A 144,179-nucleotide genomic window follows, 5' to 3' on the forward strand; every position below is an offset into this window, starting at 1 on the left:
CTGTGAAAGAAATAGAAAACATAGAAAACACAGAAGAACGGTTTAGTGAAAGAGTCCCGTAAATCTTCCTTGCATCTTCTCTCACACACATCCCTTTTCCATTATGTTTTTGTGTGTCTTCAAGGCATTTATGGCTTCATAGTGACCACAAGACAAAGCCATCACTGGCAATATTTGATCAGAGAGGATTTGCCCATCTACATTGCCATATAATGCAGTTAGGAACTACATTCAATTGTCAGTGAAGACTCACATAATACAGTAACTGCTTAAACTGTGTTATATGAGTCTACACTAACCATAGACGACAGTTCCAAACTGCATTATATGCCAGTATAGATGGGGCCTGATTTACAAAGATCAGTTTGAAACTCTATCGGCTTTTTCCTCAAGCAAAATATTTTAAAACCATACAAGAGAAGAAAAATAATCATAATGTCACAAGCTTATATTTTGTATTAGATGTTTCTGTTGTACTGTACAGTAGTTCTGTTGTTTTGGACTGAGGATCTCAATGCTTTATTTACTTGGGCGATCCCTCGTTGTCCAAACAGGATAGTCCTCCAAGATCATTGCACTGGTGGGTCCGTAGGTGACTGTGGAGCCCTATTCTTGATCTGCATCTTCTCCCACAGTGAGGGCATTGGTTTCCAGACAGGAGGCGGTCTTGGTCGGAGTTGGCTTGACGCGCCTTCCTCTTGGCACGTTTCTCTCTTTCGCCCTCCATTTGTGCCTCTTCAAATTCTACAGCACTGCTGGTAACAGCTGACCTCCAGCTGGAGCGCTCAAGCACCAGGGCTTCCCAGTTCTCAGTCTCTATGTCAGAGTTTTTAAGGCTGGCTTTGAGTCCAACTTTAAATCTCTTTTCCTGCCCAGCATCATTCTGTTTTCCGTTCTTGAGTTCAGAGTAGAGCAACTGCTTTGGGAGATGGTGGTCGGGCATTCAGACAATGTGGCCAGTCCAGCTGAGTTGATGGCGGAGGACCATTGCTTCAATGCTAGTGGTTTTTGCTTCTTCCAGCATGCTAATATTTATCCACCTGTCTTCCCAAAAGATTTGCAGGATTTTTCAGAGGCAGCACTGATGGAATCATTCCAGGAGTTGTTGCAAGACAGATCCCCTAAAGCGCCAAACCAGTATTTAGTAAAAGTAGAGTTTATTAGTTCACAACAAAAGAGTCCAAAAGCAACCAAAAGAAGCTCACAACACTTATTCTTCAGTGTGAGACACAGTATTACCCACAGTTAAATCAAAAAACAAGACCTGGAAAATAACCCGGATTAAACCGGAATATAATCCGGTTTAAATTTAAAACTATGCAATCAGCAGGAAAAAAGCACTCCAATCCGCAGCAGGACGTCAGTGAGCACGAAGGGTCGAACAGAAAGGCCGGAGTTGTCTACCGAAGTCAGTCCAAAGTGACGTAGTGTGATTTCAGCTCTGCTAAAATTGGGGGTTCGGGGCCAGAATATCAAGCTTCCAGAAGGCCAGATAAGATAAGATTCTGAAGTCAAAATCAGAGGCTTTATTCTTAAGGGCCAGAGAGAATGTCAGTGGAGGAAGCACTCCAAGAACTAACATATTTGCAACAGAAAATACATGGGTTTATTTATAGTACACTTCACAGAAAGGCAGAGTACTACAGAACAATTGGAAATTGCCGTGTCAGTTCCTCATTGGTCTTGGAGGGTGCTGGATAGGATTCATAGACCTACTGGAGGAGGAGCTAATCAGAGGTGAAACAGGACATTTCGTAAACTATCATTTGTGGATATGAAGCCTTGGGTCTGTGTGAGTCCTTCCCAAAACTGGGGGCGTCTGGATGGAATGCAGTTTGATGGGTAGTTGAGAGTCCTGATACTCCAATGCCAGCTAGACAAAAGAGGTGCTGAATGATGGACAAAAGGTGATTAAAGTTTAGTTGCATAAAATGGAGAATTCACAGAGGAGTTATGGATAAGTACTATAGATGAGGGAACGTTCCCAAGAAAAAGTTTTAGATAAAATCAGATAACGGTGGAAAACTCATAGTGTCTCTTCATTATGTGTCCTGGGATTATGAGAGGATTGTGATAATTATGAAGCTATATCCCAAGGTTACAGATAATAATTTGTAATTTTGAGGTTTACTTTTCAATAACAGTACCACAAACTATTGTTTTATGTCATTTTCTATTATGAGGTTTAACCTAGGTCCAAGCTATTTGGCCGACCGCATCCCCTGTACAAACGCACCCAGGTCCCACCTCCATCTCAAGCTCAGTTGGTGGGAACAAGAGAGCAGACCTTCTTGGTGGCTGCCCCTCAACTCTGGAACTCTGAGCCCATCTAGACAATACCTTTATCCCAGGATCTCCCAGTTCAAAATGGAGGGTGTCCAAACAACACCTCCAGTAAAAGAGGATTAATTTGAGACAAAGGAGGGAAACCCTGCTTTATCCTGAATTAATTAGATAGCCCATTAGACCTGCACCTTTGTAAAAGTCCTGGGGCTGGTGGGCTATGGCCCTGTCCCAGGACTCCCCTGCAGCCTGGCCATACACCCATCTTGCACCTTCTGCCCCCCCCCCAGAAGAGGGAGGCGTTCACAGTGACAGGACAAGGGAGGAACTTGCGTGGTGAGAAGAGGGAGGCAAGAGGAGCTCATGCAGCGAGAAGAGGAGGCCGCCGCCGCTGCCGTACACATCTTTGCCATTACTCAAGAGCAGCGGGCCGGGATTGCCAGGGCAATGGTGGCTACTCCTTGGCTCCCCCGACATGGTATGATGAAATATGATGGGCTTTTTTCTTTATTTTTTTTTACTTTACATTTCAAATGTCTTTCAGGTGAATTTTAATAGAATTATTTAGTTATTGTTTTTTTTAAAAAAATCCTTGTATTATATATTATTTTAGTTGAATCTGGAGGGTTGTCTCTCTTTTTTGGGGAGAGGGGGTCCTTTTCCTTGCCTTTTAATGCACCCCCAATCCCTTCTTCCATTTAATGTTTCCTCTTGAAAGAGGAGGAGGAGAAAGGAAACTTCAGTGTGGATTAGGAGCAGACCGTGGAAAGTTGGGTTGCTGTGTGGAGAGATGAGGGTCCTGGTGGTAAGGCGTGAGGCTTTTTTCAGGCCCACGCCTTCCCACTGAGACCCTAACTCGAGTATAAGCCGAGGGGGCCTTTTTCAGCCTAAAAAGGTGGCTGAAAAACTCGGTTTATAGTCGAGTATATACGGTATTTTGTAGAACTACATTTTAATATGTGTATTTTATATAATGTTTATGATCAGGCATGTAGCTGGGGGGGGGGGGGCTTGAGGGGCTTCAGTCCCCCCCCCCCCCGAAATTCTCATGGTGGTTCGCGAAAAAGCCTTACTGGTGCATTATTTAAACTGTTATGTTTATTCATATCATGATCTGATCACCATACTCAATATATCCCATATACATGGGGGTATTGGGGTAACAATATAAAAGGTTTGCTAGGGCAGACCCTCTTCCACTCAGACTCAGCCACCCCCCCCCCCCGAAACAAACTTAGCCCCCCCGAATCGAAATCCTGGCTACGGGCCTGTTTATGATTATGTGTTTTTAGCTATGTTGTAACTTGCCTTGAGCCACGAGGAGAGGCAAGTAAGAAATACATATTATTATTTTATTACTATTACTATTACTATTAAAAATAATAAATGGTGCCATAAATAAACTGTAACTCAAATTAAACACATATATTCAAGATGTAAGCATATACATGGCTAGCAATATCAACATTCAAAAACCATAACTATGTTAAGAAAACTATGGTAGTAACATCAAAATGCAAAACCTAAATTCTTACTAGCAGCAATGTACTAAAGAGGTATTCCTACTGTGGTATTTTAGTATCAAGTGCCAGATTTTCCAAACTGAAAATGTTCCTCATTCCAATTTGCACATTGTAGTTAGTTATTATCAACCTGTCCCATACCTTTATCCACATATTTAATAATTTTCTGCTAGTTGTGTATCTTAGAGGCCAAGTTCTGAAATCTAGCCATCTGCAGTTAAGAAATCAGAGTAAGCTTACAACTCCTAAGATCTCCAACCACAATATTCTGTTTTCATCAGGCCAGGATTACCTTCAAACTGTACAACATACGTCAAGCTAGCAGGATTGACTTGAACAATAATCCAGTATAAGAAGTTTACATTTCATCTTAGTCTTAGTTCACAAAATCCACACTTAGTTATGCAAAACTTCCTTTATCTAAGAAACATAGTTTAGGACAAGATGTATATATTGTTTTTGTCACTGTGTGACTAGAAATGTAGGAATAAGCAAGCCTTGTCTCTAGTAGGGTTAACCTAGAAATCTGGTAGTAGATTCTGGGACAGAGCATCTTTAAATCTATACGTTGACTTCCACATTTATGACTTTAACTTTTGTGGATTTGATTATTTGCCGATTTGATTAATATAGTCTCTTCAATGGAAATTGGCCATGCAGTTGCAGTAGATGACCTAGAGATTCCTAGGGTGATGCTCCCTCAGGTTAAAAAATAGTCTTCTTATTTTGCAGTTTTTTTCACTATTGTGGACGGTTCTGTGTCCCTCATGTCAAGGAATGTGCAGGGCTGACTGTACCTTCTTTAATGATCATCATTTATAACAACCTCTTCACATGGGCAGCCGGAATCTCTATGCATTGTGGTGAAGACTGGGTGGCGTGAAGAACCTGATGCCCCATGCTGCATATCACACAGTTTGCCAGGAAACAGATCCCATGGGGAAAGCACCAACTGCACGGCTTCTCCACATTGCTTCCTATGCAACATGGGAAGCCTCTTGTGTTGCTACTGAGGTGACATACACTAGTTTTGCTCTAGATGACCCATAAAGCACCAATGAAAGTACACATGCATTATGACATTGGAGCTGACGGGCTCCGTGGGTCAACTAGGGCTGAACTAGTGTATGCCACCAAAAACAGCTCCATCTGTTGAGGTTGTTAGTGCACTTACATTGATAATTTCACCGCTCTTTAAGAATGCCTGTGAACAAATGTTTTATGGCTACTGGTAATCAAGCTCCTTGCTGTCTACTTAAAGAACAATTTGGTATGGTTCTGTAATGCGTGTCTCTATGATGAGCCTCAATTTTACATTCAGCAAATCAATGTCACTGTTATTAGCGAAACAACAGCTAGCTGTCTTGGACAGCAGTCAGCCTAACAAAGGAATCATTTCAAAACATGATTGCAGGGTTTGAAAGTAATTGGTTACAAATAAGAAAACATCTAAAGCCCTGTTGAGTGAATACAGCCACAGGCAGCACATTACTATATGAGGAAACACTGCTGAAACACACCCAAAAGAAAATGTAAAGCACTTATGTATAGTGAACTTTAGTTGTAGAGAATCACCTGATGCAAAATCTAGAGTTAAGGGTGAGTAGTTTGGTGATTAAAATATTTTTTTAAATGAGAAAAACTGAATGAATGCCAAACAGATCTCTTAAAACTGAAATAAATCGCTGTTACATTAGGAAATTAAAATCTAGTAACTAAACCAAGTAAGTTCATTAGTATTTCTTATGCTGTAGGAGACTGGCATCACTTTGAAAATTACTACAAGTATAAAATACTGCATACTAGGGCAAACTATACATACTGATGAAATCTGAAGTGGTAGTGACAAAGAAAGGGATCTCATAGCTGTGTAGACAGTTCCATGTCAACCCAGTATATGGCTATTGCAAAACAAAAAATCCCAGCCATGATTGTCCATGTTTGTTTTTGGGCATGATTAGAGCATGCCAAGAGAGGCTTTTTCTGAGGAACCATATTAAATGTGCCTGGCAACTAATGGGCAGCAGCAGTTGTGACATTGACAGAGGATCTCTCAAAGACAACAGCAGTGGTGCTATAGCTAACAGTCATTAGTAGCATAAAAGAAGGCATTGTAAACTATGTTTGAATGTGTTTTATTATGAAAACCCCATGAAATCCATACTGAATCTAGGGATAGTGCTAGAAGATGAAACTCCCAGGTTGCATAGCATTCAAGGACCTACTGGGATAATAGCTGAGGACAACTACCAGTACTCTATTGGCTAATGATAGGACTCAAGGAGAAAAGACATTCACTGTTGATGGGCTCAGATGTGAAAGAAAATTTGAGGCTGTACAATACATATTAAAGGAACATGGAGTGAGAAAGACATGAATCAGAGGAAACTAGAGCTAGGATTGAAATGCAGAAACATTGTAATATGAATGAGCCACATTGGGCAGGAATGGGACATTTTCAGTCAGATAATTACACAGTATTTTAGTCAGGAAATGAAAATCTAAAAAGAAATGGGGCAGCATTGATAGTGAGATACAACAAAAGCAGTCAAAAGATATCTTGTAAAATTTGATTGAATAATATCAATAATATTTCTGGAAAACCCCATCAATATAACCATTATCAATATTTATGCTCAACTACAGAGGCAAAAATAGGAACAATTGAAAAGCTGTATGCTGAGTCCAAGATGAAATTATTCATATACCAAAATAGAAGTTCTTGTTAAACATAGGTGATTGGAATGTAAATATAAGAAACAGAACAATATCAAAGCCTGTGTGAAAATTTGACCTAGGAATAAGAAATAAAGTAGGAGGGTAACTATGTTCATTGAAAACACATTCTTCAAGCAATTGTATATATGGACATCATCTGATTGATTTATTTCATCTCAAAAGCATTGAATAAATAAGTATAAAACTGATAAAAATAGAAGGAGGCACAAGTGGCTAAATAATTTTTGACCAAAAATGGGCAACAGCGACCACATTGTCTGTGGACTTAAACAATTCTTCCTCTGTGCATGAGGCAGGACATTGTGGCCAAGCATACAGTTGCCGAGTTGTTTCTTCTGCTCCACAGTCGCACAAGGTGGAGGAGTCTTCTAAGTAGTGCCATTTGCCAGATTGTCTTTTGATCTGCCCACTCCACGTCTGAGTCTATTCAGGGACTTCCAAGTTGGCCATTCTTGGTTTGCCCTGGAGGAAGACCCTAGTGGGGGGGGGGGTCCATTTGGGATTTCCTGCTTTAACTGCCTAGAGGGATACTCTTGCTGTTGCTGGGGGAACGTTAAGAGGAGTGGTGATTCTAATGAAGCTTTTCTTGATTTGAGTCTACTGGGAGGAGGCCGATAACCATACAGTGGATGGCTTTCACAGTGTTCAACCTTGTTTCTCTCACAGTTAGCAGCAACTTCCCATCGCACATCAGGGTGGGGAACGATGCCAGGTAGCACCTGATGGCCAATAGAGAAATCAAATAGGCTATATAATTGGAAGCAAATGATGGAGAAGCTCCATTTTGTCTGCAAAAACTAGATCAAGAGCACCTTGTGGCACAAAACATGAACTAATAAGATTTTTTTAAAAATCAAGTAAAGCTAATGACAAACATTAAACAAGTCCTCTTGCAAAATCAATCCTGAACAGCATCCTCATAGAATTGAAATATACTATAAAAAGGAGATGTATATAATTAAACCTAATTGATTGAAGCAAGGAACATTTTTTCAACTGGCAAACACTAAGAAAATGTAACTGAAAAACAACAAATGCATCTAACTTTTTGTACTACAGTGTTTCTGAAATAGTTTACAAAAATATGACCAAACTTGTTTTTCCATCAGCACCATAATATCCTGTTTCTTATATACTTTAAATAGGCTCAGTAACATTTTAGTCATATAGAGTTGACCGAATCAGTTTAGTGCCTTAGGCAAGCTAAGCTAACATAAAGTGCTTAGTCCCTAAGGCTTGCCATGTTATTTTGGCACATGATGCAGAAAATCCCAATGCCTGGCCGTAAAATGAGAACAACAACAAAACAATAACGATTTGCTGCCCCTTCACTGCCACTGAGTAAGACGACCACCTAATTTGCCAATAAGAAGGCAGGCCTTTTATAGGTGTACAAAACATCCATGTAAATGTCGTTCTTATGAAACAAGAAATATTATATTGCCATGTCTCTTGTACTGAAGATCTGGACAGAGAGAGGGCAGGAACTCCTCTTTGAGAACCAGGTTTCTCATCACAACTGTGTAGCTGTGTTAAGGTATCACATTGCATCCTGGAGAGGCCAGTTCTGTCTCTCCTGCTAAGAACTGTGTAAAGGAGGATGAATAATACAGGAGAGAGGAAGCAGTCAGATTTGCCTGAGTAAGCAGAGAGAGAGAACTTTCCCAAGAGGCGACCAGCACTATCCCAGATCAAATAACTATGTTCTTTTTTTCTGGGGCATACACATCACATGCCAGCCAACACAGTCACTCTTTAGAAGTAAAGCCCGAAGGAAAAGAGATCTTTAGAGCTGATTGTAAGTTGGAGAACATGCCTCCTTGTGAGATCCATAGCAATTTATCATGAACTTATTAATCATCTTTCTTTTATTGATAGAGTAAGTGTCTTTGTTACATAAGCAATTCTTTTGACTGCTGTGCAATTGCTTTTACTTATAGCAGCATGCATCTGAGAAAAATACTGGCAAGTCAAAGTAGATGCTTAAGTTTATTCTTGACTGACTGTGTTGAAAAAAAGGAAATTGTAGGAAGCCTTATTGATTCAAGTAGCAAGAGATGGGGAATCTATATGACAGCAGTATCCTATTCCTTTGTATCAAGCCCATGCGTGATAATCGTAAAGCAACACTGTTTGGTTATGAGTTTTTGTTGTATGTATTAGTTTGACTTTTTGGTCAAGAAAGGGATTTGCTGTATTAAGTATTGCAAATTACCACAAGAGGGCACACATGTGGCCTGATTCTCTCACAGTAGGTTTTCATCAAGGGAAGCCAGTTTCTTTTGTTCAGAGCTATAAGGCTGTTTACTGTGAAACCTGTCTTTGCATGTATGCTGTCACTCAGATCATCACTACAGGCCAGGCAGCTCAAGGATGTCTTTTTGTGCTCTGAATTATTCATAAAAACTCCAAACATTTATCTATGACAACTTTACATCTTCAGAACATATTTACAGCATTTGCAGGGTCAACTCAAGACATTTTGGTGCCTCAGGGCGAACAATACATGGTGCCTCCTGCTCACCCAAATGTACTGCCAACATTTCATGGATGAAAAACAGGACACGGGCAGCCAAGTAGTTTCAGATTGTGATCAAGGTGGCAAAAAAGAAGAACACTCTAGACAGGAGAAGCTGCAGCAGTTTGTCTTTGCCTAAATCTACAGGGAAGGGCAAAATTCTGACCCTCCTCTCCTCCCCCTGCTAAATTAATTGAGTGCAAACTATTTTTGCAGTTTGAACCCAGTTTTCAGCAACTGAAATAGGTTAATGATAATGGGAGCAGGAGGAAGGGAAAGAAACTGTGACAATTTAAAAGTTGCTGAAAAAGTAGGACTGTGCCTGCTAAATCTGGACAGTTAGGGGGTATCTGCAATAGTGCAAAACAGCAAAAGCCAACTAAGCCATTCTGGTCCATGAGTCAGGTTCTATGTGCCCTGCTATAACTCCCCAGATCTGTTACCTGAGGCAACTGCTTCAATCTGCTTAAAAATAGGACTAACCCTGGGGCTTATCTGGGATATCTGAAAGGATGCAGACTAGAGATATGCAAAGGAAAAGTGGCTCACCCATTATGGTTGCTATAACAGCCTGTGTCAGAACACACACCCAGGGGCAGCTCAACCCATTACGCAAAGTAAGCATTCGCAGTATAGTTGATTTTGCCCAGGGGTGCCCCTGAGGCGCTCTTGGGGGGAAATAGACCATGGCATATGCGAGTTGTAGTTACTGGGATGTATAGTTCAATCAAAGAACATTCTGAACTCCACCAATGATCGAATTGAACCAAATATGGCACACAGAACTCCCACGACGAACAGAAAATACATATCAGTGATTGGGTGGGGGGTGGGGGCAAAATAGTTTGCTTACCATTGAAAATTACCTAGGGCCGCCTCTGTACACACCAAACTCATTTCCTTTTTATGCTATCTACTCCTTTGTAGAGAATCCCAAATGTGGAACTCATTTTTCAATATGGTACTTTTTGAAAATAAATCTAGTCAGCTAGTAAAAAAGGAACAATAGGTCTAGAACCCACAGGGCAAACTATATATTATAGTATTTATATAGTGTTTATATCCTTACCACTTGTGTGCTGATGACAAAAAGCCCAATCCATCCACCCACCATGACAAATGGAATGTTACATTGGACCCAAGATGTGGAGGAAGATGAGCTTTAATTCTTTGTTCCTGCTGAGGTCCTAATCCAGAGAGGGCTTCTGAGCGTGCTATTTATTTCTTTAAGGTAACCACATGAGAACAAAAGGCTTGAACATCTGATCCATGCAGCTGCTAGAGTAACATGGCTCTGAGAATCTGATGTAAACATTGATGATAGAATGAGGAAAGGGACGTGGAGGGAAAAAATAGGGCAGGATGGGGGAAGGAAAAGAGGACATACTGAAGCCAACATGTAAACAGAGAAGGGGGGAGGATGGGGAAGGAAACAATTACACGTGTGTGGAAGAAAGGAAGTGCAAGAAGGTGGGGGTGATGGATGGGGGATCCAAGGAAAGGGAGAACACAAACAGCCCCCAGCTTATGTTCTGCTTTCTCTGCAGTAATGTGTTCACCTTGTGCTGTCAGCAAGTCATTACTCAGAGCTTGGCTAGCGATTGGCTGGCTAAAAATGCCTCTCTAATCTCTGGGCTGATCTTTACCCCCCTCCCACCCATCTGCTGTGACCTTCCTTCCAACGTGCACAAGCTGAGAAAGAAAGGGAAGAATCCAGTAGAGTTCCTTGCCAGGCAGTTGGCATCCAAACCAAACGTGAGACCGCAGTGCTACTCGGCTGGGACCCAGCTTTTCTGGCCAGGATCTGATGGTTCCTACAACCAATCCAGAAAGGTATGTTGTGGGCAATTTCTTTTATCCCTTAAGACCATCCTGCATCCTCTCCTCCACAGATTATATTCACATTTCTATAGGCTGTTCCATCAGCCAAGTGGTCCTTAGCATCATACTACATTTGGGATGCAGCCAGTCTTGATAGGAATGTGTATGTGTTTTTGTAAACCACCAGCCCATCTGCTATGCAGATCTTAAGGTGTGGGTGTTTGGCCTGTTCCTATGAGACACGTGGGCATCAGGTGGCTGCTGAGAATCATAACACACCATAAGGCCCTCTTTTGCACTGCTGTGCACCAGTCATGTTGTTCATGCTGGGGAAGAAACAGACATTCACTGGGCATTCAGAGAGGCAGCACTACTTTGTGGAAGGTTCTAACTTTGTTTTCTGTGGCACAGTTTCAGTTGACGTTGTTTCCACCTTCAGTGGTTCAAATTACCTGAGATGACTCTTATTTCACCACTTCATTTTCAATATTGCTAACATGATCAAGGTGCAAAGGAGTCATAAGATAAGCATGATTTGGATAAAACTTTGAGGTCCATGAATGAAATTGATAGATGTGTCCTGTCTGTGAGGTTATGGGTAGTCTCCATCCGCGTTCATATACAAAGTTGTTATAGATGAAACATTTATATTTCATGCATAGACATGGACAACAGTACATTGACAGCATAATATAAATAAATGAGAAAAGAGACTCACTCTGCAACACATATAGAAGTCTGGCTTACCATAATTATGACATGGATGTTCCCCAGATGGTAGTCCCTCTTTAGTGTGCTATCTTTGCTGCACCAATGATTTGCTATCTCCAACTGGAAATAGGGACAAAATACTGGCACCATCCTAAGATCAGCTGCTTTGTAGCTGAAAAAGCACTGACCCATAAGCCTTTTAGACTCTATCTGGGTCTTCTTTGTTTTAAGCTTTATACGGGTTTACCCTGCCAGCTGTTTCTAAGGCCACCATGGAGAGGATAGGGAACAGATTAGAGAGAGAAAGGGTTAGCTTGAAAAGGGGTCTCTTGCTTACTCCTCATTTGCAGTAACAAAGTCCTCCAGGGCATAGTATATTATCAAGTACACACTACTAATAAATCATTTCCATTTTTTTCTCCATCCAGACCAAGGAAGTAATGTAACATTACATGTAATATATTAATTTTGGGAGGTAACAAAATTAGAGTTAGAGTTTTGTGCAAAAATAATATAGGAACTGGCAACATCATTACTTTGGGAGCAGAAGCAGTCACCTTCACCTTTCATTTGGTCAGAGGTCCAGTTTTGGGCCTCACTCATTTTTTGTATTGTTAAGTTTACTTTCAATAACAAACAACATTAGTTACTTTTTAAAACATAATACCAAGTCATGAATTACTTAGTAAAATAATAGTGCAGGGTCTATATTCATTATGAAGTCTTTCCTCTATAATTTCAGTAATTTTAAAAGACAGAGAAATTTCAGTTCAAATGCATTTAAATTCTGCCAGAAAAGAACATAGTAAAAACTCTATTTTTTAAAATACAGTAATTGAACTGCTCTAAAGGGATTTATTTTCTTTTAAATGGTTCATTTTCCTTTCTTTTCTTTATTTTATAGGCATCTGTGCATTATTATATTATTTGCTTAACAAATAAGAGAGAATGAAGAGCTGTTATTTTCTAAAACAGCAATAAGAACTGAGAACCAGGGTGGTGCCATGGTTTGAGCACTAGACTGTGACTGGAGACGAGGGTCTGAAACCCACTTGAGCAAGCCACACTCTCTCAGCCTCAAAGAAAGGCAAAGGCAACTCCCCTCTGAATCTTGCTAAGAAAACCCTATAATAGATTTGTCTGATGTTGCTATAAATTGGAAATGACTTGGAAACACATAACAACAACAACAAACGTGAACTGAAGCAGCTATGTACAGATTAAACTTCTTATTTTCAAATCTAATCTATTCATCTCCTAATCTGTTGCTGTTCTTTGGGTATCACGTGATATTCACATTCTGTGGCAGATGGTGGCTTCCATATAAATCTACGTTTTCCCATCAGAGTTTTAATTTAAGCATTAATGGATCTATCCAAGGTGCTGAACTCTAGCCCCAAATATGTAAATTCCCCAGGAAATGTCTTTCAAAGCATAGTCTAAGACCTAGAGTTGATTTAATAATCCATTAGTGTGAAAGCCAGCAGCCAATATTTTTCAGATTTCCACTAGAGGGAAACGCTTTCTAGGAAGGGCAAATGTTTTGATCTGTGGCACCCTGGATTCTTCTCCCTTCATTTGGCTCTTGCTGAGCAACTTTTCAAACTGTTAATCTCCTTAGCATGGCTATGTGTGGTCAGCTGAATATCTCTTGAATCCTCACATCACTCTTAACACAAACCTGCACATCTCTACTCAGAGGAAAGCCTTTGTGAGTTCAGTGGGACTTATTCCCGAGATAGCTTGTATAAGGTTAGCTTTAGACCTAAATCCTTTTGCTCTCTTCTCAACTAAAGCAGACCCATTGATTCAATGAGATTTGCATACATTTTAAACTCATCATTGGGCAAACGATTCCTTGTTTCTGCTTTAGCTGGAGTTAGCAATTGGATGTAGGCTTACATACTAAGAGCTTTGGCTGTTCCTGGATCCAATTTGGTCTCTGTTCAGTCACATGACTGATTATTTTATTGAAAGGAAGTCTTCAGGTGACCTCTTTGACACTCCAGAGAAAGATTCCTGTACTAATAGTTGTTGCCTCTTGTCTTTGTATCTGAACTGCCCCAAATCTAGAAAGGTCAGCACAATTCAATCATAACAGCCAACTCTAGGAAACCAAACGTGGTTAGAGGGCATCATTTCATTAAATGTTTAGACCTAAATACAACTATTAATCCCAACTAGATTAGCTCCTTGAAGCAATGGGATTTATATAAATGTGCTAAATTCACATTTATTCAATGGTTCATCGATTCTAGTTGGAACTAACATAACCAGGAAGAAACAATGTGGTCTCCACATTGTAACATCCAAACGCCCTTGCCTTAAAGCACCACACAATTATAGTGCTATGATTCTGCTTTCACATCCATAGTTACATCCTGTGGAATTATGGGATTAGCATTTTAGCACAGAGTAGTTGGAATTCTCAGATAGATAGCTTTAATGTTATATCAAACGATATGCCCAGGCTTCAGAGGATGCACCCATGGCCTTTAAAGTGGCATCATAGCACGAGTATAGTGTGAGTTGGTGCAATGGTTTCTGACCCATTTCTCATCAAAACTGTTTGAAAAAGATTAGCAGGCATTATTCTCATTCCTTTTCCCTCTGGGAGAAGGGAGATTAACAATCATGGTCAGTTTACATCCCCATCAAGCACTATTGCAAATAGATATCCCTAATTGGAGTTTAACATTACATCAGCTCCCCCCTCTCACATCTATAAGCATCTGTTGTCTAGACTTCTTTGACTCCGTGTATCTCCTGAACATCCCTATTTGGCCAAGGCTCCAGTAGGGCATTCCACTGTTCATTAATGTTTTGCTCCAGGCAGTGGCAGTTTCTATCACAGCCCCATCTCAGGGGCATTACTCCTTGCTATTTAATATCCTCAGGCTGTATCTTAGCCTGTCACCTATTACTGTATCGCAAATTGATAAGACACTCCAAGGTTCTCCTTGCTGCTTCTGTTAACATCCAACCACATTGAACATTGGGAGAAAAACTGTGAAGAAACCGTACCTAGAGGGCAATTATTTTTTTCCACGCTGCAGCATTTTACCTGGATTGGTTATGTGCAGCAAAAGCTTAAGGGAAATCCCGGGGTCTTTTTTTAAAAAAACCAGCAAAAGACACAGATTTGCAAACTGGTCTCTGTGCAATTGAAAGCATTGATTTCTTTTTCTCTAGACAGATTTTTGGTGGCTTTAATTCTTCAGTCATACATAGTGATTCCCAATTGTCAGTTTGATTTAATACATGCATATAAACAAACACTGATAATGTATTTATCCCAAGTTGCTCTCTATGTTACTCTAAGGAAGGGAACAATCCTCCTAGAAATAAACAAATTCTGTTAGTTTTGCGGCCCAATTTTTAAAACATGTATATTTCTGTTCATTAGTTGGGTTGGCAAACCCTGTAGACATTTACTTATTTGTTAGATTTCTGTAGTACTCAGTAGCTGAAATTCTCTGTGCTTTAGTGTAATGAAAACAAAACAATTTTTTAAAAATTCACTAAAAACTTTTAAAGAATAGCTACAAAGTAAAGCCAGAGTGTACTCAAGAGCACCATGAGATCTGGAAAACACAAATACATCTCCTTACCATCGGTAAGTCACAGCCTCTCAACCTTAGAATGACAACACCCTCTATACAAACCTTGTCATTAAAACCCTCAGATATTGTTGCTGGAAGCCAAGCCTCATTGGATGTCAGATGAGGCTCTTCAATGCAGAGAAATAGAAGAGAACAACACAGAAAGTGGATTAAGAGACATCTTCCACAGGCCAGGGCCCACAAAATTAAAGGAAAATTCAAATATGAATAGGGTTGCTAAATGCCCAACAAGGGAACACATTATATAATCAAGACAAAAGTCAGTGGAAACAGTACACTGAAGAACCACTTGAAGATGAACTATACTTTTAGGAAGTGAACAGGAAAAGTCACTCAAACTGCTTGGGAGAAATAAATCCCAAGAACAGGTGGCGTACCAATAGAACTGTGTCAAGATGGAAAGAGGGAATATGTTCAGATTCTAACAAAAAATATACAAAACAAGATGAAAAGCAAAACTGGCCCACAGACTAGAAGTATTCAAAATACATTCCAAACCCCAAGAAAGTGACCCCCAGTGAGTGCAGTAACCATTGCACCATTCAACAGATATCTTATGCAATCAAAATATGATTAAGATTTTACAAGAAAGGTTTTTACCATATATGGAGTGAGAAAAAGCAGATGTCCTAGCTGGGTTTAGAAAAGGATAAAAAACTTCAGAGATGGCTGAAGTTAATCACCCTGTTTAATTTATATGCAGAACATATACAGAAATCAGAATTAGACTCAGAGGAAGCAGGTAAGATTTGCAGAAGGAACATCAACAAATTAAGATATTACTTATAGAAAAAAAATCAAAGACACAAATGAACTACTGATTAAAATTACACAAGAAATTTACAAAAAGCAGGACTACAGTTGAATATTAAGAAGACAAAAATAATGGTCACATGATCTATTTAACTTTAGTGGGTAATGAAGACACTGGAATAGCTGAAGTTTCCTAATACCTTGACTCAATTATTAACCCAAATGGAAACTGTAGTAAAAAAAAGTGGAAGGCTAAGACTTGAAATGACAATCATGTAGTAGCTACAAAAGATTCTCATGTGTAAAAAAATAGGAAGAGAGAGTAGGAATAGGACTGTGCCTCCAACGTGCTAGCAATGTGAAGTACTACAGGTCATTCACACAACACTATTATAACATTCTTATCCTACTTTAACTACAATGTTTCCATCATATGGAGTCCTGGAGATCATAGTTTGGTGCTCTGGCTGAAAATCCTAAAGGCCTCTTCCTCAATGGCTGGACCCAGGATTCCATAGGACAGAACCTTAGCAGTTACAGTGGAATCATAGCACTATAATTCAGTAGACTGAATGGTCTTTGTTTTTTCAAAATACCTTCTTTCCTGTTACTGCCATTAGCATAGATTGGCTCTGAATGAAGAATACAGAAAATCAGAAGTCTGATTGTTTCTCTCAAGATAAGAGGGAAAGGGGGTGTGTGTGTGTTTCAGTGAATTATACATGCAATATGCAAGAATTGGTTGTTTTTAGCCTGGAAATGGAAGGACTAGACAGGTACACTCTATTCAAATTTCTGTTCAGATGGCTTCCATGTTAGTAGAATCTGCTTTGAGGTTGAGTCTGAGCTTTGAAGGAGCCATCCAGGATTCTGACCCCTGTCTCCCAAGTAGGTTCAGCACCTTGGATAGCCCCTCGAAGTAAAGCCCTGTGAGACGTAACCAATGATGATTGATGATTATTTATTATGGTCCTAAAAGTTTTAAGTTATAGTAAGGACAGAAAAGGTTAAAGAAACATAGGCACAGGACAGACAGGCAGAAATTGGTAAAAGTAATAGAAAGGAGAGGGGGGGGAATCATCCTACTTCTAATCCTATTGCTGTGAGAGAGTGAATGAATTCTAAAAGTTAAAGCAAGTAAGTAACTCAAGACTAATATAATATTTTAAAAGAAAAGAAGAAATCCCTTAAAAAGTAACAAGCTGCTGTTCCTTTCCTTCAAAATCCCTTCCAATGACCAATACTGACTGATAGAAGATTACAAATGAGAATGAGATTGAAAGAGAGCAGAGAGAGACTGAAGGAGAAAAACAGTTTTCCCCAGAAAAGAGACTGCTCTGGCTGCTGTCGGTTGGCTGCTTCTTTTCCACTTTTGGAGATGGAGGGCCCTTCCAGACAGGACCTATTTCCCAGGATCTGATCCCAGATTTTCTGCTTTAAATTGAATTATATGAGTCCGCACTGCCAGATAATCTGGAATAAACAGAAAACCTGGGACCAGATCCTGGAATATAGGGCCTGTCTGGAAGGGCCTGGAGAGGAGAGAGAAGCAAGAAGCTATACGAACTGAAGCTGTTTCCAATTCCCACTGCCCAAATGCGGATGCGCACCCCACCCACCCTTGCATTTCCCACAGTCCCATGAAAAATAAAGAAATAAAATAAAGTAAGAATGAATACATTTAAATTGAAAAAGAAATAGATTGCTGTGCTTTTTTTTTTAGTCTGAAGCAAGGCACTGGAGGCAAGCTGAAGCTAGAGCTGCGAGTGGCAGCAGTAAGTCAGTGGCAACGGAGGGGGTCTGGAGCATGACCTTCTCCTTCCAAAGCCCGGGTGCAACTGAAAATGGAGGCATTTGTCCCCATGTTTATAGACCTAACACATCACAGCTTTCTTTCCTTCTGATTGACTCAATGGCCAGTAGGGGACTGAGAAACCCTGTGCAATGTGCATGGTCTGCTGCAGCTTGCACTCCACATGGAAGAAGGGAAAGCAGCCTAGCATCGTGGTCCGTTGTGGACAAAAAGAAGATGGCGCTACCACTAGTACCATTATGGCTGGATGAAAGAGCTTGAAAGCTGAACCAACAGGAGCCTGTTTTTCAAAATGGATAAGTGCACAGCCCTAGTAGCCATCCCCTTAACATGGAAGCCACTACTGCAAAGAAAAAGGTGTGAGAATTCAGAGTCAGCCTCCTTTCAGCTTGGAAAAAACATGACATGCAACATTTATATATGGATGTTTGTATGATGTATGTATGTATGTATGCATATGTGGATTGTGTTTGTATTCCTCATTTCTCCCAAGTAGGATCCAAGGCAGCTTTCAAAACAATTAAAATTCACAATAAAAAATTAAAAACAAAAGATAAATTGAAAATAAAGCATCACAAAACATATTTTAAAACATATACAAGATTTCAGAAATAAAATAACCCCATAAAAAGCTCTTTTGCCAACAAGTTATAACCCTGTCTGAATAACAAACAATATATAATAATACTACTTTATTTATAGACTCCCCTATCTCCCCGAGGGGACTCAGGGCAGTTTCCAACACGTATGGCAAGCATTCATTGCCAACAAAGAAACATACCAACAAATTACATCAAAACGAGATACATCAAGCAATATAATACAGTCTAACTGTAAACTTAATACCAAATAAAATATACCAAAAATTAAACTAACCACCCTAGCAGACATAATCACATCATATAAATTTACACAAAATAAAACACTTAAAGCAACTGGACCCATATTAAGAAGTCTACCTGTTTGTTAGACTGTGTTTAGAATCTTGATCAAAGATTGAGACTGTAGTATACAGCCCATGTCAGAGAGAATAATGGAATCATCCATTCCCAGAGCAGGATCCTGTCCCTCCCTGCTGGAGAGTGGCCCCAAATTTCCCAAAATCTGGATCTGTTTATTTTTATTACTATTATTATCCTACATTTCTTCCAATGAGCTCAAAGCAACATGCATGATTCCCATTCTCCCCAATAGTCTTGAGAGGCAGGTTAGAGAGAGTAATTGCTCCCAGGATATTTCAGATTGCAGTACAACCTGTTATCGCAACACCTTACCGGCTGCTGGCTGTGTCTTTGCCAGCACTAATACAATTAATTAATCATGTCTTCACAGCAGCATTGAATACCACCTTTACCAAATATTTTGTTTACTGTTCTGTATTAAATTCTTAAATTCCCCTGGAGATTTTAAGAAATTTCTGTTAAGAAGCATCCATGTTTTTTGTAGAACGTCATATAAAAATGGCTAACCTTCTCCAAACCATTTATGTATTTCTTCTGCAGTTTGCTTGGTATCTGCTGGCGTCACACTTCCCTTGCAAATTGTAGCTGCAAGTCCTTTGATAACTGGATTAAGGAGAGCCTTGCCTGCCCACACTGCGGCTCCGCGCTCTTCTCCTTGGCTGCTTTTGTGCCCTCTGTGGAAATGCTAATTCAAACATTTCTACAGCAGCTTTCCCAAAATCTCTGACAGAAGACTGATGCCAGGGGACTCTTGTCCTTCTTCTTCCTTCTCTCCCTTAACACATTTAATAATAGAAGAACAACAGAGACTATAAAACGCCGCTTTGCATCACCACTCCTCTCTTGTGTGCCTACAGAAATAGGCTCTATAGGGAGAACACATGACCATCCAGAGCTAAGAAAACCCAGGGATCAACAATAGAACAGCTTTCTCTTCACATCCATAGAGCTCTTCCAGATTGATCCAAAGCAGCTTGAATTCGCATAAAATATTTCCTTAAATTTTGTTGGTTGGTATCACTTCTTAACATTTGTCTCATCAGGAAGACCCCAGTGTCATTCTTCACGCCAGGGTGCACTATCATTATTTTGTGTGTATAACGTGAACTTCATCACACTAAAGCATGGATCCACTTTAAATCCAGTTTCTGCCTCCTGCAGAATTCTGGGGTTTGTAGTTTAGTGAGGCCCAGGGCCTGTCTGGCTGTTTAAAGCTCCCTCCCTAAACTACAAACCTTATAATTCTGCAGAAGGCAGCCACAGGATTTAAAGTGGATAGATGCTGTAATGTGATAAAGTCCAACAGCCCATCACACGTGCATGGAAGTCCCTATGTGTTTGTGTGTGTTAGAGAGAGTGGAGGAGGGAAAGAATAAATGAGCCTCCTGTTCTTGATGCTTGCCTCTGGCTGCAAAAACAAGCACCTAACAGGCACAACTGATCATTGCAAGAGGGAAGGCCTTTGATTTGGTGGATCACTATGGTGCAGGCATTGCATAGGTTCTGAATTCTAAGATATCTGCAATCATTTAGGGCCCAGAGTAATTTGAGATCTCACTATCTTGTTGTGCCCCCCTCCCTTGAGGAATGCTTTTGGAAGGAGTTGGGTGTCATTAAGAGTTTGGGGGTACAAGGGTTTCCGAATGAAGCAGAGAGTGTTTGAGGACCGGGACATCCGTAGGGATACCAAGGTGCTTGTTTATAAAGCTATTGTCCTCCCAACCCTGCTCTATGCCTGTGAGACGTGAACTGTCTACAGACGTCACATGCAGCTCCTGGAACGATTCCATCAGCGCTGCCTCTGGGAAATCCTGCAAATCTTTTGGGAAGACAAGCGGACAAACGTCAGCGTGCTGGAAGAAGCAAAGACCACCAGCATCGAAGTGATGGTCCTCCGCCACCAACTCCGCTGGACCGGCCATGTTGTCCGGATGCCTGACCACCGTCTCCCAAAGCAGCTGCTCTACTCCGAACTCAAGAACAGAAAACGGAATGTTGGAGGACAGGAAAAGAGATTTAAAGATGGGCTCAAAGCCAACCTTAAAAACTCTGGCATAGACACTGAGAACTGGGAAGCCCTGGCCCTTGACCGCTCTAGCTGGAGGTCGGCTGTGACCAGCAGTGCTGCAGAATTTGAGGAGGCACGAGTGGAGGGTGAAAAAGAGAAACGTGCCAAGAGGAAGGCGTGTCAAACCAACCCCGACCGGGACCACCTTCCACCTGGAAACCAATGCCCTTACTGCGGAAGAAGATGCAGAGCAAGAATAGGGCTCCACAGCCACAAACGGACCCACAAGAATATTGGAAGACAATCATCCTCGGAAAGCGAGGGATCGCCTAAGAAGAAGGCAAGGGTTGCACAGCATGACCCCAAGGCAGGAGCTATGTAGCTTAAGTCTTCTTAATTCTTCCTTCCGATTTCAGGTAAACTTGTAAACTTGATCATGCGGTCTGAGGCAGAATAGAAACTGGAGCCATTCCTCCACCAAGAAACATCAGTAAAGATACATAGTAGCCATAGTAGCCATAGTATTTTAGTACTGATGATTTTTTAAAAACCCTAAACTTTGTGAGAATTAAAACTAAGTTCTAATCATTTCCTGATCATTTCATGGCACCAAAATAAGCTGCCTGAAACAGAGCTGTCATGTTATTCTACTGCATGGTATGGCCAACAATACTGTCTTATAGCACATGGGATATGACTAGGGATATACATTTTTGTGTCAGTGATCTCTCCCTCTTAAGCCATATTGCATTGGTTCCATTAGGTGATCCCTCTTTGTCCGAGTATGATGGGTTTCCAAGTGTAGTGTCTTGGCGGTGGATATGTAGGTGACTGTGGAGCCCTATTCTTGACCCACATGTTCTTCCACAGTGAGGACATTGGTTTCCATAGAACTTAACATTGACTTGTGAGCTAAGAAAATATATGAATAATGAATAGAAATATTGATGGGAAAATTTAGAAAGTAAGCATCTTAAAACTCAAAACACGTAGACTAGAGCATGGCTGGTGAGTTTGTGGATATTCAAATATTGTTGGGCTCCAATCTCTATCAGCACCAGCTAGGAAGAAACGTGAGAACTGTAATCAACAGTACCGGGGTGGTTACAGATTTTCAACCACTGTTCTAGAATGTGGCTTATTGCCTGAGAAGATAAAAACAACCTTTGGAGAAATGCTTTCAACCAAAGATGCTCTGCACAATGCCAGGTTTGTGGATCATCAGCTCTACAGGCACCAGAAGATAAGACAGAAGATGGTGTTCTGTCATGAAAATGCCTTATTTTTTATTCAGTTAGCCTCCCTTCACTTGACAAGTACCTGGCATTACTGGCCAAGCTTCTCTTCAGCAACTTCGTCTTGTCCTTGTTTCCTTAGAATGAAATAGTGATTAATAGGCTAGTACTGATGAAATTGCTCAGAGGGCCAGGATGGATTTAATCGTAAAAGGATTCTGAACTGCTGGCACTTGGATCTTGCAGTGTGCTATGGGAGGCTATTGATTTACTGCACATGGGGGAAGACAGCAAAGGAAGATTTTGTTGTTAAGAGAGACGGATGTAGTCACACTGAGAGATAGCAAAACTGCATTTGCAATGAGAGCTGACTCCAACCTACTACAAATATAGTTTCATCTTTCCTGCAATGGAATGATGATAGCTGGTCTTCGAACCACTTGGATCACTTTGTTACCTGAAGAAATGGAAATGAGCATGTAGGTGACTTTAAGTTGCCTGTCAACCAATGGTGCCTCCATGAAATTCATAGAGTTTACTTAAGCAAGGTGGTTTGCCGTTACCTTCCTATAGTGCCTAGTATTCCTTGATGGTCCCTTGTCCATTTACTAACCAATCCTGACCTTATTTAGCTTCTAAGATCACATGGGATCTGCTACCTTCAGGATATTTAGAATTTTAAAGCCTTGTACATGATGGCCATGTATAAATACACGAGGGGAAGTTATAGGGAGGAGGGAGCATGCTTGTTTTCTGCTGCCCAGGAGACTAGGATGCAGAACAATGGCTTCAAACTACAGGAAAGCAGATTCCACCTGAACATTAGGAAGAACTTTCTAATGGTGAGAGCTGTTCAGCAGTGGAACCCTCTGCTCTGCAGTGTGGTGGAGACTCCTTCTTTGGAGGCTTTTAAACAGAGGTTGGATGTGATTTTCCTGCTTCTTGGTAAGGAGTTGAACTGGATGGCCCATGAGGTCGCTTCCAATTCTATGATTCTTTGATATAGCATATAATAATAATATAGTAGTATTATTTTATTTCTTACCTGCCTCTTCTTTTGGCTCAAGATGGGTTACAACATAGCTAAAACACATAATCATTATATTATATTTTTGTAGAAATACATATTAAAATGTATTTCTACAAAATACATATATTAAAATACATAGAACAATGATTAAAATATGGTGGACAAAAGATGTGAGTTTAAAATTCATATAGCAGAGTGGATTTAAATGGGGGCAGAAACATTATTATTATTATTATTATTATTATACCTTCACATGACAAAGAGGACCAGCTGAAATATACCCTAGAAATTCTTTCTCTAAACAACTATAAAATATCTGTCCTCATTTGGCTCTTTTCCGCCTAAAGCCAAATGATACATATCTGACAGTATATTCACACACTGAAAATCTTGAGGCGAGAGCAGAACAGTAGCTGTTATAGGGTGTTGTAGAAAAACAAAAAGGGAATCTTGTGGCACCTTAAAGACTAACAAGTTTGATTTAAAATAAGCTTTTGTGAGCTTCAGCCATTTCCATCAGATTCAAGAAAGTAGCTCCAGTGGTGTAGATTGTTTGGTGTAGAATTTTTTTGTATTTTAAAAGCCCATGATCTTTCTCTCCACATTCTGTTTTAAAGATAAATTACCAAAGCTCTGAAAGAATTAGCAACTTTGTTATGAATCATCACTTGTAATTATCAGAAGTCTACAGAGATGCTATAATGTTTATGGGATATTACTGCCATTATTTTTAACATGAAGATATACTGGTAGTTTGTTTATTTATCAAATTTATTTCTCAAAAGCTTCCATTCACCAAAGTTATCAACAACAGGGTATATTTTATAAAATAAAAAAATTAAAATCAATTTTTAAAAAACAGTTTTTAAATCAAACTACACTGTGTGAACAAAATTTTCCACATCAAGACATCAGAGAAAATGGATTTGCAGATAATATGAATTAATTCTAAAATGAGAAAAAAGCTGAGGAACATTACTGCCTGGCCATTGAGCTCCCTTTCTTCCTCTTTCGTGCCAAGTAGATACAAAATGCAAGCATGTTTGCCTGGCAAAGATTGCACTCAAGTAACGTAAGTAACTGTACATACCACAGACCTTCAGATCTGAACCCTGTCTGAATGAACAACAGATTTGAGACCTTGGGAAAGCAACAAGTCCCCTTTCCCGGCCTCATAACACAGCATCATCCTCAAAGCTTCATGCAGCTTGCCACGAAATGGAGCCCTTCATGTCAGGGACCATGCCCCATCCCTGGAAAGAGTTCCGGAGGATGCCTGAAGGGCTGGAAATGACCAAACAAAAGGCAGATTGTTTTCTGTGGAACCAAGCTGCCCTTCTGGTGGCACCTGCACAATGCCATGGCCTTTCACAATTATTTGCTTTCTAAGCGAGCAACTGCAGAGGGCCCAATTATTCTGTGCTTCTAATTAAGGACATAAATAGCCCAGAAAGTCTGCATTCTCCCTCGTTGAAAGAACTATGTGAAACATAGATGCAACAGTCAAGAGTGTCCAGCTGCTTCTACATGTGGAAAGCATAAAGACATTTTGGAAAGTAGGGTTGTCCCATTATGACAACATCTGGGCTAGATATACCATGAAGCAGGGTTAAACTTTTTTCAGGTGGCATGAAAAAAGGAAAATAGCTAAAAGTGGTGGAATAGTGCATTAAAACTTTTGGAAGGTTTGGTCTGAGACAGATGGCATGTGTGGCAGTTGGGCTCTAATTCAAGTAGTAAAATGATCTATTAAAAGTATATAACAAACAGGATGTTATGGGGATGATGGGGATGCAAGCATGGTCTTGATTTTGCCAACTGCTTTATAGTACAAAACGTGATGTGCATTCATTATTTTCCATTTGTGTTGTTAATGTTTGGCATTGAAAACATGTTCCTTACTTCAGTCAATTAGGCTTAATAAGGCAAGTCTATTATTATATTACCTTTTAATTGTACAGGGATGTTCCTCAGGATGTATTTATTTGGCATAATGATTGGTTTAGTATTCTTTTTTTAGTTTTACTTTATTTTCTTTTTATATTAGTAGTTCATGTTCTGTGCCACAATCTGTTCCTGGTCTTGTTTTTGCTGACAGAGTGGAGCTTCTCCATCATCTGCTTCTAATTGTGTCATCTATTTAATATCACCCATGAGGTGATATCCATGTATACAGTCACCTCTTTGGTTGCCGGAACACTGTGTTAGCCTCATAAAATTCAGTCAGTTTCTTTCCTGCTTCATTTCTTGATCGTAGGTCACATTTTTGTACAGGCAGTCCCCAAGTTATGAACAAGATAGGTTCTGTAGGTTTGTTCTTAAGTTGAATTTGTTTGTAAGTTGGGAAAGGTACATTTTTTAAGTGTAACTCAAGTCAAAATATATGTTTTAGCTTTGGATAACATAAGGAAAAGTTAACACCTCTGTTACATTTGTTTTGCTGTCTGTGCCCATTTGGAAGATTTCACCTCACTTTCTGTCCCTCTGATAACTGGATTTTGAAAAATTTGGTTTGTTGTGGAAACAAGGATTGGTAAGAAAGCTTCAGTGGAGACACCTTTTCCCAATGATTACTCTTTTAGGGATGAATTTCCCTTCTGAGGGGTAGATTTCTCTCACCCCCATTCTTAACTATGAGTCATTTGTAAGTTGGATGCTTATAACTTGGGGAATGCCTGCACTCTGTTTCCTACTTTTGCATTCAACAAGTCCTGTTTTAGTGTATGAGCAATTTTCTCCTGGACTCTAGCATAAGATTTTTCAGATTCTTCTTCTTCCTCATTGATACTTGCAGCATAAACTTGGATTATGGCTATATTGATGGGGTTTCCCTTAAATCATATGGATATTATTTGTTTGGATTTCAAATTTCATTCATTGAGTGTTTTTACTACATCACTCCCCAGCATTAATGCCACCCCTTTTCATAGTAGATTTTCATTTCTTGAGTAAAACAGTGACATTATCCGACTCAAACTGTCTTATTCATGTTCACTTTTGCCTGTCCCAGATACTGCAATGTTATATGTACCATTTTCTATTATAATGTGTCTAGTTTGCCTGTATGCATACTTCTCACATTTCATGTTCCTGCTATTAGTGTTATGCAGCTTCATAACACTAATAGCTCTTCTGAGGATGTCAATAGTGGAAGAGCCTTTCATCTTGAGCCCGGTTGCATTATTAGCCACAGTATTACTTGTAACTGTGTTCTGCTGTACCCCAGTAGCTCACTGAGTGCCACCTGATTTGCGAGTTTCATCTTCTGGTACTACTGCTGTCCAGTTGTTGTTTGGCACATTTAGTCTGGTTCCATAGCAAAAACGTATCTGTCATGGGGGTCTCTACCAGCTGCACCACACTGCCAGCACATAGTCTCTTGACTCACAGGAGCATACAATCTCACCACCTTCACACTCCTTCTTGTGGAATCCTAGATTATTAAAGTTTGATGATAGTCTCAGAATTCTTGCTAGAGAGCTCCAATGTGTTCCCTAAACTATAGCAATCTTAAGCATATTTATCTGGGGCTACATTTCAGTCTACTCACTCTGAAACAGCTTTACTAGAGAGCAAGTCTGATTAAACCGAGTGGGACAGATTTTCAAGTAGACATGCATAGGTTTTCACTTCAAGAGTTTTTCATTTCCCTCTTCCATTCTCTTTTGCTAGGTCACCAAAGCAGTTTCCAAATTAGCAGCAGACTTATAAGCTTTGCACACCAAGAGAAATTGATGGAGACATTACAATTACAGCATTGTTTATGCTGATGTGGGAAGAGAAGCTTCTAAGTATAACACAACTATTTTTAAACATTTTTTCGCACACAACAGCATTTGGCCCTGAGTTTCAAGTGTAAATGAGCATGTAGGCACATGCTGTCACATTTGCAGTGTTGTCTCTTAATAATGACTGTTAAAAGAGATGACTTGTTTCATTGTCACTTCTATGGGGCACCCAAAGAATGGAGCACTTAGGGAAGCCAGGAATTTAAAGATGTTTTATCTTCCCAGATGGTAATTCCAAACTTTACCATCTGATTTACCCTAAAGGTGCTAGTTTTATACTGACTTTAAAGGTGTAGAAATGACCCAGATCTGCAAGCCAAATCAGCATGCTCAAATGAAAAGTTTGTTGAAAAGTCATGTAGCAATAGCAACAACAACAACAACCACAAAACATCTAATTATTTGTAATCTCTGATCATTAGGCAGCATGGGTCCTTTCTCTTTTTCTCATACTGATTACTTCAACTTTAATTGGCACAAGGGATCCAGTCTAGCATGTGCACACACAGCAGTTATACCAATGACAGTGTTGTATAATTCTCTATAGTATCAAATAATGCCTTTCCCCAATTTTCCATTTCCCTGAGAGAGAGAGAGAATTCTGCAAGACCCCTTTTATGAGATGACTTTTTCCTTCTTGCCTGACTTTATTTGCTGCTGGAAGCTGAATGGATGAAAATTATGTCTCAAAGTGGCTAATCCAATAAGAGAACCTTTCTTTGAGATCTTCAGAAAGGTTTTTGATGAAAAATGGAAGAAAGAAATGACACAAGACAAGAAAGGAGGAAAACAGGGAGAACGTCAGAAATGAAATGAGAAATAACACAAGGCATTTTAGTTTACCAAGGTACAAAGGGAATGGAAAACAGCAGGAAATTGTGGATAAAGCCATGTTTCTCTTCTGCTCCCCGCTTAGGAGCGTAGCATTATCTATCTGTGTCTATATTCCCTCACCTGCAGAAACAGGGGTATCTGGGAAAGAAGATGAAGAGTGCCGAAGACAGAATGCCCCACTGTGCTTCATTATGAAGTCAAATGTGCTCTTTAGAAGAAAGATGAGACTGTGCCTGAGACAAGAAGAGAGCCACAAGGGAGCTAGTTTGCCTTCTCACAGAGCAACTTGATCTTAGTCCTTCCAAACAACAGAGCGACTTTCCTTAGGCAAGCTGAATCATTATTGCAACTGCTTCTAAGGACAAATTCTATTGCTCAGGCCTGTTAGTGCCTTAGATCTCCTCTCATCTCTGATTAGTTAACTGTAGGAGAGAGGATTTGTTAAAGTACCAAAGAAAGAAAATTTTGAAACTCTCTGTCCTCATTCCAATCTTCAGAAAATAATTTCTATGGATCCCAGCTGTGGAGTTATAAAATGGCCTTCCCATTTGCAGAGATAGTATAATGTTTATGTTGGGACAGATCTTGTAATTATGGCCTGAGATTTTAAATTTAAATTTGGGAGCATTGCTTTTCTGCAACAGACTTGCTTGCCCTTGAGCAATTCATTTGGCAAAACTATATTGTCATTTAGGTGACAGTCCCTAGAGATCTGTCATTTCTTGACACTGTGAGGGGTATTCCATTTCATCACACTAGAGAACAAAACCACTTTAAATCCGGTTTCTGCCTCCTGCAGAATTCTGGGGTTTGTAGTTTAATGATGCTGTTAAAGGCACCTCCCTAAACGATTAACCACAGAATTCTGCAGGAGGCTGCAACTGGATTTAAAGTGGATTAATTCTCTAGTGTGATGAGGCCACTATAGTATCTTCATATTATATAGGCTTTGGGTCAAAGCCCACACAGTGGAATTTCTCACCCACATCCTACCTTCTGAGCAGGACCGTAGCCAGAAAAAAAATTAGAGAGGGGTTGAAAATTTGGGGGGGGGGTGTTGAAAATTTTGCACCGGGGGTGGGGTAGAAACCTGCCTCCTAGCTCACACTGAAGCAAAGAGCACAGCAGTGGGCAGAGCAGCCTTCAATAGCCTGCAGCTCCGCCCCTGTCAACCACCTCCACCAAGTCTGGCCTCCTTAATGAGAGCATTCAACACTCCTCTCCCCCCCCCCCCAATTTTGTTGCTTCATTACATCGGCTATTGCTGCAAGTAATGACAGTGTGAATAAATTGTCAATAATAAATAAATTGCTTGAGATAGTGCTTGCAGTTCTGGGGGGACTTTTTTGCATCTCATAGACTTAGCATGGGGATTTGGTTAACCAGTTAAAATTCATGAGTAAACCAGGGTTTTTTTTAACCTGAAAAATTTCGGGGGGGGGGGGGTTGAACCCCTAAACCAACCCCCCTCCCCCCCTCCCGGCTAAGTCCAAAGTAAGTAGAGTTTGACAAGTTGGGCACCCTTATTTTAGAGTTTATCCTTATTCCAATTCTGCACTTGGGACACTAGAAAAATAGACTGTCCTTATTTTAATTAATTAATTATAGTATTACAAGTAATAATTGCATCTTGTGAAGTTCTTCAGAGATTTTTGAACATTCTCTATGGTTATTTTGGTTACATTATGGAAAAATGAGAATATCTTCATAGCAGAGAATATGTTGGGTTTGGAAAAATCAGGTTCAGCTCACAATTCAGGTTTAGGCCAATGGTGATGTACTGTATTGTTGAGAGAAAGAAGGGAGATCAAGGATCAATTGGACTCTTGTAACAAGGTCAGGAACAAAAAAAGTTGACAGGAATAGATAGCAAGAAAGTAACTGCAAAACACTATGACACTCCAGAATGGTATAACATCTAAGTTCAGCACATGGCACTATAGGAGAGGGAATTAAGAAGTACAATCAATTTAATAAACAAGAGCATCCCAACATAATAAAAATGTAATATTTTAACCAATGGCAGCAAGAATTTAAATAGGATTGTCAATCTGCTCTGAATTCAGCATGCACTAAATACATTCAGCATCTTTGACACCTTTAAAGTTGAGGCTAAACCCAACAGTTGGAAGCCAACAACATCACTGGCTTCAGTCGGAATCTCACATTTTTCAACTTTGTATCTCAAGGTCTATACAAATGAAGTAGGAGCAAAGTAAACTTCAGAGGAGAGTTATGCAGCTTTTGTTTCCCAAAACTTCATGGTTACTGTTGGGGTTTTTTTTCTCATTAGCTAGATTGGTTTTCAAAGATCTGCTGCTGCTAGAAGTCCCGAAAGACACTTTTGTCAGGAATTTCTGCATGTTCCCATCTTTAAACCACTGAATAAGAGTAGGAGCCAAAAATATTACCAGACCAAAATACACAGGGCTTTTAAAGAGTAAAACTCCACCTTAAACAATCTTTACTTGGGTTCCTTTCATTAGCAGATCATCTTTATTGGAACCAACTTCAAAACCAATGTCTTGCAAGTCTCACAGTACACTAATCATATGGCTGTTCCACCCACTCTCTGGTCACTGATTGCCATAATTTTACAATCTGAAGACAACACATTTTCTGGCCTGTTACCATCCATTCCAGTGTTCATTTTTCAGCCATTCAGGTCCTCTAAGGACAGCACGTCCTCTCACACATGTCTGATTTTGCTGCCCCCCTCCCCACCAAGAGTTGCTGTTTGTTGAATTGATTAGCATATATAAATGTAAATGATTTGACATTATTGTTGCTGCAATGAGGCTGCAGTGGATCCATCTAGGAGATGCTTGATTAGATCTTGCTTTGGGGAAGAGTTTAAGAGGCATCCTATGGATTTTTCTCTCTCCATAAAGCTTTTTCTGAGGTCCAGCTCCATTGCAGTCTGACCTCTCTATTCTGGCCTTGATTTCTGCAAAAAACATCTTGCAAAGAGCTACAAAAACCAGATCTGCTCTTAAAAGAAGTGATAGAAAGCTGGGTCAACCACACACACACACACAAAAACCCGCTCCAAAAAGATCCCAGAAGCAGGTTCAATGGGTAAGGTGCATTGGCATTTTCTTACCAAGAGAATGGGAATGTGACATTGTATCTTGCTCATGGATGTGTATATGCAGCAATTCCCCTGTGAGTAGAATCTGCTCTAATTTATTAATGACATTCAGCTCCTAGTAATAAGAGAATTCTTTTATCCCCCCCCCCCCCCCCCCCCAGTTTGTGTTCAGCCCTATCTGGTTGTATTATGGAAGTATATTGTGGGGATAGCTGCCCAAATGCCCTAAAAGGCAGCAGATCGCATCTGATCATGGAGGCTAAACAGAATCAAGTCTAGTTAGTGGCTGGAAGACCACCAAGGCTGCCAAGTGCTGTAGGCTATATTTCAGAGGAAGGAACTAGCAAATCAACTCTACGTATTCCTTCCTAAGAAAACTATGAAATTCTTGGAGTTGGCATAAGTTGGCTGGTGAAATACATACAGACATCTTAGGGATATATCAGTCTATTCTGCTTTACGTGAAGTATTGTGTCCACAATTCAAGAAGATATTGACAAGCTGAACATGTCCAAAGGAGGGTGATTAAAATGATCATAGAATCATAGAGTTGTATTTCTACAAAAAATATATAACATAACAATTATGTGTTTTAGCTATGTTTTAACCCACCTTGAGCCACAAGTTGAGGCAGGTGAGGAATAAAATACTACTACTACTACTACTACTACTACTTATTATTATTATTATTATTATTATTATTATATGCTATATCATAGAATTGGAAGAGATTTCATGGGCCATCCAGTCCAACTCTCCGCCAAGAAGCAGGAAAATCACATTCAAAGTACCCCTGACAGATGGCCGTCCAGCCTCTGTTTAAAAGCCTTCAAAGAAGAAGCCTCCACCACATCTAGGGCAGAGAGTTCCACTGCTGAACAGCTTTCACAGTCAGGAAGTTCTTCCTAATGTTTAGGTGGAACATTGCCCTGGAGACAAGGATGCTTCAAACTACAGGAATGGAGATTCCGCCTGAACATTAAGAAGAACTTTCTGACTGCGAGAGCTGTTCAGCAGTGGAACTCTCTGCCCTGAAGTGTGGTGGAGACTCCTTCTTTTTAGGCTTTTAACAGGTGGTGCTTTCCCCGCATGGCAGGGGGTTGATCTGGGTGGTCTGGGAGCTCTCTTTCACTCTAATTTTATAAGATGTGGAGCAATGGTTTCAAAAATATAGGAGAAGATATTCCACATAAATATTAGGAAGAACTTTCTGAAGAGCCATAGAATACACTGTTTCAGAGGGTGGCTAAGTATCGATCACTGGAGGTTCTCAAATACCTGTTGGAAATGCTTCTGGTTGGCATGGCAGGAGATTGGTCTGGATGGCCCTTGTGGTCCCTTCCAACTCTATAGCACTATCATTGTTGTTTGCTGTTGTTATGTGCCTTGAAGTTGAGCCTGATTTGCTTCTGGCAGGAGATTGGTCTGGATGGCCCTTATGGTGTCTTCCAACTCTACAGTGCTATCATTGACCTTGTTGTTTGCTGTTGTTATATGCCTTGAAGTTGAACCTGATTTGTGGCCCGTAGTGTCATAGGAGCTATATTCTGATATGAATAGTCTGAGAAAGTTCTCCAAAGTGAACCAGATCGTTTTAATGGCTGGACTCTTTGGTCGACCAGGACCCAACATTTGGAGCATCAAAGCTCTCTTTGCTCTGGTCACATTTGTTTTCTGAAAATGAAGGTAGGCCACACAGCAAGCCCCATCCAGAGTCCGCTAGTTCTGTTTCTGTGTGTGTCAGGAGCGACTTGAGAAACTGCAAGTCACTTCTGGTGTGAGAGAATTGACCATCTGCAAGGATGTTGTCCAGAGGATGCCAGGATATTTTGATGTTTTACCACCCTTGTGGGAGGCTTCTCTCATGTCCCTGCATGGGGAGCTGGAGCTGACAGAGGGAGCTCAACCCGCTCTCCAAGGATGTTGCCCAGGGGACGCCCGATATTTTACCATCCTTGTGGGAGGTTTATTTATTTCTTTACCGCATTTGTAAACCGCCTTTCTCAGCCAGAGGTGACTCAGGTTTCTCTCATGTCCCCTAATGGGAAGCTGGAACTGACATACAGGAGCTCACCCCACTCCCCGGATTTGAACCACCTTTCGGTCAGCAGTCCTGCCAGCACAAAGGTTTAACCCATTGCACTACCAGGGTTTCCTGTTAGGTCTAGGGTCGTTTTGGTGGCGGGAGAGGGGGAGATCCAGCCACCAAAACGTCTTCTCTCTTTCTCTCTCTCTCTCTCTCTCTGTGTGTGTGTGTGTGTGTGCCTTGCCCAAGATGTGGAGCTTGCCTTGTGTGGAGACTTGCACCTATACACTCCCTGCTATGCGCGTCTGTGTCCTTACATGTCGCTCACGGGAGGGGGAGAAAGAGCCTCACACGTGTCCTATGCTTGCTTGCTTATAGAGTCACGCGCGCACTCGCGTGTCGCCAGAGAGAGAGAGAGTGGGAGGGGGGAAAAAGCCGGGGAGGGCTTATTGCGCGCCACCGTCTCTTCGTCGCCCTCCTCCTCCTCCTCCTCCTTTATCCCCCCTCCCCTTGGCCAAAGAGAGAGCGCGCGCGCCCTTCGCTGCGAGGACTTGGGGGAGCGCGCGCCCCAGGGGAAGAGAGAGAGAGAGAGACGAAAGCGAGAGTGCGCGCGCGGAGGAAGGGAATATGCGGAGGGAGGATGCGCTGAGCATTACCCAGTTGCCATAGAAACCATCTTTAGGAGGTGGGCGGCCTGTCAGAGGAGGAAGAGGAGGAGGAAAAGAGGAGGGGGGGGCTGACGAGCGGGAGGAGAGGGGGAGCCATTTGCCCGCAGTCCTCCGCGCTGGTTGAGTCGCAGCTTCTCCAGAGAAAGGAAGGAAGGAAGGAGAGGAGAGGAAGACATCCACCCCGCTCCCCTCCCCCTGCGCCCCGCTTCCAGCCTGGAGGGGCCTGGGAGCCTGCCTGCCTGCCATCCCTTCTGCGCCTCCCGCCTGAGCCACGCAGGTAAGCCGCCTGCCCCTGGGCACAGACCCCGACATGCCCAACGCGAGGGAGGTCTCTGCTGCGTCCCCTTTTCCCTCCCTTGACTCCAAGAATGGGGGCTCTGGACCCCAGTGCTGCCCCTGGTTGCAGGGAGTCGAGATGAGCGCACCTTTGCTCCCCGGGGCAACTCGGAGCCCCTTCTTCTGTGCTGTGCCTGACAGCTGTCCTTCTGCTTCCCTGGACCTCCTTGCCTATACCAACGCCATCTATGTGGGTCCCACTCCTCTCGGCGTCATCCTTCACTTGGCCCATCTGGCATTGTGCAAGGGAGGAAGGGCAAAAGCCCGTCTTGGGTTTCATGCCAGCACCTGGTCTGCAGGGCACTCAGAAGGACAGGTGGATGGATCAAGAGATCCTAGGTCTATGCCTTTTAGCATACGTGTTTGCATGGTCTTACTACCGTATGTTGTACCCTGCCTTGAGGAGAAGCAGGTATCACCACCCCCATCATAACCATCATGTTGTGGATGTTGTTGGTTGTACCTTATATGTTGTACCCTGCCTTGAGGAGAAGCAGGTATCACCACCACCACCATCATAACCATCATGTTGTGGTTGTTGTTGGTTGTACCTTGTATGTTGTACCCTGCCTTGAGGAGAAGCAGGTATTGCCGCCGCCACTATCATAATCATCATATTGTGGTGGTTGTTGTTGGTTGTACCTTGTATGTTGTACCCTGCCTTGAGGAGAAGCAGGTATCACCACCACCATCATAACCATCATGTTGTGGATGTTGCTGGTTGTACCTTGTATGTTGTACCCTGCCTTGAGGAGAAGCAGGTATCACCACCACCATCATCATAACCATCATATTGTGGTTGTTGTTGGTTGTACCTTATATGTTGTACCCTGTCTTGAGGAGAAGCAGGTATCACCACCACCACCACCATCATCATATTGTGATTGTGGATGTTGGTTGAATTGGGACAGGGTCCCTCTCCCCACATCAATTCATTATGTTGCTGCGAGATAATTCTGCCTTGGGTCACAGAGGTGAACCGATCGAGTCCACAGTCTGCTTTCTAAGCATGATGATTTTTTTCTCCTGTCAGGAGCGACTTGAAAAACTGCAAGTCGCTTCTGGTGTGAGAGAATTGACCACTTGCAAGGACGTTGCCCAGGGGACAATGCCTGGATGTTTTTGATGTTTTGCCACCCTTGCAGGAGGCTTCTCTCATGTCCTCACATGGGGAGCCGAAGCTGACAGAGGGAGCTCAACCTGCTCTCCCTGGATTTGAACTGTTGACCTATCAATCAGCAGTCCTACCAGCACAGAGGTTTAACCCATTGCACCACTGGATACTTCTAGCATGATTATGATGACTTTCCCTGTCTGCACCATTCTCTTTCAAGGAGAACTGCGCTGCTCCTTCATTTATGTAATTTTTCTGGGAGAACCACTGCATGATGCTTCTTATGTATTTCCTTAATTGGTGGTGTCAAATAGGGAAGAGGGGGAGTCCCACCTGCCCCTCCTCCACCATTTCCTTTGGACCTTGGAGTACAATGTAGCTACTAGCTAGTCCTTTTGACCTTTGCCCTCTCTAGATCAGCTGATGTGGAATGACAGTATGCCAGGTCAAGGCCTGCATCTGCAGTCCGTCTGTGGACATCTGCAATGCTTCAACCAGTTATTGATAATCTCAGAAAAGAGGGTGCAGATCTGGAGAGAGAAATGAACATGGTGGGCAGAAGCCAGGAGCATCAATATGCTCGATTCATCCTTTCAAGTGTGTCTACCCTCCTCCACTTAGGTCAAGCACCATGGCCTCTTCCTCTCTCCTCTTCCTCCAGAGGAATGAACCGTTCTGCTGAAGAAGGGCAATGAGCCACATGATCAAAGTGAACACATGATTTGTACCTATTCCTATAGGTCAGTTGTGGAAATGGAGACCTGTGTCCAGAGCAAAAAGCAGGGAATACAAGGTTAACCACAGCTTTAGGGGGAAGTTTAGTTGAGGGGTGGACAGGGCAACTATGGCTTTCCAAAGGTGTGTAGATTTCAATGTGGACTCTCTTTTCATTGTTTATGCTGATGAGAATTGTAGTCCAACACCCCCTGAAGAGCCACAGTTTGCAAATCCTGGGCTAAAGTGAGGGCTCAAGTTAAACTCCTAGATATCTAATCTGAGACAGGCAGAGTCATCCTATCTATGTCTGCATCTTCTTGAGGATCTGATTTCTTGAGTGAATGCAAATCACTTAGATATGATCAATCTGCCAACCCAACCAGTGACATGTTAAATGACATGAACCTGCCCATGATGGGATCAGGAGAAGATCTGGTCACTATTAGCTGGAGTAAAAGTAGCAGCAATATGCAACTGCCATTACAGGTTATGGGGAACTGGCCATCCTGAACTGTGACTAGATGCAGAACCCTCCTTTAGTAACCTTTACACATTTCAGCAGAGTCACAGAAATCTATTGCACTTCCTTCCAATATACATATTTCCACCAACATACAGAAGGCATGATTATCTCAACTGCTACGTTGTCCTCTTTCACAGTCATCACAAACACTATTTTGAACATAATATCATCTGTCTTTGCTTGCAGGTTTAGCTGCATTGCAACTAGCAACCATTTCCCCCAGTTCTCTTCTGCATCACATACAAATGATTTGCTCCTAGCAAACACATTGCATTATATTGTCTTGCATTTTCTCACCAATCTTTTACAATTGCTACGGCAAACTGCCTTCAGTTTTTGACCCCATCTGTACGACTTTATAAAACAAAGCTAAGTGGCATAGGTGCAAATTAGAGCTGGTCAGTAGGATTTTATTGGCAGAAGTGACAGCCTTAAGGCCTCTATACATTGCAGAGACTCTAAATCTACTCTTTCCTTAGTATTTGAATAAATGTGACAGACTTGGTGTTCTATATGATTATCTTTCTTGTCACTGTCATCTTTTATTTTTATTTGTCTTAAGATCTCCAAATATCTGAAGATACGTCACCTCTGACATGATTGCAAGCTCTCCTAGGCAGGGACCTGATATATGACCTTATTTTTCTGTAGGACAGTTTGTACCTTTGGAGAACAAGGCACCAAACAGAGTCTCTAAAAGGTCAGAGATCATTCCAAATTCTCTCTGCTTAGTGAGATCTACAAATCTTCAAAGCAGTGAAGGGGAGGGGACCCATGCAAATAGACATGTTTTGCAATGAGAACTGTGCAAAGATATTTTTCATCTCTGGCATTCTTCCAAATGCTGCAGAATGTGAATGCGTGAATTCATGGCCCAGTGAGGCTTCAGTGTTCCTTCACCTGTGTCTGTAGCATTTTGACATTAACGACTGAAGTATTTTCAAGCAAGCTTCAGCCTCAGGGCTTGTGTGCTCTTCCATCATGGAAGCAGTCACTTGGAACGTGGATGCAATGACTGTGTTTGAACTGAAGTCCTAAAAATCCATGAAGCTTGCTGTGATATGTTGGATGCATGGTCCTTGTTTACTTGTCTGGGCTGTATAACATGTCTCCCACTTATACTGCAGAGTGGTTGCACTCTGCTAGATAGACAAGCAAAATAAAATTCAATTCTGTGCTCATAATTCTATGGACTGCAATAGTTTGCAGCATCGCAATGTAATTCAGTTCTATGTACCCTGGAAGGGAGGAGAAATGCAGGGAAGAAAGGCTTTTAAGTCTCTAAACTTTGATAAAAGACAGCAATGTGAATATACAAAAAATTTACAAAATATTAGCTTCCAACAACAAAAATAAATAAAAAACAGCAACCCTGCTCCCCAAACACATTGTAGCATGTGTGTGCTTGTGTCCAATTGTTATTTTTGAAGGGAAAAAAACCTCATTTTCCTTCCTGAGAATAGGATTTTGAACAACAAGCACCAATATGAAACATGCAAAATTATAAGAATTGGATGTCCTGCCATTTGGGTTCATGGCTTCCAAAACCTACACAGTGGCTGATTCATATTATTTTTATAATTACCGTATGTTGCATAGAAATCTTGCTTTCTCCCTTCTCACTTTCTATATGGCCTAGACTAGTGGTTCCCAACCTTTGGTCCTCCAAGTGTTGTGGACTTCAGCACCCACATTTCCTAACAATTATTACTGGCTAGGATTTCTAGGGGTTGAAATCCAAAACAACTGGAGGACCAAAGGTTGGGAACCACTGCTGTGGACTGACTTTCTGATTATAAGAAAAGAGGTGTACAAATCAAATAACTATATGATGATTTTTGATAGATGGATAAAATGTGAAGAGTTTTAAGACATAGCTTTTTTGTTTGTTTTGAATGAAACTTCAAGACTGCTAAGATTCTTTAAACCTAAAACATTGTGGGCAATGGCTGGTGACAACGCAGAACCATAAGGAGGCTCAGCGCATGATCAAAGAGGTCTAACCTCAGTGTTCATCCACATGATACCTCAAAGCTCCCACAAAAATCATTTATGCACATATAGATTTAGTATATATTATTGTTAGAGTCCACAGAACAAGGCTTTTTCTAGCATAGAAATTGAATGGTTCTGGTGCAGATTTAAAATAATAATAATAATCTGTATACTATATATGTTATTGATTTTGACACTTAAGATATATGGCAAAACATAGCAATATTGTCTGTACTTCTAACATAACTTCAGTCTTCAACAGAATGGTATAGTAACTTTCATTGCATGTTGTTTTAAATTAGAAATCTTAGAAATCTATTCTTTTTTAAAAAAGGAATGGTCATTATAAAATGGGAAACAAGATTTGCAAATGTTTTTGAAACCCAGTGTAATGTAGTAGATCGAGACATGTACTGGGGAACCCAGACTCATATTTCTGCTCAGATGAGAAGCAAAGCTGATTGATCTTGGGTTAGTCACTGTCTCTTAGCATAACCTGCCTTCCTGCAACATGGTGCTATGCATATATTTTGGGCTACAACTCCCATCACCCTAACCATTAGCCAGGATTTATGGGAGTTGCAGACCCAAACATGTAGGAGAATCTCTGGTTTAATCTTTCTTATAAGGACCAGGTTGTTTTGAGTATGACATACCTCCACAATGTATATACTGTAATTTCATAATGTCATAATCAGATAAATGTGTAGTATACTGATGCTAGCTCCATATTCAAAATACATTTTCAAAACTTGGCAGATCATAAAAAGCGCAATCCAGAAATTGTTTGTTTGTTTTATATCCCACCTTTCTGCAGCATGGGATCCAATACAATATCAAACTCTTAACACAAAAGTTAAAACATGAACTAAATTTCTATTTAAAAACACAAGTTAAAAACACCATTAAAAGGAGCTTATTGTAAAAACTGAAATAAAAATACTATATCCCTCACTAAAAGATGTATCTGCTTCATGTGAAGTATTCATAGGAAGGGTACTGCTGGTGGTTTTGTTACATAATCATGACATGAAAAGAGCAGTTGCATTTTTATATATAATATGCAAATTTTCCATACAGTTACACAAATGCAAATGACATAGGTATACATCTTATGAATAATGATTAAGTGCTCAAGTCAGCATAATAAAAACACAAATATTTATCTCTACAAGATACTTAGGTTCATATAACTATAATAACACATGCCACTTTCAACATGCTAGATGTTACCAATCAAATGGTACAGACCTACTGACTTCCAAGCAACCTCTGTGGGGACCAGCTCCAGAAAAAGAACATGTTTGTGTGGTTATTAAAGTTAACTAGATAGGTATCTGGGTTGAGAGGTGATTTAGTGAGTCATTTACCTGAAAAATATTCTGCCTGAAGCAGGGCTCTTGTACCTGGATCTTCACTGTGCATCTGCATGCTTCTGCTCATAGATCATTAATTCGTCCCCTACTATTTCTGTTTGTGATTCAGCTTTTCTGTATCATATTTTTGAGTGCTTACTCTTGTGTAAAGAAACTGCAAACCATATGATCTGCCATGTATACTGTGTCAGTCAGCACTTTTTGTTATGTACATCCCTAAATGTTTTGTATGGACATGTAGTGTTTTTACTTTGTTGATTTGAGCATATTGTATATATTAGCATATTAAATATACATATATAGCGGTTTGTGTGTTAGTATTTTGATTTCTCTTATTACTGTTGGCCTGTTTTTGATTTAAAATAAAAAGGTTGCCTGAATTACCAATCTGTTCTAAGCAGAAAAATTGGGCCAAACTACACATTACATTAATCATGCTTTTAGAAGAGCATGGTTAACATTTAATAAGGAGAAGCAGCCAAGCAGGCCAGAGCTGTAGTAACCACTCTCAATCTACATCACAGTCCAGCAGAAGTTTCTAACTAAAGATTTCCAACTCTTTGCATAAAAGAGCAGCCAGAGTTCAATGGGAAAGTGATGTGGATCTCAATCTCAATTGTGTTAAATCAGAACCTCAGTAAAACTGTTTTCCTTCAGAGTAGAATTGGCAGCAATAAGCATGCTTTTTAGAAAGCTTTACTGACCTAATGAATATTTGAATGTAGAAAGCCCTTTTCATACTCACTTCCACAATGTGTTTAGTTACCACTTAGAGGTTCCTCACTCTTCTTGTCCAGGGTGATAGTGGATTAGGTCCATCCAATACTGCCTCTTCTTCCTCTCTGTGGTCAGTGCAGTGCCAGTTGGGATGAAGGGATGACTTTACATCTGCTTTTGAACCTAGGCAAGATGGAAATCGGTATTAAGCCATCATCTGCATTTTAAGGATATTTGATGAATCTGCATATGAGACTGGTTACTATACTTCAAAGAAGCAGATTTTGAACATAACTCAAAGGATATAATCAGAGGATGTACAAACCTTCCATAGATGGTTTAGTGGTCTCCCATTAACTTTCTAGAAGCATAGCCTTTTCGTGTAATGTGGCCGTCTGCAGTTACTAGTCATAATGGATATAAGTGCCGTCCAGTTCCAAAGGCAGGATGTCTCAGGCCTCTTCCACACTGGTTCAAACTGGATTATATGAGTCTACACTGCCATATAATCCAGGTCAAACCAGCTAATCTGGATTTTATATGGCAGTGCAAAAGGGACCTTAGTTAATCAGTTAATCGAAGTGTGTGTGTGTGTGTGTGTGTGTGTGTGTGTGTGTGTGTGTAGGCGGGCAGTTAGTTGCATTATTATACTAGTTTTGGGCTTTGTGTAGGAATCTTGTTGTCCACTCTATGAACAGGAGGTTGGACAATGTGGTGTGATCTAGCACAGCTTTTCTTATGTTCATCCCCAGCAGAAAAGCTCTGGCAAGCAGTGCTATTGTCCTTTTGATGCAGGGGAAATAACAATTTGGTCTTTTTATGTGTAGAGAAAGTAAAATGCATTTCTGAGCACGTATGCAAATACCTGTATGTACATGCTGAAAGCTAAGCTTCTTTACAAAGCAGGTTTTTGTAACAAATATATCTCTTGGCTGCTGACAGGTTGTCTTTTAACGTGTTGAAATTCATGTTTAGAGACATAAAAGGTTTTCTTATAAATGTAAAGAGCGGTGTTACATGGTAGGAAACAAAGCAAAATAGAACGGTCATGTTTTTAATGCATTTAAACTTTTTGAAATATTGAGCCCTACTTTAGAAGGAAAAGTGGAGCATAGAATCATAGAATCAGAGTTGGAAGAAATCTAATGGGTCATCCAGCCCAACCCCCTGCCAAGAAGCAGGAAAATCACATTCAAAGCACCCCTGACAGATGACCATCGAGACAGAATGAGTCTTCACCACACTCTTGGGCAAAGAGTTTCACTGCTGAACAGCTCTCACTGTTAGGAAGTTCTTCCTAATGTTCAGGTGGAATCTCCTGTCCTGTAGTTTGAAGTCATTGTTCCACATCCTAGTCTCCAGGGCAGCAGAAAACAAGCTTACTCCCTCCTCCCTATGACTTCTCTTTACATATTCTATTTTCTCTGCTGATTGTATACATGGCCGTCATGTCTCCTCTCAGCCTTCTCTTCTGCAGGCTAAATATGCCTAGCTCCTTAAGCCGCTCTTCATAGGGCTTGTTCTCCAGACGCCCTCCGCTGGAGTCTGGACACATTCCAGCATGTCAACATCTCCCTTCAATTGCGGTGCCCAGAATTGGACACAGTGTTCCAGATGTGGTCTGACCAAGGCAGAATAGAGGGGTAGCATAATCTCCCTGGATCTAGACCAGAGGTCCTCAAACTAAGGCCCGGGGGCCTGATACGGCCCTCCAAGGTCATTTACCTGGCCCTCGCTCAGGGTCAACCTAAGCCTGAAACGACTTGAAAGCACATAACAACAATCCTATCTCATCAGCCAAAAGCAAGCCAACACTTCCCATTGAAATACTAATAAGTTTATATTTGTTACAATTCTTCATTTTAATTATTGTATTATTTCTAAGTGTTTTTGCACTACAAAAAAGATATGTGCAGTGTGCATAGGAATTCATTCATTTTTTTTCAAATTATAATCCGGCCCTCCAACAGTTTAAGGGACTATGATCTGGCCCTCTGTTTAAAAAGTTTGAGGACCCCTGATCTAGAAACTATACTCCTATTTATGAAGGCCAAAATCCCAATGGAATATTATTTGAAGAAAATAGGATTTCACAAATAAATAGGGATTTAACAAAATAAAGGGAACTTGCAAAAGTTATTTGTTTTAAAACAAACTGGTGTCTTACATTAGACCCAAATATATTGAAAGAAATCTCTATTTTTAGGTGCTAACATTCAAAGCAAAAAAAAATGAAATAGTGATTTTTATAAAAAGAGAAGAATTACAATATTGGAGATCAGATAGAGTTAATACAGAAATTGGAAGCCAGTGATCCATCCTCTTTTCATGTGGTTAATCAGGCTTCAATATTATGTGACCATTATTATTCAGAACATTTGTACCAGAAGTAGGAACCATAGGTGGCCAAAATCTAGGAGTACCCCAAACACAAAGCTTCCCTTTTGATAAAGAAAAACACGTAACATGGAGAGTATCAGGCAGTTGTCTTACCCTTTGATATGTGGTATTAGGTGGGTCTGTTCACTGTCTTTTTGTGCCAGACCTTCTTTCCTTTACTGTCACCTCAGTGAAGGAGGAGCCACCATTACACTCCCTTATGTTTTGTACCTGGGACAAGTACATTGCTACCTTGCTTTTGGTCTGCCAAAAAGGCGACAAGGTTGAGAATGCTGGTATGTTTTAATGGACATAGTCAGTTGAGCCCAATGAATAGACTACATTTGAGATCTTGGGAAAAATTACCTTAGTATTGAAAAAAGAGTGTACTTCGCAATGCCAGTTGCTGGAGAACATGAGTAGGAGGCTGCTAGTGTACTAATGTTCTTCTTGTTGGCTTATTGTAGGCAGTGTGTTACCCGTTGATGGAAAAAAAAATACTGTGCTACATTAGCATTTAGTTTGATCTGATCCAGCCCAACTCTTCTGATGTTCTTAAGATCCTCATCTTTTTCTATTTAAATGAATTAATTCAGGATTAATTCAGGACTTTCAGGACAAACCAATAGAGGCTGGGTTTTTTTCCATTTAAATGTTTTCTTTTAAAGAAATCAAGACAGTTTATAATTTCAAATAATGGCTCACGTGGCTTATATGGAAAATTAAGAAGGTTGGTGAGATAATAGGCAAATAAGCAAATTAAGCCTTTGTTGATAATGAGATCAAGCTGAAGACATGACTCATTTGCAGAGGGAACTGGTCTAAATACATTTTCAAAAATTAAAAAAAACCCATCAAAACAGGGAGTAAATGAAAACTTCACAGATTGGTTAATCAGACAAAATATGATGGGGCAACTAGCTCATTAGTAAAGTGGGCACATCTTGCTATGGTGGTCAAGGTTTATCTCTAGGAGAAAGAAATAAGAGTTACAATTGCAACCCATAGTCTACTTACCTGAGAAACCCCATTGAGGTTACTGTTGAGTAGACATGTAAGGAATTGTATTATAATATCCATAGTGTAAAAGAATTTTGTGAACTCTGTTTTGCTACCAAGCTCTCATGTGGCTTTCTTTGTTAAATACGGTTTTAAACTGTACCTATCAGATGAATATAAATGGCTATTGTTGGACTAGATTTGCTAGGTAGGGCAAACAGACATTGTAATCCAATGAAATCTAGAGGGCCACGCTTTGCCCACCCCAGTTTATTAATACAACAATTAACACATTGCTTCTTAGAAATAGGCAACATACCTCCAGCCAACTTAGTGAAAGATTGTTCATTTTCTCTCTGTTTGTGCCTCCTTAAATAAAAAAAACAGTCTCTTGACTTTTACATTTTTTAAAACTCTGCTGTAGCTTGAAATGGCTTTTGCCCTTAGTAAAGCCTCAAGACAGATGAAAGGTTAATGACTCTTGAATTCTACTGATCTAAGAGAGTTGATCTAAGAGAGCAGCATTCCCAGTGGAATTTACTTGCAGCTTCTGCTAGCTGTCAGTGGTCACTGCAGTCATATCACTTACCAGGCACCAGAAATTGAACTTGGACAACTTGTGAGAGATTGCCGCTGTATTCCGCACCTAAGTTGTTCTATGCTACAATCAGCAGATAAAATAGAATTTTGGAAAAATACTAATTTCTTGCAGGCCAATTTAAGCTTTGTGATATAAATACATTACCTGAGCTCACACTCTAGAATACAATTTGGCTTTCAGATATAATAATAACATAGAATAATAATTATTATTTATTTATTTGACCAGTCATATGGCCATTTCAAAATACAACACGAGTAGAAGACAAGGCCAAAAGGTGAGAACAGCAGCTGACCTATTTACAGTCAGAGTCTTATTTTTCTGGTTCTTCTTTCAGGAAATGTGCTCTTTTCTTGATAGCTTTCAGAATTAAAAGGCTTACTCTTAAAGATGGTGGATCTTTACTGTCCTTGCAAGAGAAATGTCAGAAGATCATTTCTCTTGCAGCTGGATAATATTGGATGTAAATATCTGCCTTGCAGCTCAGTATATGCTGGAGTCAATTAAGAAATGTTTGATATCTTCCATAGTTTGTTATCCCCATACACAGATCTCTCACTTCTTGGGATGCTAGAGTAACGCCCGGTTTGCATCATAATACCGAGATATATTTAATTCTGTTTGGAAATCCTTGCCATCGATACATTTGGGACAAAATCACCCAGCTTTGATTCTCCCAGCAACTACCTTCCCAAAATGGAAAGTAGTTCTTTGGTATCTCAGACCACCTCTCAGCAAGGAAGGCAGCACAACTTCGTTGCTATTCTCAGTCTTTCCACATTGGACATCAGTGCAATAGTCTTTATTATTACTAGTATTCCTGGTGTCCCTTTCTTGAAAATTGATACTGTATATATGTTGAACATTTCCATTCTAGAGGCCACTGTTTTGTTTGCTATCTTTGTTGATAGATTTTTGTTAGAATTTGAATTGATTCCCTCTCTACAGTTTGAAACAGCTTTATTGGTATTCCATCAAAAACCTTTCTTGGAGGGATCTATCATCTTTTCCTCTTTTTTATATAGTTCCTTAATGCATTGCTACCATCTTTCCCCCCTCTTGTTACTCTGTGGATCATCTCTACTCTTGGCATTAATTTCGCTGTAATTTTTCAGATCTATCGAAGAGGCCTCTACTCTGCTTTTTTTTTTTTGCTGCTTTCTTCTTCTTCATGAATTATTTTGACAGTTCTCTTTGTCCCTATGAAGAACTCACCAGTTATTGTCTCAGTTTTATCCCTGTTTCTATTTTTCTTTATTTTTGCTTCTCCTCTGTTTTAACCACTTGAAGTATTCTATCTGTTCTATCTGGAAGGTGTGATGTAACAAAATCAGTCGGGGGATACAACATGAAGTCTGACCAAACAGTATCAACAAGGTTATTTCCTTTGGCTATAAAAACGGAATGTTTGCATTTTACCCTGATAATATCCCTTGTTTTGATTCAATGTGCTTCTGATACCATGTCAATTCGGTTTTGCAATTTAAACCTGCTCTTTATATGCTGTATCCATTTTATAGTGATGTTCTTTGAGTTGATCCATGTAGTATATTTCTTCAGCGTAACTATAGTGTGTGCCACAGTTAACTTTCAGTCTTGGTTTTGAAGAAAGAATGGAACTTCTCATTTTCTCCTTCCAATTATATGGTAGTCTATCTGATTTTTGTGTTTTCTATTCAGTGATATCAGTGTGTGCAGCTGTTTTCTGTCCGTATAATATGCTTGCATTGAGTAACTATTGGCATCACAGAATTTGGTAACCCAGGACCCTTCCACACAGCCCTATATCCCAGAATATCAAGGCAGGAAATCCCACATTATCTGAGTTTGGTCTCAGATAATCCAGTTCAAAGCAGATATTGTAGGTTTTCTGCCTTGATATTCTGGGATATAGGGCTGTGTAGAAGGACCAATACTTTCCTGGTTCATTTGGTGCTTGAAGTGTCCTTATCTTGTTTAAGGAATGATCACTTTCCTTTTGGATGCCCTTGATCAATCCTTAATTCTTTTTCATCTTCTGCCTTAGTGGTGAGACATAAATTCAGAATTAATATTATAGTTAGAGTATTTATACCTAAGTCCTCAGTCAAAAAAGAGCAGCTTACACATGATTGATTTAACAGTTTCTTGTCCTTAGATCTCTAAATTAAACAGAACATCCATGGAAAAGGGGATGGCAGTAGAGAAAAGGATTAAAATCAGCAGGTGTTGGCTGGTCTTCTTTGTCTCTGAGGTCAGAGCCACAACAGTTGGGATCTGGAGGAAGGGTTCCTCATCATTCATTAGGGCAAAAGTACAATGGAGCTGTGACTTCTCTCCATCAGAAGACCAGAGAAATGGTTATCTTGATAGCATTTCCATTAAGTCTTGTTGATACTGTTTGGTCAGACTTCATGTTGTATCACCTGACTGATTTTGTTACATCACACCTTCCCATGAATACCATCTTTTTTGTTTTTATATTGTCATTTCTAGAGTAAAACATTCTATATTACCTGATTGAAAAATGTCTTGTTTCTATTCACTTTAGCTTGCTCATATCAAGTCTTACTGTATGTATGTCTCATTTCTGTTGTATGATTTTTACCTTCCTTTGAATTGTGCTTCCTATGTTCCTATTATATGCATTAGATAGCTTCAGATTTTCCTTGCACCTCTGAGCATATCTTTAGATGGCCAACCTTTCAGCTTGAGTCTAGTTGGCTCATTAGACACAATGCTACCCATACCTTTCCTCTGCTCTTCCCTAGTAGCTGATTGAGTGCTTTCTGATCTGGGAAGATCATCTTCCATGACAATCACTTGCTTCATTTTGGATTTCTCATAATTATAGGGTTTTTGGATAAAAGATGTTGTAGTTTATCATGATTCTCTTCTGTACAGTATCAATAAAAGTTAGCTAAAGTGCCCTATACTAATACTGCTGCTGACCAGTAGCTGTTTTTCCCATTTAGTCAATTCTTCAGAAAAGTTTGTCTGGCTTAAGAAGGCTGTATCAGTAACAATTCTACCATCACTATAGCCTCTTAACTTATGGGAGCACGCAATCCCATTACCTTGGAAGGGTGTGCCAAGATTAGATACATTTCTTGGAATGTGTTCCTTTACTAGATACTTGAAAAGAACTTCTTTCCTGTCTTTAAGGATTTAATTCTTTCTCCATGATCAATGAATAAAATAGTGCATCCCTTTCACTTCCATCTGTGTTTCCTGGGAATATATATTTTCCCCTGCAGTCAGTATGTTTCCTACTATGCTGCATTCTCTGAAATCAAGAAACCAGATCCAAAGCACTTGGGGATCTACTGTAAATCTGTGATAACAGCCAGGTCTATAAGGCATTTAACATCTTATGTCAGAAACGGTATCTCCCAATGCATATACTTTAAGGTGCTCAGACAAAGCTATGGTATGACTAAGTGCCAGAGATTCTCCACTTCCTAGCTTTCCTCTCTCAAAATACTTCTTGTCTGCCTCTCTCACATGTCCCAGCCCCTCCAGAATGGGTGACTCATACTATGTGCAATCTAGACAGTTTGAAGGTCCTGTAGTCAGAACATATTTTGATGGGGTTTTAATCTCCTTTATAATGAATGAACAACCATATCCACACTGGGAAGTTAATCTGAGATTTGGAAAGCTTGGCTACTGAAGAAGCAGTAGTAAGGGAGTAGGAATTTTTTTTATTCCTGGTGCTCTGAACCTTCCTCATCTCTCTCAATTTTATTTTTCTTTAAAGGGCACCTTGAAATCACCTGAAACTGTATATGAATTTATCAGTGGTAACTTCATTATCCTTTCCTTTACTCTATTCCACAAATCTCTTAGATGTGGAGACCCTTTCCCCCCTTTCCTTTCCTTCCATTAAGTCATAAGCTCTCTGTGGTATCCATCAGAGGTGGATAATGATTTGCCAATCTTTTCTTGCTGGATATTTGCTTGTCTTTTGAATGTGTTGATGCCTTAGAGCAAGTTGCTCCAATTACAAGGATTGGGAGCATTTCTTCAGAGCGTCTCAATCCATATAATCCACACATACGCAGACCCAGGAAGCTTAACGTAGATCTATGCTGTTGGTCCCTGCCTGACCATAAATAACAGTGATAAGACCGGTGCTTAACCCATATGGCTTACTGTCAGTAGCGCGTGCTGAGAGACCAGTCCTAACATGACAGTGGCACCAAATTTGTTTGATTCATTAATGTTATATTTGTACTTCCAGGGAACAGAAGGTTAAACATTTTTTTGCTGTGGGTGCACGAGTAAATAATTTGCTTGGCTTTTGCTTGGCAGGGAAGCATGGCCTCTGCACTAGATCAAGCAGCACTAGAATCCGGCAACTCTAAGATCTGCTGGGGAGGCTCTCCTCTCACTCCCACCACTGTCACAAGGCATTGTTGATGGGGACAAGGGAGAAGGCCTTCTTGGTGGTGGCCCTTGACTTTGGAACACCCTCTCCAGGGAGATTAGGCAAGCCCCCACACTGTCCTCCTTTCACAGGGATCTGAAAACCTGGATGTTTCAGCAAGCATTTGAGAATGACTAGTTCCTAGTTATAAACACCCAGTACCTAAGTCACCAGATAGTACTCTGTTCTCTGCATCTCATTCAGTTCTCCGGCCCTATGGTACACTGTTTTGCGCTATTCCATGCCCGACCCTTTTATAGCCTGGTCATGCCCATTTTAGGAATTCTGGTCATTGGTTTTTGTTGAACATTGACTGATGGAGCTTTAATGTTGCTGTTGTATTCTGTTATGTTTGATTGTGTTTTATCCGGATTGTTGTATTTTACGATGCTCTTATTTTAGTGGTTTTTTTGTTTTAATTGATAGTTTTGCTTTTTTGTCTGTTGGATTTTCTGTCCCATCTATAAGCTGCCCCGAGTCTCTTTGGGGAGATGGTGGCAGGGTTTAAGAATAAAGTTGCTGTTGTTATAAAATGTTACCATCACTAATCTGAGGGCCACAGAAATGACTTGAGATTTTCTTAATAAGAAATAGTGTGTGGTTTTTCTCACAATTGGTGAGAAGTATTGGAACGGATGTCCAGTTGAGCTCTGGATAAGCCACCACTGGTAAAATTATTAAGAAAATCTCAATTTTTCTTAGTTCAGTTAAACCAAAGAAGAAGCTATTACATAAGAGCAACCCACATATTTATGTGGGAGAAGAGGATTCAATTCACACTGGTAGGATGAGGCAGCCCTGTTACATGGATCACCATTATGTGTTGAGTTATATTAAGGAGACATTTGTATTTCAATTGCTGTTGTTTTAATGCAATATTAAATCTAAATCCCTTCCTACTAGGATTGCAAAATATACTTCCAGATTTTAGTATTCTTGATTAGAAAGGCTGTTTTGACACACTGAGAAACTCTGTGAAGAAAACAGTTAATTGTCAGATTTTTCTTTACATCATTGAAGGACTTCTATTTTGCAAAACAAAAAAATCATGTGCTAAATGAGATTTAAAGATTTTTTTTTAAAAAAAATGTAAAAGATAATTGAAAATGCTTTAAAATTATCTTCCTCTCACCCCAAAAAGGGGGGGGGGGGGTTAAAATCATTAATGCTTGCATGCAAAAATAAAATAAACATTGAAGAAAAACAAATAGTAAGGTGTGAATGCTAAGAAACAGTATAGAATTCTGAAAAAAATTACAATGATTTATTTCATAGAATTATGTAATTCCCACTTATTAAGTTAGTTATGTGCTACCTTTTTTCTGACAGGGGACCCAAACTGACTTTGAGGTTCCTTAGAGCAGCCTTCCTCTAGTGCCACTGAGATGTGTTTGACTAAAAACTCGATCTCTCATAATCAACATTGCATGATATTAGATTTGATAGAGATGTAGCCCAACACATATAGAATATGTTGTTATGTTGTTGTGCACCAGCTGTGCCCGTACCTTGGGAAGTCTGACCTGGCCACTGTGGTCCATGCTCTTGTTACATCCCGAATAGACTACTGCAATGCACTCTATGTGGGGTTGCCTCTGAACACTGCCCGGAAGCTTCAACTAGTCCAACATTCGGCAGCCAGGCTACTCACTGGGGCTGGGTACAGGGAATGCACAACGCCCTTGTTATGCCAGCTCCACTGGCTGCCTATCAGCTTCCGAGCACAATTCAAAGTGCTGGCTTTGGCCTATAAAGCCCTTAATGGTTCTGGCCCAGTTTACTTGTCCAAATGTATCTCCTGCTACGATCCACCTAGGGCCCTAAGATCATCTGAGGAGACTCTGCTCATTGTCCCCGTCCCCCCCCCCCCATTGTCACAATCATGTCTGGCAGGGACAAGGGACAGGGCCTTTTCTGTGGTGCCCCCCCCCCCGGCTATGGAACTCCCTCCTGAGTGAAATTAGATCTGCTGCATCCCTCTTGACCTTCCGGAAACAAGTAAAATCCTGGCTATGGGATCAGGCCTTTGGAGAATAGGCTGACCTACTGACGTGTTGACTTATTTAGAACTGATGGACTGCCCTTGGATAATGATTTAAATTGGTGACTACTGACTATTTGTTGTCTGTTTTTATATTGTTTATACGGTTTTATACTGTTTTATATTGTTGTTATTATTACATTGCTGTTAATTGTATATTTATGTTTTGATGTGGGCGCCATGGGGTGCCGCTTTTGTTAGCCGTCCTGAGTCCTTCTGCGGAGGTTGAGAAAGGATGGGAAATAAAAGCCCTAAATAAATAAATACATACATAAATAAATAAATAGATACCGTAATATATTGGCTCTGAGAAGACTTTTGTAATGAATGTACATTATTCTTAATTCTGCTTTAAACCTTCAACAGAGAAATATGCCCAAATATATTTTTACAAAGGTCTGTAGCATGGTAGCAATCATTGGCTTAACAAAAGAAGATAGAATGCTGCACCTCTGTGAAATGCAACCAAGCCAAACTTGGATTGTGTTTACCAGTTGGTGGACATAATGAAATTGTTTTATTTTTGTACTGCCCATGTTCTTTTTCTAAGGTAGGGGAAGCCTTTTTGTCTTCAGGGAAATTGAGATTGACCAAATATCATCTCTGATTTCATAAAACCTCTCAGGATAATGCTGAGAGGGTAGAGTCCCTACCCTATTATTTGCAGAAACCCCGAGGGCCATTTCTTTAGCGATAGATAAATTTGTTCCTTATTAAATGGTTCTAAAATCAAATGGATGAGAAGAAAAGATGGAGATGAAGATGATAGCATCTCTTCAGCGTAATGACACAATTGTTCCCCTCCCATTCTCACATACTTCCTCCAAAACTGGAAACTGGAAGAGGCATGAATAAAGGAGCATGTGGGCTTTTCAAGGAGGCACGGATCTGTCAGAAGGAAAAGTGAAGGAGAGACGCAGGTGGCATCATCATACTTGTATACAATTCAAAAATATTTGATGAAAAAGATAACTCATACTTACCTTAGAAATCGGTATAGGTGTACCTGGAAACAGAAGATCTTTAATAACTTCCTTCTTTAACAATTGCAGCTGTTGGGAGATGTGGGAAATGATTTTTTAAAGTAACTTTCCCATGATCTGCAAAGCAAGAATATGAAGGTAATTTTGCTTTGCAGTTCCTTAGAGATTTGCATGGCTTCCTAATGAAAGTTGCTCATCCTACTCTGTTCTTCTCCTTCTCGCAGGCTTATCTGCTTGTTATGTTGTTGTCTTTTGTCAAGCACCTGCATAATTATCTGATGAACTGTTTGCATGGCAATTTTAAAAATAACTCTCTCCTTTTTTTTATAACTATGTTGCATCTGCTCCAATTTGGGGAGGGGAGCAGAGAAGTGGGTTTGCTACATACACAAGGGCCAGATAATCAGTAATGTGAACAGCAGTGCCTCCAGAAGGAATCAACTTGCCCTATAAATGGCAAAAGTACCAGCTTCTGGTTAGAAAAGAAAAAAGTCATTCTGCTCCAAGTGAATGGAGAAGTGCATGTGTCATAATTACACTTCTGCAACAGACTTTTTGCCTAAATTATTTATATTTACTTATGTCTTTAAGGCTGTCCTCAAAACCTCATCATAGGCCAGTATTTGCCCTTAGGCCATTGACTTTCTAGACATCAAATTCAGAATCATTCCCATGGTATTTCTAATTTATCTGTAAAGTGGTGAAAGCTGGACAGCGAAGAAAACTGATGGGAAGAAAATCAACTCATTTGAAATGTGATGCTGGAGGGCAGCTCTATGGATACCATGTACTGCCAAAAAGACAAATAAATGGGTCTTAGTGCCTGATCTCTCATTAGCAGAGAATATACAAGTATCATGAGATCACATGAATCACTGAAAAGATTATAATGTTTGGTAGAGAGGAAGGCATTAGGAAAGGAGATGGACTGCACTGGAAGTGGATCAGTTCATTCAAAGAAGCCTCCTAAATAGTGCCAATATATATTTGCAGTTGTATTTCTTTTAAAATAATTAAAATAGAGGTGGGGAATTTATGTTCCTTCAGATATTGCTGAAATATTATTTTAGTTATCTGTCACTATTGGCCAGGTTAGGTGGGCCCACCAACATTTGGAGCACCCGCGTCCTGTATTAAAAATAACAAAATGCCACTTCAATGGTGTTATAGAACTATTACTCTACAATGGTTACATTCACAAGCATTATGTAACTTACCATGTAAGTTATATAAATATACAGGCTACATATTTACCAACTCATGTGTGTTCCCAGCTCCTACATGTTTTTATACAGTTTGTGTTTCAGAGTAAACTTGTTGAAGTAAATTTACTTTCTTCTGCTCCAGAAGGCAGAATCTGAACCAGTTGGTTCAAATTGAAGGGACGAAGATTGTAAATAAATATTAGATTGTAAATAAATATGTGTTGTTTAACAGTGGAATAGGCTGCCTCAAAAGGTGATGGGCCCTCCTTCATATAAGGTTTTCAAGCAGAGTCTAGACTGCAGTATGTTAGGAATCAGAAATAGGCTGGAGGTCTCTTTCAATTCCAAAATGCTGTAGGAAATGGGGGTTGCTCCTTTCTATTTTCAGCTATTTTAGTAAGGTGGGACTGACTGTAAAGATCAGTATGTGTGTATGTCCCTTCACGTCACCTGTCAGCTCATAGATCCTGCATACATTTGTCTATAATATACCTTCAGGGCCATTCAAGGTAGCAGCCACCCTCATTTCATATGGAAGTGAATTGCATATTTTAAGCATTTTTAATTCAGGAATGGCTTCAGACTGACATTTGAACAGGTACCTTGACATCTCCATCCTCCCTTTCCACATCTCATGCCAGCAGATCTGCTAATGAGTAAGCAAAACAGCCTGCCATTTCATGCTGCAGGTAATTCTGATGCTGCATTTTGATTAAACACCTGCAAATAAGAATTTTCGAGGAGGAAAAGGGAAATGAGGGGTAGATGACTTCTTTCTTTCCCTTCCAAACATGCTGTTCAAAAGTTACAGTATAAAGGGTGAGACGTGTCCTTCCGTGCTGCCTGTGTCATTAGGAACTGTAGGAAGTGGGTCCAGTGTGTAGAAAGACTGTCATTTGTTAACATCTTTGGAACTGATTCTCCCATGTACTTCTACAACCTGCCTTATATTCATGTATGCTATATGTATGTGTTTGTGTGTGCCTTCAAGGCTGGGGAAACTTTGGTCCTCCCTATGTTTTGAGATTAAGATCCCTGAAGCCCCAGCCAACATGACCAATTTTAGGGGAGTGTGGGAACTGTAAGGAGAGCCAGCGTTTCCCCCATCCTAATCTACAGGACAGTGTTTGGCTGATACAGTTTCTGCTGCACCCAAAAAGGCTTGTTGCACTTTTAGCTCTTGCTGCTCTTCTCAGAGAGTGCTTTATCAGCTTTATCTCCGATTAAAGCACTTCTGAGGCGCTCAGTTAGGATTGGATTCTTTATCTGTGATTAATAACCATTCCCCAAGGGAGTCTATTTTGATGCATTTTATTATCCTGCCTGCTAGGTTGTATGTGCTGGGAGTCTACAGTAGCAGCAAGGAGACACAGGAATCTAATTGACTTTGCAGTGTGGAAGCTGGGGAGATCAGCAGGCATAGGAGCATCTATTTCATGTCTAATGAAAATACATTCATTTCCCTGGCACTCTTTAGATGTGTCAAACTAAAAGTTCTACTATCTTCAATTGCCATGGTGCCAAGTTGCCCTCCGCAGGGAACTAGACAGGGGGAGTGTATCCCTGCTAGTTCTCTTGGATCTCTTGGCGGCATTCGAAACCATTGACTATGGTATCCTTCTGGTTCAGCTGTGTGGAATGGGTCTTGGGGGCACTGCTTTGCAGTGGCTCTGCTCCTCCCTGGAGGATTGTATCCAGTTGGTGATGCTGGGGTATACCTGCTTGAACCCCTGACCATTGACCTGTGGGGTCCCGCAAAGTTCTTTTCTTCCCCCCATGTTTTCAAACATCTACATGAAACCATTGGATGAGGTCATCCATAGTTTTGGAGTTGGATGCAATCTCTCCGCAGATGACATGCAACTCTACTACTCTTTTCCACCCCATTCCAAGGAAGTTCCCTGGATCCTAGACCAGTTCCTGGAAGCTGTGATGAACTGGATGAGGGCCAACAAGCTGAAGCTTAATCCAGACAAGACAGAGGTCCTCCTGGTCAGTTGCAGGGCTGATCGGGGTATAGGGTGGCAACCTGTTCTTGACGGGGTTACACTACCCCTGAAGACAAAGGTCCACAGTCTGGGGGTCCTCCTGGACTCATTGTTGACGCTTGAAGCTCAGGTGTTGGTGGTGGCTGGGAGGGCCTTCGCACAATTAAAACTTGTACACCAGCTGTGACTGTACCCCAAAATGCCTGACTTGGCCATAGTGGTTCACACCTTAGTTACATCTAGAATGAACTACTACAATGCACTCTACGTGGGGCTGTCTTTGAAGATGGCTCGGAAATTGTAGTTGGAGCAAAGGTTGGCAGCCAGATTACTAACTGGAGCTGCTAATAGGGAGCACACTATGCCCCTTTAAAGCAGTTCCACTCTCTGCCAATGAGTTTCCAGACCCAATTCAAAGTGCAGGTTATTACTTATAAAGCCCTATATGCTTCAGGTTCAACCTATCTTCAAGACAGCATCTCCTTCTATGAACCACCACGGGCACTAAGATCTACTGGGGAGGCCCTTTTCTTGATCCCACTTCCATCTCAAGTGCTGTTGCTGGGGAAGAGAGAGAAGCCCTTCTCGGTGGTGCACCCCTGACTTTGGAATGCCTCCCCCCCCTAAGCCTTCCGTGTACAACTGAAGACATGGCTAATTCAACAAGCCTTTGATCATGTTTGGAACCCCTTAATGAATATATTTGAAGAACTAGAAACTATTTCACCATGCACTTAATGAGACTGATTGCAGTTGTTTTATATCTGCAGCTATTGTTGCATTTTACTGATCTTAACCAGGGGGGTTGTGATGTTTATGTTGCTTAATGTTGCTTTTGTGATATTGTCTTTGCACTTTTTGTATTTTGCTTGTTTGCATCTTGAGTGCTTTGTGAGTCACCCTGAGGCCCTCTGGGAGATTGTGGCAGGGTATAAATTATTATTATTATTATTATTATTATTATTATTATTATTATTATTATTATTGTCACCTATGGCTAGAAAACATCAAGTTGAAAGGGGCTGCTGTGCATACATAATTCAAAAGAGGGACTGACCCCATAACATCAGGACAGTGGTCATTGTTGTCCTTGGCGGGTTTGAGCTTCAATAGAACATACCATCCCACCCTTCACAGCAGCCTGCTTGCGACTTCCTACTAGAAAGGGCTTTTAAGAGGCTGCTGTTTTCGCTGTTTTAACTACAGTAAACTGTTTTAAATCTGCTTTTAAAAATTCTTTTAAAATAACAACAACAGCAGACATAGTCTTTCAACCACATTCCTGCTGATCTGAGAGTGCCAGACTCTATTTTCCTTCTTTAGAAGGCAGGAGCATCTGATTGCTCTATTATTTCAGGGCACTGAATCCATGTTCACTTTACAGAAGTATTATGCAGGCACTATCCACAGTGCTGAACCTATTTTGAAAATATGCTTCAGCAAAGAACATGGAAGGTTAATGTGGCATATGGTGAGAGCAGCACAAATAGTTTATGCTGAATATTGGGAAAGTGTTGACAGGCTTCAAGTGAAGATTGGTTTAAAAAAAGTTTGGATAAATTAACACATTCATTAAGGGAGAGATCAGAGAAATGTTTTAGAGAGAGATGTGAATTTATTTACAGAACGTCTGAAAGGAATGGAAAGGAAATTAATGATAATCGGGTTTGAGGAATGAAATTTGAGTCATAAGCAGATGCATAGGTGTTCCAGTTTTGTTTTGTAAATTGATATAAGTATGAATTGATTTATACTCAAAGGGTATTTATTTATAATGGTTATAGAATATAGAGATAATCCGGTGATAAGGATATGTTTATTGAAGTGATTTTTTATCTAAGTTAGTGATAGTGATAACAATACATTGAACTATATACTTCAGAACTATGCTACATAGTTCTGAACATCAGGCAGATTATTGAAGAAACTGGTATATCTCTTAATAATATAATCATAGAGTTGGAAGAGACCACATGTCCATCCAGTCTAACCCCTCTGCCATGCAGGAAAAGCACAAAGCACCCCTAACAGATAGCCATTCTTACTACACTCAGTGGAGAGCCACAACCAGATTTCCAGGAGCAATTCTGGAAGGATAGCTGGCAGAAGACCCTTATAAGGATATAAGCATTGATTCACTCCTTTATTTACATCACATGATAGCTCAAGATTTGTAAGAATGCTACCCAAATACATTGATCCTAATCTTGCCATAGTAGCTTAATGTAACACTGAGGAAATGGGAGAGAACAAGAAACTAGGGCATGTTTCTGGCCTGAGAGCAGTGACATGGAGTTGACCAGATAACAAAAGTATTAGTTCTGTGGATATTCATCTTAAGAGAAAACTTTAAAATGGCCCAGTTGAGTATGTAAGCAGTCACTTGAAATGTATGTTTGGTGATCTCAGGAAATATTAAAGCTTTATCTGTGGTAGCAATTTCTACCATCAACCCATCATTTGATGTACTGATCATTAAGTGATCCACATCTATAAACTTATCTTTGGTGAACTATCTTGTACATGCAGACAAACGTGGAAGCAAAGGATCTTGTGATGCCAGATTATTAAAATAAGAATTCCTATGAGAAAGAAATCAAATGTAACTGTTCAGGTTGTGAAGATTATTCAAAAGAGCTAATGAAAGCTCTTAAATGACCAGTTGGTTCCCAAAGATAAGGCAGATGGCCACACAGCTATGTATCTGAGTGAACCATCTTCTTGGACCTATCCTAGTAGTGCAATAGATAAAGCAGACCAAAGTTCCTTTCTTTTTCTGTGCTTATTGTTTACTCTGGATGAAGCCAAGAATTTTCATCTATCAGTGTACTCAGGCCAGATCATGACAATCCAAAAAATACTTTAAAAATACAAGTAAAAGCTGTATCAGTGAATATAGATGTTGCTTTTGTGACAGATTTAATCAAGCATGCAATCATGTGATTATTTATTTAATAAAATTATAACCTAGCCCTATCTAAACATTTTTTAGTTGAAGTTCAAACATTAAATGTAGAAATGCATTTTTTAAAGTTCCAGAGCAACCATTTGAAAAAAAATCAATCTATTCATGATTATGAAGCAACATAATATGTCAAATATTCAGAATAATCAGATTTTTTTAAAAAAAATATTTCCTGATCAAAAGAACATTATGTGGAGGTATCAAACAAATAAGGCCAAGGAAAAGTATTTTACCACAATAAGGTTGCTCCATATCTCAGCAGGTGGGTTCATCACAGGGACTTCAGTCCAGAAATAGACTCATAGGAATGTTTAAAATAGTCTTGCTTTATGCCATGTTAGATTTTAAATTCTAAAATCTGCAGCTTAAATTGTGCTTAAAAGTGTATGGAAAGCCAATGGAATGGTTTCAATCCTAGTGAAATGTGTACTATGTGAACATGCAATCTGACAGACTATCTTTTTCGGTTTGAACCAAGCTGAATTACTAAAAGATCATCCGGGTCAATACAACACATTGGAGTAGTTAACTGTTCTTATTCCTTTGGGTAGAGGGATGTAAGAAAGCAGTTTCAGCCACAACACTAACACAAGGTTGTGAAATGGTACATTGTACCGCTGACAATAACCTGGCATCCAAATGTAAGCCAAAAATATGTAACAGCACCTCAAAAGTAAAGATGCTGTTCTTAAAAGAGAATGCAACATGGCTCAGAAACAACCAAGTCCAACGTACAGATGATCTCACTCATTAATGTGCATCTATCACATTTTTCCCATCTACAAGCATGCTTGCAGATAATTCTAAGTACCTAACTAAATTACAAATCCCAAAATTCTATAGGATGTTTCATGATAAAGTGCTGTCGTACTATAATAACTGTATGTAGATACATTTAGAGAATCTAGAGCAGTGGTTCTCAACTTGTGGGACCCCAAGTATTCTGGTCTACAACTCCCAGAAATCTCAGCCTGTATAAAGACTTTTAAAGCTGTTAAGATTTCTGGAAGTTGAAGGCCAAAACATCTGGGGACTCGCAGGCTGAGAATCACTGGTCTAGAGAGCAAGTTATCCTACAACCGTTGCACATCACAAGTTATCTGATCTTCAGTAGGGGATCTCTGGTACAAGGCTGTAAGCTTATATGTTGGTATTTTCAGCTAGATACTTTAAGAAGCACCTCAATTTTTTCACTGGTGAGAACATACATTTCTGGAGCAAAAATGCTCTGCCTGTACGAAGGTATAACTCGATAGACATGGTTTTATTATTAGAATTATTCATAAACTGTTTTGCTTCTATTTCTTTCAACCTTTCATCCTCCCAATCCCTATGCCATTATGTCTTAATAGAAAAAAAAGTATCAAAAATACAGATGAGGGAATGACACCAAAAACTGATGTAAAATCATTCTGGTAAATACCACCATTACTTCAACCACCATCATCAATATCTTGGACATTTTTTAAAGTCCATAGGCATCTTACAAAAGGGTGCAGGAGATTTATTAACCTCAAAAATGTCTGCACCTCTAGTGCATTTTGGATATGTTCTTTTTCAGAAGATTTTTTTAAAAAAAGAGATTAATTAAAATTATAACAGAATCAAACTTTATTCAATGGCATATTTATAATTGTGTGTAAAATAAGCATTATTATTACAATGTTCAAAAATAAAAAATGAATTAAATAAACATAATTCATTTTTGAAAATTGTAATAATAATGCTTATTTCGCATACAATTATAAATATGTCATTGTATACAATAGTAAATATTTCTAAAATTTACAGAAGTAGTTATAGAATCAAAGAATCAGCGTTGGAAGAAATTAGTAATAAAATAATGAAATTTAGACTTATAAAGCATTAAGGCAATTATTTTGTACTATATATATTTAAATTTTTTGTCTTGGATCCTACAGCTGACCTATTGAATATAATCAGGTCTTAGGAAGATACCATTGATTCTGTAGAAATTCTCCAGGTCTGAACAGCAATAGGTTACAGGTCTCCAGAAGATATTGATTCCTCCCTCCTCCCTTCCTAGAAAGCAATTTGGCACAAGAATTTAAATAGCATTTCTTAGTCATTTGGCAGGAAACATTGAACAGACAAAAAGAACTACGTCTTCACACACTGGATAGATAACTATGTAAACTGCTGTCACAAGACTGAATGGCTTTAAAGGGTGCAGGACACTTTTATGAAGGAGTGACTTACAAGTCATAATGACTATGTATTCTGTTAAGGTTGGGAGCTAATCTACAACAAGGAAACATTAAGGAAAAAAAATACTGTCAGCTGGATACCATCATGTCTGAGATACCTAAGGAGGACAGAGTCATCCTCCAGGGTGATTTTAATGTGAGAGTTGGGCAAGATATCAACCTGTGGCCAGGGACCATAGCAAAAGATAGGGTCGGAAACAGCAACCCAAATGGCATCCTGCTTCTCACCAAATGTGTGGAACACAACCTTGTCATCACAAACACACTCTTCTGCCAGAAAAATAAACTTAACTCATCATGGAAGCACCCTGGTCAAAGCACTAGCACCTCTTAGACTATGTAATTATATGTGCCAGAGACCGCCACCATGTGCACAAGATGCATGTCAGATGCTGATGACTGCTGGACAAACCACAGGTTAATTCAATCCATGATGGCAATCAAGATCGCTCTCAAACACACATTCCAAGGAAGAAAAATAAGGCATTAAATGAACACCCAAGCCCTTCAAGAACCCTCTAAATGAGCCCTCCCCCAATCAACACTCAAAGATCATCTACCTATAGAACACCCTGAAAATATTGAGGAACATTGGAACAAACTGAAGACTTCTATCTTCACAGCCTATGAAGAAACCATTGGATACCAAACTAAGAGACATCAAGACTGGTTTGATGAAAATGATAATGAGATCCAACAGTTAAATTATATCAAAAGCAAAGCATTCCAAACATGGCAGAGAGATATCAACTGCACTGCTAAGAAAAAGACCCAAGCTAGTGCCAAAGCTGAGGTCCAAAGAAGGACCAGAGAACTCAAGAACATCTGGTAGACAAAGAAGGCTGAAGAAATCCAACACCTGGCAGATACCCATAATGCTCAGGGATTTTTCAAAGTTTATCTATGGACCAAGAAACCATGGCATATAGCCTCTACGCTCATCAGATGGAACCAAATTTCTGAAGGACAAAAAATCAATTGCACTACGTTGGAAAGAACACTATCAAAACCTCCTGAATCGCAGCTCTGAAGAGGTTCTCTCACAAATCCCTCAACAGCAAACCAGGGATGGGCTTGCAGCACTGCCTAGAGTGGAGGAAGTCAGCATGGCCATCAGTCAACTAAAAAATAACAAAGCCAGTAGACCTGATGGGATCCCTGCTGAAATCTTTATTAATATGCTGATGATAATGTAATCTGTGCTCATTTAGAAGAAGACCTACAAGCCACTCTAAACACCTTTACAGAAGCATACAAAAAGCTTGGCCTCTCACTGACATTGAGAAAACCAAACTGCTCTTTCAGCAGGCACCATTCAATCCTTCTGCAATGCCAGAAATACAGCGTAATCATGTAACATGGCTGAGCAAGAAAATGTTGATCATTTCCGCTACCTTGGAAGCCACCTTTCCACAAAAGTCAACATTGACATTGAAATACAACACTGTCTGAATTCTGAGAGTGCAGCATTTTTTGAATGAAGTAGAGAGTGTTAGAGGATCAGGACATTTTTAGAGATACCAAGATACCTGTTTATAAAGCTATTTTCGCCACAATAGGGAAAACTGGGCTTTGGTTATTTATTTGTTGTATCAGGGCAACCAGTCAATTGTATTACATTTCTAACAGAACAAACAAACAAACAGACAAAACACAAAATTTGCAAGTTTGGTAGTTGATTAAATGTCCTTTGACCAGTATCTGGCCACTTGGAGTGCCTCTGGTTTTGCTGCAAGAAGGTCCTCCATTGTGCATGTGGCAGGGCTCAGGGTGCATTGCAGCAGGTGGTCAGTGGTTTGCTCTTCTCCACACTCACATGTCGTGGATTCCACTTTGTAGCCCCATTTCTTGAGGTTGGCTCTGCATCTTGTGGTGCCAGAGCGCAGTCTGTTCAGTGCCTTCCAAGTCACCCAGTCTTCTGTGTGCCCAGGAGGGAGTCTCTCATCTGGTATAACCCATGGATTGAGGTGCTGTGTTTGAGCCTGCCACTTTTGGACTCTCACTTGCTGAGGTGTTCCAGTGAGTGTCTCTGTAGATCTTAGAAAACTATTTCTTGATTTAAGTTGTTGACGTTCTGGCTGATACCCAAACAGGAGATGAGCTGGAGATGTCTCTGTCTTGGTCCTTTCACTACCGGCTGCTACTTCCCGGCGGATGTCAGGTGGTGCAATACTGGTTAAACAGTGTAATTCCTCCAGTGGTGTAGGGTGCAGACACCCCGTGATAATGCGGCATGTCTCATTAAGTGCCACATCTACTGTTTTCATGTGGTGAGATGTGTTCCACACCGGGCATGCGTACTCAGCAGCAGAGTAGCATAGCGCAAGGGCAGATGTCTTCACTGTGTCTGGTTGTGATCCCCAGGTTGTGCCAGTCAGCTTTCGTATGATATTGTTCTAGCAACCACTTTTTGCTTGATGTTCAGGCAGTGCTTCTTGTAGGTCAGAGCACGGTCCAGAGAGACTCCCAGGTATTTGAGTGCACTGCAATGCTCAAGTGGGATTCCTTCCCAGGTGATCCTCAGAGCTCGGGATGCTTGTCTGTTCTTGAGATGAATAATAATAATAATAATAATAATAATAATAGTAATAGTAATAACACTTTATTTGTACCCCGCTACCATCTCCCAAGGGACTCGGTGTGGCTTACATGAGGCCGAGCCCAAAGACAACAATACAAGCAATAATTACAATAATACAAGCAATTAAAATAAAACATGGACAATAAAATAACAAAACATAACAATATGACAACACACAATTAAAACCAAGGGAAGGCCAAATGTAGAATTAAAACTGAGAATAATGCTGGAACATGGGTGAAAGAGTAATCGAGCATTTGTGGAAAACATGCAAGCAAACCTAAAACAATATAAAGTGCTTTGGAGGACAAAGTGCTATGGAATCATTATTCTGGGAAGGCACACTGAAACAACCATGTCTTCAAGCTCCTCCTAAAGACTGCCAGAGTTGGGGCATGCTTGATGTCCTTAGGAAGTGAGTTCCAGAGTCGAGGAGCCACCACCGAAAAGGCCCTCTTTCTCGTCCCCACCACCTGCAATGCAGGTAGGATCGCAAGCAGGGCCTCTCCAGATGATCGAAGAGATTGCATGGGTTCGTATACAGAAATGCAGTCATGTAGGTAGGCGGGTCCCAAACCGTTCAGGGCTTTGTAGGTAAGAACCTGCACCTTGAATTGGGTCCAGAAAATGAATGGCAGCCAGTGGAGCTCCTTGAACAGGAGGGTTGACCGCTCCCTGTAAGGAGCCCCAGTTAACAATAAGTCTCTCCAGAACTTTGTAGAGGTGCCACAACAGGGAGATTGGTCTGTAGCTTTTTGGGTCATTATGGTCTTTACCTGGCTTCAAGATGGCGATGACTCTTGCTTTCCTCCAGATTTTGGGAATCTGACAGGATGCCGTGCAGTTGTTCATCAGCTCCAGCAGCCAGCGCCTTGCTTTTGGGCCAAAGTTCTTGATTTGTTCCATCCGTAGATCATCCAGGCCAGCTGCTTTGCCATTTTTTACATTTATTGAGAGCCATGTCCAATTCAGTAGATGTAAAGGGTTCGTGAAGGTTGTTCTCAGTCTCTGGTTGTCTGGCTATTGGTTTCTTTCCTATTTTGGTGGCAAGGTTGGGTTTTCCATTCTTCAAGAGTTGGTGTGCTATCTGATCTGCCTTCAGTGTGCTTCGTTTGTTGCAGAAGTGCCGACTGCTGGCAGCTAACACAAATGTAAATCTGTGTTGATCCTATATCATAGCCATTGATAAACTCTCTACATATCAAAGTTAGCATTTAGAGAGTTAGACTAGCAGCCCCCCCCCCCCAAAAAAAAGCTCAAGTGGAAAAAGAATCTGCAAGTGTTTCTTGGCTTTGTAATAGCAGGTTTTCACTTCTCTGGAGCATTCTACCTAGCTCAAAACTTTCTACCTTCCCTTCCTTATTCATGATACTCTCTTTGACCTGACTATCATCCCTGAAGTGGGAAGTGTGCCCACTTCATATCCACTTGTTGGCAATCATAGAATCATAGAATCATAGAATCAAAGAGTTGGAAGAGACCTCATGGGCCATCCAGTCCAACCCCCTGCCAAGAAGCAGGAATATTGCATTCAAATCACCCCTGACAGATGGCCATCCAGCCTCTGTTTAAAAGCTTCCAAAGAAGGAGCCTCCACCACACTCCGGGGCAGAGAGTTCCACTGCTGAACGGCTCTCACAGTCAGGAAGTTCTTCCTCATGTTCAGATGGAATCTCCTCTCTTGTAGTTTGAAGCCATTGTTCCGCGTCCTAGTCTCCAAGGAAGCAGAAAACAAGCTTGCTCCCTCCTCCCTGTGGCTTCCTCTCACATATTTATACATGGCTATCATATCTCCTCTCAGCCTTCTCTTCTTCAGGCTAAACATGCCCAGTTCCCTAAGCCGCTCCTCATAGGGCTTGTTCTCCAGACCCTTGATCATTTTAGTCGCCCTCCTCTGGACACATTCCAGCTTGTCAATATCTCTCTTGAATTGTGGCGCCCAGAATTGGACACAATATTCCAGGTGTGGTCTAACCAAAGCAGAATAGAGGGGTAGCATTACTTCCTTAGATCTAGACACTATGCTCCTCTTGATGCAGGCCAAAATCCCATTGGCTTTTTTTGCCGCCACGTCACATTGTTGGCTCATGTTTAACTTGTTGTCCACGAGGACTCCAAGATCTTTTTCACACGTACTGCTCTCGAGTGAACTAAATCAACTATGTTGACTTCCCTTCACTGCAGTCAGCTAATGTGGAGTACTTCAGAAGGGCTGTACATTAATATTATACTGTGCTTCTAATTTGTGAGCATCAAAGAAAGCTTCAGATGAAATTAAATAATGTAAATTCTTCAGATTGTCTTTCCTATGCCCCATTCACCCATAAAGGAGGAAAGAACCTAGTTAGATAATGAATGAATTGTTGACTTTTTAAACCTGCTCCACTGTATTTTAATAACATCTGTTGTGAGAGGAATTGGAGAGGAATCAAGGTTTTATGTATCACAGGAACAGCAGTGCGGAGAATATTTGTTATGTATCTGTCTCACAGATACATAACGGTATCAACCGTTTGATTTCTCCCAGTGGAGTAAATGTGGCTTGTGGTACGTCTGAACAGAGGGAGGCTTCACCTCTGATCATCCAACTAGCAAAGTGGGTTGTCCCATTTGTTGTAAGGAAAATCCCAGACAATTGATGGTTTTTATTAATAGCACTGGCATTTCTTCTCATTTTGCAGAAATGCCTTTTTTGCCAGTGTTTTACAGTCTGCTTTCCACATTTACTGGAGTTGGGAGCACAGGTCACCCATGAAAGTGAAAAACTACAAATAAAAAGGGCTATTTTGTTGTTTCTTCCCTATTTGTGTTATATAAATCTCAGATATAGATAGATATGATTTTACCTCACCTTCCTCCAAGAAAACATCTTTCAAGAAATTTCCAGGATGTTGTTGTTAATGAAATTTCAATCAACTGTAATCTGAAAGGGCATCATTATCCACATATATTTATTTTTTTAACCTCTTTTTCAACGCAGGATATTTCTTCATCATGAAAGAATGTTATGTGATTCTTGAGATGGAATAAAGATGAGTGACAAGATTTTGGAGTAGACTACCATAACATAAATGTCCAAGCATATGGAGTGCAATAGATTGTAAAAGACTGCTGTAGGGCATGACACATAAATCTGAGTAAATCTTTTTCTACATCTTACAGATACACAGTAAGTTACTGAGATCCTACTTCTGCCTGCACAGTTCCATGTCCTCTCTTCCATGTCGTGGCAGCTGTCAAGCTCTAGGAAGGGCCATGATTGCTGCTGTTACTATTGCTTACTGCTGGGGGGGGGGGGGTTGTTGAGTACCTTCAAGTAATTTCCAACTTACAATGGCCCTAAGACAAACTTATCATGGGGGTTTCTTGACACAGTTTGTTCAGAAGTGGGATGCCTTTGTCTTCATCTGAGGATGAGAATGTGTGACTTTCTCAAGATCATGGCTGAGCAAGGATTTGCATGGCTGAGCAAGGATTTTCAGAGCTGTAGTCCAGTGCTCAGGCCAGTACACAGTGCTGGCTGCCAGTGTCATAACTCATCCTTTAGAATCATTCTATTCAAACTCTAAGGAGAAGGCAAACTGCCAGGAACCTGCATCTCCTGATAACAACAGTCTTTCTGATTCTGCATAGCGATAAGTTGAATCAGAAAGGAACCCTACTTCCCATTAAGGGAAGACATTGAATACCCATTATAATCATTCATCAAGCAACAAAGAGACAAGGAGAAATTGCACAGCTACCAGAGATTATAAATAGAAGAGACTGACCTAATTAGGCACCTGGTATTAAATTAGGTGCTGATGGATCTCCTGGCCACTCCCTGGCAGTTTTGTTGTTTCCAGCCCTCCTTCTTGATGACTAGTAGTATTTTGGACATTCCTGTTTTCCTGACCTTGGACTGATTATGGTTTACAACTCCACTTTTCTTCTTGCTGACTTTGTTTTTCTGGACATGCTGAACAATGTCTGTACAGGTTGGCAACCACCGTGTTGCTTCTCCCTTCATCTTGTTTGGATACCTGGTGACTGACCCGGACTGAGTTAACTCCTCAATAGCTTTTAAAACCCATCCACCTGTTCCTGGGCCATTTGCCGACTGGAACATAGGACAGTCAGGAAGGGAAGGAGTTGATAGAAATTTAGAAGGAAAGTAATTAGGCTCACAGGTGGAGTGCACCCTCTTTCCCTTCTGCTTAGAGCCCACAGCAACCACATCTTCATTGAGTTGCCTCTCCTCCCTATTAGTAAACAGCCACCTCCCCTTGGGGGCTGTGGAAGAGGAGTTCTTCAATGGAGTTCAGATGACTAGAAAATAGCTCCTTGCATCTGTCCAAATATGCATATGTATGTCGCTAACAATATGTCACCCACAGTGTACAATTCCAAGATGAGCAATTTGAAGATTATGGAACAGTTAAGGACTGAAGAAGTATTATACTAGATCCTTTTGCCCTTCATCTGTATCATCTTCTGGTTGCATTGGCTCTCCTTGCCTTCACCTCCTGAGCTGCTGACAGTGATAAAGCCACTTTTTCCAGTGGGTTCCTGAAATGTTACCTATCCTCTGCAAGCTGTTTGCTGTCTCAGCACCTGTTTATTGATTAGTGGAATACTTCGGGCATTTCTTTGCCAAAAACCACCTCTCTTGCCTGGCTGCCAGATAAAGTTGGTTTCTTGAGCCCAGAAAAATTATTCCCTCTCTTTCTCTCTTTTGCGGGCATTGCAAAATAAAACAAAAATAGTCATGAAAGTGTTTTTTGGCATCTTGTACTAAAGTGAGTGGGCCTATCATCAGAGCCAGCCTGACTACTGTAGCATTTCGTGGATTAACACCAGAGCAGGTAGCTGTCTCATGGGGGGAAAACTAACCTTTCAAGTATGGATTAATTTATGCAAATAATTAAAGCATTGAGTCATGATTTATGTATAGATACATTTATTTTGCACACGTTCTGAATCAAATCTGGTTATCAACTGAATGCTAAAATCTGGGAAGAATGACAATGCTGTTTCTACAGCTGCTGCTGCAAAAAGAGCAAACGTTAGCCAATAATTTCATTTCTCTTATTACAATCCCAAGTTAGATCTACCGTATCCCTTCCTGACACTTCTTGGAAAAATATTTAAGGCCAACAACTTTCAAAATAATACAGTCTAGATTTATTTAAAAAGGATAAAATCATCAGTCCTAGTTCTAGTTTAACCTTAATCCTACTGCAAACCCTAATTCTAGTTCAATACTAATTAGTTGTAGTGTGAGTACTACTTTAACTCAAATTAACAGAAGGTAGACATGAGCTTTAAGAGGCAAAACATAGTGGCCTGGATGTAGGCAATGACTGACAATTTGCTTCTGGAGGAACTGAGTGAAAGGAAAGAGTCTCAATAAACTCATATTAGTTGAAGAATTCTGGAGTTGTAATATAAAAGGGCAGCTTGATCTCTGACCAAACCACAGTATAAGTACCAACAAAGGCACTGCAAATGCTATCTTTGTGTGCTGCAGAGTCCTTTGAAAAGACAAAATCTATCTGAATGGGAATGTCTTGTGGTTTGTCTTGTACGGCGTGCTATTTTTAATGGTTCTATTCTTTGGATTTGTAAGATGTTTTTCAAGCTACATGAGAAACATGTTGGGGGCAGATTGTAACCCTGGGTAACCAGCTCCTTATGCATGTGCTAGTACAGACTTCCTTTTTCTGTCTGGGCTGAAACGTGGGGTGAGGAGACAGGTTCAAATTCAAAGGAGACAAGGAGATTCATCAGCCATGCTTTCTGTGATATGTGCTGCAATTCTCACTCCCCATCACCAAGAGCTCTTTCACACACTCCACAGATGTTGCACTACAATTCCACTTTAACTGCCATGGCTGTAAATTATAGACTACAAGAATCTGTAATTTTATGAGCATTCATTTTTGCTGAAAATTCTTCATGTTCATCCCTAAACTGCAGATCCCAGTATTCTGTAGAATGAAACCATGACAATTAAATTGGCACCGTAGTGCTAAAGTTGTGTAGGGTCCCAAGTGGCAATGATGCAGGATAATAACTGTATCTAAGAATGGGGAGATGAACAGGTTCATACTACTAATATGCTTTGTGTGTCCAAGAGGCAGGCCATGAGAAGCCTATGGCAGATAAAAACAGAAACCAGAAAGGAGCTGGAAAATTAAGTATTTATTTTAAATAATGGAGAAATGTGCTGAAGATAAATGTTAATAAGAGGACTTTGAATGGAAAATGGGGCGCTTGTCAAATGTGTTGCTGTTTTTGTGTGTACTTATACACGTGAACTCTTTATGCTTATACATGCATGCCCAGCAGAATATAACACATTAGAGTAGTATTTTAGTACTTCTCATCCCATGACACCCTGGCACGTCTTCTGGATTCTCTCTCTGCTTTGTCTTAATAAGAAAGCATATGGGTATTTAATTTTCCACCTCACTCATATAGTAATATTTATGTGTGCAAATTCACAAATTTCTGCTTTTGTTATATAAAAGCACAGAAATTTTCACTATTCTGTGTGCCAGTATGTATATTTCTCCATAGGGGTCAATTCACATGTATGTGCAAACATGCTGTCATGCACTGCTGTGATTGCTTGATGTTTGTCTCAATTATATGGATTGTGTGGTTTGTTTCTTACTTTGCTTCCCAATGTTGTTTCTGGAGATTAATATGTTCTGTGTCGTGCATGCACTGCAGTGCCATAAACATGCACTGCAGTGTCACAAGTTGTTCTCTGTGTACATGAGTCTACATTGCACATGGCTGTGTCTCTATCTCAGTATGCAAGGGACTCACAGTGAGACATTTATTTATAGGAAAGACTTGGATTGGTAGATTCCTGAGTTATATCACTAAATCCCTTCAAGGCACTATTAGTTCCACTGCAGTGAGCTCTAGAAGTCAGCCTTTGCAACAAGCTCAGAATCTCCAGTAACCATTTCAGTACAGAATCCAGAAGGCTGTAGCTATGAATCATTCATGGCTGCTGAGCTCCCTTCCCCCCCCCCCCCCCAACACACACACATACCAGAAAACGTACTGTTCCAGTTCCAAAGCCTGAATAGCCGAGGTACCACTCCTTAATAGATGCTATTCCATGCTAGCTCAGACCAAACCTTCCACAATTTCTCCTTGGCTGGATGGTTCTGTGACTGCTTTTGGCTCCTGAACTATTGGCTCACTAAATGGACCCCTTGTCACCTCTGAGCTTGATTTCATTGTACTTTAAGGCTGTTCCAAATGGCAGCCAGCAGATGGTACCACCGGCTGAGTGCCAGTGCTCTTCTAGAATGTGGATGGGTTGGTGTTTCCCTTCCAAGTTTTGTTTTTCTCCAGCACAGCCTTCTGTTGTTCACCTTGGAGGTTTTCTTCCTATGCAACTTTGTCTTTCTAAGGAGGCTTATGGATGAATGATTTCTGGGTTGAGTACATTTTATATCAAGAGCCCTATATATCAATATAATAGACTCTTAAATGATGGCTCTAGAGTCCTCCCTCAAAGTTGCACTTCACACATAAATCTTACATCCTCAAAAATCATCACTATAATTAATAGACCACACAGCCTTGTGTAACACAATAGCTTTTCCAAGGCTTCCTTTTATTTTGAAACAGGGGTGAGAAGCAGTGTTGGACTCACATTCATTGTACTAGTTATTTGAATAAAATCCAAATGATACCAGAGAACAATTGTGTTAATAAAGCCATACCAGAACAAGGCATACCAGGTTGCTTTTTGAACTACGGTTTCCTGAAATCCACCACTACCATAAGCAAAAGACACTTTGAGTTGATACTTCATGTCAGCAAAATAGAAACAGGCTGACTAGATGCAGCAGAAGTAAATAATCCTGTGCCTTTAATATTTATGTGGAGAGGGGGACCTTTGGGGCATCACAGTGTGTCTTGTCATAGTGCTACATGAGTCAGGAAAACTGAATCTGTCAAAATACTTTAATTTGCTCTACTATTAAAATGTTAGGGATTTGGCCTCTGTTTGCACCTAGTCATCCCAAACAAAACAAGGTTCACTGACCATGAACCATTTCTCCCCTCCATAATCTTCTCTTCTAGGCCTATATCTAGTCTCCTTTTCCTGTGGTTGATTTTAAAGATATTTATACTGAGGAATTAATAAAGATGGTCTTTTTATATCGCTGTGGGCTGCCAGTGGACATCACCATTTTGAACACACACCCCTGATGCTACTCCTCATGAGTACAATTTTCCTATAAAATAAGGCATACGGCTTGTTTGGGTCAAAATCCAAGTGATTTCAACACAAAAGTTATTTCAGGTCACTTTGAGGCTTGATTTTTGATGAAATTTAGCATCAGCATAATAAAGTTACTTGCCCCACCTCTGTAGGGATCCAATTTAACCTGAGGATCAATACAAATTAGATAAAAAATGTTCAGAACATGCTCATTTTGGTTCCCACCCATAGAAAGAGACATTGTTATTTAAGGATGAATAGGTATAGATGTATATGTGTGCGTACTGCAGCATAAATGGATGTCTATCAGGTTATGATTCAAGGCTGAGCATCATGTCCCATTTCAGAGATGTTTTATCGTACAGCATGGGCCAGTTGTGGCAGCAGTCGCATCAATCCAGATATTACATAATAACCCTCAGAATTGAGTAGGATTTTTAAAAAGTACGGATGTCTGAGAAATAAATGTAATGTGAGGGTTAAATCTGCCTGAGCTGTGATGTGTATTATCTCTTCTTTTTCCTGGGGATTGGAGAGGCCTCTTTCCAATTCCAAACACTTTCTGATGCTAGAATTTAATTTGTCTCAGAGTTTACTGCCGACTACAGAAGGCAGGTTGGGACTGCAGAGAGAAAGGCAAATGTCTCAGACACAGTAGAAAAGAAGCTCTTTCTTGATTTCCTGGGAGAGTGTTGTTTATTTTATTTCCTTTTCTTTTCTTCTTTCTTTCTTGCTTTCCTACCCATTCCAAATGGGAATCTTAGAACTGGCAGTCATTATTGGTTTTCCCTACTTACTTTATGTGATTATATTGTTAACTTCTTATGCAAATCTATTACAAATCTATTACATGTTGTTATGGTTCAAGCAATATATGAAACAATTGTTTTGCATGTGATTGTCTTACATGGCAACCTCCTTTAAAACCTGTATACAGAACCAGTGGCTCACCCTAAGATAGCAGTGCTTTCACATTGCCAACCTCCATTAATTTAAGGTTAAAAGTAGAGGAAAGGGTCCTTTTAGCAACGTATGCTTTCCTTAACAAGGTGCTACATTAATCTAAATCCTTTTTATGCTGCTGCAAAAGGGGATATCCAGTATTTCCTAGTACAATCATATTTTAAGCTGATGTTGATGCCTTTTTGCCTGACGTACTACTGAGCATTGAAAGCAATGTCTCTTGAATCTGTTGAGAATATAGTGGGGAAACTTTTCTTTCTGATGAGGAGCTGAATTCCCTGCAGAGAAACCCTGGACCTTTTCAGTGATAAGGTATAGGATGAGCTATTAGTTTCACCATCTTTTCTCAGTTATGTCTAGAACAGGAGTGGGCAACATCTGGGCCACTAGGGTTGCCCAGTGTCCTCTTTTAATTTGAGAACCTACCAATTGGGTGCAAGTGTTGTTGGAACTTGGGATCTGTTGTTTGAGAGGCAGCATGATATAATGATTTGAGCATTAGACTATGGCTCTGGAGACCATGGCTTGAATCCCTACTCATCACAGAAACTGTGGATATTGGTGAAACTGATATCTCATCTTAGGCAATTCAAACACTCTTAGGTTCAGACAAAGGCAATCCCCCTCTAAGCAAATCTTACAAAGAAAACCCTGTGGGAGGTTTTCCTTAGAGTTGCTATAAGTCAGGAATGGCTTGAAGGCACACACCAACAACGACAACCATCTGTTCTTCCGAGTCAAAGGCTATTTGTAGAAAAGGGTTTTTCAGTTCTTTACTCCAAGATAGGATTGATGAAAGGAATAGACTTTTTGTAAATCGAACCAAATCTGAGAAGCGGGTTACTCTGAATTTTAAACATAGTTGTCAAGCATTTCTGTTATGATTAAATTGGGTTCTGTTTTAATCCAATTTAAAATTGGGTTTTCATGACAAAAGAAATTTGTGTATCACATGAGTTATCGCCTATGGTTTTAAAGAGGAAAACACAGCTAAGTGAACTTTTATTTGTTATTCAAACAGGACATACTATATTAACGGCTGCTCTGTTATTGTTAGTGTCATGGACCATGAATGTTGATAGTCCCTTATTGCTGTTTTGAAAACCTGACTGTCCTACAGACCATTGAGTGTATGCTGAAATAATAGTGAGGGGAGGGAATGGATTTAGTTTAATTTGCATATGTTTCAAGAAAATGCACATGGGGAAAAGACGGTCACATTTTCTGTAGGCATGAAAACTCTTCTGTGGTCATTCGGGGGATCTCTCTAAGACGTCTTTATCATCTGCAGACAACTGCATAAAATTCAAACAAAAAATTCTTCCACTTTAAGGTATCACTTTAAAACATGACACACTTGCATTTATCTTCTCTTATGTTTATAACTTGTTGATAAGAGGAAAAGCCTTCTGCCCTTGAAGTGCTTGCTCCAGGCTATTATGTCTTAATAGATATATCCCTGGAGAGAGAAGAAGAAAACCTGGACAGCTAGCCACAGATTACACCAGTTACTCAGGATATGTGTTCTTTAAATCTGGGTTCAGATATGTGTAGACATTTCTGGGGAAAATAGGAAGCTTGTTTGGGGGAAATTGTTTATTTTCAGACATGCTCTGAAGCCCACACATTCATTTGAGTATAATCATGGAGATGCTGATTGCTATGAGGACTTTGGCAGTCCAAATTGGGAATATGTAGAACTGGAGACCTCTTGCCATTTTATCGTGAGTGGGAGAGCATGGCTTGAATACATATAATGAGATGATCAGCTAAGAGAAGCAAAATGACCAAGGATGAGCTTTGGGGCTGGGAAGCCGTCTGCCTATCGCCAATCCATCTAGGAGTTGAATGACTCTTTTTCTTTCTCTTTTATTTCTCCGTCCCTCTATAGTGCATGAGGTCTGGTGCTGCCTGCAGAGTGACTGAAGATTTGGCAATAAACAACAAGAGCCGCAAACCATGTCAGGCTCTTATGATGAGTCTACGGCATCTGCTGAAGAAATAACTGACAGCTTCTGGGAGGTAAGGGTTCTGCCACTCCTTTGCACAGAATACTGCACAATGTATATCAACTGAAGAGATGCTGGCTCAGGAGAAAGGCAACATCACACAATCTCTTGAAAGTCCAGCCCAACCTTGCCTGGTGAGTTAATACAAGTAATTTTCCTGACTGGTGGCTCTTGTTCACCCAATAAAAATCCCCAATATTCTTGAGAAGGGAAGCCATGTGGTTCCATAGGAACGGCTCTGCAGAAAATGCCACAGTTTTGGGGCATAGGCAATGAGGCAAAAAGACATGAAACCCCTTCTGGAAACAGCCAATCATTTGAGGTGCTTTTTTCCAATTAGTCCTATGGAAAGTTACTTTTATGGATCAGAATTCTCAGAAATCCTAACATGGCCACTGCCTATGGGGCTTTCAGAGCTGTAATTCCCATTTCAGTCTTAGGTTCTAGTCTTCAAAACATGTCATTGAAGCAATATCATTGGAAAGACAGCCCGAGTCCCTCCCTGGAGGTCAAGAAGACCGGGTTATAAAAGCTCTAAATAAATAAATAAATAAATAAAGGAATTTCTACATGAGACCAATTGGTGATGATGTATATTATTATTATTATTATTATTATTATTATTATTATTATATCTTTGTACCTCACTACCATCTCCCCAAAGGAACTTGGAGCAGCTAACAAAGTACTCCAAAGAACTTATCAGTTTAGGAAGTTTTGTCGTCTTGTCCTACCCACTCCCCATTCTCAATGCGTTTGGTGTGTCTGATTGGCTACTTCAGAGCGTGCTCCTCCAAATGTTTTGGACTTCAGCTCCTACAATTCCCAACAGCCAGTAAACTGACTGGGAATTCTGGGAGAGGAAGTCCAAAACACCTCAAGGAGCACAGTTTGAGAAACACTGGGCTATCTAATTGCATGACACCATTTTCTAGGCTACAAACATAATCCTTGATTGCCTAATGAACAGGAAATGTTCTGGCCAAGGAGTGGCAAGTGAAATGGTCCCAAGGAAGCAAAAGAATTGTCCCATGTCCCATAGAGGCATTTGAAGGCAAACTAAAAGTTCCCATTAAAAAACTCTTGTGGTAAAAGTTTAACAGAACCTGGGAGGCTCGCATTGGCCTTGGCACCAAGCATATTTTACAGGGCACTCTTTCCCCACCCTTTCCCTGCCAATTGGCCATGTTGGCTCAAGGATTCTGGGGGCTGTAATCCAATAAAATTATTTCAGGCTCTGCTAATATGCTTGGAAGATTTCAGGACAAGACTCAGACCCAATGGGTAAGAGTGATCAAAATGGCCACAGAAAACACTATACTTTTGTCTACAGTTTGTCTTTTTAAATTGAAATACCTCATTTTTACTTGTCCACCACATGCATCTTCATTGTTCTTTTCCCTGCCAAGCTCTGGTTACTCTGAACCAATCTGGCCTCTGGGATGTTCATGGGATTACAGCCAATTCCAATGTATCTGTTTGTGTGTCTGGCAGGTGGGGAACTACAAACGGACGGTGAAACGGATTGATGATGGGTATCGTCTGTGCAATGACTTGATGAACTGTGTCCATGAACGGGCCAAGATTGAGAAAGCATATTCCCAGCAGCTGGTAGATTGGTCCAAACGGTGGAGGCAACTAATAGAGAAAGGTATTTTTTATTATGTTTTCCAAGACTGGGGTGAGAGGGAGACATGTTGGAAGACTGAAAATATGGATAGCTGTTTACCATAAAGAATGTTTCACCAGGAATTCCATCAGATTAATTATTTTCATTTCAAATTTCGTGACTTAATTAACATGCTGTTATTGCCCCTTATTGGAAGCTTCAAACCACCACAGAGACTTTAGCTCAGGGCGTTTTTTTTAAGTGTTAGCTCAAGAAATTTATAATATATGAATTAGAATAATAACATAGAATAAATTTCAACATATTAAACTATTTATAAAAAGAATTGGAGAAATAATAAAAGCCAATGAGTATCTTAAGCCTGACAAAACCTGCACTCTTTGCAGTTCAATCAAATGCATGCTTAGGAAGGAAGAAAACCAACTGGGTTCAATGAATATGCAATTAATCACAACCTTAATTGTATAGTCTTGCAAGGACAGATCCATTACCTGCAGCATGATAAACTATTCCCGCTTTCTCCAGTTTGGTGCCTTCCAGAAAGGTTGGACTACAACTCCCCTAATGATTTGAAAAAGACTGCTTTATTCCGTATATACACGAGGATAAGCCGATCCAAATATAAGCCGAGGCACCTAATTTTACCCCAAAAAACTGGGAAAATGTATTGACTTCAGTATAAGCTGAGGGAAATGCAGCAGCTACTGGTATTTTTTAAAAAAATAGATACCAATGAAATTACATTAATTGAGGCATCAATATGTAAAATGTTTTTGAATTGTTACATAAAACTTGAATTTAAGATAAGACTGATCAACTCTGATTATACCATTATTCTAACCTTCTTCAATATAAATGTGCTTACGTATACTTCCAATAATAATAAAGAGATTAAAATAATAAATGTAATAATAACACTAATATAGAGTAAAATAATAAATGTAAAATAATAAATGTAATAATAATTATAGAGTAAAATAATGTACCAAATGTAATAATAATAATAATAATAATAATAATAATAATAGAGTAAAATAATAAATGTAATAAAAATAATAAAATAACGGTAAAATAATAAATAACCTTGACTCGAGCATAGAGGGGGCTTTTTCAGCCTAAAAAAGGGCTGAAAAACCTGGTTTATACTCGAGTATATACAGTAAGAGAAGGGATGGAGTGGTATAATATATAACCTTGCTGGGTTGGCATGCAGTGAGCTAAACAAAACATGGCAAAGAAGATCTACATTTAAGATATCTGATGGCTGGTAATTTGTTTGTTTTATTAGCGACCCCCTATGTTGTTACTTACAAGTCCTGGAAAGTGCAGGGTGGAATAATTTAGCCTTTTCTTCATATTGCATCCCTAGTCTTCAAGTTAGCTACATGGGAAAGGTGATTAAGAAATCAGCACAAACTCACTGGAGATTTTGATCTTCCATATCACATGTAATAGTTTCCATCTTATATTCCTTTTTATTGGTTTAGGATGCAATAAGAGAGTAGTTGAATACCATAGCTAGAATGTGAGTGCTCGGATGCAGTGCTTGCACAAAAATAAAACTTAAAAAATAGGGGAGGATGGCAACAAAACGATGGGGGCATGTTTGGGAGAGGGGTTGTCTTTCCAGTAACATAGCTGAATCCTTACAATTGCAAATAAAATCTGTCTAGAATTAGAGCAGTGCTTGGAGAAGTTAATCTTCTGAAGTACTTCTCTCAGAACTCTTCAGCCAGCATGACTTCAGGGACTATGTTGGCTAAGGTTGGATTTACACTGCCCTATATCCCAGGATCTGGTCCCAGATTATCTGCTTATCCCAAATTATCTGGCAGTGGAGACTCATATAATCCAGTTCAAAGCAGATAACCTGGAATCGGATCCTGGGTTATAGGACAGTGTAGATCCAGCCTGAGGGATTCTGGAAGTTGTTGTACAAAATAGTGCATTTCCACACTCTGAACTCTAAATGTCTAAATACTTATCTTAGCCGCTTTGTGTTTTCAATCTCTCTGTCATGCTACTAAGAAAAGAAATGTGACATGCCATATATTCACTTGTGATTACATTATGAAAATGTATAGTCTATAAGGGGAGAACAGGCTGTGATTTCAGGATGCCCAATGGTCACCCCAGATTTGCTGGTGCTCTTGGTGCATAGGGCCACAATATGGCAGTTTGGAGAAAGCGTGGATGGCCATAATGACAGAAGCAGACAAGGTGAGCGAACTGCATCAGGAAGTGAAGAACAGCTTGCTGAATGATGACTTCGAGAAGGTGAAGAACTGGCAGAAGGATGCCTTCCACAAACAGATCATGGGAGGCTTCAAGGAGGCCAAGGAAGCAGAGGATGGCTTTCGGAAAGCACAGAAACCCTGGGCGAAGAAGATGAAGGAGGTAGGAATGGCTGGAAGAGGAGAGAAGAAGGGCAGAGTGCCTCATGGCTTCATTAGTTCTAAGGAGGAAAGAAGCCAAGTCGCTTTCTTCAGCCGTGGTTGAGATAGCTTTCTCATGGCGCTTAAGAATCAGAGTATGCTGGAACATGAGGCAGGGGTCTGTTTTTTCCTTAGGCAAACAAAGTAATATTTGCAAGATGACATGAAGGACACCAGGTAGAAAGGCTCTATGGGTATGTTTAGAGACCTGTCTTTGTGGTTTTGGTTATATGCCTTCAGAGACCTAGTTGGATCTCAGTATCTGTAAGTCACACAAGAGATCCATGGGAATTATAAGTTGTTTATCTAGTTTTATATAAATTCATATAGTTGTGCTTATGACTCTGAACCATGTATTTTGCCTTTGTGATATCTGATGTCCTTCTTAGAATCCTGAAATACAAAACTGTAGTGATTTTTTTAAAAAACCCAAGATCAAGGAGATTGTTTATCTTTATTCCTTGCTTCCAAACTGAGACCCAGTATAGCTTACAACAGGGTAGAGCTAAAATGCCATAATTGTTGCAGAGAAAGAATTATCATGAGCTAAAAGAAATGCAGTACATGAGGGCATCAAAACTATGCTATTTTGCAGTTTACTAGAGTTGTCAAAATGGGATTGGATAATAAGCTTAGTAAGGGAATAGAGGGTGTAAAATGGAATGGGATTCTTTGCTTAAGCAGTTTTAACACACAAGTTCCATAAATGGCAGTATTCAGAATCTTGCACAGAGAATCTGTAGTCATCCACTTGCATTCCTTTCCTTCTGTCTCAACTCAAACCAGCTGGAAACAGCCAAGAAATCATATCACTTGGCATGCAAAGAAGAGAAGCTTGCTATGACCCGAGAAGCCAACAGCAAAGCTGAACAGTCCATCACCCCAGACCAGCAGAAGAAACTGCAAGACAAGGTGGAACGGTGCAAGCAGGATGTACAAAAGGTAGAAGTGAATGGATAAATCTCAGTAGATAAACTATGGACAGTACATGTATCACTGTGAAACATTCCAGTTTTGCTTAAGTCAGAGAAATATATGAATAGATGCAGAAAAAGGTCCAGAGCTAAATATTATACAAAATGCAATATGTTTGTGTTTTATACAAACCCAAATGTTTTTCATCATACATTTATCTATTGTTACAAATAAGGGAATATACACATAATATTTATGCACACACTCAATGTCGTTCCTCTTCTGTGTGCACACATTATTTATTTATTTATGTATTTATTTAATTTCCAATATTTCTACCCCGTCCTTCTCAACCCCAGAAAGGGGGACTCAGGGCGGTTTACCATGGCAGCAATTCGATGCTGACAACATATAAAATACAATATAACAACATTGTGCAAGAGATAAAACATTGAATTAAAATACATTAAAACATTATTATCATTCATCGTATGGCCGAATCCAGATCTGATTTAGTGATTGACGATTCAGTCCGAAGCCTGTCCTATGTCAAAGTTCAAACATTGTGAACACTGCCAAGCCTACAGTCCAAATGCCTGGTCCCAAACCCATGTTTTCAATCTTTTTCTAAAAGAGAGGAGGGATGAAGCCGACCTAATTTTGCTAGGGAGGGCGTTCCACAGGTGCGGGATCACCAGTGAGAAGGCCCTGTCCCTCGTCCCCACCAAACGCACTTGCAAAGATGGTGGGGCTGAGAGCAAGGCCTCCCTGGATGATCTTAAATTCTGAGGTGGGATGTAGAGGGAGATACATTCAGACAGGTAAGCTGGGTCAGAACCATATAGGGCTTTATAGGAAGACCAGCACTTTGAATTGTGCTTGGAAGTGTACAGGCAGCCAGTGGAGCTGACACAACAGAGGGTGGTACATTCACACACACACTCCCAAAGTTTATTCTCTCTCATGCCTGTTCAGACTCATTCTTATCTTTGCACATACACCATTGTGATTTGAAATGTCCTCATGTGTGCACATCCTTTCCTTTGTAAGTCACATGGTCTGGATGTAATTGGCAAGAGAGTCAAGCAGCTTCTTTTTCTTGATATGGGGGGATTCGAGTGGAGAGGAAATCCCTAATTTTGCTTCCTGATAATTGACTTTTAAGAATAATTTCCACTTGCTTACCCTCCCTCAACACTTTCACCCTTCCTTTAGTGCACAACTATAGTTGGCTTAAGGTAGCAGAAATGCACACTCACATGCACACATGCACACACACACAAGAGCTGTGGCCACAATAAGCCAAGATGCTAGGGTCATCATTGCTGAAAATGCAGTTGCTAATCATATTCTAGGACCAGTACTTTCCTCTAGCTCTTTAGAGTAAACTCTGTGTGGATGATAGCTCCTTTCTTCTATACAGCAGTGTCTTGCAGTACCTCCTAATCAGGCTCTCCACCTTGTTGTAGGACCTAGGGTGAAACTGGTGCTACTTTGCTAAATGCAGGGAAAGAAAGATGGACACATAAACTGCTACAAGAAAGAAGCTTAAAAATATCGAATATTTCATAGCTTGTGAGCTGATAAAGCAGCTCTGGATACTGTCTTCAGGTCAAGCACTGACACCATTAACTGCAAATGTATATGAAGATTATTTTGCAGACTGCATTGCACCTCTGAAGTCATGCCATCTAGTGCCTTGCTTTTTAATTGCTGCTGCACAGCAATGGGCCATTCCAAGGCTTTTTGGATGAAAGAAGCTCTGCAGGCTGGATTATGACTTTGCAGAGTAGAAGGAAAGGCTAGTGTGCTGTCTCTATGTTATTGAGGTGCCATCATATGCTGAATAGGGACATTCAGAACCAGTTTAGGTCTGCTAGGGAACAGGTGTTAACATGTGGAAGGTGAGAGAAAAAGGGAGGACAGTGATGGGCTCAGAATTCACTTTCATTATTAGACAGTTACTTGGTTTTATTGGTGAGTAAGGTTTATTTAATTTGTCATGCATTGTTTATACATTTGACCCTCTGTATCAGTTGATGTAATCATTCTTAGCTTTAAAATATCTGCATGCTAAAACAAAATCCAAAAACAAACTTTGATTTTGCCATTTTTATAAGGGGCATCATTTTACTATGGAATTGCATATAATAAGACTTGAGCATTCACAGCTTTTGATATCCACAGGGTAATCCTGCAACCAAACTGCAGTAGATACCAAGGGCTATTGCATTTCCTTGATATCAAGCCATTTTTCACTTCCCATGTGTCCAGGGACAAATTACTATTTCAACTCTTTACACAAGACAACAACAATTATGAAGACATGCAGAGCAGAGTTGGAAAAGTTAATTTTAAAGATTACAAGTCCCAGAATTTCCTATGCAGTATTAGTTCTAAATTATGGTCACTAACCAGTAGCTATATGGACTCCAAAAAAGTAAGAGATGAAGCCCTGTTCAAGAGTCAATTTGAGGATTATGTATACATATATTTCTGTAATAATTTTAATCAACAATATTTGCCCTTTGGAGCAGTCCCTATGAAGTGTGCAGGATCAATAATTGTAACTCACAATAAATTAGCATGAACTACTTTAAGTTCAGCACTGTGATGTAACAAATACATGATGCAGATAAATAATTAAGGCATCAATCCAATGCACATCTACTGGGAATAAACCTTTAATGCAATTGAACTTACTTTATAAGTGAACTTGCTTAGGAATGCTCCGAAATTGAAATAGATCCATTTTGTAGTATTGATAACAGTGGAACTAGACATCTTTAAGCGCATTTAATATTTGGCCCTTAAAGTCGCCTGGAGGAGTCTCTTCTGAATAGAATTGGGGTCAGGTTTCATTAAATGGGTCTTAACCATAATCCTTTGTTGTACATGCAGACCCAAGAAAAGTACGAGAAGGTGGTGGAAGAGCTGAGTAAGTGTACTCCACAGTACATGGAGAGCATGGAGCAGGTCTTTGAGCAGTGCCAGCAATTTGAAGAGAAAAGGCTCAACTTCATGAAGGAGATGCTTTTAGATATCAAGAGACACTTGAACTTGGCAGAGAACAGCAGGTATATCATCACCTTCCTCTCAAACATTGCTTCTCTCCAGTGATTAGTTTGATAGTTGGTGCTCTGTTAGTGGGGCTGGAATCCATTCCCTAGTGTTGCTGCCCTCCCTTGCTGTCTCTGGATATGTCTCTGTTAGAACTTTTCATTCACCTAATATAGCACCATGTAAAGTGGGGAACATACAGTGTAATGTAAAGAATGTTATGTAGATATGCCTGTGAAGAACATACAGTGTAAGGTAGTGCAGGTGATACTCATGCTGATATTGGTTCATGCCTCTGCTTTCACCTCTGCTACCCTACAGTTCAGCAGTAAAACCTCTTTCCTAAGAGTAGGTTTTCCTCACTGGAGGTTTTCAAGCTGAGGTTGGACAACCACTTGTTGAGTTGCCCTAGCTCTGGTTTTCCTGTACAAATTCAGGAGCTGAGTAGAGACAGCCTTTTAGAATCTCTTCCCAGTTCCTTATTTCTATGATGGGTATTGCTGGTCAATGAGAAAGGACTAATCTTAGGTTCAACCTCAGTGTACTTAGCTTGCAGTGTCTGGATGCATTCATATAGGTGTATCAGGTAAAAGAAATAAAAGTGGTCTAGGATGGTGTTTTTCATGTGTGTGGTTGATCACAACATTGAAAATGCAGGCATCCAGCTGTTCCAGACTGAAGAGTGAATATATGGCCATCTTGATATTGCTGGTATGCAACCAGTAGTAACAGGTAGTGGGAGCTGCAGGGCCATAGTTTACAGGAGGATATATGTCCCTACCACTACATTAGGAGTAATACGATTCTGTGATGTTCCCCATGAAATTAGGTTTGTGGGAAAACTCCCTGCAAGTTGAAAATTACTCTCTCTCTCTCTCTCTCTCTCTCTCTCTCTCTCTATATATATATATATATAACATTTATTGCCCAGTAATCTCTGTGCTAGTTTTCTCTTGCAAGTGTGGTGGTGATTATTTACTTTCGGTATAAATTTATATAGTCTCTTTTGCCATTTGGATTAGCCATCTCATCCTGTGGTATGTTAAGATCCAGTCATAGAGGACTGGAGTGAAGGATGGGGTGTTCACAGTCAAGTAACAAGTTCCTGGTGCATTTTTCAGTGCCACCTGCAGGGGATATCATTCTCATTCATGTATTGAGGTAGAATTCAGGGCCCTTTCAGACAGGCAAAAAATGCAAGAGGAATTGGGATAGAGGCCATACAGCTGGCCTAAACCCTTGGATTTTGCAGGAGGTGGTATCCAGATATGTACAGGATGAGCATTTGTTGAGTGAGTGGGGATAATATCACAAAACATGCCTCCTTTGAAAATACCCTTGTACTTTTGGATGCAGATGGGTGGGATACAATTATTGGCAAATGCATGTATGCTGCTGGTGCCACCTTGTGTTTACTTAAACAATATGAGAATTTGGATTTCATGTTTTATTTTTTTAATGGCTTGAAAACTGAGGTTCCCTTGAACTGATTTCCATCCGTCCCAGCAAGTCCATCCAGTTGTCCAAGTGATGGATCTGTTCCCACAGCACACAGAGTGTTGTGACTCAGATGGAACCACAGAGTGCTTCTGATGAGGATGATGGGATTCAGGTTCACAATCTGGTTCCAAATGTCCTTGTTATAGTCAATGAGGAACAGGGAGGAAAAGTTCAGTTTCCCACAGCAAGAAATGAGTTTGTTGATACTGAAACTAGCCAGGTGCAGGTGCAAATTGACTCAGAAAAGGAGGACAGTTCTCAGCCTGATAATGAGCAGGATGGCAAACTTGATAACACTAATGAACAGACTGGCCTTGACAAAACGGGAACCTTAGATCGTGCTGACCGTTTGGAATTCAGAGTTCGAAGGAGTGTGAGAATAGCTAACAAGAAGTAGGTCAGAGGCCAAAGAAACGCCTTCATGTTTTGCAAAGGGTATTAAATAGTGTGTTTGGGACCAAACCTTTGTCACAGCAACTTTTCATTTAACCAAGAAGCTTGCATTTTGCTTGTCTGGATTATCTTGCAGTTCTTGTATTCATGGCCTCAGGACTCAGTCATGTTCTCATGGGATTTTGCTTTTGCTGGTGCCTTTTTGGATCATGCTTCAAAGTGTTATTTTGTATTGATCTTTTAGAACATTACTTTTGCTTTTAAGAACTTTTTATCGTTTACTTTTTAATAAACTATAAAGACTTCTGGCTGTGTGCAGTTTGGTGTTTTCAGCAAGGTGAACCTATTCTGAGGTGTGACACAGAGAACCTGTTTCTCCATTTCTGGATTAGGAACATCAGATGCAGCCTTATATCAGGTCAAAGAAGTGAACCATCTAGTTGTGTTATTATTTATATTGACTGACAGCAGTTCTTAAATTTTCTGATAAGTATCTTTCCCAGTTGTATCATGGAGATGCCTGGGACTGGCCCTTTCACTTTTTGCCAGCAAAACACATGTTTTACTACTCACTCTGCCTCTGCCTTTCCCTTTGTTGGTGGTTTTCCATCTTAGTGATGCATTGTTTTGAAAGACATATGTTTGTGTGTATGTCTTTTTGTAACACGCAGCTATTCTAAAGTCTACCGTGAGCTGGAACAGACCATTCGCATGGCTGATGCCCAGGAAGACCTTCGGTGGTTCCGCAATACTAGCGGCCCAGGGATGCCAATGAACTGGCCTCAGGTAGAGGTAAGAAGTTATCCCCTTAAGATGTCCCTTACAGAGACAGTTCCATGAATAGGCTGTAGTTTATTGGTTCAGCGACTTACTGCTCATGCTATCTATCAGTAATCACAATGTTTAACTGAAACCTTGATGTCAAGAAAGTCCGTGTGTCAGTGATAAATGGCTGGTGCTATGAAGCAACAGGGAAGAGCAACTGACTTAATCCCATGGCTGTGGTTTTCCAAAAGTATATGATAGTCTCCACAGCAAATAAAATGCTGGACTAGATGACCTGCTAGCCAGATATGGCTGGGCCTGTCTTATGCTTAACATTGGGGCATAGTGTGGGGTTTAGGAGAATCACTGCAGAGCTGCCAGGATGACATTGCTTTATCTGCAGGAATGGAATCCTGATGCAACCCAAGCAGTGGCAAAGAAAGAGAAACCTAAGAAGAATGAAGGAGGCAACACATCCAGTGTTGGTTCAGGTGGAGAGGCAGCAGCCCAATCTGGTGACCGTGGCAGGTGAGTATGCCAAGTGAGCCCCTATAAGATGTATCCAGAAGGAATAGGAGTCCTTGGGCTAATGACCTAGTGGGAGCAAAGTGACATTATAGTTACCCACCTTGCATTGTTGGACATATCTGAGAACTTTATGCTGTAGTATCAGTTCTCATAACACCACATTGCATTACTAGTGTGAGCAGCTATGACCGTAACCAAGCCTACGCTGCAGAGTGGTCAGACGATGAGGGCGGCAACACCTACAACTCCAACGAAGCCAATGGCGGTGCCAACTCCTTTGAGGAAGAGCCAGCTGCAAAAGGTGTGCGTGTGCGAGCTCTGTATGATTACGATGGACAGGAACAAGATGAACTGAGTTTCAAAGCAGGTATGGCAAAAAGAAATGGTAAAATGAGGTTACTGAGGGTCAAACACAATATTAAGAACAATGCATATTCCCTTTGATTAACCCGTTTCCCCTCAAACAAACTACAATTAAACTTGTTTTACTCCCACAATGGGATTTCCTCAGAGATGCATGCCTCAGTAATCAGATTTGCAAATCAAGTTTGCTTTTACTTCCTATGGGCCCAACATAGAACAGAACATATTAAATCCAAAATACATAGAGGAGGACACTCGTGTGCTATAACAAGCATATTTTTTTATTACTTGGGGAAGCACTAATTTTAGAAATGTGCTACATCTATTATCAGGTTTAACCTAATGAAATTATTAGTTGTCGTGTAAAGCAAAGATCAGGTGTGTTCTAGGGATTTAGGAAGAGATTTCTTTCTAACATTGATTCTTTATATACATATATGGCTTTCAGCTTACATGTGTCTCAGCAACTACTATTTATAAAAACTGTTAGATCCCAGTAGAATTCAGGTAGCAAAGAGACCATTCCCCTTCTTGCCTTTGTAAAAATCCATTTGGAAAAAAAAGGTTAATGTCTGTTCATTGTGTACAGGTTATCCTTTATAATGATACAAGGGTGGTATCCTTTATTGAACCCCCAACTTCATATTTGTTATTCTTCTTCTAGGTGATGAATTAACCAAATTGGGAGAAGAAGATGAACAAGGGTGGTGCAGAGGTCGTCTAGACAATGGGCAACTTGGTCTTTATCCAGCTAATTACGTGGAGTCTATCTAGTTCTGTCATGTTCTCATCACTGCTGTCAGAAAACAACAAACCAACCCTCTGTCAACTCCCATTACTATTTGCCAGCCAAGTAGCCATCTTGCCGTCCAGTCACTCAGCACAGTTAGAGATCTAAACATATTTTCCAACCAATCTTATTTTTTTAATAGCCATCTCTGAAGAGTATTTTGTGGTCGCGTTAATCTTTTTTTGAGATAATGAAAAATGAAAGGTCGACATTGTCTGTTGAGGGCTTGTTTTGTAAGTGAAAGCCAATACCTCAAGCCTTTAAAGCCTAACCAACAAGACTTCTGATTGGTTGGTTTTTAAGGATAATGTATTGATGAGCCACCTTCCAATTGGCTTGAACTATTTGAAACTTCCGGCACTTTAGCTACTGGGGCCAATCCAAATCACTCTCTTTGAAAAGATGGAAGCAAACACCCACTTGATTTGTTATTCCACTCCACCTGATCTGGATTTTATTTATTATCTTGTCTCATTTTGAAAAGAAAAACAGATATATCCTTTGCCTTCTCAATGATGATCTAGTCAGTATTCTTGTGCTGTAATATTCTATCATCCAAGTAATCTCCCAGAGTCATTGTATTAATTGGAGTATTGTATGTGTATGATATGAATTAAAGGCTTCACTCCAGAGAGCCATGGCACACTATTTTCCCCATCAGATTGAAGAATAATGTGGCATTTAATTTTACTGACTTGAACAGGACAAGGTTCTGAGCTTATGATGGAGATCCTATGCAAACGATCAAAGTGTACCTCACCAGTTCATTTCTCCCAGCTTGTCTTGAGGAATTGGACTGCATCGCTGGATGCCTGATCAAATGACAGTGGAGCAGATGTATCCCTTCAATACCTCTGCATAACACAGTTTTCTCTGCTGTTTCCAGTCTAAGAGATAGCCACTGAGGCAGGAGAGCAATGAGATGCAAATCTACGAAAGCTAATGGCTATCTACGCATTCAGACTGACTACCAACCTTTGATAGAGAAGTGTGTTTGTTTTGTTATGGTCTCCAGAGGTTTGCTTCTTCTTCAAAACAAGATGACTGTGAAGTTGCTGCACACAGTTGGGATGCTACCAGAAGCATATCTTTGAATGGAATCAAAGCCAAGGAGAACATTTCATAAAGTCCTAAGAAGTTGATGTGTAATGTCAAATACTAACAATATCATGCTTTGTAATATTGTGCTGTTGGTTTATTATATCATGCAGATCGGATAGAACTTGAGAATGCATCTTGCTATCAACTGGAGCAAGGGGATGATCAGTGTACATAATGCATGATGAAGGAGGCATGCAGTCATTAATGTGGATTCACAATGTGGCATTTGGCTTCAAAGATATTCAATAGATGAAATGGACTAGTTATAGATGCTGGTGGAGGTGCCAGACAGATGTCCCAAAGGTAGTGGAAGAAAGCCAGTAACTAACATATATTTGCAACACAATTTGTTCATGGATGTTGAACATACTTCGGAGACAGCAATGCAGTTGAGTGATTGAATGCTAGGAGAAATTTGCAGAAATCAGTGAATATAAAACAAGATGCTATGTCTCTTGAGCCCTTTCATATTACACAGTTATAGCACTATGATTCAATTTGAGCTGCTATGGAAACTTCTTATGGAATCCTGGGATTTGCAGTTTGGTGGTCCAGTTTGGCTCTCTGGATGAGAATTCTAAACAACCCTTCCTAAACTGCAAATCATAGGATTCCATGGGCTGTTGTCATGATAGTTAAAGTGGGATCATAGTGATATAACTGTGTAATGTGAAACGGTATCTGAAGCAAAGGATGGATAGGTAATCTTCAACAGTGTTTTGCAGAACCCAAAAAATCTTTTTAAAAACTTCTTCCAAGATGAACAATTTAATGGTTAGTCACAACTGGAACAGACCCACTGCATCAATGGAGACTCGGTAAATTAAGATTTATTTATATATAATTGATTGTATAAGGCAGTAGCAGCTGATAACTAACAGGTTTGGGCTTAAGTAGCAGCTGCATGGAATGCAAGAAAGGGACTTGAACACTGCATGTTTCTGTTGAAATTCCTTTATTCCTGAGCTTGTAGGTCAAACAGTTCAAACCCTTTAGACTGAGTACAGTATCTCTGGTTACCTAGGTTTGTCAAATATAAACCAGACTCTGTAAAGTCTGTGACAACAAGGGAAATCTAACTTAAGCAAAATTACTTATCTGTTTATGCTGGGTATCAAAAAATTATTCTTGGAATAGCTTCTGCTCTAAGGTCTATATATGTAGACCTGTATATTATATGATCCTAGGTAATATTTTTCTTCCTTGCTTCACCTGGATCATTGACAATTAGCTCAAGAGAAAACTTTGTCACTGACTGATGTTACAGTGGGGGAAACTAGGAGAGGATGGCAGTTTCTTTTATAATGCCTGGTCCAAAAATCATTGAAATTTAAAATTGGACTCTGAACATATTTTAGTTTCAGTAATCTTTTTTGTGCGAATAAATTGAGCTTTCTCTATTTTCAAGTGTTCCCAGCATGTTGTAATTTAAATATCCCAAAAAGTGTTTGTCCTACTTGAAAACAGGGCTTCAATTTGAACCAGAAAAATATGAATAAAGAAACAAGTGAAAATATTGTACTATCTAGCTATTGGCCAACAGGACAACCCACCAAGAAGTTCTGTGTCATATTCCCATTGAACATAATCCCTATTAATCTCTGTGGTGGTTGCGCAGAACTACAGGGTGGAGTGTCCTTAAATATATTTGCACATTTCATCTCCTAACCATGGATACAGCAATACAGCAAGTCTCCAATCATCATCATCATGGTAATGAAGTTGGTAGTGGAAGCATAGATTTGTTGAATAAGGATGTAGAAACATATGGAGTGCATCCAGTATAAGAGCTTCTTGTGTTGAAGGACCAATGTTTATGAAAGGAGAAATGTTTTACAGAAGGAGTCTATCCATGAATAGAAGCCCCTTTGGTTCATGGAGTGGATTGTGAGGGATGCAACCTACTATAATTAAGAAATCAAGATCTGTGTCAAGAAAAGTTACAGCACATAGTCAAAAAAGAAGGAAGATCTTGCCTAAACTCACTACTGATTAAGTGAAATATGATGCAATTGCTTTAAGGCTGCATGAGGAATCTCTAGTGCTCTAGATCAACAAGTCTCCAACTACCATAATCCCTGAGCATTGGCTATATTGATTGGGCCTGATGGTTGTCCAAACCCAACAACATCAGCAGGGCTACACTTTCTCTGCTGCCACTTTAAAAGCATAATTTTAGTAACACTTGAGAGCAACTACATTCCCCTTGTAACCTCAGAATTGAAGCTATCTCTACAAATGTACTTATTTAATAGTTGTATGCTACATTGATTTTAAAAATAGTTTATTTCACATAGGCCTTTTAAAGCAAGAGCTATTCCTTCCCCCAATGGATGGAAGCTACAATCACTGTTTATGTTTGCCTATATTTTTATTTTCACAGTCTTCTTTAACATGGGTGAAATCTTCTCTTTTACTCAAAGACATGTTTCCCTTGCAATCTTTTCTTGTTTTTGAAACTAGAAGGACAAATGGAGAAATAGTTATGAGTGAAGTTCTTGGTGGTCCCTTTCCCAAATTCCTTTCTTCACAATAGCACATTATCCCTTGTATAAATGGTTGCGTATCATCCATGGTGCACATCGATTGGGCTTGTCCCAATTTTGACTAACATATTTTGAAGTGATGGAATCAGGTGAATCCGTCATCCAGCTACCTCCCATTGACCAAAATAGGATTTCCCAACTTTCCCCCAGATGTCTTGGGCTACAATTCCCAGCTTCCTGAGCCAAGTTGTAGGAGACTGGTTTAGTAATTTGCTCTCTCCACACAATACCATACTGGAGATCTTATGCCATTTGTTTCTGTTTTCTAGAAGCCTCCTTTTCAGTATCTGGTTACGGGCTACCTTCCTCCAATTAAGAGTGCCCTTTTGCATATTATCTACCTTTCCAGGGCCCCAAGGGGCTTATGTCTAGTGTAGTGTTATCCTAGATTATGCTATCTTTTTCATGGTATGAGTACCAATGTCTTTCCTTAGATATCAGCCTCCTGCACAACAGTCTCTTGGCTTCTGTATGGACATTTACATTCATTCCTCTTTGACTGAAATCTGTTTATCTTACAAATTATTGGACCCAGTGACCAAGTGTAATTCCTAAATGAATAAAACATGCTGCATACTGGATAATGTAGACAAGATTTTTCCGACCTTCCAACTTTTGTTTTGTTTTGTTAGATTTAAAAAAAAATTGGGGAATGCTGTTGTCTCAGCAATGCACCTGTTTTTTGTACATTGATTGTGTAATTTAAAACTAAAAGGTATATATATACACACGCATATATATATTGTGACTGTATTACTGTGTATACAAAAAAAAAAGATGACTGATCTATGTAAATGTTATATGGATTTTGATTCTTGTTTGATTCTTGTACTCTTAACATCTCCTGATGTAGATGTAGCTGTCATGTTTACAAGATGAATTCTGTTGCTGGGATTGATCAGGCCACAGGCTGAACTAGAGAACAGTTTGGTGGCTGATGCTGAGCTTCCTATCTAAATTCTCTTTCATTCTGATTCCCATTTGAATACCTATTCAAACCTCACGTTAAAAATAAACCTCTGTCTTGTTTTAGAGCAGGACTGTGTAACTTAGAAATATGAGAAAATTCTCTTTCTCTTTGATGGACTCACAATGTTTTGGTGGCAGCTGGTGACTTCCATGTCTGTGGGGTGGGGAATTCATGCCAGGTTCTAGTCCGAACTTTAAATGAATGATCCAAGGTACTGAGCCTTAGCCCCAAAATAGGTTCAGTGCCTTGGTTGGCCACCTTAAAACTTGGATCAAATTCACCACTCCACTGACACAGAGCACTAGCTGCCACTATAATGTTCAGAATGAATCCCAGTCAATTTGGGTAGAGTAGCTCCAATTATTACACAAGACACTGACTTCCATATTTTTTTTGCTTTGCCTAGCAAGTCCTGGATTTGGACTACCCTGACTCCTTATTAGGGGATGGAGGTAAAGAGCCCAAGGGATCCAATTATGTAAGATCAAATTATGGGGAAATTCCAGTCACCAGGTCCTGGAAACAGCCATTTCCCCCCACCCCCCACCATCTTCACATGCAATCTCAGTGTCTTTCCACTCCCATTCTTGCAAAGCTACCAAGGTAGTAAAGATTAAAACATAATAAAAATACCTCCCCTACCCCAAATCTACCCACCTTCATCCTGGACCTTGGACAGAAGTAGTTTTGCTCATTGAGAGAACCTTAGGCTGATATTCTTAGGGGTGATTCTCAAGCCCATTTCTGGAATGGCACTCACAACTGTTTCCAGACATTTGGTTATGCAGAGGCTGCCATGCCAAGAACCATGTTTCCATTGAATTTTAGCATGCTGGTCAAAGAATTACTCTTTGACTTTGGTAAGAGCCAGTGAAGATTCTTTGCAAACTCTCTTCTTTGCATGGCTACCTCTATGTAATAAAATGAATAGGCTGGCAGAGTGACCACCATGCTGGAACTGCTCATGAGAATCGGTGATAAAGCCATTGCATTTTCTTTGTGGCTTAGTGGAAGCAGAATGAATGCCAGGAATGAAAAAAATGAAATAAAACTATGTCCCCCACCCACCCTTATTTTTCTTATTAAAGCCTTGTGATATTTAGGAAGTTTGGATTAAGTTAAAGACTAATGTTTCTGTCAGCAAAGCTACATCCTTGCAGATGGAGAATAATGTATCTGTGTCATGCCAGTCTGCCTCTTCTTCCATAAAGAGCAAAAACTATACTTAAGAAATACAATAATAAAAGGATTATTTTATTCATGCATGGTGTGTTTAGCTTCGTTGCTGTTGCCACAGATAATGAAAAGGGATCTGTTATCCTTACAACTCAGAAATGCAAAATGAGCTCATGAAGACAACAGGGAATAACTGCAATCAGCTGTGTAAAAAAGAAAACGTGAGCAGATGAAGCTGGCTTCTTGAAAAGGTAGATCTGCTCAAACTTCCTTCTGTTATACAGCTGTTCAGTGACACAAGGGTCTTGCATTCTATGTGGTTACATTGCTCCAAGATAGTGGGTGTAACAATTCCAAGGCTGTGGAAACTGGTAGCAGTGCTGATTCTGTTCTGGGTTCTAGTCCTTGTCTTAAATTATCTATCCAAGGTGCTTAACATGTTTGGGAGCTAAAACATGGAATGGGTTCATTTGGACAGGTTGAACAGCATTTTGGAAGAGATCAGAAGGGTTTCATGGGTACATTTGTTGCAGCGGAGAACATGAGACAATTCCCTTTGCCATTTTATTTCTTGGAATAAGAATCTTCTGAGACAGAACCCTCTTTGACAAGTGTCTTTTCTCACTGTAGAACCAAGCTCAGGTAATTTATGTCCTCACCTTGTGCTATGCATTCCCAGAGACCACAGTGCAAATAACAAATGCATGAGAATTAACAACTGCATATCTCATTATTAAACTTCACTGATGGATTGGGCTGGATGGCCCTTGTGGTCTCTTTCAACTATGATTATATAACTCTACACACAAATAAAATGTTCCCATGGGCTCCATCAAAGGAGAAATCTTAGCACAAGCTTCTTAAATATAAATTATTCTACAAACCAAGAAAAAGCAGAAGCCAAAATAGGCAGCTATTGAGAGACATTTTATGCAGACTGCAAAGGAGACTTGCCACTAAATTAGACTGAGAAATATTTGGAATATAATCTCTATATTTAAGATGCATTACATAAAACTATCAAAGCATTTCAAAACACTGTCCATTGTGCAGTTTGTCTTTAACATCATGTACATCACTTTTACCAATTTGTTTTTTATTACATCTCTGTTATAATCAAAATAAAAAATATTTTTAAAATAAACATTTTTTTTTAAAAAAGAGGCTAAGAATGGAAAGGAGGAAGTGGAAATTAGTTGTATGGAAGCACTCACTAATTTAGATCAACCTCCCCAGTACTGAATTGCACAATTTTCGCACAATTTTCAGACACTGACTGTGTTGGCTGGCAGGTCTACCTTAAAGTAATCTGTAAAGTATTTAAAGGTTGAGCAGTACAAACAACAAACATTGACCAGAAAAGAACACTAGGACTAGGAGTAATAGAAGGGAACTCAGATTAATGGAAGGGTACTCTGTGTATTAATACTCTGGAGGCATTCAATCCTATCTTATCTTGAATGCTGAAAGAACCACGGATACCAGGCCATATTCAGAAGAAGGCAAAGGTAATCTCTTAATATTGCAAATAGTAATAATAATCCTAGGATAAGAGTCACCATATGTCAGAGTTGATTTGAAGGCACATAACAACAAAGTATAGCAATATCATAAGTTCAAACCGAACTCCAAACTTTGCAAACATTCCCCACTTCCCAAACATTTGGACTATCTTTGTCATGATTCATTCCCCCCATAATTGTTGCACTTGCATTCTGCTATTAAAATCAGCTCCAGTCTGTCCTGTATGCTTTGCTGGCCTTGGAAGCTGCCAGTAAAAAAGAAAAAAAATCTGCATGTGTGGTAGAGGATCTGGTGGACAATCCATCTCTTTTCACTCTTTCCTCCCCATATGCCACAATGCACTTGGTAACATTCAGAACCATTGCTTTAAAAAGTCCCCACGGCTGGCCTAATTTGGCATAGTTCAATTCTATTATATAGGTGCGGAGCTGACATTGTTGAACAGACAGAGAATGATTAATCAAATCACCCGGTGGGGTTGGGAGGCAATTTCCATAACCATGCTACTGCACCACTACCACTACCTGTGGCGTATTGTGAGAAAGTCAACAGCAACAGCAACCCTGCTTTGTCAAGATGGTTGTCATTCCTCAGAGATCAGTGCATGGGGCCAGGTACTGTTAATACCCCAGAGCAACCTCTGTGTTTGCCAGAATCTCATTCTGTACAGCCTAGCAATGGCTCTGTTTTGCTCAGCAGTGCTCAGATGCTCAGCCAATTGGCCTCAGAAGGCATACAGGAGCCAAAGTGTTCTAGCCTTGGGTCAACATGAGCCCTGGCAGAAGGCTGCTGCACATGGCCCTATTGTCTTTCTTCTCAAGTACAGTTGATTCATACACTGCAAATGGGCAGCTCTGTCCCTTTGCTAACAATAGTAGAAGCAATACCTGCTCTACTATTACATTCACCATGTATATGAGGACATATCTAGTCTGCCAATACAAAAAACCACCTAGCCTGCGATCTTGAGCTAAACTAGGGGGCCACATTCTGTTCTCAGCAAGACCATATCATTGTATCATCAAATAAATCCTGAATTAAACTTTAAAACATTATATTGGAACTTAAATAATTACTCTTAGTTTATGTCAAAAAACACCAATCTCCCACCAAAGCATTGTGCCAAGATTTAAAAGGTCCTTTGGAGGAATTATCAAATTTGTCAGATTGCAACCTGCCATGACAAATTTTACTGAAGTGATTTCTTTTCTCACAGTGCACTCTTGTTAGTGGAAAGCAAAAGATGGCCAAGGAGATGGAACCATAAAGGCAGCTTATAAGATTTCCATGCAAAACTATGGAACATGAAACAATACAGTGTTAGAGATCTGTCCATCAACTCAAAAATTACCAAACATACTCATTAGTACACCTGGTTCATATGATTTGTTCTACAATGTAGATTTAGCAAAGTTTCACAAATTGTTCCCTTGCTTTTCTGACCAAAAATTGTTCCCTTGCTTCTTACAAAAACTTCAGAGAAAAAGAAGAAACACGCCTACTAAATAATCCCACCACCATTCTCCCTCAATTTCCACCAATTCCCCACATTCTCTTGGCTTCCCATAGGATGGAGCTAGAGAGACAGAAATCTATCTACACTGTATATTAAAAAGTCCTATACACAAAACCATGAGCTTCGTTTCATAGCAGTTACTTCTTTTTCCATTTTATCTTAACAAAAACAGTCAAGTGTGTTTCTCTTTTCCCACACTTAGTCAATGCACATGTCTTTGAAGATCAAACGGGTTCCTAGCCTCCTGTCCAGTGCTTGAATTCTTCTGTGTTAAAATATTGCAGAGGAGAAGGGGGTCCTGTGCCAGTTATCCTCCACAAGGTAGTCAGTATTTCTGAATTTGTTCCACTTGCTCTGCTTTTCAAACAGGATGTACAAATTGGTAGACCAGCCGCTGTGAGATATCTGGTTTCCTAATGATCCCTTTCTTATAATATTGTCGAATAGAGCGGCTCAGCTTGTCGTAGTTCATGGCAGGCCGGTTCTTCCGGATTCCCCATAGGCGGGCCACCTGAGCAGAATCTTCTATCTTAAATATGCCTAGAATGTAAACAAGGGAAACAAGAAAGCCAATTATGTCATTTGTTCTAACTATGATCAGCTTTCCATCTAACTGTAAAGTATCCTGAGGCTCTCTTATAATATCTTGACTCAGATGACTGATTGATCCCCCAACTTCAAAGGAAGGAAGGGAGGGAGGGAGGGAGGGAGGGAGGGAGGGAAGGAAGATTTAGGACCACAGGAGATAGCACTTATATGAATTGTGAACAATATCAAACAGCAATGTAGGGAAGACTCCCTATCCCATTTACCTTTCGGTACTAGAATGGTGGAACTGATATCCAACACATAAATCAGAATTAAAGCTTCTTGTTGCACAACAGAATCTGGAATTGGACTGACCAACAGACAGACAATCCTATATCGCCTTTCTTCTAATATGGGAGCCAAAATAGTTTATAGTACAGGCAGCCCCCAAGTTATGAACAAGATGGGTTCTGTAGGTTTGTTCTTAAGTTGAATTTGTATATGAGTTGGAACAGGTCCATTTTCTAACTGTAACTCCAGCCAAAAATGTATTTTTAAGCTTTGGCCAGCATAGGGAAGGGTTAATACCCCTGTGGTGTTTGCTTTACTGTCTGTGCCCCTGTTCAGAAGATTCCACCTCTATTTCTATTTTTGTGATAATTGGATTTTGAAAAATACGGCTTGTTAAGGAAACAAGGATTGGTGGGAAAGCTTCGGTGGGGACACCTACTCCCCACGATAACTCGCCCAGAGGTGCAATTCCCTCCCTAGAAGATTTCTCTCACTTCCTGTTGTCTCAGACCCGATCTTAACTATGAGTAATTTGCAAGTCAGATGTTTGTAACTTGGGGACTGCCCGTATGTTAAAAACAAAATATTAATAAATTATGAAAGGCCTCAGTGACACATACCTTTTTCCTTATTAAGCCAACGAATGAAGCGACCATAGTTATGTGGCTTCAGCAGAAGCTCCTTTAGAAACTGCCATAAGTGAATGGGCTGGCCTGAGCAGGATGAATCTACTTCACTGTCTGTCCAGTTCTCTTCATTCCCTATAGCAAGAGATACAGGGTATTAGAGGAAATAAAAATGTGAAACCACTTTTATTTTTAATTTCTGTCTTTGATTTATATCTCAATTCCGTTCTACAAATGGGACTCAAGGGGGCTTTACTATTAGTAAAGCTGTGCAAACACATAAAATGAATAAAAGCATAAATATTTTATACACAATTTTAAAACATGCAGCTATTTCATTGAAAATATGTGTTCTGCACAGAAAATTTATCTTCACCTGACATTTGGATATATATTTTCAGCAGAATAAATTCTCAATAGCAAACCAGATTTGGGGACTTCTGTGTAACATATAGAAAAATTGTGAAAATAGGATTTGTTATTGCCCATGAGCACAAAATTTAGGAAAATTTACAATCCTAGACAAGAGTGAGCTCACCACAATAATGCATCTCTCCAGGGGCAGCCTTCTCCTTCATCCAGGCAGCTGGAAAGCAAGCACAGATATTAAAGGATGATCTGTCTAGCAATCTCTGACGATACTTGACATAGATGCAGGTGAAACGTCAGGCGAGTATTCTTCTAGGACATGGGCCATACAGCCCGAAAAACCTACAACAACCCAACCTCTGATATGCCCAGTTTCTCCATTATTTCCCTTCTTTTCTGGTCTCTTCTATAAAACACAAGAAAATGGCATCTGAGAGAATTGGAAGGGAACAAAGGCTCAGGCTTCTGCTGTGTGAAAGGTCCACCTACGTATCAGGTTTTCAGTGGTAAATGATATAAACCAGGCATGAGCAAACTTTGACCCTCCAAGTGTTTTGACTACAAGTCCCACAATTCCTAACAGCCTACTGGCTCTTAGGAACTGTGAAAGTTGAAGTCCAAAACACCTGGAGGGCCGAAGTTTGCCCATGCCTGATATAAACAGAATCAATCTAAGCCAATTACTTTCAGTGTACCACCGGACTGACTGCTTGCACAATGTCACAAAACATGACAATGAGCCAAATATGTACAATCTGTACCTTCTCTAGATCGTATGCTCTTCAGGCGTTGCCTTGAGTCGCTACTACCAAATTGTTCAGGTTTGCACAGACTGTTTGCATAGACTCCAGTTTCTAGGAGTCATCTGTATACTGTGTCCCAATGGACACAGCAGCCATTGCCTAGTAAGGCTAGACTGAGCAATGTTCACAATCCTTATGCATTCTCTACTTTATTAAATACATAAGGATCGTGAATATGGATAGTTCATGAATGAGTAACTCTAGGTTACACATTTGTAACTGTGATAATGAGTTCTAGCCAGATCTTTTAGCTGCACCATTTGTTTCCCTACTATGACATTAGATACCTGATTTCCAAATGTCCAGGTGAGCATGCAAAACATCACCACAGGCTGGGGAACGCTGACGAAATTGCTCCTCAGACATGGCACACAGATCTTTTCCAGAGAGATCCTGGAATGATTTCCCAATCTGGGGCAACCGGTACTGGTGTTCTGTCCATAAAATCCACTTCTGGACATTTCCTGGACTCCAGTCTGCTGGGTCTACAAAAGAAACGATGGAGATAGATTGTACACTGAGTCAATTAGAATTAGTATCCAAATGACTTTCACAAGCATTTTAGCTGACTGGAACTCAGAAAGGAGAACTTTCCCATCTTCTGTAATGTTCTTCATAACTAAGTAATTCATAGCTTTTAAAGCCCTAAACGGTTCTGGCCCGACCTATCTGTCCGAACGCATCTCCTCCTATGAACCAGTTAGGACATTAAGATAGTCTGGGGAGGCCCTGCTCTCAGTCCCACCGGCCTCACAAGCACGCCTGGCGGGGACGAGAGACAGGGCCTTCTCAGTAGTGGCCCCCCGGCTGTGGAATGCCCTTCCTACAGACATTAGATCGGCCCCCTTCTTATTGGCATTCAGGAAGAGAGTGAAGACCTGGCTCTTCGATCAGGCTTTCAACTAGGCAGTACAATTGATTGATTATTGGAATATGGATTAATGGACAACGAGATTGGATGCTGATTCTATTGATGAGACGTGAGGGATAGTTGTTTTTCTGTATTGTTGTATTGATGTTCTGATGTTAATTAATGGATATTACTGTTTTAAATGATTAATGATTTTGTATTGTATTGTTGATACTGGTTGTTAACCGCTCTGAGTCGCCTGATGGCTGAGAAGAGCGGTATACAAGTGAAGCAAATAAATAAATAAATAGCTATGTAGAAAACACCTTCTCATGTATTGCTTATTGCTACAGATTATATGTGACCCATCTATGAGTTTTCACTTAACAACCCCAGTTAATTAAATGGGAATAAATCATGGGTATGTATGTAGTCAACAGCATCAGAAGTAGTCCACATAGGGAAAGCTGTTCTGAAATCTCGAAGAGGTAACCCAAATGGCAGGAGACATAAGAACATTAGATCAGATCAGCAGCGTGTCTTTCTTGCCTATGAACACAGAGCTTTCCAATAATAAATTCCATTTCCCTCTGCAACTACTGAATCATTGCTGCTAAATATAATCAGAAAATGAATATGCATTCCAGTTTTTTGTATGTTTTAAAACCTGAAAATTAAGTGCAGGGCAGGCACTAAGACATGCAAGCACCATTTAATCCATGCACCTACATTTCAATTGCTCTGACATATTTTTCTTTAAAGGAATATCATTGCTGCGTTCAGATTATTCCATTACCAATTTTAGTGGGAGTGGAGAAAGACTGAACTGGAAAGGTCTTGCAATGAAGTAATTGCCTCTGATTGTGATGTTACAAATGCTATCCCGTATATCTGCAGAGAGTTCGTAAAATTTGTACTGCTTCTGCCCAAGACTGTGGTAGAGGCTTCTTCTTTGGAGGCTTTTAAACAGAGGCTGAATGGCCATCTGTCGGGGGTGCGTTGAATGTGATTTTCCTGCTTCTTGGCAGGGGGTTGGACTGAATGGCCCACAAGGTTTCTTCCAACTTTATGATTCTTTGAAACAAACATATATCTGCATTGGATCCAAACACACTAATAGCTGGTTTTGCAAGCTGAGTTGGGTAGTCCTGGCTGGAACTTTGAGGAATGCCACATGTGGTAGCTTATCTTTCAGAGGAAGAAACTGGTAGAACTATTCTGAGTACTCCTAGGCTAAGAAAATGCTATGATATTCATTTAGTTGCCATGTCAAAAGCAACTTGGCTTCAAATAACAAGAAAGGAGATTCCATGTGAACATTAGGAAGAACTTCCTAACTGTGAGAGTCGTTCAGCAGTGGAACTCCCTGCTTCAGAGTGTGGTAGGGGTGCCTTCTTTGGAGGCTTTTAAACAGAGGTGGGATGGCCATCTGACAGGTGTGTTTTGAATGTGATTTTCCTGTTTTTTGGCAGGGAGTTGGACTGGATGGCCCACGAGGTCTCTTCCATCTCTATGATTCTACGACATGAAGACATATACACAAACATCCATTTTGGGATCTCAAAGTGTGCAATTCCCACTCAATTCAATAGGTGGTTGTGTAATCTATGCCTTCTAGAAGATTTAGAAAGACTAGTTACATATTTTATCCATATTTAAGCAAAATTTAGAGAAACTATGCAAACCCCACCCCCAGCATATAAATCTAGTGAATGTCAGAAACATGAAGACTTGGGTTTTCTGGACATGTATATTGCACATCACACTGTTTAGTGTTTCAAGTCACATGCTCTAAATCTGGTTCATTGTGGCATTCTGAATTTTTCCCTGGTCCAGGGACTAAATGGGAAGATTAGAAATCTCTAGTCTTGAAGTTTGACTTCTTTTTTAAAAAAAGTTTTATGCAGTGGTGATAATTCTGTGGCTTAACAGAGGAAATTCTGTTTTGGCCACTCCGCCAAAATGCATTTCACATCAACCAAAATGCATTTCACATTACCAGTCAGATGGGATAGCTTGATAGTAATTTCTGTACCGCATGCATCACAGAGACAAAAAACGAGGATAAAGGTGTAGGATAAAAGCAGGATTGTAGCAACGTCTTTAAGACTGAGATTTATTTTAGCATGAGTGCTTGTGGATATAACTCTTTTATTTTAGCATTAGCTTTCATAGTTTATATCTGTGAAAGCTCAAACTAAAATACAAAACAGTTTAAGTTGTTGCTGAATTCCATTTTCCTCTTTCTCTCTTCTTCTTTCTTATGTTGTATGAAACTAGCATGGATACTTCTTTGAAAGCAAGAAAGTAAACAGTAGCCCATTCCATGTATTCTCATATTAAATCCAATGACATTTTGGGTTATTTTCTTTGTGACAATTCTGTTGATTAAGATGGTGACATAACCAACCACATGGTATCTTAGAACAATGGCAAAATAAGAAAGGATTTGAAAGTAGCTCAAGATCTGCCACTGAACTTCCATGGTGCCTAGAAATCTATTTAGTGGGATTTAATCCTTTGAAGATGCCAGCCACAGATGTAGGCAAAATGTCAGGTGAACATGCTGCTAGAACACAGCCATACAGCCCATAAACCACACAGTACCCCAGTGATTCCAGATGTGAAAGCCTTCAACAATAAATCTATTTAGTAATCACACCATTGTATTGTCGAAGGCTTTCATGGCCGGAATCACTGGGTTGTTGTAGGTTTTTTGGGCTGTATGGCCATGTTCTAGAAGCATTATCTCATGACGTTTCACCTGCATCTGTGGCATGCATCCTCACAACCTCTGAGGATGCTTGCCACAGATGCAGGTGAAATGTCCAGAGAAAATACTTCTAGAACATGGCCACACAGCCTGAAAAACCAACAACAACCCAATAACACTGTTTTTCTGCACCACAAACATTTTCTTCTTCCAAGCCAGTAAGAGAAAACACCTTTGGGATACTCACCTGCAGCAATATTGAGAAGCTTGCAAGCTGTTTCAATGTCCTTGAGGACTTCACCCACCACCATAGTTTGCACTTGCTCCAGGGAGTGTTCCTCCAGGTGAAGGCTGGCTGAGTAGTCCATATCAGGTGTGAGGCTCAAACCTTGACTGTCAATGATTGGGCACTGCTCTGGTTCTTTGGGCACCTCTGCCCTACCTCCTTGGCTGTTGGGCTGTTGACTCTCCCCAAGACCCTTAGGGACCCAAGGGCAGTCATCTGGGTAGAGCATGTCAAAGTACTGCAGGCAGAAGGCAGGGAGAGTTTGCTCAGGTGTGGCAGGGGGACTTGGACTGTCAAGGGACTTCCAGCTTCGGCTGTCAGGGTTTTGAGCCACAGGTAGTTTCTCCAAGCCCAAAAACAGCACAGGATCCTCAAAGCAGACTCGGCTATGTGGCAGAGCAGTCAGGCCTTGGCCAGCACTGCCCATTACTCTGCACAGGTTTGCTTCCAGATCTGTCATCAAAGAAAAGGAGAAGGAAGGAAAGGGGGTGAAAAACATGCACCAGTCAGATGGGATAGCTTGATAGTAATTTCTGCATTTCTGCCCAGTGATCAGGCACAATGGAGGAAAGCTAAGCCTGTTAAAGGAAAAGAAACCACCAAAGAGTCACTCTATGGCCAAAGAGACCCCTTGATGAAAATAGGTTAAATAGCTCTTCATGGGCCCAGGCAACTCTTCCCTTCTGGGTCATTTGGCAATAAGAAGGCAAGGGAAGGAATCCTGTCAGTGAGGGTGAAGGGATAATCAAAATACAGAAGAGACACACAGAGAGAGTTGTCCATGGTTAGTACCACATGGCAGCTTTCTAGAGAGCAAGAGCAAATCTGTGCACATGTTTTTCTCTTGTCTTGTCTTTCTTATCACGTTTGTTGCACACCTTTGTTGCAAAGCATTTTCAAACATTTGCAAAGTTCACAGCTCACGTCTTTAAAGGCATGGGATCTTGCCTTATTTTAACCTGTTTTGTTGGGCATGTCCTTTTTAAGCCGCCCCAAGTCCCCTCAGGGAGATTGAGGCAGGGTATAAAAATAAAATTATTATATTATTATTCCTTTAATTGCCTCTTTGTCAAGTGTGATTCTACACAATGTTAATATTACAGATATTTCTTTCATCTATACCATCTGTGAGATATTTCACTAAGAGAGATGTATAGATACATAGGCCTATTGTTCTGGGAATAATTTTTATTTTTAGGATTCAGAACTATTTTTGGAGGCTATGTGCTTTCCTCAGATGAAGAGCAACTCCTGCCTATGTGAATATTTACATACATTAAATTGCCCAGTGACTAGAGCTGTGACTAAACTAACAGTTTAAATGTCACTGGGGTGGAACACACTGTTGACAACCCTGCAAGCAAATGTTGGTGGCTCACATAGTATACCCAACAACAAAACCTCTCACTGTTTTCATGTAGTCAGGCATAATTTGCCCCAGGAGAAAAGTGAAAGTCGATCAGCCCTTAGGAGAGCTGCCTTGTGTACGATACAATAGAGCCTTCAGGTCATTTCCACTTAGGGCAGCCCTAACGCAAATCTATCAGAAGGTTTGTTTGGAAATGTTTGTTCAGAGGAAGTCTACCATTATCTTCATCTGAGGCTTATTATTATTATTTCATCTAAAAAGCATTGCATAAAATAGTTTATCTAAAACTGATAAAATAAAGGGATCACAAGCTGCTAGATAATTTTAGACTAAAAATGGGCAACAGCAATCACATTGTTTGTAGCTTTAAACAAATCTTCCTCTGTGCATGAGGCAGGACATCGTGGGCAAGCATACAGATGCCGAGTTGTTTGCTCTGCTCCACAGTCACCAAAGGTGGAGGATTCTTCTAGGTAGTGCCATTTTGCCAGGTTGTCTTTTGATCTGACCACTCCACCTTTGAAACTGTTCAGGGACTTCCAAGTTGCCCATTCTTGGTTTGCCTCGTGGGGGACCATCCAGTTGGAATTCCCTGATTTTGCTGTCCACAGGAATATTCTTACTGTTGCTGGAGGAACATTTAGAGGAGTGGTGGTTCTTATGAAACTTTTCCTTGATTTACATCTACTGGGAGGAGGCTGAGAGCCATATAGTGGGTGGCTTTCACAGTGTTCAACCTTATTTCTCTTGCAACTGGCAGCAACTTCCCATCGCACATTGGGGAGGCAATGCCAGCTAGCTTATAGAGTCTATCAACAGGTGTAGGTTTAAGACATCCTGTGAATATTCTACATGTCCGAGGCTGAGAGAGTGTGACTATCCAAGCTTGTTCACTGGGTTTGCATAACCGAGCAGGGCTTTAAACTACAATCTCCAGGGTCTTAGTCCAATATTCAGACCACCACACCATGCTGGCTCAGTTTTAGGGAAATTTTCTTACCTATGTTTAAGAAGTTATCAAAATGGGTCCATTTGTATATTTGGGACTGCATTTGAAAATGAACCCATTGTGGTAAGCTCCAGCTATATAAACATAAGTAGGAACAGACAAAAGGTAGGTTTAACTTATTCAAATTCACAAAGGATATTGACCGTCAGTGGTTCGGCCATATCAAAAACAAAAGACCTCTGCCCTCCTAAATAAGGATACTAAAATCAAGAGAACTTTCAATAAACATGAGCGGAGGAAAATTACCAGGTTTTGGGGGGGGGGGGGGGATTAAGGCATTGGACCCCAATAAGAACTCTACACTCCCAAACAAAGAACTCTACACTCATCCAATCTCCAAATTTCTAACATTGCAAGGAGATAACAATAAAACTATATTTCTATCAAAGTTTTAAGCCCTTGCATGAGCTGAATGACAGATACAGCTAAGAAACTAGATGTTGGGTTTTGTGAGCACATCAGTTGGAGGGGCACAAAAGCAAATAGATGTATTTCCAGATAAACTTTGTTAGGATGAGAATACCATGGTTTTGGTGTAAAGAAATACTCGGAAACACAGTCACAATCCTGGAGATCACAACAGAGATCTTCTGAGGTCAAGCAAGCAGGCAAGTGCCACTCCAATACTGAATGTGCAGAACTAAGCCTAAGTGAAAAGGACCAAATCTCATAGAAAGCCTGCAGCAGAAAGCAGAATTGAACCAAAGCCCTCCAAATCGCAGGCTGTTGCAATATCTATATTTTACCTGAAAAAAAATCTCAAAAATTAGATCTGTTAACATCAGTTCAGCATGAACCCAGTGGGTCAAGTGACCCTGGATGGAGTCTTCATCCATAACCCCTTTGAACTCTAAAATCATGATCTGAAGGAACTTTCCAACTTATCTTTCTTCTAATCCATGATTCAAAACATTGTGGCCATCTGTCTTTGGTGTGGAGACATTGGACACAACAGAGAAGGGGATGAGCCTGCGGGATTTCCATGGCAACCTTTAGAACTGTCCTAACTAGATAGAAGGACTTGTTGGTTCCCTGAGGCTTTAAAGAGGGGGAAAATCCCTCTGAAATGAAAGTGTAGTTAAGAGGCTATTGTTGAGGTCAGGACACCCACGTGTGCAAGGCAGACTCTACATCCCACATGGCTATTTCAATGGCTGTTTTTCTTTTGTCACAAAACATCCAAATTCAAGCCAATTGCTTATTAGTCTCTCTGTATCTCTCTTTTAAAGAATTTTACATGACATTTCAAAAAATGGTATTCAGAGTACATTAAAATACTAGGAGTTGACCAAATGCTGTACATGGCAAGAATGACCATAGAAACAACAAATTACATACGTTGAAAGCTCCCATCACCATGAGTCAAAGAGTATCTAATGTCCATTAGTCCATCACATAAATCATAAGGTCTAGCTCTTAAGAGAATCAATACATGGGTATTAATGTGCATAAAGAGGATGGGTTGTTGTAGGTTTTTTGGGCTGTATGGCCATGTTCCAGAAGCATTCTGTCCTGGTGCTTCACCTGCATCTATGGCAGGCATTCTCAGAGGTTGTGAGGTCCTCACAACCTCTGAGGATGCTTGCCATAGATGCAGGTGAAATGTCAGGAGAGAATGCTTCTGGAACATGGCCATACAGCCCAAAAAACCTACAACAACCCAGTGATTCTGGCCATGAAAACCTTCAACAATACATAGAAAGAGGATGGTCCGTATAAATCTATCTAAGGCTGCAATTCTGTACACACTTCCTTTGAGGTAACCCACAATTTAATAGTTGTAAGACTGCATTAACCATAGAAACAACAAATTACATACGTTCAAACCACTAACAATTTTAATGGTTTTATTGCTTTCAACTACTGTATGTATTTATAATATTTCTATGTTTAATTCTGTATTAATGTTCATAAGCATTAGGTTTAAATTCACACATTGTTGTGGTTTTAATGTCCTTTGAGAGTATAGAGTATAGATTTAATGAGGAGGAGGAGTATTCATATTTATTTGTTTGTTTGTTTGTTTTTATTCCGCTTTTCTCCCGTGGGAAGTTTACATAGTCAATGGCAACTTTATGCCCAGGATACAGTAGTTCTTTTCCGTCTGTGGTGATAGACTTCAGGTGATCTTGAGTGTTTTAAGTGTTTTTTAAAGGCATTACATCATTTACCATATATACTTGTGCATAAGTTGACTGCCATATATAAGTCAAGGGCAGGCCTGGGGGCCACTTCAGCAAACTTGGAATACAATGTCTCCATTATCAGAGAGGCAAGGGTACAGATACAAGAAGTTAATTGCCACTAATTCCATGACTTGGTCTTCCATATTGTTTCTGGGCCATCCTTCAGATTCCCAGGAATCAAGACTAAAAATGAAGGAATCCCAGAGAGCCCTTCCAGACAGGCCCTATATCCTAGGATCTTATCCCAGGTTTTCTGTTTATCCCAGATTATCTGGCAGTGTGGACTCATACACTCCAGTTTAAAGCAGAAAACCTGGGATCAGATCTTGGGATACAGGGCCTGTCTGGAAAGGTCCTAAAACTCTGGAAATCTCTAGAATCTACTGGAGTCGTACTAGCTGAACAAATGTACCTTTTGTTTAGTTGTTTTATTTGCAGAACTTTTCTGTACAGTACATTACCATCTTTGCTCCAAAACTTCATTTCCCTGCTGCTGTTCTGCACATGTTTCTGCCAAAGTCCTGGAGCCATATTGTGTTCTCAACATGAGTGAAATAAAATAAATAAGAGATAATGAAATGTCACTAATTGCTGCAAACCAGATGATCTATAATCCCTGATTGGCCAATGAGAGGCAACTGGAAGATATTAGCACCCAATACAATTTGTTCTTAAAGCAAATTACAAATACTCATCCCTACTACTTAAAATACAGAGAGGTCTGACATGTCTAATGTGCTTTCACAAAGGTTTCCTCATTATCACCAGGAAGGATATAATTAAAGCAAATTAGAAACATGATTGGAATTGCAACAACGATAGTCAAGAACAAGTTGTCAGGCGCTATCATATTACACTGTGATAGAACTATTATTCGACTGTAATTGCAACGTAACACTCTATGGAATACTGGGACTTGTCATTTAGTGATGCCCAAGAGCACTCTACCCAAGCATTTTAAATGCTCCTCCCTAACCCCCAACTTCCATGATTCAATAAATGTTGCCATAACAGCTAGAGTGGAATAATAATGCTACAACAGTATATTGTGATGGGCCCCACAGTGTTCTGCATAAGAGATTGCGATGCATTGGCCTATAATACGGCTGTGGAACTTCCTCCCCAGGGTTGGGACCCCTGGGGGGTCACGAGGGGATGTCAGAGGGGTTGCCAAAGGCCATCAGAAAACACAATATTTTCTGTTGGCCATGGGGTTTCTGTGTGGGAAGTTTGGCCCAATTCTATCGTTGGTGGGGTTCAGAATGCTCTTTGATTGTAGGTGAACTATAATTACAACTCCCAAATGTCAAGCTCTATTTTCCCTAAACTCCACCAGTGTTCACATTTGGGCATATTGAGTATCCACATCAAGTTTGGTCCAGATCCATCATTGTTTGAGTCCACAGTGCTCTGTGGATGTAGGTGAACTACAACTCCCAAACTCAAGATCAATGCCCACCAATCCCTTCCAGTATTTTCTGTTGGTCATGGGAATTCTGTGTGCCAAGTTTGGTTCAATTCCTTCATCGGTGGAGTCCAGAATGCTCTTTGATTCTAGGTTAACTATAAATCCCAGCAACTATAACTCCTAAATAACAAAATCAATCCCCTCTCCAACCCCACCAGTCTTCAAATTTGGGTCTCTCAGGTATTTGTGCAAAATTTGTTCCCGTGAATGAAAACACATTCACTGGAACAAAATACCTGCATATCAGATATTTACATAACGATTCACAACTGTAGCAAAAACACTGTTATGAAGTAGCAACAAAAATAATGTTGTGGTTGGGGGTCACCACAACATGACAAACTGTATTAAGGGGTCGCAGCATTAGGAAGGTGGTAAAACCCTGATGTAGTACTCTGGAGATGTAAATAGATTTTATTGTGGTGACTCAAACACATGAATTATGGAACTATTTTAAAACCCAGTTTTATGACATTACAATTTGAACACTGTAATTAAAACGAGTAGCTAAACTAATATCCAAGTTAAAATTCAACAGATCTTTTAAAAATGAATATTTGGTCAAGTAACAAGAGCAAAGACCCAATTTCAGGTTTTGTAAACCAGAAAATCAGGGCTAATCAAAGCACACTTTCAAATGCTGGCATTTACAAAACCATATCGCTGTCCCAGATCTTTGAAGTTTTGGCTCTTATTGGGAAAGACTCTACAAGAACACCTTAACCTCTACAAAGCAAGCAGTCCGTTCCTTCTTTGCACAGGCAGTACAAATTGGTTTCCACTCAGACCTGCTGACATAGGATAATGTTAATAGACCAGCCAGGTATTTCAAACACAGCATCCACAAATCAGGAACAAATGCTCACTGGATTGTTCGTTTCAGTTGCTTACATTAAGATTGAAGAGATCTTCCAGTGAAAATGCAACCAGCTGCTTTTATACATTTAGGAACATAGGAAGCTGCCTGTCCTGTGCTAAGACAGAATTATCCATCTAGCCCAGTATGTTCTATTCTGACTTGCTGGTGCACTAGTTCCATTGCCTTCCTCTGAGACTGAGAAAATGTGACCCATCACCTGGCAGGTTTCCATGTCAGACTCAATGAGGTTCAAGATGGCAATGGTTTAATCAATGATATTGATGTAGAGAATGACAGCAACACCGGTTCAAAGTGTAGTTTCCCATGAGAATGTCCCTACAGGGTATAGGGATGATGGTTCACTTCCTGAATTGCTCCCAGGGAGTTCTCAGGATTTGGGGCTTGAAAACAACTTGGCACCTGCAGAAACTAATAAGCATATAAACAGGCGGGTGGAAATGAGCCAAAACAGGCAGCTCGGCCAAAGCCTTCGGCGTTCTGCCAGGCTTTGACAGATAAGAATGAGAGGCATTCAGGGAAAACAAAACCAATTTCTGAGTGCTTGGGATGGCTTAAGGAGGGGATATAAAGTTCCAAGTGTGGGAAATATAGTCAGATGAAGCATCATTTTAGAATCCTGCTAAGTTCTGGTTTTTGCCTCATGAAAGTTTTGCCTAGAAGATTCTTGTTTAAGGATTTCTTGTTCAATTGTGGACTTTGTTTTTAGACTTTACTGAACCTTACCTTGGACTAATTTGTTCCTGCTTATCTTCTTCCCTAATTGGATTTACCTATTCCTTTAAAGTGTTTTTTTTTCTTTGCTGCTTTTACTCATCATCAATAAAAGGATTGTTTTTTCCCTACTCAATGTGTGGTGTTTTAAAATCAGAGGGCTATTTCTGTCCTGAAGTGCAACAATGTCTTATCTGTAGTGTAAAAAAAAAATGGAAAAAAACAATACAATATTTAAAATATAGAACAATTGAAACCAACATAAACCTACCAGCATTTCAATGGGAAAGGTGGGCCTGTTTTTGGCTAATGAGACAGTCAAGTTAATTAAGGTTGTTGTTGTTGTTGTTGTTGTTGTTGTTGTTGTTTGCCTTCAAGTCATTTTAGATTTAGGGATATCCTAAGTCTGAAGTTTAGGGAGGGGGCTGGATAAATGACCTTGGAGGGGGGCATTCGACCCATGGGCCTTTGTTTGAGGACCCCTGCTCTACATCATGCTGGCAACCTGATTTGCAAGGGATTAAATCTTCAGCGTGAAAACATGTCCTAAATGAAGGATTTTCTCAGAATTAGGAAAACTTGCCTTTTTTTCTTCACCTCCCAGGTAATGTGGTCAGTGACTATGATATTCTTAGAGCTGTGGTTCAAAATATTCTAACTTTTCCATGATCTGGTGCATTGCTACATTTGGGAAGCCATATCTGCCACTTATGTTTCATAGAATCTGGTACTATGACTATAAGTATAACACAGTGGTTCCCAATCAGCAGTCTGTGGACCTCCACTGGTCCCCAAGACTCAAATAATAGCCTCAAAACATTTTCTTAAACCTTTATGGCAATGGTTCCCCAATCTGTAGTCTGTGGACCACCAGTAGTCTGCAAGAACTAAAATATGGTCCGCAGCTTCACAGTTACTACACCTTTGCAATGAGAGCGACTGGTCTCACGAAGCCCTGTTATAGTACCGAGGCAACAATGATGTCAGGAGGGGAGAGACTGACTACCCATGAAATGCACGACAACAAGCCTCCTGACAAGCCTTCTCCTCCTTCTCCCTCCCCCTGAGCGGAGCCATTAGATGTGGTGCCTTGGTGTCTTTGTTTTTAGGCCTGATCCTGGGGTGATTTGGGATGCCGATTGAGAAAATTGCATTGGACAGACCACATCAGCTCTAGATTACTAAATATGGTTTTCTGTGGGCGAGCAGATGGCTTGGGTGTTTTAGCCTGGGTTTTACAGAAAAAAAACTCCAAAAATAAAACTCCTATTATGTAAGAGGAATCTGTGATGTTATAAATAAGACTACTACATGATATGGGTATTTATGGTATGGAAAGATGAAAGTGAGGGCCCCTGGTGGTGCAGCTGGTTAAACCAGTGAGCTGCTGAACTTGCTGACCAAAATGTTGGAGGTTCGAATCTGGGAAGTGGGGTGAGCTCCCACTGTTAGCCCCAGCTTCTGCCAACCTATCAGCATGAAAGCATGCAAATGTGAGTAGATCAATAGCTACTTCTTCTGCAGGAAGGTAAAGGTGCTCCATGCAGTCATACTGGCCACATGGCCTAGGATACTTCTACAGACAACACCAGCTCTTCGGCTTAGAAATGGAGATGAGCACCGCCCACCGGAGTCGGACACGACTAGACTTAATGTCAGGAGAAACCTTTATCTTTACCTTAAGATGAAAGTAAATCTAGATTTTAAAAATCATAAGATGTGCTCTATTATTAACGTCGACAAGATTCAAACCTACTGTATGCCAGAAAATATCGCTGTGGTCACCACAAGAAAAATAGCTAAGATGACAAGATATGATGGAGAAATGTCAAGGAGAATGTAATATGAACAAGAAAGAACAGTGTTTGAAGTATGGTTATGAATTCCAATTGTTTTCTTGTTTACAATTTGAAAGACTTTAAATTGGAATTTTTAAAAAATTATGGTTGTGAACTGATTAAATCACCAGAAAAAAACTGTCTAACAAGTATAAAACATCACCAAGTGTGTATAGGAAATGTGAAAAACAAAAAGAAACTTTCCATTATATATATCAGGCATGGGCAACTTCAGCCCTCCGGGTGTTTTGGACTGATATAAAGTAAACATATAAGGCTAAAATGTATTGGGTCCAAAGGAATAGTTCAACACAGAAAATGTTAAAAATTAAGATGTAATTGAAACCTAAAGTTGTTTTTTTCCTTTTAGAACTAATAGATGATCAATTAGAAAGGAATTATGAAAGAATATTCATTATTTGACAACAGCTGCATGAACATTAGATGCTCAGAAATGAAAGAGTGGTTTATTGCCTACTAAAAAGATTGGTGAATACAACTGACTGATTTAGCAGAAGTCATGTAATCTATTTTGATTAAAGAAACATCATTAATAATGTATGAGTTGCATTTATACATGAGGTGTGTTTTCTAGACAAAGTCGAGTTAAAATATTACCATAGAAAATATAGTTGGAAGTTATGTTTTTGTAGCATTTGTGATGTACTAATCAGGTAGTTTAGATTTGTGTATGGGCTGCATGGTAAGTTTTTAAATGATTTTAGAAATTTAAAAAGCGACTCATATGCTGCATTTTCAATCTCATGTGATTCTATGGGTTGATCTCTGGAATGATTATGAGAGCTGCACAAGAGAAAGGTGTTTGAGAATGGACATGATTTTCAATACCTGCTTGGGCTTGACGCCCTGTTAGTTCCACTGACATGCAGTTCATTTTCCCTGTGTTTTCCAGTGAAGCCACCTCGGTCAGGTTCTCTGAAGGTCAGGGATTGTACACAAAGAGAGGGCCAGCTGCTCAGAAGGCTCTGCTTGCTTGGTAATGCTTCACATTCTAGGAATCTCTATCAGGGGCTTGCGTATATAGGTTTCCCAGAGAGATGTTGCCCAGCTCCAAATCTCTAGTTTATTTGCTCTGGATTAAATTAAAGCTTTAACAGAGCAGCCTGAAATCCAGACCCCATGTGGCTTGCAACACAAAAGGGAATCTGGTAACAGCTTGCAAAGGGCTTGAAGTTCTGAGAAAGGCCTTTGCCAAACTACGGCAGTGGGGAGTTGCCTGGAAATGGGATTAGATCATACTCTTGCCTTGACCACAAGCAAAAGAGACAACAAAGTAGATGAGGATGCCAGTCATTTTGTGGACCTGATACTAACCAGGCTGCACCTGGCTATTGGTTTCTCCTCCTCATCTACTATGCCCAGGCTTCCACATCCTTATCAGAAAAACACAGGACAGCAAATTGGATCCTGAATCTGCGGGTCTTTGTAGTCTTGATTCTTACTTTAAATATAGTCTGTGTTTCCCACTCCCTGGCTGGCTTAACTATGGATTTGTATTGTTGACGGCTTTCATGGCTGGAATCACCAGAGTGTTGTGTGGTTTCTGGGCTGTATGGCAGCATTTTCTCCTGATGTTTCCCCTGCATCTGCAGCTGGCAGGCGAAAGATCCTCTGAAGATGCCAGCCACAGATGCAGGCAAAACATCAGGAGAAAATGCTGCTAGAATATAGAATATAACATCCCAGCTATGTATTTGATTACCTTATTTACTAATGTATAAGTCCTGATTTTTTTTGTCAAAACAATCAACCCCCCCCCCCCAAAAAAAAACAAAAAAACAAAACAAAACAGGCCGCCTTATTCATGGGTCAATGTGAGCACTGTGCCTTAACTCATTTTCCACTCTGAGCAGAGTGGCAAAAGTAAAGACCGTAGCCAGGATCAACCACAATGCACTCTCTGCCATGGTACCACTTCTCACTGTTTTTAAATGCTTTGGCAGAGAAATACAGGAATGTCCAGGAGTTTTCCCCCATTCCTTGGAATAATGCTCAACTTATCCACGGGTCATATCAAAATCCATAATGTTGGCCCTAAAATCAGTCCTCAACTTATACATAAGATTAACTTATACATGAATATGTATGTTATGTCTCTCCAGCTGCCCTGTTCAAAAATTGTGAGAGAATTAGGAAAGACAATATTTGTGTTTTAAAGTGCTACAAACCACTTGTCATTAGGAGGCAGCACAATGATTTAGCAAAAAATCTAAAGATTATCAGAAATCTTAATGCAGGAGAATGCAGTTAATAAATCTCTATTACAAGCTCTATTCTCAACCTGTGGGTCCCCAGGTGTTTAGGCCTACAACACCCAGAAATCCCAGCCAGTTTAACAGCTGTTAGGATTTCTGGGAATTGAATGCCACAACATCTGGTGACTGACAGGTTGAGAACCACTGCAGTCTAGTAGAAGATAGGCCAAGATCTGCAGGTAGATCTCAACCTAACATTTGAAGTAGGTCAGTAACCATTTCTGGCTCTCTGTTATGGAAAAAATAATCTTTGCTTACATCATTCTCCCGAACAAGAAAAAAATATTTAAAATATTTAAAATATTTTTTCACAACTCTGGACTTTTTTTTGTAAAAAACTCATTTGCTAAAAAGTTTGCTTTTGTGAACCAATATTTTTTGTGTAAAATAATGTATCTTGCGTAAAATAAAATGAGTTTTGTATAAAAGGATATATGGCATAAATTTCTTGCCATAGCTAGCCGTAATAATAATAATAATCTTTATTTATAGCCTACCCTATCTCCCCAAGGGGACTCAGGGCAGCTTACAACAATATAAAACACAATGGCAAACCTTCAATGCCAGTGAAACATATACCAAATCTAAAAACAAGGCGGGCTGTATATAAGGTGTAGTTAGTCCCTCCTCCTTGGCTCATTATCTGCTACCCTCAGTATTCTTTTCCTATGAAGTTGGTGATAAAGTCAAGTCCTATAGCCCATTCCAGACCTGATCTCTGTTAACACAGATTTAGATTTTTATTTCTATAGCTCGGGATAATTAGCTCCACTCCCTTAGGTTGTACAGTAGAGTCTCCCTTATCTGACCTTCGCTTATCCGACACTCTTATCTGACACCCCCCTTTTCCTCTAGCATTTCCCCTTCAATTAAAGAAACTCCCCAACTCTCTCTCCATTCCCAATAAGTGAGAAAGGCAAGACAAGGAGGAGGAGGAGGAGGAGGGAGGAAAGGGGGGAAAGAGGCAGGACCAGAAGCGGAAGCGTCCTCCCTCCTTCCCTCTGTGATTTCTATGCTCCTCTTCCACATCCAGGCACTTTTTGCTGGGCCACTCTAGCCTCGAGGCATTGCCTTACCATAACCCTTTGAGTCCCTGTTGTTAGTATTCTAGGTGTGTAGTGCCGTGTTGGACGGATAACAGTAGGAGACTCCATATTATCCGACATAAACAGGCTGGAATAACATCAGATAAATGAGTCTACTGTATTTTGAATCAAGCTTCTTCCAGTCACTATTTTGCAGCTGATTCTAGTTGCTAGACCTGTTGTAAAAAAACACAAAACAAATCCCAGCAGGCTTGACATGTGCCTATTTCTAGACTATAGGGATATGGTCAAAATACAGAAATTAGTACTAGAGTTTGGGAAATGTAGTTTTTGGATTAAACGTCCCAGAATCCTCCAACCAACATTGGCAGTAATGTAATAACATATTATATCATCAAGTCCATTCATTCAAGCATGAACTGAAAGAGCTGTGAAAATCTGACCCATAAGAGCCAAAGGGGAACTGTTGATCCTAAGGATTTAAAGAGTTAAAATGGAAGGAAGGAAGGTCACGGTGGTACACATATTATCCACCACACCTGCCTTTTCCTTCCCCCTGCCATTGGCATGTTTCAGTCTGAGAAGCCAAGGGCCTGTGGTCTGGGAAAGCGAAGCTGGCCAGCAGCAGAACCTCTGGGCTGTGGGAGCGAGAAGCCTGAGTAATCTTCTGACAAAATGTGCTGTACTCTAAGGGTGGGGACCTTTGTTTGGCTTTCTCTGGCTTTGGCACACAGTCTGCTTGCTGCCTTTATGGGATAGGTGGAGAACTGTTTGCTTGGAGAAGCTGCTCCAAGCAAGAAGGAGATTCACTGCAACAGCAAGCCAAAGATTGTCTGAAGCAAAGAAAGGAAAGCCAGCTTTCCTCTCATGACTCCCTTTCTACCCAATCCCACCCAGTCTCAGCTCTTGGTGAGTAATCCCCAAAACAGGCTAACAAAGCAAGCTCTTCCTTCTGCTTCTAACTTAGAATCAGAGGATTCATGCACAAGCAATTCAACATGTTAAGGACATTTTTCTTCCTCACTTTAAAAAAAAAATCCTGTTTTTTGCTACGATCATAGAATCATAGAGTCGGAAGAGACCTCATGGGCCACCCAGACCAACCCCCTGCCAAGAAGCAGGAAAATCACAGTCAAAGCTCCCCTGACAGATGGCCATCCAGCCTCCGTTTAAAAGCCTCCAAAGAAGGAGATTCCACCACACTCTGGGGCAGAGCAGCTCTCACATTTTCAACCTTCTTCTGTTTTCTCCTCCAAAGCCATTAAAACTTTCAGCAGTTGGTCTGCTTTTCATGCATGCATTTCGTTTTGTTTTTGCACAAATATTTTCCCCTCTGTCATCTCATTTTTCATGTAACTACAGCCATGATGCCTAATTCACAATGATATACAGCTTGTTAGTGTCAGTATATTGTGGAAGAATAGCAGGCTGCTTGGCTCTGAATCAGCAAAGTTTATGCATGTGCTGAAGTTTGACTTCTTTTTCTCAGTGTTCCTATTAATTTTTAGAAGGCTAACAGCTTGCAAAGGAACTCCGATCGCTCGAGGCTTAAGCAAACAGTGGTTATATTCATAGAACAGGTGTAGGGTTTTTTCTTCTTCTCTATTTCCTCATTGTCAGTCCCAGCACCTTGGAGAGAGCTTGAAATGAAAACTAGAATGTTTCAACATATCAAATCCAGATCACGAGCAAGATCCTTTAAGGGGGGTGAGGGATGAGTGGACTACAGCTTACAGAATTTCACAGCTAGCATCCCCCTCTTAGGGAGCTCTGGGAGCCATTCTTCAAAGAGGAATTTTCCCAAGCTCAGGTCAAATGACAGCTTTGGAGATTTGCCACCAATATGGATACCAAATGACCCATTTTTATATCACTACTGAACGAGGACAGATAGATCAGCAAGTTCCTATAGTGTCTAAAGCAGTAGCTCCCAACCTTTTTTGACCAGGGACCACTTTGACCAGTGACCACTCTCCAACATTAGTACCAAAAGGATTATGAATTGGTTTTTGGTCAACTTTAGATTCAGTTTGGTTATTTGGGGAGCTGATTCGAAAAATTGGATTGGATAGACCACATCAGCTCTAGTTTCCGATGCAGAACACATGCCATCCAGTAGTCACCATCTGCTCGCCCACAGAAAACCATATTTAATAATCTAGAGCTGATGTGGTCTATCCAAGGGGGTGGGGCTGGTCAGTGACAGGGAAGGAGTGGCAGCCAGCGTGAAAGGAGTGGAAATAAAATAAAAATAAATTAAATAAATGAATGAATATGAAGGAGGTTTGCAGACCAGATTTTCATCCTCACGGCCCACTGGTGGTCTGCAGTCCACAGGTTAAGAACCACTGGTCTAGTTGGTAAATTATTAGCTTCTTTCTCCCACTAGCATGGGATTTGAAAGAATTCTTTTGAGTATTATTTAACTCACATATAAACTCTACAGTGAAATTAATGTCCATATTGCATAGAACACTAAATCAGGCACATAAATGGGGTTATGTATATGTATGCATATGCTGAGAGAACAGGTTTTCTTAAAATTTAAAACCAAACATTAAAGAGTCAATATTTTAAAACCTAAGTATTGAGGAAGTCATACAGGAACACAACTATCAAAGAGAACTTTTAGCCTACCACAAGAACAAGGCATTATATATACCTCTGAAGATAAATTCCTATATTACTATTCTATTTGTAATATCTCACAGGGAACATGCATTAGATTTACTCTTTGATAATGATTGACTCTATAAATCCATCCACAGAATCCATCTATGCCTAATGATCAATCATTAATTCAGTATTCTTGTTGCATCCTATTGTTAACCACAATGATTTCCCACATATTAGGTCAAGCTAAAAGGTAAAGGTTTCCACATGACATTAAGTCTAGTCAAGTCCTACTCTGAGGTGTGTGTGTGCTCATCACCATTTCTTATCTGAAGAGCCGACATTGTCCATAGATACCTCCAAGGTCATGTGGCCAACATGACTGCATGGGACACCATTACCTTCCCAGCGAAGTTGTACCTATTGATCTACTCACATTTGCATGTTTTCCAACTACTAGGTTGGCAGAAGCTGGGGCTAACAACGGGAACTCACACCGCTCTCCAGATTTGAACCTGCAACCTTTTGGTAAGCAAGTTTAGCAGTTCAGCGGTTTAACCTACTGCGCCAGCAGTGACTCCCACACTTCCCCATTCCACAAATTCGAACCATCGACCTTTCGGACTGCAAGTTCTGCAGCTTAACCCACTGAGCCACTGTGACCCCTACATTCCAGCTATGTACCATTAATATGCAATGGTCCTGTATATATTCAGAGGCAGAGAAGAAGTATGTTCATGTGCCCACTTCAAAGTGTCAGTTTAAATCTTTAATATTCTGTTTTAGGGACCTTTCTGCCTCCTCCCCCCCCCCCAAAAAAAAAACATGGAAAGAAGTAGCCAAGGAATGATGCAATGCAGTCGCAATGGTTTGATTTAAGGAACCCACCCCACAAATGGCACCCGTTCCAGGATAAAACTATTGACAGAAGCCTTTCTTCAAGTGTCCCCATAAGTTGAGATATGGTGAGTGGTGAAGAGTGGAATGGCCTTCTCAGTAGCACTCATTGCTCATAGAAGTCCATCTCCAGAGGGATATGACTGGTTTCTATTTTAATGCCTTCTCAGCATCACTGACATATATATTCTCAGGGTTTAAAAATCTGCAGGATACGATTTCAAAACACTTGCTTTAATTTATGGGAAAAAACGTTTTAGGCCCACACCATTTGTGGTTTGGTATTAGTTTTTCCATTTTTCAAATTACTTTATAATTGTTTTAATGCTCTTTTATAAGAATGCATTTGTGTTGATTTTGTGGTTTGCATGGTTTTGTTATATGTTGTAAGTCTCCCAGAAAGTGACATTCATTAGCTAACTGATAGTGTAAATAAGTACGTGAGTAAGAAAGCAAATAAAATTTATGAGTTAACTGATGAAAATTGTCCACCTTATAACAAGGCTCATGTGCCTTGATCGCTTCTCATAGGTCCAGTTCTTTGAACTTTCAGGCACAACTTCTACCATTTTACAAATGTTTCCTAACTTCCTTTTTTTCAAAAAAAAAAACAGTTCTATCTTCATAGATATTTTGCCATCTGGATGTCTTTCACACTATACAATTATTGCATTATAACTCCACTTTAACTGCCATTAGAGCACTCTATGGAAGTCTGGAAATTGCAGTTTAGGGAAACATACAGAATTCCCAACCAGAGAGCTATGCTGCCTTACAAAACTTCAAATCCCATTATTTCAAAGGATGCAGCTAGGGTAGTTAAACTGGAATCGCACTTCTATAACTGCACAGAGTTAAAGGACTCCTGAACCGGTGCAATACAGTTAGGGGCTGGTAGCTTTGATGTCAGAGGGAAAAGAATTTGTTTTTTAAAAAATCTGAACTTTAAAAGAACTATCCAAGGGTCCTTCCAGACAGGCCCTACATCACAGGATCTAATCCCAGTTTTTTTTTTGTTTAACCCAGATTATCTGGCAGTGCGGACTCATATAATCCAGTTTAAAGCAGAAAACTTGGGATCAGATCCTGGGATTTAGGACCTGTCTGAAAGGGCCCCAAGATTCTGAATTTATTAAGGGAACTTGGGCAGTCCACCCTGAATAGCTCCTTTTAAAATTCAGATTAAAACTCAGAATAGATTGACAGCAGAAACCAGAAAAGCAGTATTCTAAGTTATATTTGGAACTGAACTATTAGTGATATCAACTTGAAAAGCATCAGAGCTTCAGAGCTAACTTTTAACTGGAAGTCCTTTTATACATAAATGAGATCAACCATGAAGCTGAATATAGAGGAAGGAGTAAGTCTGACGAGTTGATGAGGAATGGGTTGTTATAAGTTTTTTGGGCTGTATGGCCATGTTCCAGAAGCATTCTTTCCTGACGTTTCACCTGCATCTATGGAAGGCATCCTCAGACCTCACAACTTCTGAGAATGCCTGCCATAGATGCAGGTGAAGCATCAAGAGAGAATGTTTCTGGAACAAAGTCATACAGCCCGAAAAACTTACAACAACCCAGTGATTCTGGCCATGAAAGCCTTTGGCAATACATTGATGAGGAATGTTCTTCCCAGGACTACACATCAAATGGTGGTACATGCTTGTTTTTTGCTTTTGGCAGAAGGAGAGCAGTGCAACTAGTTTCAGGACTGACTAGGCCAATGAAAATATCATTTTTGGACCACAATTCTGGACATAATGGCTATGAGAATCTGGGAGCTATGATCCAAAAGAGTAACTTTTTCCAGCTCTGATTACATTATCTGTACCATGCAGTTTCACTGTTAATCCTCTGGCAAAACTGAAACTCACCTTGAAGCGGAAAAGAGAAACAAAAGGACCCAGGGAATGAGTCAGTGGTTAATTTGACTACCAATTCAATTATGTGGCAGATGAGCCCCAATCCAAATGCTTAATCACATTATATGCTTGATTATATGCCTATATCATATGCTCACGTAACAGGATGTAATTCTGTTTTTCAGTACTTTAATTGCAGGAAATAATGGCTTGGCTTTTTCTGGGCCATTAGAGAAAAGGACTACACATATTGGCGCAATATTAACCTAGTTTCCTCTGAAATATTAAACGTCTGTCTGGTTACATCCCGCTTAGACTACTGCAACGCTCTCTACGTGGGGTTGCCCTTGAAGACTGCTCGGAAGCTTCAAATGGTCCAACGCTCGGCAGCCAGGTTGCTAACAGGAGCGGCACTCAGGGAGCACACCACTCCTCTGTTGCGCCAGCTCCACTGGCTGCCAATCTGCTACCGGGCACAATTCAAGGTGCTGGCTTTAGCCTATAAAGCCCTAAATGGTTCCAGCCCTACTTACCTCTCCGAACGCATCTCCACCTATGAACCGACTAGGACATTTAGATCGTCTGGGGAGGCCCTGCTCTCGGTCCCGCCCGCATCACAGGCGCGTTTGGCGGGGACGAGGGACAGGGCCTTCTCGGTGGTGGCCCCTCGGCTGTGGAATGCCCTACCTGTAGACATCAGACAGGCCCCTTCGCTGCTGGCGTTCCGGAAGAAGGTCAAGACTTGGCTTTACGAACAAGCGTTTGGCTAAATAGTGCAATGGAATATAGGAAGATGGTACAATCGATTATAGGAAATGGTATATGACTACGGATTATGACTACGGATTCTGATTTTGATTTGTTGCTGAGGTGCTACGATTATGATAATGATTGTTTTTTGATCTTGTATGCCATGTAGAATGTGTTTTAATTGCCTTTTGATATTGTTGTGATAACTTGTATGATGTAAACCGCTTTGAGTTGCCATTTCAGCTGAGAAAAGCGGTATAGAAGTAAAGCAAATAAATAAATAAATAAATAATAAACTATATTATTTTATCCTACAGACAAGAAATCACATATAAAAAATAAGGACCGGGATGGACATAGTAGCCAATGATGGGCCCATATTCCACAAATGCATCCACTTTCTATTGAAAGCCATCCAAGTTAGCACCATAACTACATAGTGTGACAACGAAGTCCACTATGCAAAGCACAAAGAAACATGTCCTCTTATTTGTCCTGATTCCATAACCATCCAGCTTCAGTGAATGTCCCTGGGTATTATGAGGAGGGGGGGGGGGGCATTTCTTTATATCTACACCATCCATAATGTTATACACCACTCTTATATACATCCTTATTCTTTCTTTTTCCTCTTTAGCCTTAAATGTTCGTACATCTTCCTCATAGGAAAGTTGCCCTGCTTCCTTGATCATTTCAGTTGCCCTTTTCTATACATTTTTTTCAGTTCTACAGAATTGTTTTTTAGATTGATGATCATACTTATGCACAGAGTTTCAGATTTGGTAGCACCATAGGTTAGTATAAGATCAGTTAATTGGAAGTTTTTGCACTATACCATGCAGGCTTTCACCACATATACCACACCATTTTGAAAATTAAATTAAGTCAACAAGGAATTAATTTTTATTACAGCATTCACATGCTTGGTTGACATTTTCAGCCAGTTCTGCCACAGCCCCAAAAGTCCATTCTTGCTCAGTATCTGACTATTCAGATGCAATCAGAACTTTAAAACCTTAATAAGCCACAGTATACCTTTGTAGAAACACTCATCAACTTTTTACATCAAGCCTTCCCCTTCCAATTTTGACTGAAATATCCTAAGGGTGCCAGATCCTCTCTGATCTAGGAAGCTAAGCAGGGTCAACCCTAATTAGCATTTAGATGGAAGACTGCCAATGAACACCAAGTGTTGTAGGCTATATTTCAGAAGAAGGAACCAGAGAACCAATTCCATGCCTACACAAACCTATGACATTCATAGAGTCACCATAACTCAACAGGCAAACACACACATTTGTCTTTCCATATGTTTGACAGTTTTATCCTTAATAACATTTTCCACCAGTTTCTATCAAAGAAATGTTAAGCCATCTGACCTATAGTTTCCTGGATATTCTCTGGATTGCTTTATAGAAAATAGACCACTCGTGGTGGTATAGAAGTTGATCTTAAGGACATGTTACATGTTTTAATGAGTTAGTTTTAGCTAGTTTCTTGAAATACTAAAATAACAACATGCAGTCTTTCGAGGATATCTGAATAAATGCTAAGTGTGGGTTCCCATATCTCATTTATTTTGTTGCTAACTGCCTTCAAGTCATCTCTGACTCATGGCAAACCCATCAGGGTTTACCTGGCAAGATTTATTCAGACTAGATTTGCCATTGATTTTATTTAGAGTACCCCCAGTGGTGAGAAAGGTGGTATATAAATACTGTGTGTGTGTGTGTGTGTGTGTGTGTGTGTGTGTGTGTGTATTAAGCTGAGAAAGTGGGACTGGTCCAGAACCAGGGGCGGCTCAACCCATTACGCAAAGTAAGCATTTGCAGTATAGTTGATTTTACCCAGGGGTGCTCTTGAGGCGCTCTTGGGGGGAAATAGACCTTGACATATACGAGTTGTAGTTACTGGGATGTATAGTTCACCTACAACCAAAGAGCATTCTGAACTCCACCAATGATGGAATTGAACCAAATATGGCACACAGAACTCCCATGATGAACAGAAAATAAATATATATCAGTGATTGGTTGGGGGGGGGGGGGCAAAATACTGTTTGCTTACCATTGAAAATTACCTAGGGCCGCCTCTGTCCAGGACCACCAAGTGAATTTCACTAACTGAGCAGTAATTGAAACTACAGTTTCCCATGTCATAGTATACCACTATACCATACTGGTTTTCATCAGATATACCACACCTTAATAAATTATTGTGGCATTGATGCCACTGTTGGTTATTTTTGAAGGTCTAGTAATAAAAGGGAAGTTGAGTCAAGAAAGCGAACAGTACAATAGCCAGTCAAGATTATCCATATAGGCTCCATGTAAAAACCAACATCATCTGAGTGTCTAAATGTCATTCCAAATGAGGTGCTTACTGTTTTGTATTCATCCCTTTCCCATATGCTAATTATCATTTTAGATGATCTGAGGTTAATTCGAGAAATGCTAATCAGATTTCTGGGACAAAAATGTCTGCAGAAGTTTGAAAATATCAGGAAACCTCTTCGAAGTTTCGTCCCAATTTAAACTGACTTTCTATTGATTTCTTTAACAGATTTATATACTGTACAGTCTTTCTCACAGGAGCTGCCGGTGGCACAGTGGGTGAAACCCTTGTGCCAGCAGGATTGAACACCGACAGGTCATAAGTTCGAATCCTGGGAGGCAGCAGGTGAGTTTCCTCTTTCAGTTCCAGCTCCCCATGCAGGGACATGAAAGAAGCCTCCCACAAGGATGGTAAAACATCAAAACATCTGAGCATCCCATGGACAACGTCTTGCAGACAGCCAATTGTCTCACACCAGAAGCAACTTGCAGTTTCTCAAGTTGCTTCTGACACGAAAAAGATTTTTTCCCCACAAACAGATGGTTTTGGCAAAAATGTTCAGTCCTAACTGTAGTAGACCCAGTGAACCAATACAATTTATAGACATCTTGAGTTCCTTAGTTCTCATAATGAGATAAACATAGCAAAGCCTGCCTTATCTAGAAAGGTTCGGAGGAACACAGTAAAGTCCATGATAGAATCATAGAATCAAAGAGTTGGAAGAGACCTCATGGGCCATCCAGTCCAACCCCCTGCCAAGAAGCAGGAATATTGCATTCAAATCACCCCTGACAAATGGCCATCCAGCCTCTGCTTAAAAGCTTCCAAAGAAGGAACTTCCACCACACTCCGGGGCAGAGAGTTCCACTGCTGAACGGCTCTCACAGTCAGGAAGTTCTTCCTAATGTTCAGATGGAATCTCCTCTCTTGTAGTTTGAAGCCATTGTTCCGCGTCCTAGTCTCCAAGGAAGCAGAAAACAAGCTTGCTCCCTCCTCCCTGTGGCTTCCTCTCACATATTTATACATGGCTATCATATCTCCTCTCAGCCTTCTCTTCTTCAGGCTAAACATGCCCAGTTCCCTAAGCCGCTCCTCATAGGGCTTGTTCTCCAGACCCTTGATCATTTTAGTCGCCCTCCTCTGGACACATTCCAGCTTGTCAATATCTCTCTTGAATTGTGGTGCCCAGAATTGGACACAATATTCCAGGTGTGGTCTAACCAAAGCAGAATAGAGGGGTAGCATTACTTCCTTAGATCTAGACACTATGCTCCTATTGATGCAGGCCAAAATCCCATTGGCTTTTTTTGCCGCCACATCACATTGTTGGCTCATGTTTAACTTGTTGTCCACGAGGACTCCAAGATCTTTTTCACACGTACTGCTCTCGAGCCAGGCGTCACCCATTCTGTATCTTTGCATTTCATTTTTTCTGCCAAAGTGGAGTATATTGCATTTGTCACTGTTGAACTTCATTTTGTTAGTTTTGGCCCATCTCTCTAATTTGTCAAGATCGTTTTGAATTCTGCTCCTGTCCTCTGGACTATTGGCTATCACTCCCAATTTGGTGTCGTCTGCAAACTTGATGATCATGCCTTCTAGCCCTTCATCTAAGTCATTAATAAAGATGTTGAACAGGACCGGGCCCAGGACGGAACCCTGCGGCACTCCACTTGTCACTTCTTTCCAAGATGAAGAGGAAGCATTAATGAGCACTCTCTGTGTTCGTCCACTTAACCAATTACAGATCCACCTCACCGCAGTTTTGCCTAGCCCACATTGGACTAGTTTCCATGCCAGAAGGTCATGGGGGACCTTGTCGAAGGCCTTACTGAAATCCAGGTACGCTACATCCACGGCATTCCCCGTATCTACCCAGCTTGTAGCTCTATCGAAGAAAGAGATCAGATTAGTCTGGCATGACTTGTTTTTGATAAATCCATGTTGACTATTAGCGATGACTGCATTTGTTTCTAAGTGTTTGCAGACCGCTTCCTTAACAATCTTTTCCAGAATCTTGCCCGGTATCGACGTGAGGCTGACCGGACAGTAGTTGTTTGGGCCATCCTTTTTTCCCTTCTTGAAGATTGGGACCACATTGGCCCTCCTCCAATCTGCTGGAACTTCTCCCGTTCTCCAAGAACTCTCAAAGATGGTTGCCAATGGTTCCGAAATTACTTCCGCTAGTTCCTTCAATACTCTGGGGTGTAGTTGATCTGGCCCTGGGGACTTGAACTCATTAAGAGCGGCCAGGTATTCCTGGACGACTTCTTTCCCAATTTGGGGTTGGATGTCCTCCAATCCCTCATCCACTCCATCTTGCTGAGGTTGAAGACTCCAGCAAATATCGGGATAGTTGAAATCGCCCATGATTACTACATCTCTTCTCTGTGCCTGTTTGGTCAACTGTTGGCAGAAGACTTCATCAAGTTCTTCCTCCTGGCTTGGAGGTCTGTAGTAGACGCATACAACGACATCTTTTTGAGTCCCAGTTCCCTTGATTCTTATCCAGATGATTTCAAGCTGGTTTCCCAGATTGCTGTCTTGAATCTCTTCTGCAGCATAAGAGTTTTAGACATATAAGGCTACTCCGCCCCCTCTCCCCTTGATAAAAGGCAGCCCTGACCACTTGCTGATTATCCACAACAATGTAATGTCTAGAAGCATTCCCAGGGCTAGAAACCTGGAGTCACCAAAAATGGACTGCAGGCTGCCTTCATGATACACAGTATCATGGATAATAGTCAACATGTTTTTAAAGCAGTTTTTACTGTCGTAAATTTTATCAATTTGTATGTTCAATCAACTGGATGTTCTTAATCCCATTACCTGCATATTTTGTATGCCTACAGTGCAATAAGGCTCTTTGGACCATCATAAATTGTTGTATCATGGATATTTCAGTGATACTCCAACTTTGTGTCACTTTCAGCAAAGTCAGTGGGTACTCTGTAGCTTGCTACAAGCTTTGGGACAAGCCTGGCAGCTGGATCAGGTCCAATTTGGTTTGATCTGCTGTCCTGATGGACAATGCTACTATCACTCTTTCCCTGAGCTTATAAGGCCAGGGAAAGGGGATGGATCATACCTGTGTTGCTGTCACCATTGCTCCTAGCTGGCTACCCAGCTCTGTCTGCATTTCCGACCATTGGAGCATCTTTGTGATGTTAGAACAGGAGCACCCTGTTCAGACACCAGCAAAAACATCAATGGCAGCCGGGTGCTTCCATATAACTTGTGGCTTGCTAGGAACAGCAGTGGCACAGTGGAAGTGAGAACCCAGCAGAGTGAATGCAGTCCTGGACTATTAGGAAACAGGTTTAGTATGTGAATGCTGAATCTGTGATTGTGATAGTGTTTATTGTGATTTTATATTGCTTAATGTATTCACATGTTTTATGTAATTATGATGTTGCTGTTTGTTGCTTGTGTTTTTGGTTTTATTTTACTGTAATCTGTTGTTCAGGCTTGGCCTCATGTAAGCCGCCCCAAGTCCCTGTTGGGGGAGATAGTGGCAGGGTATAAATAAAGTCTATTATTATTATTATTATTATTATTATTATTATTATTATTATTATCTTTCACCTGTTGATGTACCCCTAGACTCCAGGCCTGGTCAGATGAGAAGATAGTTCCCAAATCAATTGCAAAGATTTTCCATCAACATACAAACCATTTTCTCTGGGTGAAATTCCATTTTACATTGTGTAACTTTTAAAATATATGACTGGTCACCATGTAGCATTTTTAAATGTCACACTGAAAACTGACTTTGGCTGCCTGTCATTTTTCTGGTAACCTCAACAAAGATCAGATCAGCTACGGTCAAAGCACAGAATAAAGCCTGTCATTAACAACGGGCCTATTAGTTAAACTTAATTCCACAGGGAAATAGGGTGGTTTAGGATGAATTGCACAGTAGAGCTCTGTGTAAACATATGCAAATAGTTCTGTTTAAAGCAAAGGATACGGAAGTTCAAGCAATCTACATAAGTACAGTCATGCTTTCAGTCTACTGGTAATATCCTCTGGATTTTTTCCTATTATAATTTAAAATGGACTCCAGCATTATGTGGTTTTCCAAAACCAGATTACTGGTCTATATGTGGCACAATAGGACACAAAATAAAACAGGGACCTTTGAGAGATAAAGATAATGTATGTTTATTAATTTGTTAGTTTCCTTTTAAAATGGATATACTAAGTTGTTTCATACTTCAAGGTTGGTTAGCTCAAGAATACAATACTTGGAGTGGCAAATGCCCCCTTCACAGGTGCATGGGATCTAGTGTCCTACAGGCATCTCTCCACATCTCCAGGAATGAAAATTTTCATCATTCCCAACAGGGATAAGAATCATTCCCAACAGGATGTTATTGGATTGCAATTCCAAGCATTCCTTACCACTGGCTACACTAGCTAGAAGGGTTGGGAGTTGAAGTCCAGCAATATGTGCAAGCTCAAGAATTTCACTCCCAAACGTCTTTCCTCCATCACCACCATCTGTCCCTTTTGATGCCCATCTAGCTATCCAGCTGCCTGTGGCAGGTCTGGCCCTGAAAACAGAGTAAAATGCCCACAAAATATAGACCTAGGAAGAGAAAATAAAACTACAACAGCCACAGCTACAACATGATTTGAACACTGATGTTTTTTCATATTTTTACACTTCATCTGTAGGCTACATAACACAGATAATTTTTTTAAAGCTTTCACATACTTTCACCTCAAAGCACCAAGGAATTGGTTCTGACTTCACATACAGTCAGGTAAGATATAAAAACATGGATCCACTAACTCTGGCATAGAGATGGGATTGTGTGTAGAGCTGCCTACAGCTCTGTGTAGTCATGGTTACTTTTTCTTTGTGCCCACCATTACCCTCCTCTCAGAAGTCACTGAACTCTGAGAGGATTGTGTGTATTTGTGTGACATGTTTTTTACCATTAAAAAAATCAGTTGGTGCAATTTTTCAGATGGACTGCAACAACCAGAATCCTCACCATTAGCTAGGCTGGATAGGGCTTCTGGTACTTGCAGTTTAACAACATCTGAAAGACTACACAATTTCCACACCTGCTCTAGTTCTAGAGACAGAGGTCATTTTTATCTGCTGGTCTTCAAGCCAACAAAACTTTCATCTTAAAAACTTTCTGTTCTGTCTGTTTGTGTATTGTCTATACAAAGTGGCATTGAATGTGTGCTGTGGTCCACCCTGAGTCCCCTTCGGGGTGAGAAGTGTTGTTCTTGTTGTTGTTGTTGTTGTTATTATTTCCCTGCACCACAGAGCTCCAAATAATCCCCATGTCTCAAATATTGCTTCACTTCTGACCTATTACCCCAGTGCTAGCCTGTACCATTGTTTTCTCTCATTAGAGAAGCCCTAATGCTTATTTAGAATATGGGGTCACATTTGTGCTAGTCAAAGTCATTAGCTCTGTAGCTGAATGAACTCTCATAAAAGGTGTCTAGCAATTCACTTGGGAAATGGGGAAAGGGGCTGTTAAATATTGTCCCCGGGCATCCTCATGACACTCTGCCTTAGCTGAAACTTACAGCAAAAGCAGTAAAGTAGAGGGGAAACCCTCAAGTTCATTTCAAGCATTTGGAAAATGAAGCTATCAAAGTCCAACATGCTGGGTACAGAATAACGAAAACCTGTTTGCTTTGTCAGGCAGACATCTGGTGGGGAGGAGAAGGCAATAAGATTACTTTTATTGTTAGTTTGCCAGACTGGACATAAAGGACACATTGGTGTCACTTGGATCCAATAGCTAGGCAACTGGGAATTGGAGATAACCAAACAGGGCTGCCAGAAGGCATGGTTATCTCTAGAGCGCCTTTATTTCTGTGAGGGCATCTTAATAGGACTAGAGTTCCAACATATATACATTTTTATGATCACTATGGTGCAAATGCTTCCTTGCGTGTTCTTGTAAAAGGCACACACCCATACTTTTAGGATGGTGTCGGGTTTAGGCTCTAGGTCAGAAGAGATTACATGGTTTTGGCTGTCCAGTTGTTTAAAAAACTATCTCAATGACTTTCACCATTTACAAAATAAAACATTGACTGATTTTATTAGTACCAATGGCATATATGAATTTCTACACACACATATCCTAGTGTTTATAAATTCTAGGTCTAGTGTATAACTTCTAGGTCTAGAAGTCATGGGGAGGAGGGAGCAAGCTTGTTTTCTGCTGCCCTGGAGACTAGGACATGAAACAATGGCTTCAAACTACACGAAAGGAGATCCCACCTGAACATTAGGAAGATCTTCCTATCTGTGAGAGATGTCCAGCAGGGGAACCCTCTGCCTGAGTGTGGTGGAAGCTCCTTCTTTGGAAGCTTTTAAGTAGAGGCTGGATGGCCATCTGTCAGGGGTGCTTTGAATGCAATTTTCCTACTTCTTGGCAGGGGGTTGGACTGGATGGCCCACGAGGTCTCTTCCAGCTCTATGATTGTATCCTATACTTACACCCATTGATCTATCAAACTTAATATCTTCTAGGAGAGTATCTAGGGTTCTCTAGGTATTGTTGGACAACAACTCATATAATCATTAGCCATTGGTTATTTTGGCTGGTGCTGAAGGGAGTTGGAGTCCTAATAGTATGAGGACAGCCACACATTTTCCACTCCTGCTCCAGGCCAGTAAGTGGGCACTTTCAAGAAGCAGTAAATGATTTATTTCAACCCATATAAAACACAATGAGAAAGCTTTATCTTATTGTCAATTTGAATTTACATGACTTAGTGAATTCTGTCCACCATATGTCGCCCTTAAGATTGGAGCCTTTTACAATTTGTCAGCCCTATGCAGAGGGTATGCCTAAACTAATTTTCTCCATAATACATCAAGCTGCATACACATTTTTAAAAATCTATGATTATTCTACCTGGTTGTGAGCCACACCTTTGTCAAGCATATGTACAAAGCTTTTTGGTCTGTAGTTCCCAGAATCCCTTATGTAGTTAAGCTTCCCAGAGCTGTAGTCCCAAAAAATGTTCCCTCAATTCTGTCCATTTGTAACCTGGAGACGTAGACGTAAAACTCATTCCCTGCTGGATGATTTCTTATTCTACTTGAGAAAATGCCAATGAGGAAGGTACAATTTGGGCTTATGAAAAGGGATGAACCAAGGAACAGATGGCAGGCAAGCACACATGCAGCTAAGGAGCCAATAAAATGCTTCAAAAATCTCAAAGTGTAGTGTCTTGAGAGTGGGTCCATAAGTGACTGTGGAGCCCCATTCTTGATCCACATATTCTGCCTCTGTGAGGACATCAGTTTCCAGGTTGAAGGCAGTCCCAGTCAGGGTTGGCTTGACACACCTTCCTCTTGGCACATTTGTCCCTTTCATCCTCCATTTGTGCTTCTTTGAATTCTGCAGCACTGCTGGTCACAGCTGACATCCAGTTAGAGCACTTAAGGGCCAGGGCTTCCCAGTTCTTGGTGTTTATTCCACAATTTTTAAGGTAGGCTTTAAGCCCATCTTTAAATCTCTTTTCCTGTCCACCAACATTATGTTTCCCGTTCTTGAGTTGGGAGGTAGTAACTGCTTTAGGAGACAGTGATTGGGCATTTGGACAATGTGGCCAATCCAGCAGAGTTGATGGCAAAGGAGCATCGCTCCAATGCTGATGGTCTTTGCCTCTTCCAGCATTCTGACTTTTGTCTGCCTGTCTTCCCAAGAGATTTGCAGGATTTTTCGGAGGCAATGCTAATGGAATCATTCCAGGAGTTGAGTATGACATCCCTAGACAGTCCACGTTTCGCAGGCATATAGCAGGACTGGGAGGACAATAGCTTTATAAACAAGCACCTTGGTCTCTCTACAGCTGTCCTGATCCTCAAACACTCTCTGCTTCATTCGGAAAAAGTTGCACTCTCAGAGCTCAGGCGATGTTGTATTTCAGTGTCAATGTTGATTTTTGTGGAGAGGTAGCTGCCAAGGTCGTGGAAATGCTCAACATTTTCTAATGTTACATTATTATGCTGTAATGTTACACCATTAAAAACTCCTAAAAAGAACTTTTAAGAACGAACTCTGAAACTTTTGCAGGATCTGAGCATGCTCCTTTTTGTGGTAGGTGGCAGTGTTGTCCTCATTTTGCAGATAGGAAAATAACAGTGTAGAGTTCATCTTTGAGGGCAGTGGGGAGAAGATTGACTCCAAATTCTTAGTCTTACAAGTCCAAAAATGAGTTAAACAATTTTATTCTTTTAAAATCCTGGCTTGTGTTCAGCTCACCCAGTGGAAGGGAAAATAATTTCACCATACTGCTGCAATACAGGTGATCATTGTACCAACCATCCCACCTATGTAAACCAAATTCTTACTTCACATTTGCCATAACCATGTTGACAATAACAAACAGCTACTCACCCTGATATTGATTCCAGCATAAGTATAATATGAACATAACTATTCATACCGCCCCTTATCAGCACTATATGCTCAGTGCACGTTCTACCAATTACACAAGGACTTGAAAGACAACTTTACAAACAAGAGTACTATCCTATACAAATACACCAAAGACCATTCTTGTCGTATTTATACTAACTGCTCTAAGCAGAACATGATACCAAATTATTTACTCATTAATTTGTGTTTCCTTCATGAAAGCTGTTTTTTCTGAAATATATGATTATGAGAAGGAGATATTTTAAAGTGCAAAATGTTTTAGTTCTATTCTTCCACAGCAGCCAAGAATGGGAAGAGATATCTTTATTCTTATTACACCCATTTTACAGATTGAAGAAGAATGACTTGCTCAGGGGATCAAACTTCTCCTCTCCCACATTCATTTTCAATAGGGAAAACAGATTGCTCAGTTGCACAGAAGGTTTTATTGATAATGGCTCACATTTATTTGCAACACAGTGCTTGCTCAATATGGAATAGTTATCTGGAAAGTTACCTGGGAACACCATTCAATTGTAAACAATATTCAGAGAGAAATTCCGTTGCCCCTTCATATATTCTCACCTTTATCTCTTCCCAGAACTTTGTCCTCGTTCCTCAGTTGATAGGCCATCTTCAGCAAACGACCACTGTGCATTTGAAGAAAGGGTCAGGCTGCCTCCATCTCTTCAATCCCACCCTTAAGTCAGTGGAAAGCACTACCCATGTAGGTACCTGGATAACCGCTACTGCTGAGATGCCTGGATGATGGCACCTGCTATTCTGAGCTGGCTTTGATGTTCATATCCCTTTGCACACAGGTCTCCATGTTCTGGGGTCAGACTGCCCTCTCTCCACCTGCTCTCTATTGACTCCCATTGAGAAGGGAACAGTGGAGGGAGTGGTCTGAGTGTCAGCTGAGCACAAACATCTGCAGGTCCCTGCTGAGCAGCAGAGCTTGATGTTCACGTCAACATGGCAAGAAGCCCCTTATTTATAAATCCCCTTCTTCCCTCTCCTGGGAAGTTCATTTGCTCCACCTTGAATCCTTTCCCCATAAGAAATTGTTTTGGAGGGATTTGGCAGGTGAGGTGTCACTTGTGTTTCACTATCCAAGCATAACCATGAAAGAAAAAATAATTAAACACGCCAATTTGCCTTTAAGGCTAAGGAATTCCTGGGGGAAGTGTGGGGCTCAAGTTGGAGATCCCACCAATCTCAGCCGGGATAGTGGTGGTCCAAAATAAAACATTTTATGGATATCTCCCAGCCTCTGACATTCTCATTTTGGTTATCACAATTATATATCATAGTTTGTTTTCCATGTGTCGCAAACTGAGCATCTGTTCCTCTTATGCCACACAGCTACCGGGATTTATCTTCAGAAAGCCCACACAATGGACAACAGAAATATTGAAGTCCAGTTGTCATAAGTTCCCATGGAACACAATAAAGCAGAGAATCCTACTGTGGCTTCCAATACTTCTAGATGTGTGCCAATGCTATGGGAGACGCAGAATCTGCGTGGAGAAGGCTTGTTGTTGAGTTCATACATACACAATGCAACACTTCATGATTTTAACATCAAATGAAGATTTTCAGTTGTGCTTTACATAGCCAATATAGAGAGACCTGTTGTATCACACAACGTTTTCTCATACTTGGTGCTTTTTAGTGTAGACAATCCATAAAGTCTTTAAGCCATTGAGTAGTAAATCATTAAGTAATGAATATGATACTCAGATTGCATTAATAGAGGTACTAATTGCTTATAGTCAATGGACAGGTTAAAGGAACTGACTTCCTTTCGATTCTTTGCATCTTTATGTCTTTCAAAAGTTATTCAATTCCCTGTAAAAAATATACACTACAGTACCCAATATCAAACATAGGTAACCTGAACCACACAAAAGTTTAAGCCATTGGCCACTAAAAAGTGATTGTGCATTGAGATGGGTATTCCTGAGTTACTGTTATTTTCTCCAGGTCCAGTATAGGAGGAGGCAAAAGAAGGGGAATGCAGAACAGAGCTAAAGAGCAGCAATAAGAAACCAGTACCAACATAATGTTTATGTCAGTACAGGTGCCTGCATGTGGATTGTGTCTATCAGATTTGCAGATGGGAGCAGTATCTGCATCCCTCACCATGCAGATGGCATAGTGGCATAAACTCACTAACCTGTTGGTTTCTGGTAATGCTACCACAGCCTTAAAAATTCCAACACATATGGAACTGAATGAAGAAAGTAGCAGTTAGAGCAGTGGTTCCCAACCTGTGGTCTATGGACCACCAGTGGTCCGCAAAATTAAAATATGGTCCGTGGCCAAATCATTGCAGCTGATCTTGCAAACCCCTCCTATAGTGCCAAGGCTTATTAAATATGGTTTTATGTGGGCGAGCAGATGGCGACTGCTGGATGGCATATGTTCTGTATCAGAAACTAGAGTTGATGTGGTCTATCCAATGCAATTATCTGAATCAGCACCCCAGACAACCACACAAAATCTAAAGTTGACCAAAACTGATTTGTAACCCTTTTGGTACTAATATTGGAAAGTGGTCCCTTGTCAAAGTGCTCCCTGGTCAAAAAAAAGTTGGAAACCACTGAGTTAGAGGATAATAACCACACTTACAAAGTTGTTAAAAATCTGTTAGAGCTGTTTTCTGTTTGCAAGGAAGAGAACAAAGCATAACCATTCAGCCAGTTGACATTCACAGATAGTTTATTTAAGGAGAGGACTAATAAGGCAGCATAACTAGTTATTCTTAAAACCACAGCCCTCCTAGAAAAGGACACATATGCATTAATTTCCTCAGAGAAGTGGCACTAGGTTTTTCAAGAAGGAAAGAGCTCTGCTTGCTAAACATACCAGTGAAAATCATTTGACACTTACCTGTTAGGTGTTCAGAGATGTTTTGGGTAGCAGCAGCATCAATCCAGTAAAGTGGGTAGAAGAATGCACCTGCCAATTTTAAATACCTCCACTAGGCATGGAGGTGTTAAAGAAAAGAGGAAGGGGCAGCCCAGACTTAGTTATGACAACCAAATAGATGGAGTTGTGGGGTTTCCCTCTGTTGGAAACATACTACTTTTTCCAAGGGATAAGGTGCTGAAAGATACACTGAGGAAGGGAGAAAAAAATGCCACAAAAATATCTGCCACAGGTTGTGGGGTGTAAACAGGCCACTGCACTATTCAGAGCATTTGAACAAAAAAGATGAATATGCAGAGAAATGCATAAAGCTAACAGACATCGCTCTAGTTATGCACCAGGAATAGCCCTGCAGCCAAACACCAGGAATACAATGAGTTCAGAAAAGCCTCCTTTGCCCATTATATCTAATTCCTTCCTTATTTACCTGAACAAACAAGCTGTGTGCTTACCTCAGTTTGAGGTGTTTAAATATCCCAGCCTGCAGTTAACCCTTTAACATGTGATAATCCTGCATAGAAGTCAAACAAGTCCTCATGTCCCAGGAGTTCACCCTCTCTGACTTTATCTTTTATTTATTCAGAACCAAAGCTGGAGCAACAACTGTTTGTATCCTCAAAAGAAGAACTGACAAGGGTGCTTTAAGGCCAGCTTTAGATTCTCCTGTATATAAACCACAAGACTAAGGCTTGGAAAAGTTATTTTCTGAATTCCAACTCCTAAACGACCCTTCCCAAATCAGAATAGGCATTTGACCATGATGGCAGAGGATTCTGGGAGCTATGCTCCAAAAACAAGTAGTTTTTCCAAGCTCTATAGTAATTGGCTTTAACTCTTTTGTTTAGTCACAATTGGAATAATTCATTTGTTGAACAAAAACTCAACACATGGAGAAATTATATTCATTCCATCAGTCTACTGTAATTTTGGCATTTTAGCTGGGCAGTTCAAAACTTTATTACACAAGAATTAGGAATGTGCTTACTCATGCATATATGGCTTTAAAGGTCTCTCATGTCTTCCATGTTGTTGAACATCTAAATGAAGCCACTGGGGGAGATCATCCGGAGTTTCGGGGTGTGGTGTCACCTGTACGCAGATGACATCCAACTCTGTCACTCCTTCCCACCTGCTACTAAGGAGGCTGTTCAGGTCCTAAACCGATGCTTGGCTGCTGTGACGATCTGGATGAGGGCAAACAAATTGAAACTGAATCCAGACAAGACAGAGGTACTCCTGGTCAGTCGTAAGGCCGAATGGGGCATGGGGTTACAGCCTGTGTTGGATGGGGTTACACTCCCCGTGAAGATGCAAGTTTGGAGCCTGGGTGTGATCCTGGACTCATCACTGAGCCTGGAACCCCAGGTTTCAGCGGTGACCAGGGGAGCTTTTGCACAGTTAAAACTTGTGCGCCAGCTGCGCCTATACCTTGGGAAGTCTGACTTGGCCACAGTAGTCCATGCTCTGGTTACATCCTGTATACACTACTGCAATGAACTCTATGTGGGATTGCCTTTGAAGACCGTCCAGAAGCTTCAAATGGTCCAACGGACAGCAGCCAGAATGCTAAAGGGAGTGGCGCTCAGGGAGCATACAACTCATCTGTTTTGCCAGCTCCACTGGCTGCCAGTCTGCTACCAGGCACATTTTAGCCTATAAAGCCCTAAACGGTTCTGGCCCAACTTACCTGTCAGAACACATCTCCCCTTATGAACCATCTAGGACCTTAAGATCATCTGGGGAGGCCCCGCTCTCATTACCACCGTCACAAGTACGTTTGGCAGGGACGAGAGACAGGGCCTTCTTGGTGGTGGCCAATTGGCTATGGAACGCCCTCCCTAGGTATATCAGAACACTTCAGAAAAAAAGTCAAGACATGGCTTTTTGAGCAAGCATTTGCAAATGCAGAGTAACTGACACAGGAAAATGGAATGACTAGACGATGGGACCAGACAATGTTTTTAACAAGGAGATATTAATGATTTATGTTTTATTGGTTTTATTATGTTTTTATTATATGTTAATGTTTTTAATTGTATTTATGGTATTGTAGGCATTTTGCCCTGTAAACCGCCTTGAGTCGCCTGCGGACTGAGAAAGGCAGTATACAAATACAGTAAATAAATAAATAGAATAAATAAATAAAGTCATGTAAGGACCCATCGCCAAGACCCTATCCTTGGAAGACAATCATAACCAGTCATGAGTGACAACCTGTATGATGGGTATGATGGACTACTGTAATTAGTTATAAAATATCTGAATTAATTACAAAGTGAACTTAATTAATATCTTGAATTTCCCTAATTTGGAAGGCTGGACTTTTGCTAGGAAAAATTATAAGGAAAAAGGTTAGATACAGGAGACACAAGCATAAGCATTAGGTTCCAGAAAGCCCACATTTTTTAGATAGAGACAGAAAAGTTCATAAAGTGGTACTGGGAGGGTTCCATGTTAGGTGGAAGAATGACTTTAGTCCAAAACTAAAAGGAGCTATCCTAAGGGTGTTCTTACGTGCTAATCCATATCAACTGAATAGGTTTTAGACCTTAAAGTTTAGAGTGTAATACAGTGTCTAGTCTGACAAGAATGTAAGAAAACTTTTGGTGGAACAGACCAAAATCTGTCAATATTCCCCTAACTTTCCGGCTAGCACCTGACTTATGGTTAGGGTTGGGTTGATGGATTTTGGAGAAATCACTACTATTTGTGTAATCTTTTATGTTGTTATTTTGAGGATCACCAAGCTACCAGGGGGCAGAGGTTGTCGTGCTTAACAACAACACCCCAATAAGTATGCACTTCCAGCAAGGGATGAGAAATTAAGTACTTTGTTAAAAGGAAGAATAGTCTTCATTTAAAGCTATATTATTGATTTTACTTGTATGTCACCCTGACACAATAGGTTATAGGCCAGACTATAAAGGTTTTATTTATATAAATTTAATAAATAGCTCTAAGGGAAGCAGGAAAACACACTTTCTCAAAAACCTGGAAAATCCCAAAAGCAATAAATACTTGAGGTTTCACTCTCTAGGCCATGTTTTTATGCCTTTATTACTGGCAAGGAAAGGTCATGACCACTTAGCTTCTGTTACCGGTTATAGGTTTGGGCAAGTAAGCTAACTATCATAGACTGGATACACTGTGCAAAAATAAGAAGCAGAATACTTTAATGATTGGGAAATGATTAGACATGTGCTTTCAGGGTAAACCTCACCCCGTTTCATGTCCCGGCTTTTGTTGGGGGCCCCAATCTGTTTTTTGAAGCCTCCCGAAATAAAGAGGGTTGTTTTTTGTTAGGGGTCCCAAAAATCGGACCATTATGCCGGGGGAGGGGGGTCCTACCCACTGGCTCCCCTTCCTGGCATGCACTTCCGTTCCTCTTACCTAGCACCAGATTTTTCTACTCTAGCATAATAGGCACTCAGCTCTAGGCACTAGCAGGCGTGCCCACTTTCTGGGCCTGCCTGCACCTCACACCACATAAGCACTCTCCTTGGAAAGAGCGAGTGTGTGTGGCAGGCATGCTCAGAAAGCACATGCTCCTTCCAGTGCCTACAGCCAAGCGCCTCTTACTCTAGAGTAAGAGGTGCTCGGCTGCAGGCGCGCTCTAGGCCTGCCTGCATACTCTGCCACACATGCCCCATCACATCCTCCTAGAGTGTGTGCACGGCAGAGCTTGCAGGCAGGCCTGGAGTGCGCCTGCAGCCAAGCTCTAGACCTGCCTGGACGCCCTGCCACACATGCACTCTTTCCAAGGCAAGGAAGCAGATTCGACTGCAGACCAAAGCAGGCTATTGTGTCAAGCAGATTTTTTGTGTGGGGAGGGGGCTTCCTGTTTCATGCTCTGAAAGAAATGGAAGATTAGAGAGAATCGGTAGAAACAGTAGGAACAAATTTTGCACACATCTCGAGAAACAATACTACACAATGCCTGCTCTATTCATACCTTTTTCACTCTATCATAAATGACTAAAGCTGCAGTGCAATTTCTTTTCACACTTCCAGTGCCTACAGCCAAGATGAGTACACTTGAGTTGCACCTTTCATAGATAAGTCCAATATTAAAGTTTGTTTCTCTTTAGCTTTATTTAAGTATATAATTGTTTTCTCTTAATTGTTGATTTCACTTCTCACTTTTTCTGCTTCCTTCCCACACCCATCTTCTTCTAGCTAAATGTCTTCTCCTGCTGGTCTCATTTTCTCAGTCTCTCTGTCTCATGTCTTCTTTCTCCTCCTCCTCCATTTATTCGACTATCTGTTTCTCTCTTTCATATATTTCTCTTTTTCCTTAACTTCACTCTTAACTTTTTCTCCCTCTTTCCCTTTTGCTTTTCTCCCCTTTAATTCTTAACCAGATGTTCTCAACCTGCTTTCCATGATTTAAGTCATGGATCTCATATAATACTATTCCTTCTCTTCTTCTTTTTTGGTCTATTTTTTTCTGAAATAGACTATGTCCTTCTATTACTAGTCACCTTCTCTCAGAAAATGGTACTGCAATTGTTGCAGAATCTAGGAACATGTGCAGCGCTGCATCTAATTAGGTTATTTGCTATCAATTCCAATGATTGTGGTTTGACACTCAAATCATCCTCTCCACCAGGGTGAAGCCTTCTAATTTGAAATCAGCTGTTTTGTGCTCTCTCCTGAAGAGGGTCTCCCTAAATCTAGAGGTATGTGAAAAGTGTTATATCCCTTTTGGGAGATAAGACCTCCAAGCATGTGATGGTTGGAAAACATCTTGGAGGACACAGATTACCTGAACCTATTTCAGCTAGTTTTCAAACCAAGGTGTGGAAACAGCTTTATATGCCCTGACACATGACCACTTTAGGATGAAGGGACAAAACTAGTCTGTTGATCATTCTGGATCTCTCAGTTGTTTCTCTTACCACAGACCACGGCACCTTACTGGATGAGAATAAATAGCAATATGTTACAATGACTCTGTTCCTAACTGTATGACTGGTTCCAGATAATTATGAATAGACCCTTTTGCGGTCCGATGATTTTATCCAAACACATTTTCACATTTTAACTTGTTTTCTATTGTTTAATTGTTCAAATGGTGACATTGTTCAATTGTTAATCTTTTAACAATTTACAAGCAGTCCCCAAGTTACGAACAAGAATGGTTCTGTAGTTTGTTCTTGAGTTGAATTTGTTTGGAATTCAGAACAGATATGTTTTTAAGTGTAACTCCAGCCAAAAATATGTATGTTTTAGTTTTGGATAGCATAGGGAATGGTTACACCCCTATTGTGCTTGTTTTGCTGTCTGTGCCCCTGTTTAGAAGATTTCACCTCATTTTCTGTCCCTGTGATAATTGGATTTTTAAAAAATGGCTTGCTGTGGAAACAAGGATAGGTGAGAAAGCTTTGGTGGAGACATCTTTTCCCCAGGATAACTCTTTCAGGAATGAATTTCACTTCTGAGGGGTAGATTTCTCTCACTTCCTGTTGTCTCACCCCCAATCTTAACTATGATTCATTTGTAAGTCATATGTTTGTAACTCGGGGACTGCCTGTATATTGTTTAATGCTCATTAGTTTTTCATATACAGTATGACCGCTGTATATGCAGAACCAATACACATGGTTTCAATGGTCCATTGTTTACTTATTCCCATATAGACTCCAGTACAACCTACACACTCTTCTCAGGACCTCTGTCATTCATCATAGTGAAAATAATAGTTTCCTATTAGCAAGAGTTTTATATATCCATATTAATTCTGAGAATATATCCCCCACAGACATAGAGGAGTCATACTTTAGTTTAATAACATTAATATGTTTCATTCTTTTAAACTTTAAATTGTATTACATTGTTTAAATCAATTTTATTGAACACCACTTTTTCAATACAGGACGAGGTAGAAATGTTTAAATAAATTAACAATTAAATAATTAAATCCTGTTGCTAAACTAAGTAATTGTGGTAAAGGTTTTTTTAAAAAGGAAAATGGATTGGAGGTATCAATGCAGAACATGGAAAACATTCTTTGGCTGGAACATAGCACCCATATGGTGCAAGACATATTTTAAAATTCAACTAAAATATTCTGAAACATAGACACATAGAAGGTTGTAGCTTCCTAGACTAGAGGAAGAGTTGCTGCAGAAGAAGGCACATGGATTCATAAACTCATAATATGATGGAGGGAAAAGGAAATAAATCATTAGTTAAGTACATAAAATAAACAGTATGAAACAGGCAAGAGGATCAACAGGTGCATGTTCAGACAATTCAGCCAAGGAATGAATAGCCACAAGATATTGTGGTGACTTCTAGCATGAAAGAACCAGTTGAATAAAACAATGAAAGGTTTCTCAGTGGCCACTAACCACAATCTCTAGGATTCCATTTTTTCAGAGCTTGAGACAGCAAATCTACCTCTGAGATAGCAACTTTTGTATCTGACCCAATTTGGCAGGGACAGTCCCAATAAATCTTCTATTCTCCCACTTTTTCATGTGCTTGTAAAATATTTCTCTTTTCCTTCCTCTCACCCTCCCCCCTTGCCCTCAGCTTACTTCAGCTGCTTCAAACTAAGCTCAAAGTGCAAAAGTAGTTTGTACTCATTAACTCAGGGCACTTCCAGACCGCATCAAAATTCGAATGAAGTACGTGGGTTTAAAAATCATGGGACTTGACAGCAAGACCAAATACAGAGCAGTCTACACCAGGGTGTACAATGGAAGCCACATGTTTCCATAACTGCAGGGATACATAGTCCTGCGAATATGCACATGTTTTGGGGTGGAATTGGGTTTTAAGTGGACCTTTGAAACACGTGCTTTTCAGCTGTTAACCCGATTTCTGCATGCTCTTTCACAAAACGTTATTTAGCCGCAGACACTCCCTTTATCCTCATTTCTTCCAGGTTTTATGGCATATGTAGTGGGGCTCCCAGTAGGAAGAGAGGAAAGGAGAATCTTTCTTCTCCTAGTAGGTTCAGACTAAAGAAAACTTCTGCAGCCTCTCCAGGTTTCTGCTATCTTCATTATACTCTGATGTTGCCAGATCAAATGCCCTGGCTTTCATCTATTGAGAGGGTATGTGTCTGTACAATAGCAAGTAGACATCATTGTCTTTCCTTCCTTACGAATTTTTAGCAGGTAGCCAGCTGAAAGGAAGAATAGTGAGCTAGGTGGAGAAATTGGCACAATATATCCCAATGTTTTACTTGTTTCACCTGTTAACCTGGGGATGGGAGCATCTCTTAACATAAATGCGTCCAGTAATAGAAACAGAGAACCTATCTCGCCTTTCCATGGCAATCTCCCCACACATTCCCAAAACTGGCTTTGGAGGAGTGGGGAACCCTCTGGAGGGTAAAGAAAAGAGAGCACCTTATCTGGAGGGTAAAGAGAAGAGAGCACCAATCTGACAATGCATTTAGGTCCTGGTTCTTAACTTTCAACAACAATATTCTTGGCTTTTTCCACTGATGATATAAGCCTTGTACAGCCTCATAAAGGCAGGTTCTATTCTATCCCTAAGAATAATTTCCTGAATTGTCAAGTAAGACTAAATTGTCTGTCATTTGGAAAGACGGCAGATGATCTCCAGCTTCCAAGTAGAGCTGATCTGTGGAGAGCATTGAAAAAACCAGTGTACTACTAAGTAAATGCTGCTTTGTTATCAGAGAGGAAACAACCAACTTTGTTTGTTTTAGAATGTTAAAGTGCCACTTAGCAGCCCAGGACCAAGTTAGAAAAAACACCTTCCCCGTCAATAGTTCAAGATGTGGTTGATCCAAGAGAGGAAAGGTCTCCTTTTTCTTCACTGATTTCTTTCCACTGGAAAGCCACAAGATAGATAAGCACACAATCAAAACACTGTTTTTCTATTAAAATTAAAGGATGCCTACACATTAAGGTTTCACAAGCGTTGGCATAAGTACTCTAGATACATTCCCATGCTATCACTAACTTTAAAGGGGTTTCAGCCTCTCTTTTGAACCACCTCAATGTTATCTTATCGGAGAGTAGCAATTTTTCTCTAGATTGCCTCCTTTGTCACTGCAGTCTGCTTTTTTCCCTTTTTCATTTTGAAGAGTGCTTTATGATCCAAGTCAACCTTTACACACGTGGCAAGAGAAGGACTGGGCTTCTGTATGCTAGAACTGGTAACTTTGCCTTAACTCAGTGTTTGGAAGGAGCAGGCAGGTTGTTCTTCTAGTGATGTTCTGTAAGAAACAAGTGACCTGCATATATTGAATGTGGCTTTGTCCCCGTATGAACTGTGAGGTTTTTATTCCTCATAGTAGATTCTTAAGTGGCAAATGGGGATGACTCCTTCATTGGTTTCACCATCATGCCTACAATGGAATCAACATGTCATCCATCAGTCCATCCATGATGAAGTCATTTGTCTTCCATCCCACTGGAAAATGATAAATAGGATGGGAGACTTTGTCTAAAGTCATAATTTTCCTCACATCCAAATAATCTGGGGAACCCTCTCAACAGCTCATGAAGACTCAATTCATATGATAATTGATTTGTATCAGTAACACTGGTTGCTATCTGATGAACTTGAATAATGCTGACTTGTTTTTCAGAAATGTTTTCTGATCACCGCCGTTAACCACCTTGTTAAAATGGAATTGAACTCATACATGTGTACAGTTGGTTTTTGTCCCATAATAAACCTCCTTCTCCTCAAAGCATCAAGACAGCCATTTGTGAATGATTATTACCTAGTTGATCTAGCAAATTTGTTTTCGATTTGATAGTCTACAGATAATTTCTGCCATAGTGGCTTTCAGTTGTTTGCTTTATATTTTCTTTGCATTTTTCTATCACTTTACCCAAATAATCTATTCTATTTTTGAAAAGGTAGAAAAAGGTTTGAAGATTACCAGGAATAAGACAAACTCAGCTGGGAAGAGGTAGCGGGCTAGTACCTAACTCTCTATGTATGTCAATCATTGATTAAATTACAAGGAGTTTCCACCACAGTACTCTGGATAATACATGTGAGGGAGGGGATTTCATTCCCTCCACATGTTTAGGAAAACAGATCAATTTCCTGGTTCCTTTATCAATGTGAAGACCAAGGTCTCTTCCAGACAGGCCTTTAATGCGAGACCTGTGTCATATTTATCAGAGACGTGACACCTCCAGTAAAAGTGAATTAATATGGAGTAAACCTGGTTTTACCAGTTTACGCCACATTAATTAAACACTTGGTAAGATTCGGACCTTAAGCTAAGGTCCAAATTTTATCAACTGTTGGCCCTGTGTGGGTTGACTCTTGGGACCACATCACATGATCTCAGGGCTCAATCTACACAGCCATCTTGGACTTTTGGGCTCCTGGAGCCCAAAGGTGTGAGAAGGCACCAACCCCTTTCCCCCCAGACCCCCACTCGGTCCCCAAAACCTAACCAGAGATGACCTGGCAACTACAGAGCCTCTCCAGAGAGTCCTCCTGAGTGGAAAAAATTGTGTGTCAGGAGGAGGGATTTCTTAAGGTGTCATTTCCTAAGGCGCCATTTCCTCCACTCAGGAGTACTCTCCAGAGAGGCTCTGTGACTGCCAGGCCATCTCTGGTAAGTTTTGGGGTGCAAATGAGGGGCTGGGTGGCATCCTGGGTCAAACTTTATTTGATCTGGAATGCCATGTAGCCACCCTCCAAGGGAAAGCTCAGAAATTATTTTAACTCATTTCTGCTCAGTTTTTCTTGTGCCTGGAAGCACCCTGAAACACAGTTAACATTCACATGATCTGCATTTTACAGTGCAGTACTCATCTCAAGAGCTGTCTATGGAAATGTGCATATTTGGGAACGCTGGATGCATAAATATCTATATTAGGCAAAGCAGTGTAAAATGAAAGAAAAGAAAGAGGTGTGCATAAATGCATACATTGGGGAAGGTTGTGTATAGAGATTTTTGTTTTGGGAAGCTGCATATGAAAATATGCATTTTTATATCATTATATTTGCTTCTGTTTATTCACAGAGTTAAGAACATTAGATGGAACAGATTTATGACAGATATGCAAAAGTGACACAGACTGGAGAAAAACAGATTGATTCACCTATACCTGCTCAGCCACGTGCAATTAATTACCTGCCCAAACATTACCTTGTTATACAGTTTGCGAG

The 144,179-nt window shown here is 40.3% G+C and overlaps 2 protein-coding genes across 3 annotated transcripts; one reads left to right on the forward strand and one right to left on the reverse strand.

Annotated features, from left to right (window-relative positions):
• Positions 1 to 10,706: 10,706 nt before the first annotated feature.
• On the forward strand, positions 10,707 to 92,049 carry PACSIN1 (protein kinase C and casein kinase substrate in neurons 1). Of its 2 annotated transcripts, none has more exons than XM_060773114.2 (10): positions 10,707 to 10,896; positions 73,673 to 73,803; positions 75,285 to 75,441; positions 77,582 to 77,817; positions 78,642 to 78,797; positions 81,672 to 81,847; positions 84,395 to 84,515; positions 84,892 to 85,016; positions 85,190 to 85,383; positions 86,044 to 92,049. In XM_060773114.2, exons 2-10 carry the CDS (start codon positions 73,741 to 73,743, stop codon positions 86,151 to 86,153), a joined length of 1,338 nt encoding a protein of 445 aa, XP_060629097.1. In that variant the 5' UTR covers positions 10,707 to 10,896; positions 73,673 to 73,740; the 3' UTR covers positions 86,154 to 92,049. The 2 variants fall into 2 exon arrangements, with proteins under 2 accessions (XP_060629097.1, XP_060629098.1); XM_060773115.2 differs by lacking the exon at positions 10,707 to 10,896 and adding an exon at positions 33,505 to 33,703.
• A 1,634-nt stretch (positions 92,050 to 93,683) lies between these two features.
• Positions 93,684 to 101,928, reverse strand: SPDEF (SAM pointed domain containing ETS transcription factor). The gene is made up of 5 exons (XM_060773113.2): positions 101,430 to 101,928; positions 97,907 to 98,104; positions 96,986 to 97,033; positions 96,442 to 96,582; positions 93,684 to 95,542 (listed from the first exon to the last, which is right to left on the reverse strand). The coding sequence occupies exons 1-5, from the start codon at positions 101,926 to 101,928 to the stop codon at positions 95,364 to 95,366; spliced, it is 1,065 nt and encodes a 354-aa protein (XP_060629096.2). The 3' UTR covers positions 93,684 to 95,363.
• Between the last annotated feature and the right edge of the window lie 42,251 nt (positions 101,929 to 144,179).

Source organism: Anolis sagrei, chromosome 4 (genome assembly GCF_037176765.1).
Source record: "Anolis sagrei isolate rAnoSag1 chromosome 4, rAnoSag1.mat, whole genome shotgun sequence".
In the NCBI taxonomy this organism is placed as follows: Eukaryota; Metazoa; Chordata; class Lepidosauria; order Squamata; family Dactyloidae; genus Anolis; species Anolis sagrei.

Bases quoted from the DNA above. Each gene is read 5' to 3' on its own strand.
- PACSIN1 (XM_060773114.2), top strand. From the start codon at position 73,741: ATGTCAGGCTCTTATGATGAGTCTACGGCATCTGCTGAAGAAATAACT. The intron at 85,017-85,189 runs GTGAGTATGCCA...TTGCATTACTAG, and splicing joins CAATCTGGTGACCGTGGCAG to TGTGAGCAGCTATGACCGTA. The intron at 85,384-86,043 runs GTATGGCAAAAA...TTCTTCTTCTAG, and splicing joins TGAACTGAGTTTCAAAGCAG to GTGATGAATTAACCAAATTG.
- SPDEF (XM_060773113.2), bottom strand. From the start codon at position 101,928: ATGACAGATCTGGAAGCAAACCTGTGCAGAGTAATGGGCAGTGCTGGC. The intron at 98,105-101,429 runs GTGAGTATCCCA...TTTCTTTTGTAG, and splicing joins GCTTCTCAATATTGCTGCAG to ACCCAGCAGACTGGAGTCCA. The intron at 95,543-96,441 runs GTATGTGTCACT...TTTACATTCTAG, and splicing joins TTGGCTTAATAAGGAAAAAG to GCATATTTAAGATAGAAGAT.